This window comes from Heteronotia binoei, chromosome 1, assembly GCF_032191835.1.
Source record: "Heteronotia binoei isolate CCM8104 ecotype False Entrance Well chromosome 1, APGP_CSIRO_Hbin_v1, whole genome shotgun sequence".
NCBI classification, from domain to species: domain Eukaryota; kingdom Metazoa; phylum Chordata; class Lepidosauria; order Squamata; family Gekkonidae; genus Heteronotia; species Heteronotia binoei.
Window position 1 is genome coordinate 244,515,959 of NC_083223.1, and position 117,902 is coordinate 244,633,860.

Genomic DNA, 117,902 nt, shown 5'->3' on the forward strand with positions numbered 1-117,902 from the left:
GCCTGATCACAGTCTTGCATTTGATTTGCCACTGCCTGTGTTCCCTTTTATTAATCTCACTTGGACTGGTTTTCCACCGCTTAAAGGAGTCCTTCTTACCTTTTACAGCTTCCATTACTTTGTTTGTTAACCATGCTGGCCTCTTCTTATACCTGTTTGTGCCTTTCCTAACTTGTGGTATGTATTTTATCTGAGCTTCTAGGATTATAGTTTTAAATAGTCTCCAAGCTTCCCCAAGGGTTTTGACCGTATTTACCTTTCCTTTCAGTTTCCCCCTCACATGCCTCCTCATCTCAGAGAATTTACCCCTTTTAAAGTTAAATGTGGTTGTGGCGGTCTTTTTGGGCAACTCCCTATTTATACAAACGGTGAAATCAATAACATTATGGTCACTGTTCCCAAGCGGCGCAATCACTTTTACGTCTCTCACCAAGTCTTGGGCATTACTTAGGACCAGATCCAGGATCGCCCCACCCCTGGTAGGTTCACATTGCTCAAGGTCCTTGTCTACAACACTGACTCCTTCCTTGGTGTCAAAACCAAACCAGATTAAACCCATTAAATCTCATCATGGCTCATCCGTATAGCAAACACTGTGCAATCACTGTCTATTGCCTCCACCTGGAAATGCATTCAGGTGTCCAAGTAAAACCTATACACAGTCTTCCAGGTCGCCATAGTTACAAAAAGGGTCTTCATCCCTCAAAAATCCCATATAAACTGGGTGAAAATCACCTTATCATCCCTACCCTTTCTAGCCTCTTGATTGCCTGTATTGTGTATCTGTGTGCGATATTTCCTAGTAAACAATATAAAATAGGTTTGCTTGGAGTCTTCTTTTCTGGATACAATTCGCTCTAACCAAGTCTCCCTCTTGCTGATTTCTCCATCTAAAAGAGGAGACACAAGCATTTCCAGTAACAGTAACAGTGAATCCATAATGGCTCAGCAACTGAATGGTTAAAGAAAGTACAAGAGCATCATGAGTTTCCTTATCATTTATTTAAACAGAAGTGCACTCTTCTAAGCTTTCTATGAACTTAAGATATATATCTGTTTAGGATTGCACTATTATTGTATTTTCTTCCAGCACCAGCATGGTGTCGTAGTTAAGAGCAGTGGACTCTAATCTGGAGAACTGGACCCAGTAAACTCCACATGAAGCTTACTGGGTGACCTGGGCCAGTCATAGTTTTCTCTGAACTCTTTCAGCCCTACCTACTTCACAAGGTCCTGTTGTGGGAAGAGGAAGGAAAGGCGATTGTAAATTGCTTTGAGATCTGTTAGGGTAGAGAAAAGTGGGGTATAAAAACCAACGCTACTGCTGCTTCTTTTCAGCCAAAGCTCCCAAAGTGTCCTGCAGCAATGGAAAATACAAATACATAAACATATATATTTATAATACTTATCTATACTAGGGACCTATGACAATTTTGCCTGCTCTCACAGGATTTCACTTTATCTACTTTTTGACTGAGCAATCATCTTTTCCTTTATTTCTTGGTTTTTTCTCTGGCTGTCCCACCCAGTCACTTGAATGTATTTGGATATGTGCAAAGTATGCTGTGGAGTCTTGTGAGCAAAAATTCTACATTGTGAACTACTTGTGTTAAAGTTGTGAGTTACTGCATAAATTAGCTTGCTCTGGGGCCATTTTTCCTGAGCTAAGACAAAAATGTGTGAGCCAGAGGCTAAAAAATTGTGAACTAGCTCACACTAACTCAGCTTAAAGGGAACAGCGGACCCAGCCTAGGGAACTGAAGGGAGAGACTAAAATTCCTTCTTATGTTTTTTTTTTTAAAAAATGACACACGAGAAGCTGATGGTAGTTCAAAAACAACAACAACAGTTTTATTTAACTTTGAGGGGAAATGGTCAGTTTGGAATCAGGTATCTTTGTTCTCTCACCATTTTCTAGACCTCAAACAGTTTCCATGGAGGGGGGCACTATATGACCTACTAGGGAGATCCAAATTAATAGAAGGGAAAATTTTGGAAAGGATGTTGAAGTGGCAGGTTTTGGCAAGAACCAGGATGTGGCCCTCTAGACTTCTTCCCTGCCCCCACCAATTAAAGTTGCTGGGTGACCTTGGGTCAGTGATGTTCTCTCAGCCCCACTTACCTTGCAGAGTGCTTGTTGTGAGGGGAGGAGGAGAAGGTGATTGTAACCTGCTTTGATACTTCTGTCGGTAGAGAAAAGTGGGGAATAGGAGCCTGCCCTTCTTCTTAAGAGAGCCAGTTTGGTGTAGTGCACAGACTTGATTCCTTACTCCTCCACATGTACCTGCTGGTATGATCTTGGGTCAGTCATAAATCTCTCAGAGCCATTCCTCTCAGCCCCACCTACCTCACAGTGTCTGTTGTGGGGAGGGGAAGGGAAAGGAGATTGTAAGCTGCTCTGAGAATTCAAGTGAAGGCCGGGATATAAATCGAATCTCCTCCTCTTTTTTCCTTGGAAGATTGTGCTTAATGCTTAGATCAGCCCTAACTGTGTATTTGCATGTGGAGGGGATTCAGGTGTTGTTTGGGAACAGTATAAAATTTATATTTTGAGGAAACAAAACCTGGGTTAAGAAATGTCAACTATGATATCTTGTTTTCTTGTAACCTTGTATATCTTTCCTGTGTGTCCTTGATAATAACTAATCAAATAGGCTATACGTGATTCACAAACAGCCATGTTCTTTTAGTTACAAAATTACTTGCTCCTGTATACGGCTAATTTTCTTCATTAAAAACTATCAGGAGGAATGTGTTTTATCTCCCTCTTTTTAGTAAACTTTAGTTAAATTGTTAAGGAAGATGATAAAAACATGCCAATGTTGCTAATGTCTGCGGGATTATCACAACATGCAGACCTAGGACTTTCAAAACGTGGCATTAGGGCCAAACCAGACTTGACCCTGGTCTTCCAGTTTTTAAAATGCTAGTTTGCTAACCCCATGTAGTTGCTTTGTAGATGGGGAAGGTTCTTTGGGGGAAAAGGTTGCTTAACCTCTTGTACAATTTATAATGTTTCTCCTAATATAAAATGCTTACTAACTTTCAAGAGTCAATTGTAGTTTCTAGTATACTGTTTAAACTTTCACAGAGATGATGTTTACAAATTAATATTGATCCTTGAATCTAACATACATTTTCTGCAGAAAAATAATGGCATTTGCACCTCCTAAAAACCTGGAAGGCCCCAAGATGCAAACTAAGATGAGTGCCTGGACCCCCCTGAATCATCAGCTCATGAATGACAAGGTAAGCACCATACAGATGTATAGGAATGGGCCATTGATTCATTCCACCCCCTTAATTCTGCAAACACAGAGGATTCTGGTATGCTGTACAGCAGTATTATGTGATGATGCCATTTCATGTAACATGTTAGAAAACACCATCCATATGCAGTTAGACTTGTTGGAACCTTTTAGCCCTTTGACAGATTCAGGAAAGTCCCAGTTCTATTTTGAGAATATTTTGCCCCGACCAGAATTCTTAGGCCAAATTATTCTCACAGAATTTTTGAATTCCACTTTGAGTTTTGTTCTGTAGAACACTCAGCCTTGGTCATGATCATCTATCATGGACCCTGTTCTGCAAAGAGTAGGACAGTTCCCATAAGTCTGCTCCAGCCAAGGCTTTGATTCCTAGACGTGGCTATTAGCCATGGTGACTGAGGGGAACGTCCTCATTCAGAGGCACTAAACCTCTGAATTTCAGAGCCAGGAGGCAACATCAGGGGAAAGTCTCAGCCTCTATGCCCTGTTGTTGGCCAACCAGTTCCTCTGGACATTGTGTTAGACAGTATGCTGGACTAGGTGGTCTGATCCATCTGGGCTCTTCTTATATCCTTAAGGCTTCCTGGCTTAATATAAGATAATACAATGTAGAAATTATACCTTTGAAGGACTACTTAGAGATGATGTGGTGAAGATATCAAGCAGCTACCTGTTCAGAGTGTTTTTGGCACAGTTTTGAAACAAAGATGAATAGGAAAGCATCAGACTGGTGGATATAGTGCAGCTGATGAAGTGAGCTCTGATTCATAAAAGCTTATGCTATAATACATTTTCAGAGCTATCCTGGACCAAGTTGCACCCTTCTAAGTCCACTGAAGTCAATGGGCTTAGAGGGATGTAGCTTGGTTTAGGGGGGCACGAGGTCGGCCTTGAAGGTGACATTGGGTTCTAGTTTTATTTTGCTGCTATAGATTGTTCTTGGTGAACATTACAAAGGTTCTTTGTTTTGTGCCATTTTTGGTGGATAAAGTCAATTCTGAATTATAATTATCTGTACCTAAGCGCCAGTATGGTATAATGATTAGAGTGCTGGACTAGGGCTGTGTAGCCTTGGGTTTAAATCTCTATTCAGCTGTGTGCTTATCTCAAAGACTAGCCCACCTTGCAGAGTTGTTTTGAGGATAAAATGCGGACAGGAGAACAGAATGTGCCTTTCTGAGCTTCTTAGGAATACTAGGAGTCTAATGAATTATAAAGAATTTTAATGGACTAGCTTTTTTAAAAAAAAGAAAAGAAAAGAAACCCCCCAACATTCACCTTTTCCCTGACTTTCCTATTTCTGGGTGAGTTAGAAAGATGATCCCAGCTGATCAAAGATTAATTACTGAAAAGGACAACATCACAATGCCTCATACCCAATTAGATCTGTTTAGGTGATGATATCATTGAAGTAAAGTGAGGAGGTTTTAGTGTTAGGGCAATGTAAATGAATGAATGTAAACATTTTCACAAAGAGTGACAAAGTATAGTTCTGGTAGTGACAGTGAGGCAGATCCAACCAACCTCTAAGTAGCCTTTCTCCAATTTAAGTGGCTTTTTCTCCAACAGAAGAGCTACTTAAGTTGAAGGAAGTCACTTTAGACTGGAGGAAGACTTCAAACCTGAGCCAAAAGGAAAAGCAGGGTATAAATATTCTGATAAATAAATGAATAAACTTTGCTCAGTGGAGTAGTTGGATAGGGGCAGGATTCACCTCAGTGTCTGATACTGTCAGGAAATAAAAAACAACAACAAATAGAGTGGATAGGTTCCTGACTGAGGAATCAGAATAGAAATAGCAAAATATCTGTTATAGCTATTTCAAATCCAGTGAGATTTTTTCCTTTTGCAAGTATTCAGGAAAATGCTGTGAATGACTTTGAATGTTCATAGATTATGAAATGATACCTTCTGTCATTAGCAGAGCTTATAAAATTGTAGCAGTTGAGCAATCTCAGCTTTCTATCCTGCTGCACCTCCCTGTGGGTGCTTGGCGGGGAAGGCAATGTGGTGCCCTTAGCATCTTGAGCATGCACACTAGCAACAGGTCCCTCCAAAAAGCAGTGAGAAATTATATGCAGTCTATATTCTTGGGGCTTGGTGGGGGGCACTGGCCACACTGATGGACCTCCTGACACAGAGTGTTGGACTGGATGGGCCATCGGCCTGATCCAACATGGCTTCTCTTATGTTCTTATATGGGAGTTTAAATCCAGTGGGTTGAGTTGTCTGACCCATCTGGGGGTCCCAACCCACAAACTGAAGACCACTGTTCTGAATAACCTTTGGTAAACCCTGAGCCCAGTTTCACCTAAAGGGATAAAAGTTTGAACCTGTTGTGCTAAAAAGAAACCCTGGAGAAGCTATACTGGCGTCTGGTTATTTCTTAAGGGATTAACTTACATGCACTTTGTTTCCTAATGAAGAATGCCTTGACAAGAGGGGCTCCAGGTGGATTCATAAGAGCTTGGAAAGCAAACATTGTTTGTTTCTGTGATCAAAGCCCCTGAGTCTGGCTTTGAGCAATGCAAACAACTCCCTCGCTTTCCCACTTAAAATACTTGAACCAAAATGTGATCCTTGGGCCATTTATCATTTCATGAAACAAACAAAAAAAAGATTGTGAAACACCACCACAACAGAGGCTGCAGGCTGGCATGGGCGATGGCTCATTCAGACAAATGTCTTGAGGATACATGGAGGGAGAAAACCCATTAAAGCATTTAGATTTAGTTTTTCACTTCTCCACACAAAGGCAGAGGCATAAGCATAGCCTGTGTTGAGTCAGCTGTGGCTGGCAGCAGTCTTCTGGAAAAAGGGAAAAAAGAAGAAATTGTTCTACAAGGATCTGTTAGGAACAACAAAGTGAAAGAAAATGATGCAATCTAAAATTACATCAGTTGCAGTGTTCTGCTCCTTCACCAAACATAATGCCCCACTGTTGTGATTGTGCAGATAGAGAGAAATTTTTCTGTCTCTCTTAACACTGGAACTCAAACCCATACAGAGGAGGAGATTCAGGAAAGACAACAGCATAACATAGTATATGGAATTTGCTGCTAGAACATGTGGGATGGTGGCTGCCTTCAGTGTCTTTAAAGAGAGTAATTAACAAAATCATGCACTAGAGGTCTGTTAACCTCTGTTAGCCACAATAACTAAATGAAAGCTCCAGGTTCAGAGGCAGAGTACCGAATACTGGGAACAAATAAATAGGGATGACCTGTTGCCTGCATGTGGGTTTCTGAGAAGCATCTGATGCTAGATAGGATGGATTCTTGGTGCAATAAGGCAAAGCTCATAAGAACATAAGAGAAGCCATGCTGGATCAGGCCAACGGCCCATCAAGTCCAACACTCTGTGTCACACAGTGGCAAAAAATTTTATATACACACATACACTGTGGCTAATAGCCACTGATGGACCTGTGCTCCATATTTTTATCTAAACCCCTCTTGAAGGTGGCTATACTTGTGGTCGCCACCACCTCCTGTGGCAGTGAATTCCACATGTTAATCACCCTTTGGGTGAAGAAGTACTTCCTTTTATCCGTTTTAACCTTTCTGCTCAGCAATTTCATCGAATGCCCACGAGTTCTTGTATTGTGAGAAAGGGAGAAAAGTACTTCTTTCTCTACTTTCTCCATCCCATGCATTATCTTGTAAACCTCTATCATGTCACCCCGCAGTCGACGTTTCTCCAAGCTAAAGAGTCCCAAGCGTTTCAACCTTTCTTCATAGGGAAAGTGCTCCAGCCCTTTAATCATTCTAGTTGCCCTTCTCTGGACTTTTGTACTTTTACTTTTGTAAAAAGCTCTTGTACTTTTGATCATGTGGGATCCCTTTGCAAGCTGATGAGTACTGAGAAGAAAAGTCACCTTGCTACAGGCCCCCCCATACACACCTAAGTTGTTGTATGAATCAGTCCTAAGACTTCAAATTGTCTACATAGGAATTGCTGCTTCAGACTAATTTCTTAATGTCCTATTTTTCTTCTTTGTTATGTGTGTTCTATACAGGTATTTGAAGAAAGAAGAACCCTGCTGAGGAAATGGGTAATTTTTTCTCTCTTAATTGAGCCCCGGATCTCTGCAGGTTTCCGGACTTATTGACATATGAGTGGACTGCATTGAGAAATCTGATGGGTGTGTGTTCCAGGGTCCAAAGTCATGGGGGTTTGTTAGTTTGAGTAGGTGCATAGTCACTATTACTTCATTCTCTAGCTGTAGCTTCCCAAGAGATCTGGCTGGTCACTTTTGGAAAGAGAATCTGAACTAGGTGGACCTTCGTTCCACTAAAGTAGCTCTTGTGTCTACAAAAGGCATTAACCATGGTGGAAATTCCACCCTTTTCCCATAAGGGCTCAGGGCAGATTCCAACATATCAAACAGTTAAAAACCAACAATACATCAATAGATAAACAGTAAAATAGTTAAACAATTAAAACATATTAAAAGTTAAAAGTTTAAGACAATTGACAATTGAGCCAATTTAGAGTGTCCTATGGATTCTGTGGTTCAGTGTTTGCAAAAATGTATATACTCAGAAAAGTCAAGTCAAGTCAAGTTAGCCTTTATTGGCATAAAATATATAGATATATATATCAGAGCAAATTGGTTAAAAAAAGATAAAATGGAACAATTGCATACATATACAACAGGAAAAGCATAAACAAACTATTTCTATGAGATCCTCTGGCGTGCCTTTAAAACAGAATAAAGAAACTTAGCCACTTTCTCAGTGACACTAGATGAAGTATAGTTCAAAAGACTATAGACTATAGACCTTAAGTGCATCAGAACAATCAACCATGCTAACTAAAAGAGGATGTAAATACTTGTGACGAAGATCTGTATACAAATTATAATAAAGAAGAATATGAGTAACTGACTCCACACATATTTGCTTACAGAGGCAGTATCTGACTGAGTAGGCTGTCTTGTTAGATCTGCCATAAAGAATGGCAGAGGGCATGGCATTGCATCTGGCAAGGGAAAAACCTCTATGCTGCTGTGGCACCTGCAAGATGGATAGATATGAGGCCATTTTCCCAGTACTAAGAGAGATCTCAAAATTCAATGGGGTACCCAGAAAAGTCATTTGCTTGAGGCTGTCCTTCTGCTACAAAACATGCAGCTCACCTTTCCCCCTCTTTCCTGCTACCCCAGTTTGATAAATGGACAGACAATCAGAGGCGAAGAGTTCTGATGGATCTGTTAGAGCACTGTTCTCTGTCACAGTTGAAGTTCTGTGTCAAGCAGCTACACGATCGTGTGCCAGTTGAAGCTCTGGATTTCACCACGAAGCTCCCCAGGGCATTGTCCCTGTACATCTTTTCTTTCCTGGACCCTCGGAGTCTCTGTCGATGCACCCAGGTAAAACGAAACAGGCATGAAGTTGACATGTGGAAGGAGTCAGCGCAGAGAGACGAAGCAACTGGGTATGTTTAGCCTAGAGAAAAGGAGCTTAAGGGGGATATGATGTCTTCTGATAAGGGAGTTTAGGCAGGCTAGAATTTATCCACCGAGGCAAAAAGCAATGACTTCAGTTGGATCAACACAGCCTTTCCTAATAGGAACTTGTCCAATGAATGAAATTCCCTAGACCCTCAACTGGCCAGTTGCTCTTCTAGTTGGGGATTTCATTGGACAAATTTCTGTTGAAAAAGACTGAGTTACAGAGTGCTGCATCAGTGGATGTGGTGTGGAGCAGGGAGAGGCTTACCACAACCCCAACCTGTGCAGAAGGCCAGTTCACATATGTGATGGCATTGCTGTATTTCTGCCATGCAGACACCCTCAAAATTGTGTTTGCATAGTGGGGTGAACCAGAAGCATACATATGTACAGTTGGCATACAGTTGATCTTATTGCAAGTTCAAAATCCCTTTTTGGGTTTGCCATGAGCACAGGAATTACAGCAATTATTTGTAACTGAATATGTGAGGGTTTCCATTTTAGATATTATTTTATCCATATGGATTGTAGACAAGCCCAAGCCCAAGGACTTGCATTTATGCATTTTGTGCCGCTGTCATATCTTTGACTCAACCTGTGATTTTGGCTAGAAGATCCTGTCAGCCATGTAAGCCTTGTCTCCAAATTAACTGCAGTTACTAGCAATGTTAAGTTGTATCTGAGGGCCTTGAGGCAGATTTTCCATCTAGATGATGTGCTTAAGGTGTTTGCTACAATAGCATCCTTGAATAATTATGGTTCATTTGGTGTTCCTAGGTGAGCTGGCACTGGAAATACTTGACTGAGTTGGATCAGCTGTGGATGCGGAAATGTCTGCGTTTTGGGTGGTACATCAACTTCTCTCCAACCCCATTTGAGCAGGGAATCTGGAAGAGACATTACATTGAAATGGTGAAAGAGTTCCTCGTTACCAGGCCTACGGTACCCTTGTAATCCTTGAAAGATAATTGTGGAAGATAAGCCAAAAGCTTCTAGCTTAGCTTGATAACTTTCCATACACTAGGTGTTTCTGACATAGAGATCATTCAAACTTACATAACACCCCCCCCCCACTAGCATTCTGAAGTGGTCTAGTCTTAGGAAACTGTAACATGCTTTTCCTAGAAGTTTTAGGTTGGGGCTGTGGCTTGGGATAAAGTGTCTGCTTGGCATACAGAAGGTCGCAGGATCTCCAGTTAAAAGGGCCAGGTAGGAGGTAATGTGAAAGTCCCCAACCTGAGACTCAAGAGCTGCTGCCAGTCAGAGTAGACAATACTGCCATTAATGAGAATGGTCTGAAATAGTATAGGGCAGTTGTATGTATTTGCTCTCAAGGTACTCAGCTAAAAGTTCCATGCAAACATGACACTGAACTGTCTCTTCAAAGTATCAAACAACAGATGGCAGGCAAACCTTGGGAGCTCACTTTGCAGTGCCATATTGTTGTCTTTATGGTGGTGTGGTGGTCACTTGGACTCACAAACAATCACATGGAGATTAAAACCTCTTTGGCTGAATTAAAGCAGTACATACACCACTAAATCACAGCACTGATTGATAATTGAATGCTCCCTCAAAACGTTCAGTCTTTCTGGGCATAGTTCTCAATCCCTAAGGGAGATATTGAGGTTTATGTATTGGTTCCAAGTGAAACCTTTTATTCCCCAAGCCAATAAACAGTTGAATTAAGTTTCAGAGTTTCTAACCCAGAGCTTTGCCAAAATAGGGGAAAGCAAGTTGCATTGAACTCCAAATCAGAAAGATTCAGGAGTTATAGGGTATGACCAGCTTATATAGGAGCTATTACATGATTTTACTGAATCTTCAGATTTGTGTGATATGATACTGCTCTGAGCATGGTCTAATACAGGGGTGGCCAACGGTAGCTCTCCAGATGTTTTACATCTACAACTCCCATCAGCCCCAGCCAGCATGGCCACTGGCTGGGGCTGATGGGAGTTGTAGGCAAAAAACATCTGGAGAGCTACCGTTAGCCACCCCTGGTCTAATAGATGCAGTTTTCATAACGAAAGTTTTTCTGGGCATCCAGTCAACTTTGTGGCATTATTCTTTGTGATGAGAGCCAGTCTGGTGAGAGATCAACCTTTCATAACTAATTATAACAATAAACAATATATCTCTTCATTATGGGTGGCCTGTTCCTTCAAGGAGAAAGGAAGAGGAAGTTCTGTAAGTAAGATGCAGTCAAGCCTTGCATGTCAAACATCTCTATAAATCCCATATATGAACTACGCAGCTTATTTGATTAATACCACATTCCATCACAATGTTGCCACAATTGTAATCCTTTGTAGGCTTCCAGTTGCTCCATTTGAAAATGGTACAGCAAGAGCAACCAAAAATGATGCAAAGGTTGGAGCAGTTTCCAAGAAATAATGTTGAAGTGTTTAAGACTTTTTAGTTAAGAATAAAGACAACTATGATAAAACATAAAATTAAATGTAAAGAGCTTGAAGTCATCCATCGCAGTTGATTTCACTGCAAAACATTAGTAAATGGAACTCAACTGCAACAATATGTGACAATGGCCACTAGCTTAAAGAAATTTGAAAGGAGTGTATTGATTGTTATTAGTCATGATGGCTAAAGGGAACTTTTTGTTCAGAGTCAATCTAAATTTAAAGTACAGGCCATGGAGGAGAGCTGTTGCCTTCATACCTGTCATAAGGCAGGTCAGACAGGTGAGCAGGATATGAGCAGAGCTATACAACAGAGTCTAGTCCAGTCACAAGCCAGAGATTTGTTACCAGATGGGTTGTCCAGATAGCATACTTAGGAGGCCCAAGGGTCTTTCACAGTCCAGAAGTTCACAGAGCTGAAGTCAAAGTCCAAGAGGTGGCCCACAAGTGAGGCATGGTCAGGAGCTGCAGGCTGGTCTCAAACTGAGGATCACCTGCTCCATCAGAGCTGGGTGCTGGTGGATCTGAGTCAGCTGCTGATTGTGAACCTTGATGAACCTGCAACTTCTTTTCTGCTGGCTGGCTGCATGAAGCTCCTTTCCTCCCAAGGAGTCCCTGCTGCTGCTGAGTTCTGTCTGATCCAGGACATCCAGCTCTAGCTGACCCACAACAATACCCTATTTATGGGTAGGTTTGCCAGGTCCATCCTGGCAAATGGTGGGGGGTGGGAGGGTCTTGCTGATAGCAGCAGGGAGATCCATCCACCATACAGTGTTGTGTCCATGTTACTGTCCACGTGACCCAGAAGTGATGTCATTATGTCTAGGATGTCGGGGTGACGTTCTGGTATGTGGGCAAAAACTCTATGGTAAATTTGGTTCCTACCATTGAGATTTTGCCCAGATCCTAGAGCATCGCCCCAACATCTTGGATGTGAAGACATCACTTTGCATCACATGGGCAGTGACATACATCACTGCACATCAGATGGATCTCCCTTTGGGGGGATAAGTTCTCCCCACCAGCTACCTGATCAATAGTGGGGAGATGGGGTCTGGCAGCAGGGGACCCCCTCCTCCATTTGGGGGAGGGGTGCTGGCAACCCTACTTATGGGCTTCCCATAAGTTTGGCCAATGTTGGGAAAAGGTGCTGGACTAAATGGACCTTTGTTCTGATCTAGGAAGGCTCGCATTTTTCTGTGCTACATAGTGGATGTGACAAACTCTAATCTCTTAAACTCATAGTGCCAAGTAGCTTGGTTTTGTGGTGTGCACTGTAGGTTGTCTAAAACAGCAACAAAGAGCAATTAGCTTTGTTACCTTTTGGGGGGTTGCTCCATTGTATGATTTTCTGGCTGTGGGTGAACTCACTATAGTGGCTAGCAGGGAAAAGATTTGTCACAGCCAAGGAACTAGGGAGGTTCTACAGCAGTTTGGGCTTTATTATTCCTACCTATCTTTTCTCCATTAGACCATTCCAAAAGATGACTCTGTGGTATTTGATGTTCAGCCAGTAGCTAAAGAGACCCCTGAGGTGAAACAGTCCTTGTCCTCAATCCTTCAATTTGGAAAGAAGATGGACAAGGAGAAGAGAGGGCTCCCCCCATGGCGTTCTTCAGATAAACATCCAATGGACATCATCAGATTCAATTACTTGGACAACTATGATCCTATTGAGCAAGCGAGACAAGCGTAAGACATACTGTGACATCCTACTTCTTTCTTTTTGTCAAACTAAATTATTAACAAAATGAGGGAAGTGACAACAGTGTCTTATTCATCCCCAAGAGAGCAGTGGTGTAGTAGTCATGGTTCATAACTTATCCAGCAAAGAGGTTCTTGCTGGAAGAGGGTCTGCCTCTCCAGGAGTGGGCAGCTGCTCCAAGGAGGGCAGAATGGTGCAGAACAACAAACCTGAAGCCTGGGAAGACAGGAGTGTGGCTGTGTAGGTCAGCCTCCGAATGGACAAGAGCTCATTGGGACAAGCTCGGGGTAGGTGGAGACAGGAGTGGATCAGCAGGAGCAGCACCAAATCAAGCAGGCCTGGGGAGCACAGGGGGGCAGAGCAGAGCAAAACAGGTCTGGTTGGGCAAGTAAAGGAGGGAGGTACGGTATAAAAGATGGACACTACTGAAAGGCCAAGGAGGAAGTGGTCTGCTAGGTTCATTTGTGGATTGGCAGGGTGGGGGGAACCTTCAGCCAGGGGAAAGAAGCAGTTTGGGCTCTGGAACCCATTCTGAGGTCTAGGAAGCATCTTCATGGAAGGGGGAGCCACAGTAGAGAGCTGGGGCTTGGGCTAGGTGCAGGACATGCCTCACAGTGTTACACTTTTCCCCACTCTTGCAGCAGAAAACAAGGAGGAGGTCTAACCCGAGATATCAGCCAGGAGGCTTTTCAGAAAAAAAGGAAACCAAGCAGTGGGTCATACAAACTCCGGAAAGCAAAGTCATTGGCAAGTATTGCTGCATGTTGGCCTGTTCAGCTTATCAGCAAACTCAGTGGTGTGTGCAGCCCTCATACCACACAGCTTGGCAAATGAGGGAGCATCTTTACTAGGTGCAGCATTTGGATGAAAGTGATTGTATCCAAGCTATCAGCTTTTGTAGGCATGGACAGGGATGCATGCTAGGCTCTTTTGCCAGGCTAGATGACTGATTCTCACAGAGATGGAAAAGTATTAATCTAGGCTAGCCACCTGTGATTCTTGAATTCCTTAAACTTCAGTTGTCAGTTGGAGTCCAATGACACCTCTAAATCCCAACAATGTTTCATTCAAAGTTTGGATTCTCTGTTGTATCAAACCAGCACAGCTATCCCCCTCGATCTATCTTCAGTCGCTAGTGTTCAGTCTCCTCTTGCTTGGAGAGCCAGTTTGGTGTAGTGGTTAAGTGTGCAGACTCTTATCTGGAAGAGCCGGGTTTGATTCCCCACTCCTCCACTTGCACCTGCTAGCATGGCCTTGGGTCAGCCATAGCTCTGGCAGAGGTTGTCCTTGAAAGGGCAGCTGCTGGGAGAGCCCTCTCCAGCCCCACCCACCTCACAGGGTGTCTGTTGTGGGGGAGAAAGGTAAAGGAGATTGTGAGCCGCTCTGAGACTCTTTGGAGTGGAGGGCGGGATATAAATCCAATATCTTCTTAACATACCAACAATGTGCTAGATGCTGTACTGATGTCAGTAGTTCCTTCTCAGAGGACTTATGAGATATATTGGTCAGACAAAGGGGATTAGGGTGGAAGAGAGCATCAAGACTTGACATATGAGTAGTAGAGATGGGGTACAGCTGAAACAGAAAGGTGGAAATAAAATTACCTCTTTCCTGATCTCCCAGAATGAATATTTCTAAGCCAGAAGTTACCTTTCTTGCACAATGGCTACCTAACTAGCTTCCTAGTGCCTCCTTTTGGTACCAAGGACCTGCCTTCCTATCTCCACTTACATAGTGATAGTAATATTTTTAGAGGAGCCATAAAACAGCAAGTGCAAAAGTCTGAGAGGTGACTGCAAGACCTAGGGATGCAGCCAGAAAATTTTGGATGGTAGGGCAGGGGAGCTGGGGGGAGGGGGGTAGAGAGGGGAGGGGGGAGAAACATGAGTGTTGGAAGCTGCTGACAAAACAGCTCCCCCACTTGCAGCCAGCAGAAGAGGACTCTGCTTCAAGGGGGTGGAAGGCTGCTGTCCACGCCTCCTCCTCGCCCGCCACCCTTGTGACTCTACTGGCTTCCTCATCTACATAACTTGGGGGGGGGGAGGGGAAATCTCCAACTCTCTCTCTTTTGCATTTTGCTATTTTATTTTATTTTATTTTGATTTTTTTTTAAAAAACTATGTTTTTGCCCAGAAAAAAAGAAAATGAGACTGAAGCTTCCCTATGGCCAGGGTTATTTTGGAAACGCCACTCGCACCTTATACTTTAATTTTTTTATTTTAAAAGCTTTTTTCTGCAGGGGCAGCACCCATCTGTGGAAAGCATTGGCCCCAAATGCCCACTGGCTATGGGCCTGCCAAGACCTCTTGCAATGTTGGCAAAGATGTGCACAGTGCCTCTATGCACAGCTTGGCATCATAGGCTGACCTGGGGTTATGGCCAAGGTCCAAGGGCAGTGTTCTGCTTCCAGGGCCTCTGATGCTGATGTGTAACACATTTGGCATTACAGTACAGTTTCATTATGCAAGGGTAGAACAAGATTCCTAACCATATTGAGTGTGTGGGTGCTTTTGGAATAATAAGAAAGTGAAGTGTGAGTGCCATTGCAAAATGGCTGCCATGGAGTGGGGGGCGGCAATCAGCCACAAAAGGGCTACCTTGAGGATTAGGTCCTCTTCTAAAACATTGAGAGGTTCCAAGTCAAACATAATCCCATAATGGGGCTGCTGTTTCTGAGTGGATGCTCCTTTCAAACACAAGGGTGATCTTCTGAAGCACCTCCTGCTCCTATAAGGAACACAAAGCTTCACTTTTTGCTTTGGGGAAGCAGGAAACATATGAGCAGGTGCACCACTTTGAGGATCACTGGAGTAGAAGTTCCTTGTGTAGGTAGCTGGGTTGGAACATGATAGGATCATTTACCTAGGCATGTCTAGCTACAGACGCGTGTGCTTTCAGCGATGTACTTCTGTCACAGCAGGAAGGATCTCAACAAAGCTTTGTGGTTTAACCTGTTTTGCTTCCTTGTCCTTCAGCAGCCTTGTGCTGAGTTGCCAAGAATGCAGGAGGGTGGAAATCAGGTATATGAGAAACATTTGCTGCCTGCAGTCCTTTGCATTCTAGTCTCATTCCTGAAGGGTGGGGTCAGGACTTAAACCATGCCTGCCACGTCCTGCCATTTGTTTGTATGTTTCGCACCATCAGCACCCCTTCCTGATGTTTTAAGCTCTTGCATGCCTGCCCACCTAGTTCTCTTCAGGTTGATCCCTGCCAGTCATTACACTGCTTCTTTCTAAATGTAAGGATTAAGCCCTGCCTTACTTGCATTGTCTGTGTCTCCCAGCCACCTCTGGCTGCCTGTTAGGAAAATGGAAAGTGGTTCTAGCCTTTTCAGGCTGACATTTGACTGTTGACAGTTGTGCCGTTATCTGCCTTTATTGCTTCTGAATGGATTTCCAAGAAAGTGTTTTACTGCCTCTAGCTTTTCCTAGAGATTAAGCAAACAGATTTAAAGGTCTACAGCCTAGCTCTCACTGAGGTGGTCAGCCTGCATCTCGGCTACAGGTGGGGCCTGAAAACTTCCTATACAAACCTCAGATGTCTCCCCCAGATAGAAATTCAGCATTTCAGGTAACAAAAGTATGAATGGGACAAATATATGGTTTATCACATCCATTACCAGCCAGTTCACTCTGCAGAAGTGCCAAATTCATTTGTTTCAAGGACCAAATCTGACATAAATGTGACTTTGTTGGGCCGGGTCATACGTGACATACAAACATAAGAACATAAAAACATAAGAGAAGCCATGTTGGATCAGGCCAATGGCATATCCAGTCCAACACTCTGTATCACACAGTGGCCCAAAAAATCAAGTGCCATTAGGAGGTCCACCAGTGGGGACAGGACACTAGAAGCCCTCCCACTGTGCCCCCCAAGCACCAAGTACAACATACCAGAGAAGAAAATATTCATAAAGGACAGCAGCTGGTAACCTACGAGTTGGTGGGTCCTTACTGCATGGGCTGGGGGTCGAGGATGCAGAGGAAAATCCACAAGGGTAGGCAGGAGAGCCAGTTGCACAGTGTCGGGCAGATGCTCCTATGCTGCCTGGAGGGAGCAGATCCCTTCCCCAGTGGTGGCAGTTAATATCAAATGAAGAATTTTTCCAAGGGGACTCGCTATGACCATTGTTCTCTGTCATTGCCCTAATACCACTTGCAGCCATTCTCAACAGCACAGGCCTAGCATACTAGTTTTCAAAGACAGGCTCAAAAATTTCACACATTGTATATAGATGCCTTGAAAATGTATGGAAAGTCATAATCAGAGATTGATTCTTTACTAAGTACAGTTCAAATATTCAGGAAAGACATAGCAGTAGAATTTGGCCTTGACAAATGTTCAGCTTTAGCCTTTAATAGAGGATATCCTGTTATTGAGAAGAAATCAAGATGCCAAATAACATAAAAACACTGGACTTTGAAGAAAACTACAAATATCTTTGCATTTTGGAAGCTGATAACATGATCAAACATTCCCTTGTTAAGAACAATACACCCAAGTACTACCAAGGAGTTAAAAAACTCTGCACTTTGTTTTATTGTTTTATCGTTTGCTGTGAGCCGCCCTGAGCCATTTTATGGGAAGGGCGGGATATAAGTTATAGAATAAATAAATAAATAAAGATACTGCAAATGAAATTAAATGGAGGCAACATGACAAAGGCAACTAAAACATGGGGAGTTCCAGTTGTAAGATATACAGCTGGCATTATCAACGGGAAGTAAGCAGAATTAGAAGCAATACATCCCAAACCTCACAAGTTAGTGAGGATGCATCACTCACTACATGGTAGAAGTGGTGTTGATTGTCTTTACTTACCAAGAAAGTTAGGTGGAAGAGGTCTCCTGAAAGTTAGCAAGCAGTTGAAGAAGAAAAAGGAGCACTGAATGACTACAAGAAAAGCAAAGAGAAGCTTCTAGTTGAAGTACACAAGGCAGACTTATTTAAGGTTACAAAATCCAAAGAAGATTACAAATAGATTGCAATCAAAACTGACTTGACAGCTAGAAGAAAAAGCACTTGTATGGGCAATATTTGAAAGACAGAGAGAATAAAGAAGATAACAAAAACACCTACAAGCAGTTCCAAAATGGACATTTGAAGAAAGAAATGGAAGGACTCATTCTAGCTGCTCAAGAGCAGGCATCCAAAATGAAAAGTTATGAAAGCCAAGGTTCAGAAGACTAGGGGTGACTTGGCAGGACAAAGGATGAAACAGACAACCACTTGCTCAGTGCCTGCAGTAAAATCGCTCGGACTATAAAGAACATCGCAATAGCCAAAAATTCATGGGCGCACAAACCAGACAAAATCATGGAGAATTATCAAACAAATTTTTTTTGCGTGTATAAACAATTTTAATTAGTAACATATGGTAGTAGAACTATATCTACAACTTATAAAAAGCTTAAGATAAAAAAAACATCATTCTACCCCACATCTTACTTTTCTCCCACCCCTCCCCCCAATAGTTGACCCCCGCCAGTGTTATTTTTTTTTTAAAAAAAACAGATATTAAAGGTACCTTTAACTATCAAGAAAAAACAAAAATTGATTAAGAAAAAGATCCCCCCTTCAAAAGTTATATTCTTGTCTTAAAGGTCTTAATCTTCAAAAATTGTCCAATGTCCTTTTATTTTCCACTCTTTTTCTACATATCTTCTGAATTTCTTCCACTCCCGATTAAAAAGTTCTAAATCGCAGTCTCTTAGTTTTCTTGTTAGCTTGTCCATTTCACTCCATGACATAACTTTTATAGTCCAGTCCCATTTTTCTGGTATTTTTTCTTGCTTCCACAACTGCGCATACAATGTCCTAGCAGCTGAGAGCAAGTACCATATTAAAGTTCTATCTTCTTTTGGAAATTTTTCCATTTGTAATCCCAGCAGAAAAGTCTCTGCTTCTTTGTTAAATTCATATCCTAGGATCTCAGATATCTCTTGTTGAATCATCTGCCAAAACATTTTAGCTCTTTCACAAGTCCACCACATATGGTAGAAAGAAGCTTCATGCTTTTTACATTTCCAACACCTATCTGGCATCTTATTGTTCATCTCAAACAAATTTTTTTTGGAACTTCTGATTACAAACAGATAAACATCTGAAGTATAATACCCCTAATATCACAATTGTAGAAAAAAAATGAGAAATAGGGTTCAGATCATTGACACTGCAATCCCAGTAGGCAGCAGAATAGAAAAGAAAAAACAGGAGAAGATCACAAAATATCAAGACCTATGAATAAAGTTAGACCACCTCTGGGAGAAGGTTACCATTGTGCTGTCACTAGAGTCCTTAGAACAATGCCTAGAGGTCTAAAGAAACCCCTGGATGTTTTGAGCATTGAGCATAAGAACATAAGGGAAGCCATGTTGGATCAGGCCAATGGCCTATCCAGTCCAACACGCTGCTTCACACAGTGGCCAAAAAAACACAGGTGCCACATCAGGAGGTCCATCAGTGGGGCCAGGACACTAGAAGTCCTCACACTGTTGCCCCTCCCAAGCACCAAGAATACAGAACATCACTGTCCCAGACAGAGAGTTCCAACAATACACTGTGGCTAATAGCCACTGATGGACTTCTGCTCAATTTGTTTATCCAGTCCCCTCTTGAAGCTGGCTATTCTTGTAGCTCCTGTGGCAAGTAACACCAACTCAGCTTCAGAAGACAGTGTTGCTTGGAACAGCAAGAATCCTGCCAATCCCGAAGACCTTGGCTAGATCTCAAATAGCAGAACACCATCTATCGGTCAAATATATGATTGTGACAATTCCCAATAATAATAATCTCTGCTACTTGATTGGAAGCTGAGCCATCTGGATCATGAGGCAGAATGAGGGGATGGAGCCGTGTGATTTTTATCAACTGTCCACTTGCAGTGGAGCCAGTATAAATCATTCACCGAAAGCTGCTTATTATCAATTGTTTCCATGGAGATTTTCTGCTCCAAGCCAAAGTTTCTTCCTTTCCCCAAATTCATCAATATTTATTTGAGAGATCATAACCATAATCAGTGTGACTGTTGTAATTCAGATTCTGCAAGGGTATAAGTTGTCCCAATTGTTTGCCAACTTGAAGGATAGACTGTTTCCATGCTTTCCTTTTCCTAACAGGGATTCCACAAAGATATTTTTAAAAATTGTGTACTTGATCACAGAATCAAATGCATGTTTATTTGGAAGTTCTATGGAGTTCAGTGGATTTACTCCCAAGTAAGTGGGATTGCAGCCTTAGCGCTCTTGCATGCTTTCACTTGGAATTTCGATGCTGAAGTGGTGTGTTTGGTTTGGCTGAGAAACTTGGATAACAGGAGAAGATTGTAGTTCCTGATCTGTGATAAGTAACCTGCATATCAGAACAAAACTATTATTTATGTTATTTCAGAAGAAATAATCTTCTTTGCTTTACTGTGAATTCCTGTTTATCTCCCTTATTTCCTAGATATCCCTCTCAGCAGACCTTGACTCACACTTGAAAGTTCCAGTTCGCCCAAGTTGGGCTACTCACCAGTCCTCTGGCTATCCTGTTACCAAAACAACAGCGAAGTTCCTTGCCCAAAGTGCCCAGTGGAATGCTGGGATACGACCAGCACCTGTTCGGGGTCCAGTCTCAAAGCTGAGCAAGAAGGGGAAGAAGGCTTTTGCAAGAACAACCAGAAGCTCACCAAGTCAGTAAGCTGTTCATCATTGGTTACAAATGAAAACTTCTTCCACCACACAGATTCCTTCTCCTTCCCTGCCATGGAAGGCTTTTAAAAAATAAATCAGGGATCTAGGAAATCCTGGTTTCCCCTTACAATTTAGCAACCTAACTATTTTTGAGCTTTTAAAAAAGCCCAGAGAAAGACATGGCTCCAGGGGCTGAGGCTGTGAAAATGCTGCCAACGTGGGTAGGACCTGCAAAAATGCACAGCTTCCTTTTCATTTGGTATTCAAAGATGTTTTGACTGAAATCTTTCCCAAAAGATCATACCCCAAACTTTTTGGGAAAGATCACAGCAAAGCAGAGGGTAGAATGGAGGTGGGACAGAAGCAAGACTAATGCAGATGTTCCCCAAAGCAGTGGTGCTGTAAGGAAGCACAGTCAAAAAATCTATGCGGAACACAGGTAGACTACACAGGTAGACTACAGGTAGATTTCACACAGTAAGCAGGATCCATCTATGCTTGCCAAAGAAGACACATTTAACAAGGTGGGGCTCCTGGTGAAGGGTCCCTGAAATGAAGTCCTAAGAACATTTTCATGGGTGTAAGACCTGCTGAATAAAATGCAATTTAATTCTAAGTATGCCTGCTGATAAGTGCTATCTATCTATCCATCATCAACCATCATCCATCTATCTATCCATCTATCCATCCATCCATCAACATTATATTCCGAGTTCGCTACAAGGTGCTGGTTATCACCTTTAAAGCCCTATATGGCCGAGGACCTGCCTACCTTAGGGACCGCCTCTCTCCACATGTTCCCCAGAGAGCACTAAGATCTAGCTCCCAGAGTCTTTTAAGGATCCCTGGACCAAAGGAGGCCAAACTGAAAGTAACGAGGGAGCAGGCCTTCTCTATAATGGCCCCCCACTGGTGGAATCAACTACCGGAGGAAGTGCGAGCCCTGCGGGACTTTAATCAGTTCCGCAGGGCTTGCAAAACCACCCTCTTTCTGCAAGCTTATAAGGAACCCTGAAAGCGACATCTAGCCATCGGAATATACCTATTGAACATAGCACCTTAATTTATTGTAGTTTTAAATTTTATGTTACTGTTTTAAATGTATTATTAACTGTATTTTATAATTGTTTTATATAATATCATGGTATACACCATGTCCTGTTAGCCGCCCTGAGCCTGCTTTGGCGGGGAGGATGGGATATAAATAAAATTTATTATTATTATTATTATGAAAGAAAGAAAAATCAAAGGAGAGGTGGGTCAGCTGGGGAAAGCCAGGTGAATCAGGTAGAAGTTCAGTGGCATCTTAAAGAGATTTTATTCTACCATAACCTTTCGTGAACCTTGTCAGAACTATCTTGGCTGTAGTTTGCAAAAGTTTACGATAGAATAAATTTCATTCCTCTTTAAGGCACCATTTATTTTTCTTCAACAGACTGACAGTACAGACCTCCAATATTCCATAGTCTTAGTCTGGAGTAGCTCTGTTTAGATTGCCCTGTAATGTTCCTGTCAATACATTGCATCCCATAAGTTTGCTTGCAGGGCTGGCCAGATACTTGAAATGTGGTCCAACTTCAAGTTAAATGCAGTCTGTTGAGTGATGGTGGTGGTGAGCTCTTTTCTTGACACATGGCCAGGCTAAGGTACAGAGGGGCAGCTGTACACAAAGGAGAAGGAGAAGCGAAGTGGGCAGTGGCCTGACAGCATTTTGGGAATGAAAGACACAGGCTACTCAACCGAGGGACTCCCATCCAAATACTAGCCTTGACCCTGCTTAGCTTCTGAGATCTGATGAGATCAGGCTAGCCTGGGCTATGGCAGGTACTTTGTTCAATAATAATGAAATAGCCTCACATATATCCAATCAAATAAAAATGGCTTAAGACAAATATACTGTTAATGTATACATAGGGAAGTTGGGAGAATTGAATGGCCAAGCTTTTAATGGCTGAAATGGTTACTTTCCCTTCAGTTCTTATGGTTCATTGTTCTGTCTCTCTGCCCATTACAGCATCATCACTCTTTGAAAGCCAACCATGGGAAGTTCCATCATCCAACCATGTTTCTGATTCAGACTAGGATGATGCAGAAAGGGGCATATATCCCAGCTGAATTAGTCTCTGAAGAGGAAGTGCTACTTTTGCTCAGTGTCCCAGAACCACAGGCCAGGCAGCTGGGATGAAAAGAAGAGTACAGAGGATAGTCCATGCATGGATGTAGCATGTCTGCACTTCAGTGATGGACCTATTGATAAAGCCCAGGGGTGGTTCTGGCTTCAGCTCAGCAAGGCGGGGGGAATCGCAGCTCTTGCGAACTCCCTGAATTGAGCAGATTGAGGGGGTCTGGGAAGCCCAAGTATCCAAGGAGACCCCTGGAGGGGGAGCCTTGACATCATGGGAAACGACATTCCCAGGGATTTTGTCGTCGGGCGAAGCCTGGTTCTTTATCCTGAAGCCTCACTGCGACAATCTCCATTTTGTATGGCACTAGCTGTATCTACCGGTAACAAAATACTTTCTTCTAATCATCTTTCTACTTCAGCTAATGAACTATACCTTGCAAGTAAGTTCACTCTGGAATGTAAGCTAGCAACTAAAGTCCTATTATAAAACCAAAATTTCAAAAAGAGGGGGAGGAGGCTAAAAGACCCGCCCCACAAGAGAGGCTTCTAAAATTAAAAGAACAAGCTTATAACAATTGGCTTTATTTCAAGTAAAAGGAATTGAACTGAGTATATAGTTGTGGATAGATCTGATTTAAAATTAAATAATTGCAATTGGACTACCAACATACTATACAAAACTTGATCAAAGGTGGAATGTGACTTTATATGAGAAAAGCTGGATTTCTGGATTTTCAATTTGGCACTCTGAACTTATTCTCTGATTTCTATTATCATATTGCTTATAACAGCAGGGAAGAGATGAATAATTCAAAAGATTTTATGGCTACTATACTCTCCATAAGTCAGGAACTTGGTCTTTTAGCAGAATTGGTAAAGGAACAGATGGAAAAATTCCTGGAGAATTGTAAAGAAATGGAAAATATGGAAAATATTCAAGAACGGTATCAAGGAGCACAAAATCTGCCTGAGAAGTGGGCAAAAGTGAAACGGCAATTGCCTGAGATTGCCTTGCCTGATTTTAAAATGAATGCAGTTTATGCACTTATGCAGGAGAAATGAAACCTACAGTTCACTGAGACAAAGAAAGGGGGGAATAACATCAATTCAACTCCAAAGCTTTTTGCAAAAATGCTCAGCAATGAAATAGAAAAATCAGTCGACTCAATTAAAATCTACAGCCTCAGAGCAAGTCCAACAACAAGGATTATGATTTGGAAGGCTTTCAGGAAGAAGAGAATATAAACTCTTACCATACAGTGGCTTGACATGAGCATAATATTATGGATCTGACATAACATCTTGGAATGGATATTCTGATTTTCAAACTAGGGGATCTTCATTTTTATTCAAACTATAAGAGATTATAAGACTATTCTCTAACAGGCACAATATTATGGGACTTAATTTTGAATTCCCCCCCCTTTTTTTGAGGGATTCTTTAAATCTAAAGCAGAATTATTTGGTTTTTTATTTTTCAAATTGAATGGGCAGCTTGTTTTCGTTTGGTGTGATTTTCTGCAAAGCTCAAAATCATAATGAAGTTTAACAATCTGTTGCTTAAAAGGGGGGGGGGGGTTTAATGACTAACAACTTGTAAAACTTTTTAAAATTGAAATATACGCTAATGTAAGGCTAAAAAGTTAATCTTTTTAAATTAGAATTTGGACTATTGTAGCTAGAATTACATGCACACATACATATATATAAGGAAAGTGTGTACATACCTTTAATATTTTGCTTTTTCTTGAATGGTTGGTGAGGAGGTGCCCTTTGTTCATTCCCATGTATGGAGATGTCTGCCAATGAATTAATCCACTTTTTTCTTTGCTTTTCAGGGAAGTAAATGAGTACAATTTGATGGGAGTGAGATGAATCTTCCCTATAGATCAAGGTTCCCCTTTTCATTTAGTGTGAAGTTGTGGGAGCAATTGGGAATGGCTAGCACCTTCTGAGATGAGGGCTGCTGTAAAAACAGTATTCCATGGGTTTGTGTTTTTTTTTTCTTCTCCCTTGCTTACTTTTTCTCTTTTCTTTTTGAAAACCCATCCTTTTTGTTTATTAAAGAGAGCTAACTGTTCAAGTAGATGCCTAAAGTTATCAACATTTGCTAATAAGACATGAGTACCATAACTGGATCCATTCCAGTCCGGCTTCCGGCCAGGTCACGGGACGGAGACAGTTCTGGTCGCCCTCATGGATGATCTTATGCGACATCTGGATCAGGGCGGCTCTGCAGTGCTGCTGTTATTAGATCTGTCAGCCGCTTTTGACACGGTTGACCACCAGCTACTGACTGACCGCCTCACCGATGTGGGGATACAGGGATCTGCCTTGCAGTGGCTGACTTCCTTCCTCCAAGATCGGGGACAAAGGGTGGTGATAGGGGAGGAAGCATCCCAGAGGCACTCCCTTAGTTGCAGGGTGCCGCAGGGAGCGGTCCTATCCCCGATGCTATTTAATATCTATATGCGCCCCCTTGCCCAGATTGTCAGGAGGTATGGACTGGGTTGCCATCAATATGCGGATAACACCCAGCTCTACCTATTGATGGGTGGCCAGTCTGACTGTACCCTGGAAAACCTAGACCTGGCATTACAAGCCGTGGCCTCTTGGCTCAGACTGAGTCGGCTGAAATTGAATCCGACGAAGACGGAGGTTCTCTACCTGGGTTGGGGCGGTCCGGGGAGAGAGATCCAGCTGCCGGCCCTTGACGGGGTGCCACTAATACCGGTCCCCAAGGTCAAGAGCTTAGGCGTGCTCCTTGAGTCCTCCCTTACAATGGAGGCTCAGGTGGCAGCCACTGTTAGATCTGCCTTTTTCCGTCTTCGGCAAGCAGGGCAGCTGGCCCCTTACCTGGAGCGCAGCGACCTAGCGACGGTAATCCATGCTACGGTCACCTCAAGAATAGATCACTGTAATGCTCTCTACATGGGGCTACCCCTGACGCTAACCCGGAGACTACAACTAGTGCAGAACGCTGCGGCACTGCTGTTAATGGGGCTACCACGACGGGAGCACATTCAGCCAGTGCTGAGAGAGCTGCACTGGTTGCCTGTTGTGTTCCGAGTTCGCTTCAAGGTGTTGGTACTAACCTTTAAAGCCCTTTATGGTCAGGGACCTGCCTATCTACGGGACCGCCTTTCCCCATATATCCCCCAGAGAGCACTGCGATCAGGGACAAAAAATCTGCTGTCTGCCCCTGGCCCAAAAGAAGCCAGGCTATGCGCAACAAGATCCAGGGCTTTCTCGGTGGCAGCACCAGAACTTTGGAACACCCTCCCAGAAGCTATAAGGGCCCTGCGGGATTTGTCGGCGTTCCGCAGGGCCTGTAAGACCGAACTGTTTAGACAGGCTTTTCTGGTTGACTGAAAATGGGCTGCCACCGGACATCCTACAGAAGCTGGCGATCATAGTCAGAACCCAATACCGCCAGACTGGATTGAGACAGCGCAAATAGTTTTAAATTGATAAGTGAATTATGGTTTTATATGTTTTATGGAATTGATTGTTTTTATGATATTGTAAGCCGCCCTGAGTCCGCTTGCGGAGAGGGCGGGATATAAATGTAAAGTAATAAATAAATAAATAAATAAACTGTACCCATCTAACTCAGAAGCCTTTCATGGTTAATGAGAAGCTTGTTTTATTTTCATTTAGCCTTGAGATTCCTTTGTAAATTAGATAGAGATGCAGCTGCTGTTGCTACATATTGAACTTCTTGGTTAATAAGCTAGTACTGAAGACCAGAATTTGAACCTTTCTTTCTCTTCTTTTTTTTCTTCCTTCTGTTGCTTTATGTAGATTAAAGATACAGAGATTTGGTTTTGTGTGATCACAGATATGATAAGAATCTGGAATCTGCCACTAAATAGCTGGTAAAACAGGAGGATTTTACAGTAATATCAAAAGACCATAAAATATTTGTAGACTTTAAAGGTAATATCTATGTATTAATTTTGAGTACTTGCGGAGTCCGCTTGCGGAGAGGGCGGGATATAAGTCAAATGTAATAAATAAATAATAAATAAATACTTTCAGGTATAATGAATTATACTTTTTCTTTTGTTTTTCTTGATGTAGTAATAGCTGTAATCTATTCTTTTATTTTCTATCTCCTGTCTCTGATCCTTCCCCCAATTCCCTAATGTTCCTTGTTAAATTTAATAAAACTTGTTATCCTGAAAAAAAAAAAGATAAAGCCCAGGGACTGCACCTCTGGAACTTGGGTTCAAGCACCTACTCAACCATGACTTTGCCATATGACCTTGGAGAAATCAGAAGCTCTTAGCTTCAGTTTCCAAACTGTAAAATGGGTACAGGGCATTGTCCTACCTCACAGAGTTATTGTGTGGTGGTAAATGTCATAAAGATTCTAACAGTGCATTCCTAAGAACACTTTCCTGGGAGTAAACCCCAGTGAATAGGCCTGAGTAGGATTCTGAGTAGACCTGCTTAGGTTTGCTCTCTCAAAAAATTGTAATTATGATTGGACTTATTTGGGATGCAGAATTATGTCAACAACAGGTATGGGCATTTCATTTCCAGCACCTGGCAGAAACAAAGGATGGTGATATTAAACAAAATGACGGATAACAATAATGCCATGCTTACTGTTCCTTCTTTCCTTCCTTCTGTCCACTCCTTCTTGGGTGGACCCAGTCTCCTGCCTATGCTACTTTCTGAAGTACCATTTACAGTGATGATGATGATGATGTACATTACATCTTTAAGCCTGTTCCCAATATCTGTCACGTTGGCATGAGCAAGAAACAGAACTGAGGATGGAGCCTTTCAGATGAAGGGGCAGAACTATGCAGATAAGGGCAGGCTGGACTCAACTATTGGGTCAGAATGGTTAGAGAACATGTACACCCTGTTCCTCAATATAAATTAATATCTGCCATTCACTCACATGGACAGAATTGTAGAACTGCAGTTAATATAATCCCTGCTGTCTACCAACCTGAGCAATGGATGGCTTGATCGTCAACGATAGGGAGCCCATGGAGGATGCATTGAATCTCTGCACAGAAGGCCCAGAGGCAAACTTCTCCACCCAAACTTCTTGCAGTGTACAAGCTCTTCTTTCACAGGTACCCTCATCAGGCATAGCATAATGGTTGGTGGTAGAGGAAGTTACAGCTGATTTATGGCAACCCACAAGGCAAGAGACATTCAGAGGTGCTTTGCCATTGCCCATGTCTGCATCATGACCCTGATATTCCTTAGAGATTTCCCATCCAAATACTAGCCACGGGCTTAGCTTCTGAGATCTGATGAGGTCAAGCTAGCCTGGCTATGGTGGGCACTTTGTTCAATAAAAAGAATGAAATAGCCCCACATGTATCCAATAAGATAAAGATTTAAAAGCATAAATCCATATTTTGCAGTGCAGAATCTTGTGAAAAAGCACTTGAAGGATGTCTTAAATAAGGTCTCCCTTCACTACATTCTAGACATTTAGATTGTGTAAAGATATTATCAGAGGATTTTCCATTTCTGCACCAACCCTATCTCTGCTATCATCAGCTAGGAATGGAGGATTCCCTTTTCCCTGGTGGGATTCTGCCAAAAATTTTTCTGACCTTGTGATGCATCACTGCTTTCTGTAGGAAATCTAGCTGGCCTGTCAGATTTTCAGTCTTGTCTGCCACGAACCTTGATGTCTTCACCAATGTACAGAGTCTCACTTCATTCAGTCCTTTCATGGCCACAAAAACTGCATATGCTTAGATACATATATAAAAGATACAAGATGCAGCAGCTATAGGGACTACAAAGCCCGTGATTCAGTGTGGTTTAGGGTAATGCTGCACATAAAGATATTTGGGGACCTTGGCATCTTAAACATAGGATGACCAAGCATAACAGCCCAGATGGAAACAAGGATTAAGAGTCATGGGGAAAAAGGGGACGCCAGCCAAATCTTGCTGTAAGATTTACTGCCATCTCAATCTTTAATTTAATTTTAACTGAATTCACCACTACGCCTTGCTCCAGGTCCCTTCTGCTAGGCTGTTATGTGTTCCTGGCTCTTATTTGATTTAGCAAAATTACTGCTGCAATTTACATTGGGAAATGCCTGCCCTCCTATGGCCAAACAGCCTCAGTACAGTTCCATCACAACCCTGTTGAGGTAACGAATAAAATGTCCTCCAAATCACGACAAAACTTACAGTATAGATACAGAAGCAGTTTAATAGGAATAGAAAGCCAAGCTCTCATGATACATTTTGAGTGAGTTCACTCTTCATTGGAGGTTATAAGAAAAGTAGGGCCAGCTTCTTCAGTTAAAATGGGGGTGGGTGGGTAGAAAATGTTTCAACAAACTGAATAGCATCATACATCTTCCATTATTTTGGCTCGGTGTCTGATCTCACTAAGAGAGTGTTGCCACTTGATCCAGCAAATGGCCACTGGAGAGATGTCCCATTTTGCCACTTTCTCCTTTCCTGTAAAAATGGTTGTTCTTGCTAAAAGTTCTAAGTTGACTCAGGATTTTTGTAAAATAGAAGTCTTATTCTAGTATACTCCCAATTTAATTGGAAACACCTAATAAACTTCTTATACTTGGCTCCTGTGGATTTTTTTGTGCAACCCTTTCAAGAGAAACCTAGGACAATAGAAGTGTGGAGCCATGCTAGATCCACTGGAGATACAGAGCAGAGCCAATTGAAATACTGTAGTGAGTATATATGAGAGTACATATGGGAGTACCTTGAATAAGACTCTAGATAAAATGCAATTTAATATACCGTAAAATTAAATTTATTTTATGACAAGCCAGTCCCTTGGTGAGCTGCCTGAGGAAGGATTAACTCCGAAAGTGGATGGAAGCAGTGGTCAAGTTGCAGCCACACCTGTTCAGGAATTGCAGTCACAGGAACTGGGAATTATTGGACCTCAGGAAGTTCTACAAACAAAGAAAAGAACATTGCACATTGTCTTAAGAGAGTCAGTTTGGTGTAGTGGTTAAGTGTGTGGACTCTTATCTGGGAGAACCGGATTTGATTCCCCACTCCTCCACTTGCACCTGCTGGAATGGCCTTGGGTTAGCCATAGCTCTTGCAAGAGTTGTCCTTGAAAGGGCAGCTGCTGTGAGAGCCCTCTCAGCCCCACCCACCTCACAGGGTGTCTGTTGTGGGGGAAGAAGATATAGAAGATTGTAAGCCGCTCTGAGTCTCTGATTCAAATAGAAGGGTGGGGTATAAATCTGCTGTCTTCTTCTATGTAAAATGGACTGTAAAATATTTCTAAATTAATATGTGAAAAATACTATGGTTAGTATTTTGTTTTTCAATATATGTATTAGTTAAAACCCTCATGGAATGTTCAAAAGTCATATACCTTCTCCTTTCCAGCTGTCAGTAGAAGACCTTCTCCAGGTAGGCATTCAGGAACATTCCCCGGGGATCCAGTTTCTCCCTGATGGTGCAGAACTTTGGGAACTCAGGATACATCTTCTCAAAGTCCCTCCGGGTGCACGTGTGAGCCTGGTGCCAAAGAAACAGATTTAATGCTATTGTCCTTCACTTCCCTTGCTGCTGGGGAAGAGACAGTGGCAGAGCATGCAGAGATAGAATCTTCAGTGATCCTTTGACAAGTGGCACCACCTGAGGTCACTGCCTGAGGCTGAGGCTCCCTGCTGCTTAACACCTTCACATGGAGCAGCTCCTTCCTTCCCCATCCTCTGGGTGCCTTTTAACAAAGCACAGCAAGTTGTGCATGCCCAAGAGAGTTTCCAGAAGTCTTGCAAGAGGAATGTGGCTTGCCACATGGTGTTCAAAAAGATGATGATGATGAAAAAGAAGAGATTGGATTTGTAACCCTCCCTTCACTGTCCAAAGGAATCTCAGAGCAGTTTACAATCTCCTTTCCTTTTCTTCCCCACAACAAAGAGAGCTCTGATAGAAACTGTTCTTGAGAGGAACAACTTTGTGAAAACTTGTGACTGACTCAAGGTCACATCAGCAGGTGCAAGTGGAGGCGTGGGGAATCAAACCCGGTTCTCCCAGATAAGAGTCCGCACATTTAACCAATACATCACACTGAGTCTTTGGTGCCCCAGGGGGATGAGGAAGAAAGGATCATAAAGTTACTATGGGGTGGAGGGGGAGAAATTAGCAAAAGTTGGGCCCAGTAGCAAGCAGAGCAAGGCAAGGTACACCCTAAATCCACACTGCTGCTTCACCTCACCTCTTTAAACAGCTGGCCCTGGGATTCTCCTAACAATATTAGAAAGCCAGATTGGTGTAGTGGTTAATTTTCATTTATTTATTTATTTCTGTGGATTTGTATTCTGCCCTTTCCCATAAGGGCTCAGGGTGGATTCCAACACATCAAACAGTTAAAAACCAATAATACATCAATAGATGCAGCAAAACAGTTAAACAATTAAAACATATTAAAAGTTTAAGACAATTGACAGTTGAGCCAATAGCTCAAATTTAATGTAAGTTAAGGCAGCATGGATAAGGTAGGCACTTAATTTAGGTGTCCGAAGATGCCAGCTATATCGGCCCGATTTTCTCCAATCCAGATGGTAGTCAGTGTTGGAAGGCCAGTTAGATGGTATAACTAAATAAGGACACCCGTCTGCCTCAGCCAAAGACCTGGTGGAACAGCTCCTTCTTACAGGCCCTCTGAAATGGTAACAGATATGGAACGGCCCAAACCTCCAAAGGGAGCTGATTCCACCAGGTTGGGGCCAGGGGCAAAAAAGCCCTGGCCCTGGTCGAAGCAAGGCGGATGTCCCTTGGGCCAGGGATGGTCAGAAGATGTTTGGTGGCCGAACATAACGACTTCTTGGGCTCATATGGGGAGAGGTGATCCCTCATATATGCTGGTCCCAGGTCGCGCAAGGCTTTAAACATCAGTACTAATATCTTGAAGCGGATCCGGTACTTGATTGGTAGCCAGTGCAGACTGCGCAGCATTGGCCGACTGCTCGCTCATACAGGTGATTCAGTCAGCAATCATGCTGCCGCACTCTGCACCAGTTGGAGTTTCTGGGTCAACCTCAAGGGTGAGCCTGCATAGAGTGAGTTACAGTAATCCAACCTGGAAGTGACCATTGCATGGCTCACTGTAGCTAAGTCCTGAGGAACCAGGAAAGGTGCTAGTTGCCTGGTCTGCTAGAGATGGTAAAAGACAGACTGCAACAGCTGTGACCTGGGTCTCCATAGAAAGGATGGCATCCAGTATCACACCCAGGCTCCTCACCTTCTGAGTTGGCACAAGGGATACTCCATCCAGGGTGGGGAGCCAGATGCCTGATCCCAGCCCCCCGCGACTCATATACAGGACCTCCATCTTAGTTGGGTTAAGTTTCAGCTGGCTCAACTTCAACCAGCCAGCCACTGCTTCCAATGCCCTGGTTAGATGGTCGGGGTGGAGTTTGAATGGCCGTCCATGAACAGATAGAGCTGGGTGTCACCTGCATATCGGTGACAACCCAAACCAAAACCTCTGGCAATCTGGGCAAGGGGGCACATATAGATGTTAAACATCATCGGCAAGTGAATAGCTCCCTGTAGTATACCACACTCTAGCGGGTGACACAGGGAGGACTGCTCACCGATCGTCACCCTTTATCCCCGACCACAGAGAAAGGAGGAAAACCACCATAAGGCCACCCACTGAACTTCAATGTTGGCACGGTGGTGGCTCATTAGATCGTAGTTGACTGTGTCAAACGCTGCTGAAAGATCTAAAAGCAATAGCTTTGGACTCTTATCTGGGAGAACTGGGTTTGATTCCCAACTCCTCCACTTGTAGCTGCTGGAATGGCCTTGAGTCAGCCACAGCTATCATACAGCTGTCCTTGAAAGGGCAGCTTCTGGAAGAGCCCTCTCAGTCCCATCCATCTCACAGGGTATCTGCTGTGAATGAGGGGGAAGGTAAAGGAGATTGTAGGCTGCTCTGTGACTCTAATATTCAGAGTATGGGGTGGTGTATAAATTCAATATCATCTTCTTCTTAACCAGGAGAGCTGGTTTGGTGTAGTGGTTAAGTGTGCGGGCTCTTATCTGGGAGAACCGGGTTTGATTCCCCACTCCTCCACTTGCACCTGCTAGCATGGCCTTGGGTCAGCCATAGCTCTGGCAGAGGTTGTTCTTGAAAGGGCAGCTGCTGTGAGAGCCCTCTCCAGCCCCACCCACCTCACAGGGTGACTGTTGTGGGGGAGGAAGGTAAAGGAGATTGTGAGCCGCTCTGAGACTCTTTGGAGTGGAGGGCGGGATATAAATCCAATATCTTTTTCTTCTTCTTAAGTTCTTACTGTTAACAATGACAAAAAGCTTTAGTGTTCCTAATAGCACAGACAAGCTTTTGCACCTCCCCTGAGCCACTTGTGGGAAGGGCGGGATATAAATCCCAAATAAATAAATAAATAAATTATGTGCATGAAAAAGGCTTGGAAAGGGTCTCGATTCAGTGACAGGGCATCTGCTTTGTATGCAAGAAGTCCCAGCCTCAGACCCCACAAGATCTCCAGGACTGCGTAGCAGGTGATGTGAAAAATCCTCTGTCCACCTTGGAGAGCCGCTACCAGCCCAAGTAGATGATTTTTGTTGTTCAGTCACACAGTCGAGTCCAACTCTGCGACCCCATGTACAAAGTCACACCAGGCCCTCCTGTCTTCTACCATCCTCTGAAGTCTGCTCAAATTCGTGTTAGTTACATCAAAGCAGATGATACTTAGACTTTAATAGGCCAATTGTTTGATTCAGTATAAGGCAATTCCACATGTTCAAGTGCAATAGGCATTCATTTGTATGCATGGATGTTCACAGTGGGGGCATCGGACATAATCCCTCTACCCTATACACATGCACAGGGCGATTCTGAACACCTGAGCAGGGCTAACCAGGCAAAGTGATTTAAATCCCTGGAAGCGTTATACAGGTGTTCAGTGATACATGTGGATGTTCAGAGATAGGGCCAGCAGGCCTGCTTCCCGTTGGATGTGTACAATGTACATCTTTCTGCACGCCTGGACAGGGCTTGTAACTCGTTATAGTCTACACAACAGCCCTGTAAGGTAGGTCAGTATGAGTGTACTCATGCTGCAGATGGAAGGCAGAGATTCACCACAAGTAGCCTCTGCGTCAACTAAATACATATCCAGTTTCTGGGATATTCCTGCCAACTGGCCCATGTTTCTTAGTGCAATATTTTCCACTTGATTTTGCAGCTTTTAAAGCGCATACTGATTTTGAGCTTTTGCATTTTGCAAATGAAACGCCTGTAGCAACTGAAATAGAAACATGTACCGTGGAGGTTGTCACTCAGCAGTAAGGCACGTCTTACTTTCTGCCTTAGGTTCAGTTCTTGACATCTCTGGTGGAAGAATCTAAGAGAGCAGAGCTGGAAAGATGCATGCCTATAGAGCTAGAGCCACAGACAGTCTCATTCTAGACAGACCAATGGCCTGGTGTCACTCCTGACAGCTCAGATGCTCCTGGGTGTTTTGTTTTGTTCTGTTTTGCTTGCCAAACAAAGCCAAGAGAGGCAGTTCATTGAAGGCCTGCTGGAGGGCTAAAATGAGTTAACCCTACAGTGAGTGGGCCTGTTCCATGTGTCATAGCCAGTGTGCCCTCTAAGCTGAGTTAGTGTGAACTAGCTCACAGTTTTTAGCCTCCAGCTCATACATTTTTGTCTTAACTCAGGAAAAATGGTCCCAGAGTAAACTAATTTATACAGTAGCTCACAGAGTAGAGCTTTTGCTCACAAGACTCCGCAGCTTAGAGGGAACATTGGTCATAGCATCTGTGTTTGCAGGAAAGGTAGACTGTAGCTCAGCCTAGGGGCAAAACAGGAGCACTCTGACTCAGTACCTTTGCCCAGTGTGGTCTCCCTCCAAACTTCTTCATAATTCCCTCATAGGCGAGCCAGTAGTCAAGACGTGGGACATCCTTCCCATAGGGCCTGGAAAATGATGCAAGACAAAATAACCTGAATTGTGTGGCACACCAGAGTTTGGGGAGATCACATGCACAGTTGCAGGGCTTGCAAATATGCAGAACGTTCCAATCCATTGCTAGTTGGTTCCTTAATGATCCATACTGACAACAAAAGTATTTTTCACATGGGATGGGGTTGTGAGGTTTTCCCTTGCTGCTGCAGATGCTGATACAGCATAATGGCAACGGGGATTCCAATGTGGCAGGTTTGCCCACATTTTGCCAGCCCTAGTCTTCTGTGGTAGCTTTTTCTCCCAAGCCACTAGGAGGCTTCTTTAAAATAAGCAATGGACATATTGTTAAAGCATTAGAACAATCTGCCTGTCAGGTTCCCTGAAATACCAGCTTTCATTTAAAAACAAACAAGTCTCTAGAACTTTTTATTGTGTATATGTAGGGGAAAGGTGCTGCAGAAAAGGAATCTTGATACAATCATACCTATAGTTGCATCAAGGTTGATTTTTCTCCCTTAATGAACATAAGCCCTGCTGAATCAGACTTGTGGCCAGTGTTCCCTCTAAGCCACAGAGTCTTGTGAGCAAAAATTCTACTGTGTGAGCTACTGGTATTAAAGTTGTGAGCTACTGGCATTAAAGCTGTGAGCTACTACATTAATTATTATGATTTGGGGTCATCCTTCCTGAGCTGAGACAAAAAATGTGTGAGCTGGAAGCTAAAAATCTGTGAGCTAGCTCACTTTAATTCCGTTTAGAGGGAACACTACTTGTGGCCCCATCTAGTTCAGCATCCTGGTTTATACAGAAGCCAACCAGTTTCTCTGGAGGACCAACAGGGCACGGAGGCTGAAGCCTTCCTAGGATACTGCCTCCTGGCACTGGAATCCAGAGGTTTACTGCCTCTAAATGTCGAGGTTTCCTTTAGTTACTATGCAGACAGCCCAGTCTAATCCCCTTTTCAAATTGTCTAATCTATCTAATCCCCTTTTCAAGTTGTCTATTTCTGTGGCCACTATAGAATCCTCTGGCAGAGAATTCCTCATTTTAATCATTCACTGTGTAAGCAAATTCCACATTTTAATCACTCATTAAGTAAAGAAATATTTCCTTTTGTCCTTCCTGAGTCTAGTATCCATCAACTTCATTGGCTGTCCTCAAGTTCTAATATTTGGGGAGAAAGAAAAAAAGTTCTCTGTACACTCTTATCTACCCTCCCCACACATAATTATATAAACTTCTATTATTTCCCCTCTTAGTCATCTCTTTTCTAAATTTAAAACTCCCTGACTCTTCAAATTTTCCCCATAGGAAGATGCTCCAATCCCTTAATCATTTGGTTGACCACTTCTGTATATTTTCCAGCTCTTCAATGTCCTTTTTGAGATATGGTGACCAGAACTGTATACAGTATTCCAAATGAGGCTGCACCATAGATCTATGTTAACCCAGACAAATTCCCCACTAGCCTTACGTCGCTCTCACTCTCCTCTTCTCTGCAGAGCTTCAGTCGGATTTCACATTATCTGCCCTTGTCAAGAAACTGTAATGTATGTAAGTGTTTGTCACTCAATGTCCTTGTTTGTAAATGTTACCAGGATTTGCACCAATGTATAGTTGAGATAATAGGCAATTATCCAATTAGATCTAGAGGTAATCTGTCACACCTGTAGAGTCAGACCAAATTGACAGGTAGATCCTTTTGATCTAGCTTTGACAGTTCAACATCACAATCCAGGGCTAGAGGACAGCTCTTTAATTAGATCATGTCAATGATTGGGCAGCCAATTAACCAGCCAGAATATATTCAGGCTAGGTTCCCACCAGCTTACATTCAGAAGAACCAGCTCAAGGAAGATGAGACATTAAGACGTCCGCCAGTGTTGTGGGCCTGACTATGAGAGCGTCAGTAAGTAAGCTTAGGTGACTAGCCATAAGTAGGCTGCACAGTCCAGTGTGGAGGAAGGTTACCTTAGGTTTTGTTTTGTGTTCCTCTGTGCATACTGAGTTATTTTAGTTGATTTTTATATCCCCTTTATATTCCTCCCTCCTCCTTTTCTGTAAAATAAATTGTATATATTTTTCTATAGTTTTGTTTCTTTAGTTTGTAGACCTGGGACCTGGTAACACACTTGACCACAAGAACCTATGAGAATATTGTTTTAGGTTTTCCAAAATTGTTTTATTTAATTTTCTCCCCTCCTTCTAGCAGGCCTCAAGGGGCGTGGCATATACTCCCTGGGCCTGGATGTCTGTTTTGACATGTTAGCAGCTGGGTGTTTAATAATAACAGCTGTGGTTCTTGATAGCCCCGGGGTTGCAACTCGTTCCGCCTCTTCTGCACAGCAAACAAGATCCTCCAAAAACCAGTTTCTGTTTGCCGTACAAAAAAGGCAAGGTAAGTTGCAACCCCGGAGCAGATAGTGTGAAATCCCACGGAAGCCCTGCAGAGAAGAGGAGCACGAGAGCGGCACAAGGCTAGTGAGGAATCAGTCTCATTGTGTGGCAGCAGTGAAAAAAGGCAAACTATGTATTGAAAATAAAACAGCCATTATGAGCCCACTTGTGGGACAGGATGGGATATAAATTTTAAAAATTAAATATAATGCCCTATGGGGGTGTAATAATATTGGCTGTTTTATTTTCAGTCCCTTTCTTAAGAATCCTTAGCACCCATATCTTTTTTTTCCCACTGCTGGGGCTCATTGGGTTGACATTTTCACTGAGCTTTCCATTACAGCCCCCAGGTCTCTTTCCCCCTCAGTCTCAGCAAGGTCAGGCCCCATTATTGGGTACTTTAAGTTAGCATCATTTTGTTCCAATATGCATGACAATACATTGTCTACTTTGAACTTAATTTGCCAAGTTGTTGTGCGCTCACCCTATTTGTGGAGAGCCTTCACAGTCAGCCTTGGTTTTTGATACCTTAATAATTTTGTGTTATCTGCAAACTTGGCCACTATGCTACTCATCCCCAGTTCTAGATCGTTTATGAACAAATTAAATACACCCCTGATGTTGCCAATCCTTCAAGAGCTTACAGGGCTCTTAGTACTGGGCCTACTGTAAGCTCCCGGAGGATAGGCTACATCAGGGGTCTGTGACTTAATATGCAAAGGAATTCCAGCTACAAAAAAACTCTGGAAGAGAGTGATGTACAGTGGGTGGAGACAGGGAATTAACAAAACTTCCCTACAAGAAGAAGGGGCTCTTTTTTCTTTTGATACTGTTTCATTAAAGGGGACAGACCTCTGGGTGGTGGCCAGTATCTGTCCAGATAAATGGAACAACAAGGGAACAACCCTGCAACTTTGTAAGCTTTAAACGCTTGCTCTAGTCCTTGTATCATCTAGCTAGGTCATGTGTAGGAACCAGGGAAAGATGGTCTTTTCAGTGAAGATAAGCTTCTAAGGAACACCACAATGTCAGTTCAAAACCACCACCATAGAAGACTAAGGTAATGTAATGTCGCTGGAGAGACCCACCATCTATGTTCTCTGGATTGTAAAGTGCTTTATCCAGACTGTTCACTAACAAATGGCACTTCCATTGGTAGAACAGGACATTTCTGCCTCCCATAGCAGTGTACTGATCTTTCTGAAATGCTTATTCCGGGGGACAGAGGACCCTCAAGAATGGCATCACTTCTAGTCAATCCTCAGTGGGCATCACTTTAGTTCTGGCAGGTGCTGAATGGAACCTCACCTATCACACAGCTCAAATGGCCTTGGTCTTGGCCTTCCCCTCTTTACCTGTACATGATGATGTTCATGTAGCAGCTGTCCCTCTGGAAACAGGGGCTCAGCAGAATGTCATCCCCTCGGGTGAAGCGCACTTCCACTGGGTAGTGGGCGACCACTTTGGGGTTGCTCTCCAGTATCCCCTTCAGCTCCAAAAGAGCCTCTTTTGTTTTTTCACTGCAATAGGATGACACAAACACCACCAGCCAAACAATATGAAGCACTTTAAAATGGAAGCAGTGTGTTTATCCTAGAAACCTTGGGGTGGTGAAAAGAAACATCAAGTTACAGCTGACTTATAGGTAACCCTGTAGGGTTTTCAAGGCCAGAGACATTCAAAGGTGCTTTGCCATTGCCTGTTTCTGTATAGAAAACCCTGGACTTACTTGGAGGTCTCCTTTCGAGGGCTTTTTTTGTAGCAGGAACTCCTTTGCATAGGGCTGCCAAGCCCCCAGTCTGGGTGGGGGTTCTCCCGCTCAGGAGGTTCCCACATTGGGCCCGCAGGAGGAATCTCTCCCAACATCACTGGCACGAAGATGTCACTCGGAAGTGATGTCATCACACCAGCGACATCGCATGGTGACCAATGTAGGCATTTCTGGGAAAACGCTATGGTTTTCCCAGACACTCTAGCCATTTGGGAGGGAAAACTCTATGGTACAGGAGAGTCCCATGCCGGGGGCTTAAAGGTACTTGGCAACTCTACCTTTGCATATTAGGCCACACACACCTGATATAGCCAATCCTCCTGGAACTTACAGTAGGCTCTGTACTAAAAGCCCTGGAAGCTCTTGGAGGATTGCCTACATCAGGGGAGTATGGTCTAATATGCAAAGAAGTTCCTGCTACAAAAAAAGCCCTACTCCTTTCCAAATACTAACCAAAGCGAACCCTGCTTAGCTTCCTGGGTCTGATGAGATAAGGCCACAGCCTCTCAAGGGAGCAAAACCAAAATAAATAAAAATTTGGGCCACAGCTCAGTGATCAAAGCACATGTTCAGGTGTAATCCCCAGCATCTCCAGTTCTGGGAGCTCTCTTAGTTAGGCAAGGAATGACCTAGTATGAGAAACCTTTTGCTAATCAGAGTAGGCATTGCCAGTTAAACAGACCAATGTTCTGTCTCAGCAAGTCAGCTTCATATGTATACTTCAACCTTTGGAGGTAAAATGCACTTGAAATCCATATGTCTCCCTATTAGCACTGTTATAAGTTGCCATCTCAAGATTTCTGACAGATGCATGCTATTTATAAGATCATTGCCTACAACAGCACACACACACACCCTAAGCCAAGGCAAACCACAAAATCAGGAGAGTTTGTTTGCACATGGATTGTGGCATGGCTTAGAAAACTGCATGAAGTCTTTTATATATGATGGAAGGTTTGGTGTTTGGACTAGTATCCCCTCACCACCAAGTAGCCTCAGCCTAATTCCACACATCTGTGGCTTGGGGAAGAGTTTTCTAAGCCAGGAGAGGGGGTTAAGAATAAGATTCAGCACCTCTCTTTTCAGGAGCAAACCTCTGGCAATTCCTTGCTGCCAGTTTCTCTTCCTGTGGGTACTGGTCCTTGCACATTTCTGACACTGGGGTGGATCCAGATACTGTGCTGAGCAAAGTAGAAGAATGACAAGTTGGAGGAAGGCTCTCTGCACTGGAGGAAAGCTTCAAATTTTGCTGGGTGCAGTAGCTGGATCCAGTCCAGTGACCCATAAACATGGGTCAGCAAGAATCTTCCTCAGAGGAATCACTTTGTGCAATCCTACAAAAGAAAAGAAAAGCACTCTACTTGCTCTTCCCCACAGAAGAGAGCATGGTGCCAGCTGTCAAGTGCAAAGAATGAATGTGCAGCTCCAATACTTTGCCAACCTCCCCCACTCTTGCCCCAAAAGTTCCAGCTGGTAAATCAAGCTGGAATCCCCCCACTTATATTGTAGGCCACAGTTTGAAGCCAAAACTAGATTCCTAGTAGCCGTTAGCTAAAGGACAAATGTTGGCCTGCTCCTCTACCTCTCAGAGCTCAGCTGAAACAACATCTGCCTTCCCTGGGAGCTCTCCAAGGTCCTGAAGAGCATCACTCTGCCCTGTCTGCCTCATGGCGTTTGGGGCATACTCCTGGCTGCCAGACAGCTCATTGCTTTAGGTCAATCTGCTTCAAATCTTGCTCTGTGTCCCATAGGACAAGAAACCAATTATACCATTAAATATATTCAGATGCACAGAGTAGGAACTTGAAGTTCAAATGCTTAATAGCATACAAATCACCCAGTTCCTCTCTTTACCATCTCCCACTGCAGCTTTGCATGTAGGACCCTGCTGGCTTACATGGGGATGGCCCAGTCCTGCACATGCTGCTTGAAACGACACTCGTAGTTGAAGATCTTGTAGCTTAAGTTGACATTTTCCACTTTGCTGGTGAAGAGGAGCCAGAAGAAAAAGCGGTTGATCCAGGACAGCAGGCAGGGCAGGAATGTGCTGCGGGAAAGGAAGAAAGAGGTAAGTTGAAAGATGGATATACCTGGAAATCTGGCACTAAGGGGCAATCCTGGGGACAGGAAAGTTTGCCAGGAAAGTTAGCCTTGGCAAAGTAGCAGGGTTGGGGGGATATATAGATCATGCTTGAATGGAAGTGATATGACCAATGCATTTTAGCAGGAAAGAGGCTGCTGTCTGGATGCAAATCAGCTGAGCCATCTCCCCTGCAAGAGTTCACTAGTAGGCAAAAGGATCATACTGGTGAAACTGCCTTCTTCAGCAACCTGTAAAATCTTTGCCAGAGCACTACGTTGGGATACTGAAGGAAGGCTTTACCCTCACACAACTCTCTTGCCGTACTGAACATAACTGAGATTACTGAGTTGGTGCTCTAGCTCGAGAAGGCAAGCTGCTTACAAAATTCTTTATGTGGAGACAGAATAAGTTTTGCAATGAATTGCATCAATACACAGCAGTTTGGGTAATTTACAAGAGTTGGGAGGGATGCAATGACAGGCTATTGCTAGACTGTACCAGGAGTAGGCTACGGCGATGACAGTGCAGGTCTTTTTCCTGGAGTGGGGGGAATCCTTAGAGTCACATGAAAGTCTGCAGTCCCTGTGTCACACCCATGCAGTTGACTAGGTAGTGTAACTGGGTTTCTGCCACTGCAGTTGTACAGGGCATTGCACAGCTCACAAGGAAGCAGAGAAGGGATATGGCATGGGAAGGATAAGGAAATGGCAACATTCATCAGCATCCTTTCCACAATGCCAGGATAAAGACCTCTTCCTTTCTCAGTGTAATGCTTACTCCAGAAGCATCAACACTTTACATATCACACAGTTTTTTAAAAAAAAATTGAAAGAAAAGTTTTATTAAATGGTTCTTGCTGCTTCTTTTTGCTAAGTGTTTCTAGAGGTGAAATAGGGAAACCAGCCATACTCAACAATCCTTTGGCTGCAATTCTCTGAAATGTGTGAATGTACATTTTTCTCCGTCAACCTCAAGTTTTCAACTGCTGTCCACTAGGTGGCAGCACAATTGTAGCTATGCCGTAGTGAAGTGTGTGTGTGTGGGGGGGGGTCAGACAGACTTAACAAATTGAGTTTTAATAAATAAATACTGCCTTGAACCAATAGTAAAGGTGGGATATAAATGTTTTAACAGATGTTTTAACAAATCCCAGAGCCAGGAAACAACATCGAGGGAAGGCCTAGGTTTCTAAGCTCTGTTGTTGGCTGTCCAAACGAACTGGTAGGCCACTATGTGAGACAGGATGCTGGACCAGATGGACCATTGGTCAGATCCAGCAGAACTCTTCTTATGTACTAAATAATAACATGAATTTAGCTTGGGTATGCATGTGTCTATGCGCAAATCTGTCTGATGTACAATGTAGGAGGGAAACCCCTTGTTCTCAGGGAGTGAAAATAATTCAGAATTCTCCATTTTGGAGAGGGCACCAGTCACAGCAAAAGTAAATAGCAAAGCTTATGCTAGCATAAATAACTGTTAGTCTAACATGCTTCAAGGCTCTTGTTCATTTATAATACTGATGTTTTTTAGAGTTTGAATTAATTCAGATTACAATCTGAAGAAGGTCCCAGGTTCAATCCCTGGCATCTCCAAAAAAGGTCCAGGCAAATAGGTGTGAAAAACCTCAGCTTGAGACCCTGGAGAGCCGCTGCCAGTCTGAGAAGACAATACTGACTTTGATGGACCAAGGGTCTGATTCAGTAGAAGGCAGCTTCATATGTTTCGGGAGGGATGGTGGCTCAGTGGTAGAACATCTGCTTGGGAAGCAGAAGGTCCCAGGTTCAATCCCTGGCATCTCCAAAAAAGGGTCCAGGCAAATAGGTGTGGAAAACCTTAGCTTGAGACCCTGGAGAGCCGCTGCCAGTCTGAGAAGACAATACTGACTTTGATGGACCGAGGGTCTGATTCAGTAGAAGGCAGCTTCATATGTTCATATGTTCATATGAAGAGGCTCAGAACATCTGGTTTGTTTGTAGGCTTATTTAAGGAACATTTAAATCCCATCTTCTCTGCCTTCAAGACATTACTGCTTTGATCCACTGCTGGTTTTTGTGTTTTCAGTTGGATGGTGCTCCTTTTGCAAAGGTCAGAGGTTCCTGATACAAGTCACACCCTATGGAGTGTGCAACAGAGGGAGGCCAAAGGATAGTGGCCTGAAATGCCCTGACCTGGATAACTCAGGCTAGCCTGATCTCATCAGATCTCAGAAGCTAAGCAGGGTCGGGTGACCTTTGAGGAATACCAGGAGTGTGACGCTGAGGCAGGCAATGGCAAACCATCTCTGAAACATCTCTTGCCTTTAAAAAGTCTAGCTCACTGCCTATTGATGCATAATGCTAAAATAGCTAGAACTTCTGGCTGCCAGACAATTTTAGGATCTCCTGGCTATACTACACACCCTGCTATGATAATTATTATTATTAGTGGCTTGAAATATCTTCTGTTTGTTTATCCCTTCCTTCTTTTGAACACCCCCAGCCTGATGACGAGTTCTGCAGAATTTAAAAACACCTACACAGTGCATTGTATTATTTTGACTGGTCTTAATAAAAGATATACTGCTTTTGTTAGGAACCGATGCAACTATATGCCTTTCAAAAGTACATGATAAAAGTTCAATTGCATGACAGAGGTCAGTTCAAAATGAAGGCACAGAGTTACCTGATCCAGAGAAGGAGCTCCAGCAGGTAATACCCAATGGCGTAGTCCCAAAACCAGCTAGCTGAGGAAGAGGAAGGCTGCAAAGATGCCAGAAAAAATATGAATGGATTGTTCCCGCAGTACAGCAAGTCTAGGATATACTGCTGCTGTACTGCTGTAATACTTAGTGCTTGCACAGCATTTTCCACAAGTGTTCAGCAGGCTTCATAGGGCTGCCAATCTCCAGGTGGAGCCTGGAGATCTCCCAGAATGACAACTGACAGGCAGCAGACAATCCCCCTGGAGAAAATGGCTGCTTTGGAGGGTGGACTCTATGGCATTGTGACCCTGCTGAGGTCCTCAAACTCCCCAAACCTTGCTTTCCCCAGGCTCTGCTCCCAAATCTACAGGAATTTCCCATTCTGGAGTTGGCAATCCTATATCACATCAATTATCCAGCCTTATGATAACAACTTTGTGAAGAACTTATAACACTCCACTGGTGGGCATGCATAGTACTTATAAGATCACACTTCTTTTTTCTTTCATTACTCTCTAAAACAGATCACCAATGAGTTGTGGCAGGCCACAGAATCAGGAAAGTGGATTGGAAACCTGACTGACCACAATATTAGTGCCTGCAGTCTCTGCAAGCTTGATGTGTGGACTCAGGTCTCCACATCACTCAGAAATCACAGTTGACCTCAGCACATCCGGAATTGTTCAATTTTCACTGTAAATCTCCTCAAGAATCCCTGGACAAGAGTGGGGCTCATACAATGGCTGGTGCCACTGCTGAAAAGGCCCAGTTCTTAGTAGTGCAGTCTCACTGATGAAAGTAGTGGCACTGGATTAGTGCAATATATGGCCAAGGAGGGCATTGGGTAAATGTCCCTTGAGGTCTATTGAAGTCAGGGCTGTCACGAACCCCCTGGAACTCCACACAAAGATTCTCTCAGCCTCCCTTTGGAAAAACATCTGCAAGATGCTTGAGAACAAATATAGTGCTACTATTCCCTTTGGCACCTTGCCTGGCCCCCTGGGGCCCCTAAGGGGCCCCGGCCCCTGGAACTTTGGACTCCCTTCAGCCTTGTTCAAATCCAGCTTTAAAGTTCCAGGTGACATCTTGAATTTAGTCTGGAAACAAACCAGTGATGTGCATTGATCATGCAACTCTATGTTAACTGCAGCCTGTGATTAGCTCTCAGGGTCCTTCTTCTGCTTCTCTCTTGGGCTGCCCACATGAGTTCTCTCTCACTGCTCTGTAGGAGCAGGTTTTAATCTTCCTTCCCTCTTCTTAGAATCATAGAGTTGGAAGATTCCCTGAGGGTCATCTAGTCCAACACCCTGCACAAATTCACAAATACCTCCCACACATGCATCGCTCCCCAGAGACCCCTGCTCCATGCCTCATCAGAGGTTCAAGCCAGGGTGGAATGGGCTTTAACATGGCCCCAGGAGCAAGCTGAACTGATCCATCCCAGTGGCCCTGGACAGCATCTGATGAGAGTGGGGGGTGTAGGCAGGGCTTTTTTTGTAGCAGGGACTTCTTTGCATATTAGGCCACACACCCCTGATGTAGGCAATCCTCCAGGAGCTCCCAGGGCTCTTAGTATAGGGCCTACTATAAGCTCCAAGAGGACTGGCTACATCAGGGGGTGCAGCCTAATATGCAAAGGAGTTCCTGCTACAAAAAAACCCTGGGTGTAGGCTTGTGCCACAGGCTTTTGGATCCCATTCCAAAGATCCTTGCAGTGTTGCCAGTCCAGTGGGATTCATCTGGCTCATTCCTGGCTGCCAGTGGCCCTCTAAGGGACCCATCTCTTCAGGATTTTCCCTGGCACATTGAAGGGCCAACCTGCTCCCATTATCACCTATGTGAAGCTGTGGCTCCCTCTGCAGCCCCATGCACACTCTACACTCTCCCAGCCACAGCTGGGAAAGCAATGCGTAAACATGGCTGGGTAAACACTGAAATGCGATTGTGCAGGTCTGTCTCTTGAAATTGGGCTTCTCCCCTCCCAGGGTGGCGCTGATTCCATGGGAGGCTCATGGACTTGGCTCCCTCCAATCTGTCTGGGTTATTTAGATATCCTACCAGCCATGTGGAAGCAGATCTCAGGGCAGAAGTTCCTGCACAGATGAGAGAATGCCTAAAGGGCAGAATCCCAGCCACTTCCGCACAAAAATTGAGTACAGTACTACAGAGTAGACACAAATACAAACTTCACATTCATCCTATCCCTTCCCTGGTATCGTTTCCCTTACTATAGGGGAGGAGGGAAAGGGACTTTGCAGGGAAATTGACAAGCTTGAAAATGTGTAGGCAGCCCCTAGGGGAAAGTACTTAGGAAAGGGAGCCTAACCAGGATTTCATGGCATCTGTACCCTGGATCGCTATTCCTATGCCTAGAAAAAACAAAACACAGTTCTTGGTATGTAAGAAATATGTTCACACGTAGTTAATTTGCAGAAATAATTAAGGTGGCCAATTTTTGATTCAGCGCCAAGTACTGTCAGCTTGGGCCATGACCTCAAAGGAGCCTCGTAACATGTGTGTTTAGGAAAGCATACACAAAGCTTTCTCTAAACGCTTTCCCCATTGCAGCTCCCAGCTAGGGATGGCAACCTCCAGGTGGGACCTGGGAATCTCCTGGAATTACAGTTCATCTCCAGACTGCAGAGATCAGTTCCCCTGAAGAAAATGGCTGCTTTGGAGGAATTGTACACCAATTAAGTCCCTGTCCTCCCCAGGCTGCATCCCCAAATCTCCAGGCACTCCCCAACCTGGATCTGGCAACCCTGCCTCCCATCCCCCACCAATGGCCAGAGAGGATCTGGCAATGTTAGCTCCCACAATCAAGCAACACTCTCTTTATTTAAGCAGTTTCCCTTATTGGCTGTGGAAGCTGCAGTTACAATAGCAGATAAAAGTTCCTTCACTTATGTGACACTTTTAGTTCATGGCCAAGGAAAGAAAGGAACTGGTATTAAAACTATGCTTAATAGCCAGGGAGATATACATGTCCCTCTAGTCCTGATCTGTAATACTGAATTTTTAAAATCAGCTATGGGGAGAGGAGTTCTACCTTTTTTACCCTGTCCCCCCACCCTTCTTTCTGTTATCCACCACGCAATGGGACGTACCTTGTTCGTGTGGTCCTGGTATATGACACTGACATTTTCACTGTGGGGGAACCACAAGAACCGGAAATACTCAGATTTCTTCAGGTGACTATCTAAGTTGTCCAGGACCTGGGAGAAACAAAAGTCAATAGTTATTTTTTAAGAATGTGATATTGTTCAAGTCTTGAGGAAAATTCAACTGTGTTTAAAAATTCAGCTGCAGAGAAAAAACTAGCATAGTTTCCTGATTGCTCAAGAGATCTAAACAGAATAACTGAAGTAGAGCTCGAAAGGAGTTAAGAGTTAGGATTGCTACCTCTGGGTTGGAAAATACCTGGAGATTTTGTGGGAGGAATCTGAGGAAGGCAGGGTTTGGGCAGGGGAGGCACAATGCCATACAGATGACCCACTAAAGGAGCCATTTTCTCCAGAGAAACTGATCTTTGTTGCCTGGAGATCAATTGTAATACTTGGTGATCTCCAGTCCAGGGCCCACCTGGAGGTTGGCAACTCTGTTAAGAGTATATTCAGAGAGGCTACAAGCCTTTGTGTGTATATCTGTTTAATGAACAGTAATACAGAAATTGTGGGGGTTTAAAACATCTATGGGGAGACATACTCTCCCCAGTCTCCAGGAACTCCCCATAGGATTCAGGCTACATACAAACGAGGCCTCATCAAAAGCCAGTTCATCATCCACATTTATGTTTAGAGTGCTACAGTAACTAAACAAACAAACAAGCCTTTATTGGCATATATCAGATTATAAATAAGGCAAAAAAGAGATGGAGAAATAAAAATAAACCAATCATATACAGCTATGCATTGAACAATCGATCCTTGATTACCAGACACAGTAACTAAGGCAGTGTGTGTTAAACAAAATTAAATACATTGGCTGGACCCTCAAAGTTACAATTTAGGTCCAAAATAGACAGGATGCTGAGAATTCCACATCTGGAGCTCCCATCACATTTCCCCTTTAAATCAGTGATCACTTGAGCCCCCAGTTTAGGCTGGGACTATGACTCAGGGCTATTAAACATACAGGACCTGTCCAACACAGATCAGTTCCCTTGGACATTTTGGTTGGGTCAGGCTGGTGTAGAGGGAAATAGGAGCCTTTGCCTGGAGCCCATGGTAGGTCAGGGTAGCCTTGCATGTCAAATAGTCAGTGCAGCCATTTATCATGACTCTGGCACTAAATGAGTGGGACTGCAAGCAATGTTCCCTCTAAGAGAGCCAGTTTGGTGTAGTGGTTAAGTGCGTGGACTCTTATCTGGAAGAGTTTGATTCCCCACTCCTTCACTTGCAGCTGCTGGAATGGCCTTGGGTCAGCCTTAGCTCTCGTAGGAGTTGTCCTTGAAAGGGCAGCTGCTGTAAGAGCTCTCTCAGCCCCACCTACAGGGTGTCTGTTGTGGGGGGGGGGAAGATAAAGGAGATTGTGACCACTCTGAGAATCTAAGATGGGTGGAATATAAATCTAAGATCATCATCATCTTTTTCTAAGCTGCAGAGTCTTGTGAGCAAAAATTCTACTTTGTGAACTACTGGTATTAAAGTTGTGAGCTACTGCATAAATTATTGTGCTCTGGGGCCATTTTTCCTGAGCTAAGACAAAAATGCGTGAGCTGAAGGCTAAAAATCTGTGAGCTAGCTCATGCTAACTCAGCTTAGAGGGAACACTGACTGCAAGGGACTTTCTGAGACCATACTATATATAGGAAGACTGTTAAAGTTATTATGGAGCTGGAAATCATTTCACTAATACAGTATCAGCAGAGGGCAGATCAACAAATTGAACAAAAGTGGCATATGTTGGGGATGTACATTTCTTTGTAAACAAATGACAAAACCAACCAACTTTTCCCTGATTTTGTCAAGCTGCAATGAACCCAAGTGAAGATATGTATTTTTTTTAAAATGCCATTCTTTTCATTAGTGTCAGTGATCCCTGGCAATCAGCTTTGGAGAGTTCAGGAGGTCAAGAGAAAGTCAGGAAGGATCAGAAGAGGTGAAACAAATCTGGAAGCCAAGAAATAGATTCCTCAGAACCCCGTGGAAACAAAATGAACATAGTAATAAAAATTAACAGGAATAAAAATACAATGAAAAGGGAGGCAGCTTTTGAGATTTAGGCAGGAGGGGAAATGGCACATCTGATGTGATTAATCTTGAATGTGAAATTAACTTATACAGTTCTGCTTTCCTCCATTTTATCTTCATAATGATCTTGTAAAGGATGTTGTGCTGAGATAGTAATAAGAGCTTGAATACGGGCCTCCCAAGTTCCGGTCCAACCAGTACAGCATACTGACTTTAAAATAAAATATGGGCAAATCTATCCATAGCTGATCCCCTCTGTGCTATGAAATTTTTAATTTTAATTTAATTTTTAGATTTATATCCTGCCATTTCCCGCAAGTGGGCTCAGGGTGGCTTACAGCAGAATTCAGTACAATTGCAAATAAATATAAAACATCATAGAAAAATACAGCTTAAAAATCTAAGGGTAGAACAACATATCAGCAACAGGCTTAGAAGGGCATGGTCAAACAACAGCGTATAAGCCAGGGGTGGCCAAACTGTGGCTCAGGAGTCACATGTGGCACTTTCACACATATTGTGTGGCTCTCAAAGTCCCCTCTCCTCATTGGCCAGCTTGGAGAAGGCATTTGTCTTTTTAAATCATTTCTCCAAGCCAAGCCAGCCATTGGCTTGGAGAATGGATTTAAAGTTGCTTTCTTTCTTCTTCCTCCTCCCTCTCTGTTCCCATCTATTTTCCTTCCTGCTCTCAGACATCTGACTTTCATGTCTTGTGGCTCTCAAACATCTGACATTTATTCTGTATGGCTCTTACATTAAGCAAGTTTGGCCACCCCTGGTATAAGCCAACATCTGGCAGCATAACATAGTCACAGCAATAGTGAAAATTTGAAGTGTTCATTAAAAAAAATAAGGAATTCATTGTATTTGATAACCTCAGTTCAAGGAGATGAAGGCTGATGTCTCTGCCTGGCACCTTGATGAAACAGGGATTGTGGCCTGATCTGTAACGTATTCAAAGACCCAAAGTTCTGTATCTCTGTTCTCTTTCCAAGACTACACTTATTGGATGAGGGACGATGCGTGGAGATGGGTTATGTGAGCAATGGAGCTTTTTCATTTTGAGAAATTGTCCTTGGATGGTTGTTTTTGACTGCCACTGCCTGAATGAGCATCATTAAGAAGATGGAGCTGTTTAAATCATGCCTGCTCTATTTTTCATGCATCACCTCCAGCCACAGTTGGAAAGCTCCCTGATGGATTTGCCAACCTTGCTGTGATCTATTCATTCTCTTGTTTACCCCTCCTCCTGCCTCTGTAGACAAAACAAATGGGCACTTAGCTAGTTTGCCTCTGATAACCCAAGAAACAGAGACCCCAGTTACAGAGAGATTGTGTTTTTTAAAAAAGGCAGAGGTGACAAGAGAGAGATAGTGGATCAAGGAGTCCACCCCAGGTGAAACTAATGTGAGGGGAAATTCTCCTTATTGAAATACGCTAGGAAAAATTCCAGTTTATATTTTAAATGGAATTTCTTCCAGCATTTGCAATTATGAATGACAGTTCACCTGGGACTTTTATGGCAGAAACTCCCTGCAAATGCTGAATAACACTGAATCTGGCAAATTTTCATGCTATTATTTTAAATTAATAAGATTTAAATTGTATAACTGCAAAAGTTTTTCCCCAGAAGAATATTAAGGCTCAACCCTTGACTGTAAAACTTTATTCCATAACTTACTGCTATTTAGTTGGCACATGTTACAGGTTATTATTAAATTGTTGTATTGTTTTTGTTTTTAAGATTTAGAACAAGAGTTTTTCCAAAAATGGTACACAGACAAAAAGCCAGAAGCTGCCCAAGGTGACAAGGAGAACTCCAAGGTGTAGTGAGATCAGGGGATCACTTATCCAAAGCTATCTCCTGCTACTCCTTCTGCTGTCCCCTCACATCAGACCCCCCCCCCCCCAAATCCTCTTGCTTCAGACATTACAGAAAACTGCCAGGTAGCCACAGTAAATTGGCTGTGAATTTTAAAAATTAAAATGTTCATGTAGTTTTAAATGAAAAATGTATCTCTCCTTCTCTCTGTTCTCCCAGCTTCCACCCCAATAAGCAGGGACCAAAGAATTTGGCAAGCAGGGAAGCCAACTTTCACCCAGTGACCCTGATTTCCTTTCTATCATACTTCCTGAAGCTGACAAATCAGAAGTAATAATAATAATTTTTAATTTATATCCCGCCCTCCCCGCCGGAGCAGGCTCAGGTAGCAGCAAAAAAACAAATTTCCTTCTCCAGTCATGGGCTTAGGCCCCATGAATGAATTCTGTGCATGCGAGATAGTCTCTGCTATGTGGAGCACGCTTTCCTAAACCTCCTATTTGCACAATGGTTTTCAAAAGGCACTTGTGCAAAGGAAAGTTTTAGCAGAAGTTTTACATTGCTGGTGGAACTGTATATTTGTTGAAAAATTTTGGCAGTTAGTAAGAGATCAAATTCACTGTAAAACGAATTATATAATTTCTCTTGAAAATGGAGTTAATGCTATTAAACTTGTGGCATGACTGTGTTATCCCTTCTGTAAGAAAGGATTTGATAGCTATACTTTGTGCAGCAGCAAAAGCTGCAATTGCCATGTCATGGAAGAGTGTCAATCCACCTTTGATTTCTGAGTGATTTAAAAAGATAAGAGATTTTTTTTGTATCATGGATAAATTATCAGATCAACTATCACAGAAGGAAACTGGTCTTGTGCATCTAATTTTGAAGTGTTATGGTTCCCAGTTCTGGAATGTATAACTAACGACATCCAACTTCCTGCCTTAGCCAATATTCAAGTATTATAATCAGGTCTGGTGCGTGGGAGTAGGCAAAGTAGGCAGTTGCCTAGGACGCCACTTGGCCTAGGGGGCACCACTGGGCATCCCCTTTCTAATATATGACTCTGGCTCCTGACCACTTTCACCTTGTCCTCTCCCATCACCAAACTGCCTTCAACAAAACTAAGCCACCCGCCTCTCCCCAATGTGTGCCTTGGCCTCCCACCTCATCCTATCCCACCACCCTCCTTCCTGGCGTGGCCGGCAAGCACTTATTCTCACTTTTTTTTATAACTTATAACACTTTTTTGAAAAATTAAAAATCAGTAAATTAAAAAAGTGAAAAGTTTCAGGTTTGGCGCTCTTCATTTTCCTTATATATTTTTTAATAATGGGGGGGGGGCATTAGTGGGCGATTCGCCTAGGATGCCAGAAAGCCTAGCACCAGCCCTGACTATAATTGAACTAACTTTTAAAGTAAATGGAAAGATTATGGTGTTGCATGACCATTGGCATTTTGTGGCTTAACCTCAGTATTTTTTTTTAATTTTCTGTTTTCCTTTCCTGAATTTGTAAGATCAAAGCAGCATAGTTGTTATTGTTCTTAAATCTGTTTAAAATTCAAAATAAAAGTTTTTAAAGAAAAGTTTTAGCAGAAGAAGTAAAACCCTCCACAGTACAGGCCGTCTAACATGCATAGAGGTCATTCATAGTTCTGAGTCATGGTCTTTGCTAGTCCTTTGCTATCCCCAATGGATTCTAGAGTCATCTCACAGACAAATGCTGCAATCAACCATAGATCTCTTCATTGTATACAGGTGCAAAGTTTTCCCTTGACTTTATGGTGGCAAGGCAGAATGATGCACATTATTGCATTCACATCTTGCTGAGCAGCCCCTGTGGAGCTGCAAGCTGGAGCTGCAAAGACCACTCAGTAGGGTTGCCAGCCCTCTTGGATGTAGGAAAACCCAAAGGTTCTCACGAATATCCAGCCTCAATATATTTAAAGCACAATGAAGAAATTATAAATATAAATGATATATCACAAATAAATAACAACATAGTACAAGAGATAGAAACGGCACATCCATGTGACATTATCCTCTGATTGTCCCCTTTCCTGCATTTCTTCATCCTTGGCATGCTCTTTCTCAGACCTGCTTTACCAGAACTTTTACAGAAAAAACACAGTTAAAAAGCATTAGCAGGCTGTCTGGATTGGACAGTTTGCACTTCAAACATTTTGAATGCACAATGAACAATCTTTACCCTGTCGATGTGGCCCTATCTTACAAGGCTGCTGTGGATATAAAGTACAATAACACCCCCCCACACACAACACACACATTCACACACACACCATCCTGAGCTCCTTGGAGGAAAGGTGGATATTTATTTACTTACTTCATTTTTATTCTGCTTTTCTCCCAGTGGGAACTCAGAATGGCATACATGATTCTCCTATCCTCCATTTTAGTCTCACAACAACCATGTGAGGTAGGTTAACCTGAGAGAATGTGACTGCCCCAAGGTCACCCAGTGACTTGCCATGGCACTGCCAAAGGGGAATATGTGAAGGTCTCTTTAAAGCAGCCCTTCTGGGGGGATCCATAAGGAGTTGTGCTGCTGTAAAACTTTTGGTATCTGGGCATGGCCTGGGGTGCAGCCCCTACTGTGTTTAGGGATACAGTCACCAAGAACTCCCAGGACTGAAACCTTCTTGTTTCTGGCATTTGAGGACTAAAACAAACTTCAGCCTGCAAGGCGGTGTACAAGAGGTTCTCCTGTTTTTCTAGTTGGACTGCGGACAGCCATCTTTCCATTTCAACTCTAGCTGGTTGTATACAGTGCCTTCATTTTAAAAGGCGGTGTGTGTGGGGGGGCAGAATACCAATTCAGAGGGAGAGCTGAATAATGATGTGATTTAGTCATCTGTGCTAGGGAGTGTAACCTTACTACATTCAGCAAATTAACAACAGAGCTGCCTAATTTAGGAAGACAAAGTACCCCATCACAAGCGACTGCTCTCAGTTATTGCTTTGCTTTGTCGGTGGCACTGAAAATATCCAGGGGCAGACCATCATATATTAAATATATCTCTGGGACATACAGAAGACAGAATTTGGGGAACCAGTTGCTCATGTAAAATATCTTTGGTTCAGGATATGATTGTGGCCTACGCATACATTTTACAGAAAACACACAGTTAAAAAGCATTAGCAGGTTGGTTTAAGAGACCAGAGTTAGTGTGACCTTGCTAGCTAAGATAGCATGTGGCTGTGAATGGAAGGGAGTTCCATCCTACCCCAAATCTCCAGTTAACACATTCCAAGAGCTGTAGTTTTCACCTGTGGGAATGAGTGATGCCTATCTGCAGTAAAGTCTTGTTTCGTCTCCTTGTGTCAGTCACCCCAGATATCACCTCTCAGGGTTTTGATTGGCTAAACAAGTCTATACCCTATTTGAGACCATTACAATAAAGTCAGTTAGTGTTTGCATTCAATAGCTACAAAGAAGAAGAGGAGGAAGAAGAAGAAGATGATATTGGATTTATATCCTACCCTTCATTCTGAATCTCAGAATGGCTCACAGTCTCCTTTACCTTCCTCCCCCACAACAGATAACCTGTGAGGCAGGTGAGACTGAGAGAGCTCTCACAGAAGCTGCTCTTTCAAGGACAGCTCTGCGAGAGCTATGTCTGACCCAAGGCCATTCTAGCAGCTGCAAATGGAGGCATGGGGAATCGAACCTGGTTCTCCCAGATAAGAATCCATGCACTTAACCACTACACCAAACTGGTTGTCTTATTGAAGTGACTGCCCGATCATGCAGTTACTTTGTTCCTGGCCTCCATCTTGAATGACTGCTTGTGTGGGCTAAGGCCCTAGGTGTCTCTGAAGACAAGAGCCACTTTGCTGCTGAACCTGTCAGCTTTTGGATTTATATCTGGTAATGCGGGACTTTGTTTTGCTGTACTAGCTAAGCTGGATATGCATAGTTCTTTTATTTTCCTTCACAGTCTTATTTTCTTTTATCTATTTTTTGCACCTTAATAAAAAATAATTATGGTTTTATCTTGTTGTGGATTTTTGCCTTCACTGACCTCAAAGTATTTTTCCAGAAGACTTGACTATGGACCACCTACTGTGTAACTTTTTGCATTGAGAAACTCAATCTGCAGTCCTACTCTGCAGGGCTGACTTTTCTTGTTCTCCCTGAAAAGCTAGGAGACTTGTCCTTTCGCTCCTGAGATGTTAGGATAGACAGAAAGAATTGGTGATGCCTACCAAGACTAGAGTGAGAGCAGTCTCTCTCTGGTGTTTTTGTAACTTTGTTTGCTGCAACCCCTCCTTAGCCTGTATAATATAGTGGGTTCTTAGGTATTGAAGAGGCGAGGTGGAAGTGATAACAAGTTCTTTATTGAGTACAGCATGGTAGGGGGTTGCACTAACAAGACTGAGGAACAGGGTCCACTGGGCCAACTATATACAACACTGGGTTCCTGTGCTATCACATTATTGGGTCATTCAAACCAGCAGGGGGCCTGGGATTGGAGAAGGGCAGTTTGGATTTGGATCCTCCTGCCCATTGTTCCTAAGTCCCCAAGCTCAGTCCTTCAGACTCCAATGAGCCAGGCAGGAACAACATTGGTAACAACATGGATTGGCATACATAACAGCCTGGATTTGGAATAAGGACTTTTGACATTGTGCAGAAAATGGGTAAAGAACGGAGGTAGGCATTATAGACACATGATTAGCTTTTGGAAGGAGAATAGCAAAAGGACATGAGCGTTTTCTTTTAGTGACATCTTAAAATTCGTTGGAAGCTTAAATTAGCATTTGGAAGAAGAATAGCAGAAGCACTAATTTTCTTCTAGTGATGACTTAAAATTAGTTGGAGGCTTAGTAGCTGATCTAACAGCAATGGTTTGCATTTCCTATTGGTACCTCAAACTAGCAGAGCTACTGTGTAACCACCACCAGCACTTTTTTGGGGTGGGGGGGAGAATGACAATAGAAACACTTTTTCAGCCTAGCATATATCACAGCTTTGTTATAAGGGCTTTATATACTACCTACACAATGTGTCAATAAAGAACCAAGAAATTATTTTCTAAAATAAAAGGTCCAATCAAAATCACTTGCCCCACTGCTTTGTACCTCTTCTAGAAAAAATACTGCAGAAACAAGTAGTTATAATAAAAATGCAGGTGCTGGAATAAAGGCAGTGAGACAAGGGAGCTCATTGCCACTAATGTCATGCTAGAGTACGCTACTGAATACTCAAAGTAAAAAAAATGTGATGTTCTTTCTCTTTTCTCCAGGGGGCGCTTTGGAGCAGGTGGCAGAACAGATGTTCACTTTGCAAGCTGCCCAGGGGGGAAAAACTGCTCTCTTGCCTCAAGCAGGAAATACTTCCAAGGAAAATCTTTTGCTGACATCCCAACAGATATCCAAACACTCAAATATTATTGCAATAAGCTCCAACAACAGCAGCCGTGGGCAAGAGAGCAGGGTAGCCTTATGTAATGATGAATCACTGCCAACAAAAAGACTGCAATATATATTCGACCGCATATATATTCAACCACATATATATTCCCCACCACAGCAGAAACACTGCCTCGCTTATTATGAATATTTCAAGCACCTTCTCATTTGCTTGTTCCCTTCCAGTTCACTGGCCCACCAACACAAAGCCCAGAGACAGGGAAATGGTCCCTGATGCACAAGATTAATGGAGAGATTAGCATTTACATGATGGTGTCCCTCTTCAAACAGAAGTGAATCTGGTCTCGGTGTTTGTACAACCCATTAGGAGCTGGAAAGATCTGCAATCTTTGTATCCCCACAGTACCTTGGCTAGACAGAAATTGCCAGGAAACCAAACTTTAGAAAGTGGCTTTAAAAATGATTTATAATTTATTTATTAATTTCGTTTGTTTCCAAGTAAGAGTTTTTGAACAGTTTTCAGCTCAGCCAGAGCCCCTGGAGCTCCCTTTAGCCTCACTTTTCATTACATAGCATGAATTAAAAACTGAAACATCTGCAAAACAAGTGTAGTGATCAAGGAGTCTTGACTCAAAGTGTGAACAACGTGAACTCGATCAACTACAGTATAGAGGCAATGGTTGTTTCCCTAGACTAGGCTTGCCGATCCCCAGGTCCCAGCGGGGGTTCTTCTGCTTTCCCAGGCTCCTTCCCGCCTCCAGTCAGCTGGCCGGTGGGGGGAAGCCCCACCCCCAGAGGACCATGTGCCTTTCTACCTCCAGAGGCTTCAGTCTCCGATTGAAAGGCTTCCTCTTGGGATGGTGTGTCTGTGTTACTTTGAAAAAGTTGGCAGCAACTTGTGAGTAGAGAGGCCAATCCCTCACTTCAGAGTCACCAGAAACAGGTGGGGGGGAGGGAAATGTCTGCTGAGCACTTCATTATTCCCTATGTGGAGATCGATTCTCATAGGGTATAATGGGGAATTGATCTGGAGGTTTCAGGGGCTCTGGGGGAGCTGTTTTTGAGGTAGAGGCACCAAATTTTCAGTACAGTATCTAGTGCCCCTCCCCAAAGTACCCCCCAAGTTTCAAAATGATTGGACCAGGGGGTCCAATTCTATGAGTCCCAAAAGAAGGTGCCCCATCCTTCATTATTTCTTATGGAATGAAGACATTTTAAAAGGTGTGCTGTCCCTTTAAATGTGATGGTCAACTCCCTCGGAGTTCAATTATACTTGTCACACCCTTGTTCCTGGCTCCGCCTCAATGTCTCCTGGCTCCACCCCCAAAGTCTCCTGGCTCCAACCTCCAAAGTCCCCAGATATTTCTTGAATTGGACTTGGCAACCCTACCTTAGACATGTCGATATTCTGCAACTGGGATGAACAGACCCATTTGGTTCTACTTGGCAGTGTACTGAAAAAGCAAAGAACATGGCTTCTTTCCATTCCACTGAAGCCTCAGAATGGTTGGTGGACTGAGAGGATTGCAAAGAGAGCCAATCACTGAAGCATTCAAGGACTAGATTTCGTCTTTCCGGAACTGTAAGCATACACCTGAGCTCCACCATTTAGATTGTGCTTTCACAAGGGAGTGTTCCCTTTTTTTTTTTAAAGATGCCTATACATATAAGATTAGTAGGTCAGAGAGACAACGAAAATGGAACACTTCTTTTGGATAGGCCAGTTTCTTTATGTAGGGAATATTTTTGTCTGAATGAGCAAGTGAACCCTACCCAGGAGTGGAATTCTAGCAGGGGCTCCTTTGCATATTAGGCCACACACCCCTGATGTAGCCATTCATCCAAGAGCTTCCAAGGCTCTTTTTTTTAAGCTCTTGGAGGATTGGCTACATCAGGGGTGTGTGGCCTAATATGCAAAGGACCTCCTGCTAGAATTCCACCCTGGCCCTACCTAAAGTCTGATATGGTATGGGCCAGATATAAATTGGCCACCTCAGTTAAAATGAGACCTATATGTTATAAAGAACATGTGGCTGGCTGAAAATGGCAGGCAGCCTCAATCAAATTCACTGCAATTCTTCACTCTTACCCAAAGCCCTGATATTGTTCTATGTACCATCACTTTATATAATTGGCCATCCATTATGCAGATGGAAGAAAGCACATTACAACAACATGCAAATACATCCTGTGTTGATCTACATAGCAGACAGTGGGAAGAAAGACCACAACACAGGGCTGCCATTTTGAGCAGCAGTTCCCTCTTCTTTGCAATGTTTCATCCTGTCTGAGCACTGAAAAAGATGTACAGCCTTGTTAGTTCATGTAAAATCTAAAAGCAAGAAGAATATCTGTGTAATACCTTTTATTAGACCAGGACTTTTTTTGTAGCAGGAACTCCTTTGCATATTAGGCCATACACCCCTGATGTAGCCAATCCTCCAAGAGCTTACAGTAGGCCCTGTAAGGAGAGCCCTGTAAGTTCCAGGATGATTGGTTACAACAGGGGGGTGTAGCCTAATATGCAAAGGAGTTCCTGCTACAACCCCCCCCCCCCCGATTAGAACCAACCAAACTGTCAGTACATTATGCAAGCTTTCAAGCTCACCAGAACTCTTCATCAGGTCCTGCAAAGTCTGCCTCTGACTAGCTGTCTGTAACTTGCTCTATGTCCAAGTCTTGTTCCTTGCACCTGATTGCCAATAATTGTTGTGGGTTGCCTTCTGCTTCAGGCTGGTTCCCTATTTAGATCTTGCCTAGCACCCAAAGACTTTCTGCCCAAACAGAACAGAACACTTACAATAAGACTTGGATACTCACCTTGTGAAGATAATGAAGAAAAGCTTTACAAAATTAGATTGAGTCAGGGATGTTCCTGACAATATGAAGTACTTGAGGGGTAAGCTCCTAAAGAAGATAAATTGAAAAATTACTGCATCTATTTATCATCCTGTTGTTATCAGCTGTAATAGATGTTGCTCCAGCATTTGAAGGTGAAAGCCAAAGTAGCTGCAAAGAATCAGCGGTTCCAGAGGGCCTTGTTTTTGAAAGTTACTCCCTGAGGTGGATGTGAGATACACGGACAGTTTATCTAGTATGGTGTTCAGAGTATAGGATTAGGATTTGAAGAAGAGGAGGAGATTGGATTCACACCATGCCCTTCACTCGGAGTCTCAGAGTGGTTACAATCTCCTTCTCTTCCTCTCTCCACGACAGTCACCCTGTAAAGTAGGTGGGGCTGAGAGAGCTCTGAGAGAACTGCTCTTGAGAGAACAGCTCTGAGAGAACTGTGACTGAACTAAGTTTACTCAGCAGTTGCATGTGAAGAAGTGGGGGACCAAAGTCAGTCCACCAGATTGGAGTACAACAAATTGGCTCTCTTGGGAGATCACTCCACAGGGAACCTCACTGTGATCCTGAGTCAGTTGCTCTCTCCCTCTCTCTTTCTTTCTCTTTCTCTCTCTCTCTCACACACACACAAACACACAAAACCTGACCTATTTCATAGAGTTGTTATGAGGAAGGTAAAACTATGGGCGTTTTCGCACTCACCTTCAAGTGGCGCGACCACCCTCCTCACGCCGGAGGATCTGCAGGGATTTCGCATAAGAAGCGCCGGAGCAGCCAAAAGAGCCGGCGACTTCCGTCGCAAAAGCCGCTCAAACGTTTTCCTGCTTCTTGGCGGTTTACGTTTGAGCGGGTTTCGCGACGGAACTTTCCGGCTCTTTTGGCTGCTCCGGCGCTTCTTATGTGAAATCCCTGCAGATCCTCCAGCGTGAGGAGGGTGGTCGCGCCACTTGAAGGTGAGTGCGAAAATGCCCTATGTAAGCTGCCTTGAGCTTCTTGAAAGAAACATACAATAAAAATGTTCTAGATAGATGAGTATCCCTGGTCTTTTTGTATTCTGAATGGATTCAGCAAGATAACAACATGAGAATTAAGTGGCAATTTGGCATGAACAACAAGACTAAGGGGCATTCTCTGCTACAGAAAGCACATAAATTGCCAGAATTCAAAATCACCCCATCAGGAACTCTGGGCTTTGGTGGTGATTCCCAAGTGAATTCTGACCATTAGGGCAGCAGTAATCTATAACGACACAGGAAACAAAGATCTCTAAGAAGTCCATTAATTATGTAGTTCCTCAGAGTTACTTATTCTAATTCTAACACAACCTTTTGAATGGGAAGGCATCCAACAGTTATTGTATGTTGTCTGAGAAATCAGAGATGGAGATGTCACACCTGGAGGAATTCTTCTCTTCCTGCTTGTTGATATGCAACTGTGAGGGCTGCTGAAAGAACATAAGAAGAGCCCTGCTGGATCAGACCCACGATCCATTTAGTCCAGCATACTGTTTCACACAGTGGCAAACCGGTAGTCTTGGAGGGTCAACAAACAGGGCACAGAGGACAAGGACTCCTAGTACACTGTCTCTGGATATGGAGGTTCCTGTTAGTCACCATCGCTTTCTGTCTCTATTTTGCTGGATTTTGAACCATGCAGTCCTATTTACCAGGGATAATATTTGTTGTATTGTAGTTGTTAATACTTCAGTTGTTCACTTACAGTGTTCAAAAATGCTTCATGTATGTCTTCTTGCAGTCCTAACAGCTAGGTAAGACCTCAGGTAAGAGCCAGTTTGGTGCAGTGGTTAAGTGCGTGGACTCTTATCTGGGAGAACCGGGTTTGATTCCTCACTCCTCCACTTGCACCTGCTGAGATGGCCTTGGGTCAGCCATAGCTTTCGTAGAAGCTGTCCTTGAAAGGGCAGCTGCTGTGAAAAGCACTCTCAGCCCCACCTACCTTACAGGGTGTTTGTTGTGGGGGGGGGGGCGGAAGGTAGAGGAGATTGTGACCACTCTGAGACTCTGAGATTCAGAGTATAGGGCGGGATATAAATGCAAAAATTCAAATCTTCTTCTCCTGGATCCTGTGATTCTATTCTGCTAATGGCAGAGCATTCATCCAGCACAAGGAACTTTCACTGATACAAGAGTCTGTGATGCAAGTCTCCCTGCACCAAAGGAAAGTTCTACCATGAGGGAAACAGAGCCATGGGAGCTAATGTTTGCAGGTTGGTATTCAAGAAGGACTTCACAGTTATGAGACACACTGGCCAAGGTAGATAATTGCGTCCAAAATCTAGAGAGAGAGAAGCAGCTGAGAAGGAGATTGTAAACTGCTTTGAGACTCCAACTAAAGGCAGGGTATAAATCCAATCTCCTCCCCCCCCCCCGCCAACTTTGGAAAGAGATTTTCCTTTCATGAGTTAAACTGTGGGCTAAATGTTTTCCTAAAGGTTGACTGGAATTTGGTAGGACCACTCTAGGTTTTCCCAAGCTAGGTTTTGACCTGCAGGTGCCAGCTGGCCACCCCTATGCTAGACGGAACTAGGAGGTCTCTTCCAACTCACAGCAGGCCTAGTGATCCAAATAATTTTAATGCATATTTTAAAATAATTATTCCATCTTAATGTGTCTGAACTGGTTTGGCTTTTGCAGCCAGTTTGTCACAGTGTTTTTCAGTTCCACATCACAGGAAGAAAAGAGCTTGTCTCAACTGAAGGATGAAATAACCCCCATTTTTTTTTTTCTGAAATCCTCATTATCACCACCATCATCCTATGCTTGGGGCTATGGGAACAGGAAAGCAAACAAGCACAAATTAGATGAAGTCAATGAAGAAGAAGCAAAAAATGCACACTGGATAACAGCGGTCCAGGGAGAGGCACTGTGAGGGCAAACAGCCGGTGGAGCACAGCGGTTCTGTTGAACATAAAAGGAGCATCTGTTTGCGCAACCTCTTCCTGAGGCCCATGCGCAAAATCAGGAGTAATGAGACACATAATGCATTAGTGCCAAAAGGGAATCACACACAGAGGAAGTGGAGACAGGATTTTTTTTTAAACCCTCCTCCTAACTCTGTTCTATCTAGCTACAGCAGAAAAGCTTGGGGGGAAAGGATTTAATATTTAAGAGCATTTATGTAACTGGTGGGAAAACAGTAAAAGGAAGTGCTTCTGGACATCTCCCCAGGCGAAATGATGATGCAGAGTGTTAAAGGGACAGCTGCAGCACAGGCAGAATCTTAGAAGAAGGCATAATGCATCAGGCACTGGAAAAGGCAAGAAGGGGGCAGCAAGACAGGATAGTGAGGGACAGCACCTTCTCTTCTGTCAAGTGTCATTTCTTGTCTGTCTCCAGATTGCTACTCTTAGGGCAATTTCCTCCTTCCTTTCTCGTAGCTAGAGATGTAGTCTCTGTTCTTTTTCCTACCGAGTATATTAGTTCCTAAAGAAACCTTTTATCTATTCTTTATTCCAGTTGTGCACCATTGCTGTGTTAATTACTCTGCCAACATCAGGATTGAGTGAGAGAATGGGGTTTGGATTAAGAACATAAGAAGAGCCCTGCACTCCATCTGTCTCACAGAGCACCCAACCAGCTCCTCTGGAGGGCCAACAACAGGGCATGGGGTTGAACGTGGATCTGACCTCAAAGGAAGAGGTGCCATGGTCAGACCACAGTTCCAAAGGCTTGGCTGGACATTCCCACTCCTCCCTGTATTGGTAGTGAGCTGATTTTTGCTCACCTGTGGAGACTAATGGACCCTACTGAGTTCCAGAATATTCTGTGGTATCCACAGACCCTCCTGAACCTCTTTAGATGAACTGATAGGAGACTGGAATTCCCATCTCACCGAAACCATCAAGCAGATTATACGTCAACATCCTCTATGCTCCTGTGGGAAATCATCTCCCTGGCATACAGAAGAGCTCCGGGGGATGCAATGGGAGCTTCGATGACTAGAGTGAGTTTGGCAGCATACTTGTGATGAGGCAGCACAAACATCTCATAGGGTGGTGAAATCCTATGAGATGATGGTGAAGGCTGCAAAGAGGGAGTTCCACTCAGCCTCCATTGCATCCATGCCAAACTCAATTGTTTAGGATAATTCAATCTTTAACATCCCTCACAATAAGAGACTCAAAGAGAGGTAACAATTTGGCTATTGGCTCAGAGGCATTTATTAGCTTTTTTGCAGATAAAGTCCTGTCACCCTGATGCCACCTACCTGCCAATTTTGATACAGCAAGTGAACTGGAGGCCCCTTGGCCACCTTTGGGTTCAGTTTGTGATTGCTCTCTTCTGCCAATCTTGACATAGTCCTGAGAGTTGTTAGGCCTACCATTTGCCTACGGGACCCGTATCCCTTGTGGCTGGTTAAGGCTGGTGAGGAGAGAATCCAGGACCCTATGAAGGAAATTATCAACCTGTCCTTAGAGATAGGGATGTTTCCAGAGGGTCTAAAGGAAGAAGTGGTCATACTGCTCCTTAAAAAGCCATTGATGGATCCCTCGGATCCAGCCAATTACTGCCCAGTGTCAAACTTAACATTTCTGAGTAAGGCAATTGAGAGAGTGGCAGCCAAGAAACTCCAGGGTTTCCTGGAGGACACATTGGCAATAGACTTGTTCCAGTCTGGCTTCCACCCTGGCCATGGGACGGAGACTGTCCTGGTCATTCTACCGGACAATCTCTGAATGCAGCTGGATTGAGGTGGGTCAGTGCTGCTGTTACTGTTAGATCTTACAGCAGTGTCCAACACTTTTGACTACAATCTGTTGACTCACTGCCTTGCTGACATGGGAATATGTGGGATGGCCCTATAATGGCTCTCCTCCTACCTCCACAGTCAGGGACAGAGGGTGGCACAAGGATGTGTCTATTAGATACCTCGTGGTCTGCAGGGTCCCACAAGGGGCACTCCTCTCCTCAATGTTGTTTAACATCTACATGCACCCCCTTGCCCAGCTGGTACAGAGTTTTGGGATAGGGTGTCATCAATATGCAGATGACACCCAGCTATATTTGCTGTTGGGTGACTGGTCGGCCTCGATCCTGTCATCCTTGGCCAAGGATTTGGAGGGTGTGGTGGGCTGGCTAAAGAAGAGTAGATTGAAACTGAACCCCTCAAAGATGGAGGCTCTGGGGCTGGGGGGACCAGGGCTGGAGCACAGTTTGCCAACTCTTGATGGGGTACTACTGACACCAGCATCAACCATCAGGAGCCTGGCAGTGATTCTGGATGCTTCTCTTTCAAACTGGAGAGCCAGTTTGGTGTAGTGGTTAAGTGTGCGGACTCTTATCTGGGAGAACCGGGTTTGATTCCCCACTCCTCCACTTGCACCTGCTGGAATGGCCTTGGGTCAGCCATAGCTCTGGCAGAGGTTGTCCTTGAAAGGGCAGCTGCTGTGAGAGCCCTCTCCAGCCCCACCCACCTCACAGGGTGTCTGTTGTGGGGGAGGAAGGTAAAGGAGATTGTGAGCCGCTCTGAGACTCTTTGGAGTGGAGGGCGGGATATAAATCCAATATCATCTTCTTCTTCTTCTTCTTTCAATGGAGGCCTAGGTTACACATTGCCAAAGTGGCATTTTTTCATCTACACCAAGCCAGGCAACTGGTTCCCCTCCTATCTCGTTCAAACCTAGCCACAGTAATCCTTGCAATGTCTTGTTTGGATCTAGCCACAGTAATCCAGGCAAGACAACTGTAACTCACTCTACATTGGCCTACCCTTGACTTTGACCTGGAAACTCCAACAGGTCCAGAATGCAGTAGCGTGAGTCCTGATGGGAATGCCACAGACAGCGCATATTCTACTTGTGCTGTGCCAGCTATGTTGGCTTCTGGTTGAGTACTGAGTCAGATTCAAGGTTTTGGTTATGAGTGATAACCTGCATTCAGTTTAGGAACTGCTGTTTCTACCATTTCCCCCTTCTTATCAATCATACTTGGAAGTGAGACACTCACATCTAAAAGGATCACCTACAAAGCAGCCTTTGATCTTGTCATGGGGGAGAATTAATCCACAGATTTGCTCTCCCCTTCCAACCTAGCAAGAAGATGTAGATGTATTATTTATTTATTCAACTTGTATCCCACCCTCCCCGCCGAAGCAGGCTCAGGATTCTATTACTCTGAGCCAGGATTCTGGCTGGATTTCCCATGTGCCAGCTGATCCCACCCAAGACGGACACAATAATTGAGCTTCTCAGTGTAAGTTTGACTCAGGAGTCATCATTCTGCAAGCTACATCCTCCTTTAGTAACATGTTGAGAGGCACAAGCCAGCCATGGCAACACAAGATGCTTTAGTAGACACCTGCTCAAGATCTATTTGGGGGCCCCAGCTGTCTTCCAAAAAAACAATTTACAAACCAAAGCAAATCACAAAATGTGACACAACTTCTTCCCAGGGAAAGGCATGCGAGAGAAAAGTTAAACCCACTCCCTCAGCAACTTTGGCCATATGGGGCTGATAATTATTTCTTAATGAAGAGAAATCCACCCTTGCATCATGTCTAGCTCAGCCTTGTTCCCTACATCACACACATGTGCATCCTCTCAGCAATTCTGTTATGCAATTCAGAATTAAGTCATCTCAGCAAGGACAAGCAGCTTGATGTTAGTAGCAGAGAAACAGGATAATTTAATGGAAGCATTCTGAATCATTTGCAGATGAATAACGGCCCCACCCCCAAAGAAAAGAATGCAAAAAAGTAGATGAACAGTGATGGTTTTACAATGAAGCCCTGTTTACCTGCTGTGCAGAAATGGTTTTTTGTCTAGCTTTCATCACAAATGACTCATTCCAAACTGCTTCTAACTAGTTAAGATAAGCACACAGCATGCCATATACACACACCCAGGGCTACACTTTGAAGCTGCGGAGCGCTGATCTATAGTGGGTCCACATTGGGACTCCAGAGACCAAAATAATCAGAGATGGGGTTAATTTTGCAAATTACATAATCAAAATTAATTTGCTTAATTTCCCCCAGATGATGCGTCTTGAAAGCACACAGCATCAAGGGTTCTAAATATAAACCATGTCTGAGACCAAAGTGGCTCTTGAAGACTAGGAAGAGGGTGGGTAAATTTGACATTTGTACACAAGGAAAAGAAGAATGATTATGATGACCATAATTTTGTAATCATGTGCATTTTCTCGAACACAGCACAGGCGCCTTGTCATCAGGCAAAGAGACCAAAGGCTTAGATTGGGGGTGTGGGGGGTGGACTGTGAACCTAACACCACTGCAGAAGGAGGCAGCAGAGAAACCTTTGATATGCAAAAGGAGCCCATGGAGTCTGCATCAACCCTCTCACCCTGGGATACAGCTCTGCCTCCTGACCCACCGCGGGACCCTGAACCCTCTCCACCCTAGAACTCACTACAGCACCTCAGGTTCTCCCTCCAAAATGACCCACAATGACAAGACTCACCCTAGCCCCATCAGAGTACATGCTGCTGCAACCAGATGTGGCTCCTTTAAGAATCATAGAGTTGGAAGGGACCTCCAGGGTCATCTAGTCCAACCCCCTGCACAATGCAAGAAGTGCACAAATACCTCCCCCTAAATTCACAGGATCTTCATTGCTGTCAGATGGACTAAGAACCTCCCCTTGGAGAGGTGGGGCTTGCATCTCCACCTCCTTGCAAGGGTATTTAAGGCCTCAGTTCACCCTCAGGCTTTAACTGAAGAAGATGGGCTCCTGGAATCTCTCCGTCTGGGTGCTTAGTTCCTTGTTGGGTTTTGAGGCTTCTACAAATGCATCCTATTTATTTATCTCAGAAACAATAAGAGCAGGAACCTTGATTTAAAATAAAGTGACAGTGGTAATTCTCAGAATTCTGTATCTGGGAAGAACCATATACCAAACTCCATATACTGTGAAAGTGACAGACTTAGCACAGACGTCACCTTGCCCTACACAGGTCTGCTGAACAGCACTGGCACACAGAAAGAAGGAGAAGAACACAAACACTGAAGGAACTTAAAAACCCATTTCCAAAGAACAGATACTCCCTCCAAGTCACTTACAATGTTAATCTTTTTAGATAAGGCCCTAATTTTCATCAATTTCCTAACAAATGAGATGCATAGATTCTGTGGATGTATGGGAAGAATGTTCATTAACTAATTGCAATTGCATGCTGTCTGAAGTGATCTAGAACCATTTGTCCTGACAAGAGCTGTTCCTGAAACCTGTATTTAGCATCATAGACATATGCTTTTCAAGCAGTGTTAGTCTGATCAGGAGCCACTGTCGCACAGTTAGAGCACTGGATGAGGACTGTGAAGACTCAGCTCCACCACTGTGCCCTGAATCTGAGACCAATTTCGTACTCGCCTTACGCCACTCTCTCGTTCGTCTTCTCAGCGTGGTGTCCTTCCCATTTCCCACTATCTGTGCTGGAGCTGCAGCAAGGATTGGCGTTTTCATGCAGCAAACGGAAACTGGTTTTTAACGGTTTCTGTTTGCTGTGCAAAAATGCCGATGCTTGCTGCAGCCCTGGCACAGATAGTGGGAAATCAGGACACCACACTGAGAAGACGAATGTGAAAGCGGCATATAGTGAGTGCAAAATTGGTCTCAGATTCAGGGCACAGCGGTGGAGCTGAGCCTTCACAGTCCTCATCCAGTGCTCTAAATGTGCAACAGTGGCTCCTGATCAGACTAACACTGCTTGAAAAGCATATGTCTATGATGCTAAATACTGAAATCGGTATCAGTGTTCAACCAGAAGAGATGAAGAGCATGCATCTCTGCCCAACTACAGAATGCAAATTGTACACCTGGCTTTGGAATTATGTGGGAAAGAAAGAGGAGGATTAACCCTTCTGTTTAGGTTATTGAAATTGATATACAGCAATGCTGTTAGTATTTTAAAGGGGGAAAGATGTAGAATATTTTTTTTCCCTTTAAAAAGCTGATAACAAAACAGGGAACCTGGTTTCAATTAACAGAAAGGAGTGGAGGCTGACAGGTTAATCCTCCTCTCCCTTCCCACGACAATTTGAGGCTGCAGGAACATTTTATGGATGGACATAGACATGATGTTTGTCCCGTCTGTTTTCACCCTCACTGTATATTAGACCAGTCATTCTCTCAACCTACCTCATAGAGTTGTTCTGCAGATAAAATGGAAGAAAGGAAAGCTGTCTATGCCATTTTGAGTTCTTGGGGGAAAGCAGGATAGAAAATGCAATAGATAGATTTCTTGATGCTGTTGTTTTCATATAATGAGATACCTCCTTGAGTGTGGATGGGAAGGTGGTCTCTTGCAGAGAGAACTCTGTCACACACTGGAACGTAATGGTGAGAATGATGCCCAAACACCCCAGGTGTACACGGGCTGCTTGGAGAAGTTCAGGATTCATGGATTCAGAGCACTCCAGAATTTCCCCAGAAGCCGTCAACAGTGTCAAAGCTACTACCTGCCATGGGAAGACAGAAGGAAAACAAGCACGTTTTAGTCTAGGAGTCAGTCAAACCATTACATTTTCAAATTCAGTTTTGCCTTGAAGTTCACCTATGGGCTGGTTGGAATGTGTGTGCCTATAGCTTGCAGTATTTCCAAATGTGCAATCATGGATATATTGCAACAATAAAGATCTAACGGTTTGCCCTTGTCCCAAATCCGGAAGCTGCAGCTAGTGCAGGATGTGTCAGCCAGACTGCTATTGGGGCTCTCCATGCGGAAGTACATACAGCACGGGCTGCAAAAACTGTACTACCTGCCTGTGGCATACCACATTCGCTACAAGGTGCTGGTCATAACCTTTAAAGCCTTATATGGCCTGGGACCTGTCTACCTTAGAGTCCACCTCTCCCCACTTTGATCAGGATCTCAAAATTTGTCATCTATCCAAGGGCTGAGGGAGGCAAGACTTAAAACAACACATGAAAGAGCCTTCTCTGTTGCCGCCCCTTACTGGAGGAACCAACTTCCAGAAAATTTAATTTTTAGATTTATATCCCGCCCTATCTTGCAAGCGGGCTCAAGGCGGCTTACAATAAAAGAACAGAGTTAAAATAATATCATAAAAACACACAGGAGCAGCACAGTAAACAACCTTACAGACATAGGTGGTAAACAGCATGCGGCTGGTGGTTAACAGCATAACATAACAACATAATGGTGAAATGCTGGGGGAAGCGATGACTTTCAAAGGATGCCCACAGGATTAATTAAAAGCACGGCGGAAAAGCTCCATCTTACAGGCCCAGCAAAACCTGGATAAGTCCCACAGGGCCCGGATCTCCAACGGGAGCTCATTTCACCAGGTAAGGGCCCGGACAGAAAAGGCCCTGGTCCTCATTGAAGCCAGCTGGGTGTCATTAGGACCAGGGACTATGAAAAGATGTTGAGCAGCAGACTTCAGAGCCTTGGGGTGGGAGGGAGGTTCATATAGGGAGAGGTGGTCCCGAAGATATGCAGGCCCCTGGCTGTAAAGGGCTATAAGGGCCAGTTAAATGTTAGAGCTTTGCGGGACCTTGCCCAGTTCTGCAAAGCCTGCAAGACCATGCTATTCCATGTTGTGTTCAAGTGTTAACTATTATTGGAACTAGCTGAAATTGTAACATGGGGAACAGCAACCAATGTCAGTGCCTTCCATTGACTGGAAATCCAACTCAGAGGAGATGTGAGGCAAAATTGTTGTGTACACAAGGTTTATAGCTAGGGCTGCCAAGTGCAATTCAAGAAATATCTGGGGACTTTGGGGGTGGAGCCAGGAGACATTGGAGGCGGAGCCAGGAACAAGGGTGTGACAAACATAATTGAACTCCAAGAGAGTTCTGACCATCACATTTAAAAGGACAGCACACCTTTTTAAATGTCTTCCTTCCATAGGAAATAATGAAGGATAGGGGCACCTTCTTTTGGGGCTCATAGAATTGGACCCCCTGGTCCAATCATTTTGAAACTTGGAGTGTACTTTGGGGAGGGGCACTAGATACTGTACTGAAAATTTGGTGCCTCTACCTCAAAAAACAGTTCCACCAGAGTCCCCGAAACCTCCAGATCAATTCCCTATTATACCCTATGAGAATTGATCTCCACATAGGGAATAATGAAGTGCTCAGCAGACGTTTCCCTCCCCCCCACCCTGTTTCTGGCGACTCTGAAGCAGGGGATTGGCCTCTCTACTCACAAGTTGCTGCCAGCTTCTTCACAGCAACACAGACACACCATCCCAAGAGGAAGCCTTTCAATCGGAGACTGAAGCCTCCGGAGGTGCAAAGGCACATGGTCCTTTGGGGGCGGGGCTTCCCCCCACCGGCCAGCTGACTGGGGGCAGGAAGGAGTCTGGGAAAGTGGAAGAACCCCTGCTGGGACCTGGGGATTGGCAAGCCTATTTATAACTATGCAAACATGAAAAGAGGTTGTATTCTGCCAAAGCCATGAATGTGTGAATCTGCCATGGACTGACACTGCTCTCATTTGGTTCTGCTTCCATGATGGTTTGGCACACTGGAAATGGTTCAATTATCATGCTGAATCTCATTCACATTACACTGCTGATTTGCACATGTAAAATGGTATCCTAATTTTAATACTACCTAGTTAAATTCACTACATACAGCAGTCTACAACATGCTCACAAACTTAGGAAATGAGGAAGGATAAAGGGAAAGAACATAAAAACAACGAGTGCAATGCAGAATACTTTCCAGGCTGTATTATTCCAGGCGCATTTCTACTCAGTAAGTACCACTGAATTCAAATGGTTTACTTTGGGGGACTGGGCTTTGTATCTTAACTATTCTCTCTCTCTCTCTCGGCTTGGCTTCGCGAACGAAGATTTAAGAAGGGTGCAATAGTCCACGTTTGCTGCAGGCTCGCTGGTGGCTGACCAGACCAATGCGGGACAGGCAGGTCTGGCCACAGTAGCTGCAGGGAAAAGTCTGATTTGGGGTTGGTGCTGTAGCAGTGCGATTCTTCCTCAATCTCCTTTTGTCCTCAAGACCAGCTATGCGTGCGTTCTCAAAGGAAGAGACAGCCTGGTGGATGGTGTGCCTCCATGCTTTGCGATCTGAGGCTAGGTCAGACCACTGGTGATGGTTGATGTGACAGGTGCTAAGGGATTTCTTCAAGGAGTCCTTGTACCTCTTCTTTGGTGCCCCTCTATTTCGATGGCCGGTGGAGAGTTCGCCATACAGGGCAATCTTGGGAAGGCGGTGGTTTTCCATCCTAGAAATATGCCCTGCCCAGCGCAGCTGCGTCTTCAACAGCAGTGCCTCGATGCTGGTAACCTCTGCCCGCTTGAGGACTTCAGTGTTGGTCACAAAGTCACTCCAGTGGATGTTGAGGATGGTGCGAAGGCAGCGCTGATGAAAGCGCTCAAGGAGTCGCAGGTGATGACGGTATAAAACCCACGATTCGGAGCCATAGATGAGGGTTGTCATCACAACAGCTTTGTAAACATTGATCTTTGTGCTATTCTATTGTGCTTTGTGCTAACTATTCTAATGTGATGAAAAGAACTTATGCTTAACTCCATTGCATAGAGATCAGTGGGATTTAAAACTGCTAATTTTGGCTGAATTGGTCCTTGGATTTTACTTGATATTGAAAGGTAGAATAGCATGAAAATAAAGGCATCCACAGCCTAGCATATTCACACACCATCTGCCTCAGTGCTGATGAATTCACTTTAAGATGACAGAATACAGAAGTCAAGGCAAGCTCTGGGATTTAAAAAAAATTATAAATTAAAAATAATAAATTGCCTTCTCTTGCCCTTAGTGTCATGCAACCAAAACTAATTGGTTATGTTATTATGAGAAACCATCCCATTCTCTACACGCTCCAAGACTGGATAGGGCCAGCTATGTGACTTGGAAGGAGGAAAAGCAGCAGGGGAAACCCAGAAAGTGGTTAAAGTGTGGAACTTGCTGCCAGAGGATGTAGTGAAGGCCACAGCCATAGACAACTCTAAAAGGGAATTAGATAGATTCATGGAGAGCAAGTCCATCAGCAGCTACTAGCTATGGCAACTAAAGGGAACATCCACATTCAGAGGCACTAAACCTCTGAATCAGAGTGTCATGAGGCTACATCAAGGGAATGTCTGTTGTTGGCTGTCTAGAGGAACTGGTTGGCCACTGTGTGAGAGAGGATGCTGGATTAGATGAACCACTGGTCTGATCCAGCAGGGTTTACTCTGTGTTCTTATGCTCTTTAAGGCAGCAAGCAGCATTAAGAAAAAGGGAACAGTCACCCAAAGTATTGGGAGGGGATTACTATGGCTACCTTTGATCCCCATTAGTATGGCTACCTATAAACCAAACTGGAAGTGGAGAGTACATAGTGTGGCCCTGCTATAAATCGGTAAGCAGATTTCAATTTTTTTTTCAAATTATGGTTCAGCTGAGAAACATATGAGGTGTTGGTATGGTTGGACTTCCCATTTTCCATTTTTGTTACAACCTGCAGACCTGAATTGACAACTAAAGCCTGGGAGGTGGGTGAGGGGACATGATCCAGTTGGCTGGCTGAAATGAAACAGATCTTGCATGTGTCTAGGTTGCCAACAGGCCTGGAGAAAAATGTCTTATCCCTTTAACATTTTATTAAGTTATGTACATTATTTATCATCCACATTTCTCACAAGGATACAAAGTATATCGCACACAGTAATAAAGGCTTAATGTGTGGTAAAGTGCAAGCGAAGCTTTTTGGGTCAGAGAGGTAAATGATATCACAGGATAAATGACATCCTGTTGGAACAAGACCAGGGCTTTTTTTTTTGTAGCAGGAACGCCTTTGCATATTAGGCCACATGACCCTGATGTAGCCAATCCTCCAAGAGCTTACAGGGCTCTTAGTACAGGGCCTACTGTAAGCTCCAGGAGGATTGGCTACATCAGGGGTGTGTGACCTAATATGCAAAGGAATCTTTCTCCAGGCAGATGGCAACCCTATAAATGCCCAGAAGGACAGGTGATCTCCTGGGAGCCCCACATGTACCCCCCTGAGCTACAGTGCAGAATAGAGACAGGATCTGATATGAAATACACTAGGAAATGCTAAATTTAGCTGTTTGTGATGGGGTGATGAGGTGATCTCTGATCTTTGAAAGCTTATGTGGGAAGAAATGTTGTTAGCCTGTAAGTAGGTAATGGACTCTTTTTTGTTTTGCTGCCACAGACTTCATTTATACTCTGCCTTACATCATTCTCCTCTCCTCCATTGTATCCTCACAACAACCTTGTGAGGTAGGTTAGGCTGAGAGTATTTAACTGGCCCAAGGTCACCCAGAAAGCTTCCATGGCAAAGTGAAGATTTGAACCTGGGTCTCCCAAATCATTGTCTGACACTCTGGCCACTATACTATAACAACTCTGATGCTAGTATGGTTCTCTCTGGGAAATGCTGGCTGGGTTACATTTTTGCTGCCAATCCTTTGTGTGAATCTGGACAATATTTCTCTTTTCATATTCAGCAACAATCTACAACCCAGTTGTAGGACTCAAATCGCTCCTTGTTTGAAATGCACAAAACCTTCCAGTCATCTTTTTCATACTCTTGCTTGCTTACAAAGCTGTTTCCAGCAGATGGCGCCAGCGGGCTTTCACCCCAACCCTTCCAGGGAAGCTGCTACCCAAATTTCTTCCTATCTCCATACCCCTCCCTGCTTACTTTCTACACCCCTCCTGCCAGCTTGAATGAAAATTACTTTTCAGGGTCTTGACTGCTGTGTTTGGAGGCTCAAGGTGAAGCAGAGTGTTAGTTTGACTGAATTCCTCCAGAACCATTTTAGTTCCAGCTGTGGCTTTCTCCATTTGAGAAGGGGAGGTAGAGAAAGCATAAAACAGGACAAGGAAGAATTCAAAGCTGAGCGACCTTGAACAAGGTGCTGAGCCTTTATTTCTTGCCTCCCCCCACAGGTAATTTTCTCAGGTCAAAGAGGTTCAAACTAGAAAACAAGCTTGAGGGAAATCGCATAGAAAAGCAATAGAACTGGTCTATCACTCTGCAAAGTTTGCAGCTGTGGTTTTTGTCATTTCCTTCTGTAGCTATTTACTGTTCTGCTTGCGTGGCACAGACAGTTGTTCGTCTCCTCAAAAAACAGACACAAGGCAGGTAATGCAATGTCATCCCCCCCAGCCTTCCGCTTAACTGAAGCTGCCTCTGCTTCGTGTAAAGTCCTGCAGAATTATATCTTACTTTTAACTTGTCAAGGACCTTCATACCTTCCCCATCAATATGGATTTGGGGGCATAAACAGGGTTGCCAACTCTGGCTTAGGAAATTATTGGAGTTTGGGGTGCAGTGCCTGGGTGGGACAGCCGTTGGGGAGACAGCTCAACTGGAATGTGATGTCACTCTAGGACTTCAGTTGCTCTTAGACTCTATGGTATACCATACAGTCTCCCCTCCAAAGCTGCCATTTCCTCCAGGGGAAACTGGTCTTCAGTTTGGAGCTCAGTGGTAATCCTGGGAGAACTTTTACAGACATTTTACAGACAGCTCAGTGGTAATCCTGGGAGAACATTTTACAGACATTTTAGTATCTGGTTTCCAACAGTGGCCAGCTAGATACTTCCAGGATACCTGCAGGCAGAGCATAAAAGCAAGAGCACTCCTCCATTGGATGCTTCCAGCCCTTAATCATCAGATATAGTTGGAAAAGGGCCTGTGGCTGAGCATCTGCTTCATGTGCCGAAGGTCCCAGGTTCAATCCCTAGCATCTCCTGCTAAAAGTCCAGGTAGGAGGTGATGTGGAAGACCTCCATCTCCGAACCTGGAGAGCCGCTGCCAATCTGAGTACACAATACTGACTTGATGGGCTAAGGGTCTCATTTACTGTAAAACAACTGAATATGTTCATGTGTGTTCATAGAGAAGTTTCCAGGTCCTCAGCATCTTCAGGTAAAAGGTCTCATGTGGCAAGTGCTAGGGAAACAGCCAGAGACTCTGAAAGGCTGCTGCCAGTCAGAAACAACAATATCAGGCTAGATGGACCAGTGTCATTGCGTTAAGGGAGCTTTGCTTTCTATGTTCAAAGGTATGTTGCCTCTGAACATGGCAATTCCATTTAGTTATCTAGGCTAAAAGATTTTGCTTCTCTGTGGATTTGAATCAATGTACTACACGTTATGCAAATATATGTGACAAAACTCTGGCCAGTTTTCAAAAATGGAAAACAGCCAACAAACACTGGAATTTCTAGCAATGTTTGGGCAACGTAGTGACAGGGTTCTAAGTTTTCTCTGGCAGGCTATTTTTTGCATTTAAAAACAAATTTCACCCCACATGTCTGCTTTCCACAGAAGGGTGTATTGAAAGATGAACTTTGAGGAGAAGAAGCCCCAACCTTTTAAAGCCATTGGGTGCTTTTGGAATTCTGACACCAAGTGGTGGCTATAAAATGGCTGTCACAAAATGCCACTGCGGGAGGCAAAGCCACACACAGATGAAGCCCGAGTGTACATGGCACCCACAGGCATGTCACCAAAATCACCTCTCTCTAAAATCAGCTTCCATGCCAGAGGACTGTTTACATCAGTTTTTAAAATGGGAACCAGAGGGGGATCCAAGGAATTTCTAGTGCTGCCAACTTGATTTGATAATAAATCTGTGAATTTTTTTTTAAAAGTGCTGCCAAGTCATGGCTAACTTATGGTGACCCTGTGGATTTTTCAAGGCAAGAGATGTTCAGAGGTGGTTTGCCATTGCCTGCCTCTGTGTCATGATCTTGGTATTCCTTGGAGGTCCCCCTAGCCTGCTTAGCTTCTGAGATCTGATGAGACTGGGCGAGTCAGGCCAGGGAAAGCCTAATGCCTTCTACAGGTAAATTAACTGTTATTAAACACAGAATTATTAAGTACATTGAGGAACAGTCTGCTGAGGGAAAATTAAGCACGGTCTGTGCAAAAGGAAATCCTGTCTCATCAGCTTTCTGGAGTTCTCTGAGCATGTTAATAAGCATGTGGATAAGGGTGATATGGTAGACATTATATACCTGGAATAAAAAAAAAACTTTTGACAAGGTTCTTCTATAAAGACTTCTGGGTGAGCTTAGCAGTCATGGGAAGAGGACAGGTTCTCTCATGGATTAAAAATTGGTTAAAAGAAAAGAACCAGAGATTCTTGCAATGGAGGGAAGTGAACAGTAGGATCCCATGAGGACCAGTTATTGGGACCAGTGCTATTTAATTTGGTCATAAATTAAAAATTGTTCATAAATAGAATTGAGGATGAGCAGTGTAGTGGCCAAATTTGCAGGTGATACAAAACAAAGATGAAAATCAAGGCAGATTATGAGGAATAACAAAATGATCTCTATAAACTGAATGAGTGGGCAACAACATAGTAAATGAAGTTCATTATTGGGTAAGTGTAAGGTAATTCACACTGGAATAATTCTTTTAAAACCCCTAACTGTAAATATATACTAAAGGGGTTTGTGCTGTCCAAGACTGAGAAAGAAAAAGACCTGGATGTTCCACTGGATGAAGATAATCATGAAAATGTCAACTCAGTATGGGACAGGGTTGTGGGTTTTTTTTTTTTAAAGGCAAACTCCATGCTGGCATTGAAAAGAATGAGACCAAAAATAAAACAACAGATCTGGAAGAAGAAGATAATGAAAATTATGGAGCTGGAGACTCTAGGACTTTTCAGTTTAGATGAAAGTCAGCTAATGAGGAGATATGATATTTATATAAATTATTAATGGGGTAGAGAAAGCAGATAGAGAGAGCTTTTGCTGTTTCTCAGAGGTACCAGTGAAGCTGATGAGCAATAGAGTCAGGACAGAGAAAACAAAGTACAATAGAAGTTCTGTTCTCTGGCTCTTGGTTGTCCAGAATAAGAACATAAGAGAAGCCATGTTGGATCAGGCCAATGGCCCATCCAGTCCAACACTCTGTATCACACAGTGGCCAATATATATATATATGTGTGTGTGTGTATACACATATACACACACAGTGGCTAATAGCCACTGATGGACCTCTGCTCCATTAAGAATTAAAACCAAATACTCAATTAACAGGCATTGCCCAGAAAACAAGTTCTGCTCCCTCAGTCGCAATACTGCATCTTTGACAGCCAGTACTGCCATCCTTGGGTGCCTCCTTCTCCCTCAGCCTGCCTAAAGCAGTTAGGAGCCAGCTTTGCTGAAGGGCTCTGAGCAACATGCCTGCTGGTCTGCCTTTTGCTGTAAGATGGCTCCCTGGGTTGAGCAGCAGGAAGGGCAGGTCCTGCCAGGCAGGTGGACAGTTGCTGTGGGGTAGAGTTTGGTTACTACAGATACCTTTAAGTAGTGGGCAGAACAATCAACTTGAGTGTCCAGTGTATGACATAACATCTCAGAGAGGTCTGAGAGAGAGAAGAGCAGAGCAGCTCTGAGATAAGCTGAGACAGCTGAGTTGTGGAAGCTGGGGAACTGCTGTTTGTTTGGTTGAGTGGGCTGAAGGTGAAGGTGATTGAAAGTGATTGGTGCTGATTGATTAGGAGTGGCTGTGCTCCCCACACTCTTTGCATTTTAAGCTGCGCCTTGTCAAAGGCATGAGACTTTGGCGCGAGCCGAAGGGCGAGAGCTAAAGGGCTCTTGGCCTGGGGGCTCTGTAAGGACCAGGAACCCAGATCCCTAATTTCCTTGTTCTCCCAATAAAATAAGTTGACCTTAAAGAAGGGGAGCCACTTAAACAAACAGGATTTGAAGAGGACTGTATATTTTACAAAAAAAAAAAGCTATCATGAAGGTAGAATGCCAGTCCAGGGGGGGGGGGGCTTTCCAGTGTTTTGCACTGAGTGTCACATGTATGACTATCTGCCCACAGGACAGAAGTCTTGGGTGTGTGCTCGATGCAAGGAGCTCCTGGTCCTCAGGGAACGAGTTCGTACCCTTGAGGCCAAGGTGACTGACCTGGAGAAGAAGACTCTCGGGCATGTATTAGATGAGCCCCACTCTGAATGTGGCAGCCCCATTGCTGCCAGGGAGCATGAGGGTCGAGAGGGAACAGGGCACCGTGCTGAGGATAAGGGGAATGCGCCCTCAGTAGGGACCTCTTCTTCAGTTGGTGAGTGGGTATCCTTTCGCGCCAAGAAACCATCCCTGGGCAGGGGGGTGGGGTCTTGGTATTTGGTGATTCGATCCTTAGGCAAGTAGACAGCTGGGTGGCAAAACTGTATGGCTGTACTGAGTGTATGGTGACTTGCTTTGCGAAGGTAGCGGACATTATGTGTGTTGTAGATAGGCTGATAGACAGGGCTGGGGAGGAGCCAGTGGTCGTGGTGCATGTTGGCACCAATGATGTGGGGAAATGCAGTCGTGAGGTCTTGGAGGAAAAATTTAGACTGCTAGGCAGGACACTTAAGTCCAGGACCTCCAAGGTAGTCTTCTCAGAAGTGCTACCTGTTCCACCTGCAGGGCAGGAGAGACAGGCACAAATTAGAAGTCTCAATGTGTGGATGAGACAATGGTGTAAGAAGGAAGGGTTTAAGTTTGTTAGGCACTGCGACGCTTTCTGGAACAAGCGGGAGCTGTACAAAAGAGATGCTCTCCACTTGTCCCCAGATGGAACCAGGCTGCTGGCGCTTAAAATCAAAAAGGTGGCAGAGCAGTTTTTAAACTAAATCTTGGGGGAAAGCCGACAGGAGATGAAATGTCTCTGGTTCAGGAGGACTCATCTCAAAGAGATGAAGGGTTAGCTGTTACTTTTCTACCGGGTAATGGATCAGAGTTGTCCACTGTGATGGTGACAAACAGTATGGACTGTCTGCCAAAGTCTCGAGGCGGCAGGAGGAAGGCGGCAGACCCCCCCACTCCCTGCCCAGGGATGGTTTCTTGGCACGAAAGGAAATTATAGATGTTTGTATGCAAATGCTAGAAGTGTTCAAAGTAAAATTGGTGAATTGAAATGCTTAGTGTTGGGAGAAAACATAGACATTGTGGGAATTTCAGAAACTTGGTGGAATGAGGAGAATCAGTGAGACACGGTGATTCCTGGATATAAGTTATATCGGAAGGATATGGAGGGAAGGGTTGGAGGTGGGGTGGCTCTGTATGTCAGAGAGGTCCAGTAAGACTGAGGTCAGAGAATTAGATTCCCTTCTAGAAATGCTTTGGGTTGAAATAGAGGGCCCAAAAGAAAATTTAACTATGGGAGTTTGTTATCACCCACCAAATCAAAATATAAAGGACGATTATAATATGATGGAAGGATTAAAGATAGCAGCTAAGCGTAAAAACTGTGTCGTAATAGGTGATTTTAACTACCTGCAGATAGATTGGGTCAATATGTGTTCAGGTCGAGAGAAAGAGATTGAGTTTCTTGATGCTCTCAGTGACTGTGCTATGGAGCAGATGGTCTCAGAACCTACCAGGGATGGGGCGATCCTAGATTTGGTCCTAAGTAATGCCCAAGACTTGGTGAGAGATGTAAAAGTGATCGCACTGCTTGGGAGCAGTGACCATAACGTTATTGATTTCACCATTTGTATAAATAGGGAGTTGCCCCAAAAGACCGGCACAACCACGTTTAACTTTAAAAGGGGTAAATACACTGAGATGAGGATGCATGTGAAGAGAAAACTGAAAGGAAAGGTAAATACGGTCAAAACCCTCAGGGAAGCTTGGAGGCTATTTAAAACTACACTCCTAGAAGCTCAGATAAAATATATACCACAAGTTAGGAAAGGCGCAAACAGGTATAAGAAAAGGCCTGTGTGGTTAACAAACAAAGTAATGGAAACTGTAAAAGGTAAGAAGGACTCCTTTAAGTGGTGGAAAACCAGTCCAAATGAGATTAATAAAAGGGAACACAGGCTGTGGCAAATCAATTGCAAGACTGTGATCAGGCAGGCAAAAAGGGACTATGAGAAGCATATTGCAAAAAACATAAAGACTAACAATAAACATTTCTTCAAATATATTAGAAGTAGGAAACCAGCCAGGGAGGCAGTGGGACCCTTGGATGACGAAGGGATAAAAGGATTTGATGAGGAACTTTATCAAAAGCTTTCTGGAAGTCAAGGTAAACAACATCTACTGGGTCTCCTTTGTCCACATGTTTGTTCACCCCCTCAAGGAAATGTAACAGGTTAGTGAGGCAAGATCTTCCCTTACAGAACCCATGCTGAGTCTTCCTCAATAACCCGTGTTCATCAATGTGCCTACTCATTCTGTCCTTGATAATGGTTTCTACCAACTTTCCTGGTATTGAAGTCAGACTGACTGACCTGTAATTTCCCGGATCTCCTTTGGAACCCTTTTTAAAGATGGGGGTGACATTTGCTATCTTCCAGTCCTCAGGAACGGAGGCAGATTTCAATGAAAGATTACAGATTTTTGTTAGAAGATCCACAAATTCAACTTTGAGTTCTTTCAGAGCTCTTGGATGTATGCCATCCGGACCTGGTGACTTATTAGTTTTTAATTCGTCTATCAGTTGTAGGACCTCCTCTCTTGTCACCTCAATCTGACTCAAACCTTTCAACACCCCTTCCAAAATGAGTGGTTCTGGAGCGGGCAAACACTTCTCATCTTCCACAGTGAAGACGGAGGCAAAAAACACATTCAGCTTCTCAACCATTTCCCTATCCTCCTTCAGTATCATAATGCCCCTGTATAAATCGATGGTGCGGTCTCATCTGAAGTACTGTGTGCAGTTCTGGTCGCCGCACCTCAAAAAGGATATTATAGCATTGGAGAAAGTCCAGAAAAGGGCAACTAGAATGATTAAAGGGTTGGAACACTTTCCCTATGAAGAAAGGTTGAAACGCTTGGGGCTCTTTAGCTTGGTGAAATGACGACTGCGGGGTGACATGATAGAGGTTTACAAGATAATGCATGGGATGGAGAAAGTAGAGAAAGAAGTACTTTTCTCCCTTTCTCACAATACAAGAACTCGTGGGCATTCGATGAAATTGCTGAGCAGTCGGGTTAAAATGGATAAAAGGAAGTACTTTTTCACCCAAAGGGTGATTAACATGTGGAATTCACTGCCACAGGAGGTGGTGGCGGCCACAAGCATAGCCAGCTTCAAGAGGGGATTGGATAAAAATATGGAGCAGAGGTCCATCAGTGGCTATTAGCCACAGTGTGTGTGTGTGTGTATGTGTGTGTGTGTATTTTTATATATATATATATATATATATATATATATATATATATATATATATATATATATATATATATATATAAATTTTTGTCCACTGTGTGACACAGAGTGTTGGACTGGATGGACCATTGGCCTGATCCAACATGGCTTCTCTTATGTTCTTATGTTTAAGGCTGACAATTAAGAAATGGAAATCATTAAAAATTTTCTGTTCCTTGGCTCCACCATCAACCAAAATGAGAAACTGTAGCCAAGAAAGAGATTGGGACTGGAAAGGGCAGCCATGAAGGAGCTAGAAAAGATCTTTAAATGTTAGGATGTGTCACTGGCGGCCAAGCCTGAACTCTCTCTAAAAGCTAAAATGATGAAACTGAGGCTATTGTACTTTGATCACGTGATGAGAAGGCATTGGAAAAGACAATAATGCTTGGAAGAACTGACAGCAGTAGGAAAAGAGGAAGCTGCAACATGAGATGGATTGACTCAATCAAGAAAGCCAGGACTCTCAGTTTGCAAGACCTCAGCAAGGCAACAGGATGTTTGGGAGGTTGTTAATTCATAGTGTCCCCATGACTTGGAAGTGACTTGCTGTTAGGTAACATGAACACATATGGTGTATTAATTAGCCAGGAACCCCCTTTTCCCAGGAGTAACAGATAACAAAGTTTGGCTGTACTTCTTTACTGCATGAGTAATTAAATTGTGGGATTCAATGCCACTGAAAGTAGCAACAGTCCAGAGCATAGATGTCTTTAAAAGAGGGTTAGACTGATTCATGAAGGAGAGGTCCACCAGTGGCTACTAGCCATGGTGATTTAAGGAACCTCCATATACAGAGGCACAAACCTCAGAATAAGAGGGCCAGGAAGTTTCCACCTCCATGTCCAGTTTATTGGTTTTCCAAGGCCACTGGTGGGTCACTGTGGTGTCAAGAATGGTTCTTGCAATGTCTTGTTTCCAGGTATTGCTTGCCATGAGTGTATTCATTTTGGTCTAGGCCACATTTAGATGTACTCTTGTACACTAGATCGTTCGCTTGCTAATCTATTTTATTATGCCTGTAACAAGCACAAGTAACCTTTTCTACCCTGGGAATGTAGCACAGCCAGTATTTGAAGGTCAAGCGGCTTTATCTGCTACCCAGAGATTCCTATTTTAGCTTTTGTGAGAAACCTGCATCAGCTAGCTCAAAGCAGGGGGGGAAAAGGGATGCTTTTCATTGGTAGAGAAAAAAGGCACTTTTAGTTTGATCATGTAACAGCTGGGACCTAAGGGTCTGATCCAGCCAGGCTCTTCTTATGTTGGAAGGAAGGAAGGAAGGAAGGAAGGAAGGAAGGAAGGAAGGAAGGAAGGAAGGAAGGAAGGAAGGAAGGAAGGAAGGAAACTGGCATGTCAAGGGCTTAGCACTCCCATTTCTCTATCATGCTACCATTCAAATCACAGCCATCTGAAATGGAGTGTTACTTTAGATGAAAACAGATAGTTGAGCTTTGCTCCTAGTTTAGATAATTCCTTTGTCAGCTAGTCACCATCACCTTCTCTTGCAGAAGGGAATCCCATACATTAATAAGTACTAGCTTTTTTTGGTCCTGAATCTAATGCTAATCAGGTTTAATGGGTGGTCCCAAATTTTAATCTTATAGGAAGGAGAGAATAATTTCTCCACACTATTCAAAATGTCATAAACGTCAATATTGCCCCCTTAATTGTCATTTGTAAATGGATATACTTGTACTTACTTAATTCAAGAAGTAAAGAATTCTGCCTATAAAGTAGGATTTATAACAACTATAGCCTGAAGCCCACAAAAACAGGAACCAACAGAGGTGGCTGGGGAAACTCCATTACAGCAAGCCTATTTGAATCTTGTAGCATCAAAAAACATGTGTCATTAACTTGTGGAATTCACTGCCTTAGGATGCAGTGATGACCACAAGCTTAGATGGCTTTAAAAGGGGATTGGACAGCTGTAAGCCATGACAGATATATGGAGCTTTCATGTTCAGAGGCAGTACACCAGCTGCTTTGGATACTGTACCTCTGTTGGGTGCCTTCTTGACCATTTAGTTAGCTACTATGGGATACTGGATACTGGACTAGATGGATTTCTAACCTGATCAGTCTGGGTACTTCTAATGTCCTTGCATAGACTCAGGGGACATGTGAGTTTCCATGAAGCTAAATAAATAAATAAAATAAATAAATAAAAACTAATGTCGCCAGGTCCGGATGGCATACATCCAAGAGTTCTGAAAGAACTCAAAGTTGAACTTGTGGATCTTCTGACAAAAATATGTAATATTTCATTGAAATCTGCCTCCGTTCCTGAGGACAGAACCATCACCCCCGTTCCTGGGGACGGAACCATCACCCCCATCTTTTAAAAGGGTTAATAGGAAGCAGAGAGTGAGTATAAATGGGCAGTCTTTGCAGTGGAGGATGGTAAGCAGTGGGGTGCCACAGGGCTCAGTACTGGGTCCAATGTTCTTTAACTTGTTCATAAATGATTTGGAGTTGGGAGTAAGCAGTGAAGTGGAAAGGTTTGCAGATGACACTAAATTGTTCAGGGTGGTGAGAACCAGAGAGGATTGTGAGGCACTACAAAGCAATCTGTTGAGTCTGGGTGAGTGGGCGTCAACATGGCAGATGAGGTTCAGTGTGGTCAAGTGCAAAGTAATGCACATTGGGGCCAAAAATCCCAGCTACAAATACAAGTTGATGGGGTGCGAATTGGTAGAGACTGACCAAGAGAGAGATCTTGGGGTTGTGGTAGATAACTCACTGAAAATGTCAAGACAGTGTGCGATTGCAATAAAAAAAGAAATTGAAAACAAATCAGCCAGTAACACAATGCCCCTGTATAAATCGATGGTGCGGTCTCATTTGGAATACTGTGTACAATTCTGGTCACTGCACCACAAAAAGGATATTATAGCACTGGAAAAAGTGCAGAAAAGTGCAACTAGAAAGATTAAAGGGTTGGAACACTTTCCCTATGAAGAAAGGTTAAAACGCTTGGGGCTCTTTAGCTTGAAGAAACGTCGACTGCAAGGTGACATGATAGAGGTTTACAAGATTATGCATGGGATGGAGAAAGTAGAGAAAGAAGTCCTTTTCTCCCTTTCTCACAATACAAGAACTCGTGGGCATTCGATGAAATTGCTGAGCAGTCGGGTTAAAACGGATAAAAGGAAGTACTTCTTCACCCAAAGGGTGATTAACATATGGAATTCACTGCCACAGGAGGTGGTGGCGGCTACAAGCATAGCCAGCTTCAAGAGGGGGTTAGATAAAAATATGGAGCAGAGGTCCATCAGTGGCTATTAGCCACAGTGTGTGTGTATATATATATATAATTTTTTTGGCCACTGTGTAACACAGAGTGTTGGACTGGATGGGCCATTTGTCTGATCCAACATGTCTTCTCTTATGTTCTTAACCTGAAGTCACTGATGCATAGGAAGTTGGGTGGCACCGCTGTATGTATGATCCTGCTTCACATAATGGATTATTTGGTAGGTGCTGTAGCTCAGTAATATTCCCCTGCAGGCAAAGAATTTTAGGCTTAATATGGAGCATCTGTAGTTTAAAAAAATCTCAGGAACCAAGTGTTGGTAAAGTCAGACCTTTCTCTACATGACACTCTGAAAAGTGTTGCCACTGAACAGTCAGTGTTGGTGTAGATCCAGCAGTTCAAGAGCTGAGCCATAGCTCTGTAGTAGAACATCTGCTTTGCATGCAGAAGGTCCCAGGTTTAATCCCTGCTGCCTCCAGTTAGGAAGTATCAAGGTAGCCGATAATGTGAAAAACCTCTACATGAGACTCTGGTGAACCACCGCACAGGTAAAGACTGACCTTGATAGACTAGTGGTCTGATTCAGTGAAGCTTCATATGTCCATATGTTCAAGGAGCAATTCAACAGGAAAGAGGAAAACGATGCTTCTGTTCTCCTATTTCTATCCCCTTTAGTGACAATCCTGGAGTTCCTATTGGCTCAGTGGCAAGCCCAATAACAGAATGACAGCCTGCCCTTTCCACCGTCACCCTCCATTTCTTAGAATTTTCTCTGTTAAGTTATATCACAGGCTTGTTTTTGATGGCTGCTCATGAATTTTAAGTAATGTCGCTTCCCGAAAGGGAGAACCGCCAGCTCCTTTGTCTCTATTGATCTCCCACCCCCTTTTATTAGCCTTCTTTCTCCTTCTCTCTTTTTTACTGCCTCCTGTTGTCATTTCTTTTAATTCGCTGAATTTTACAGGGGGGAAATCTATCAATCGTGTTGAAAGCCAGATAAATCCATTTTGCAGCCGCAATCCCAGCCAGGAAGAGCGATTCATTTTGCAAACAGTCCGGGAGAGGATATTAATGACATCATAAATAATTTCAATGGAGAAAGAGGCAGCTCTATGTTCCACCAAAGCACGAAGCCCCCAACACCCACAGGCAAAAGCCCACATATATACAAGACCTCTAAGGAGGATCCTGCCCCATTCAGAAGAAGAAGAGTTGGTTTTTATACTCTGCTTTTCTCTACCCTAAAGAGTCTCAAAGTGGCACCTTCCCTTCCTCTTCCCACAACAGACACCTTGTGAACAATGCTCCCTCTAAGCTGTGGAGTCTTGTGAGCAAAAATTCTACTTCGTGAGTTACTGCATAAAGTTGTGAGTGAGCAATTTGGCTACTGCATTAATTAGCTTGCTCTGGGGCCTTACTTCCTGGGCCAACACAAAACTGTGTGAGCTGGAGTGTAAAAAACCGTGAGCTAGCTCACACTAACTCAGCTTAGAGGGAACACTGCTTGTGAGGGAGGGGGGGCTGAGAGAGCTCTAAGAGAACTGTGACTGGCCCAAGGTCAATCAGCAATGCAATGTACACTTACACTTGCATTCACAAGCGATGGGGAGACTCTGGATTTATTTTGCCCCTAAAATGAGAAGGGTTTTTTTGGGGGGGAGGGGAGTATGCAAATTTAGGAACATCAATTTGGCACAATACTTTTATTTTCTCTGCTGACCCAGTGAGGTGGGGCACAGATCTAGACAGCTATGTGAGCCAGCATGACATAGAAGGTATCCCACCTCTTTGTTACCTGAGAGCTGAACTGAGAAGTGACAATGGGAAATCTGTGAATGGATAATACGGGGGCAGGGATGGGCTTCCAATAATGTGGGAAATGCTGATCTCTCCCCCGCCCCAATGCTATTTCCCTAATACAAATTATACCTGTTAATAGCTGCATACTGTCCATTCAGTTTCAAGAAAAGGCAAATCTGTCCCCTACCCCCTTACTTCTTTAAAGCCTAAAAAAATGAAGCCATGCTGGAGAACCCTTTATGGATCTCCTGCCATCAGGCCTAGTTTGACCCTTAAGGTGGAAATATATGCCACATGGTTAAGAACAAACCTCACTAATTTAAGGGTGACATTTGTGGGGGAGAATCAGCAGACAGGGAATCCTTCTAGTGCCTTTTGTGCCCTCCCTTGAAATTGACCCCCACAGTATTATCCCTACCCCCCAGTCAGGTTCAGAGACTGATATGAATCTCTGGGGATGGGACAACATGTGACGCTCATAGAAGAGAACGGACCAATACAGGAAAACTTAAGCACACTTTCCAACTTTTTTTGCTCCCCTCACAAGTGCACCAATGTTATTTCAGCCAGGGGCAGATTAAGACTCACTGGTGCCCTAAACACTGACCAATCTTGGTGCCCCCCTCCTTTCCACACTGACCCAGTCCATTTTAGTTGTTGACCTGTCTGACCAGATATACAATGCAGGTTGCAGCAATACAAAAATTTATTCATATGATAACATAATATACTGTATAAACTAAGCCAAGTTTGGGCTACATAAAGTTCTACAAAAATGCAATACATCTATTTTAATATTTCACAAGTTAAATGTATCAAAGTTCCAATATTAATGACCTGAAAGGCATTTTTCTCCATTTCATTTTCGCAAAATCACTGATAACACCCTCGAAATTAATACTTCTCAGAATGTCTGCTTCAATTGTTAATATACACAGTGAGTTGAGTCTTTCTTGAAACATAACTGATCTATTTGGGTTTTTTACACGTTTCAGTTGTGAGAAAGACCTCTCTGTTGTGCAGTTGGTGACCATTAATGTTAAAAATATTCTGAAGGCAATTTCAGCATTTGGAAAGGCGCTCTCTAGTTTGTCTTCTATAATTGTATTGTAAAGTTCCATGTGAGTGAAAGATGTTTTCTTGGTTGTTTTAAACTTACGAAGAACATATGAATGGAACTGTGGAAGCTCTGTAGACAAAGTGTTGTTCATGTCATCTCGATAAGCATCAATGAGTGTCTGACAAGTCTTTGAGTACCTTTCACTTTCTGATAATTGGGAATTAGCACCTTGTTGGGTGGTATTAGGAACATCTGTCAGACAAGAGACTTTGTCTGCTATTTCAGTGTACATCTTTCGTCTCGTCCTCATTTTTGTTTCTAACTTTTCAACAATTACATAAAAAGTGGAAATACGGAATTTGTCTCTGGCACTGAGAATGGCCTCTGGTGCATTTCCATAGTTGGGCATTATCTTTCTTATATGCTTATGCGTTTGAGTTGCTTTGTATTCTACATCAGGGAGCATGTCCTTTGCAAGTGATTCAAATCTCTCAAACTCATCTCTTGATGTGTGCAACTTGTCTGCCAATGATGAATACAAATCTGCATGTTTGCAAGATCATGTTTTCACTTTGAAGAAGTTGACTTGTTCTACGAAACTTTTCTAAAGTTTCATTCCAAAAATTCAGCATGAACACAAATTCCAGTTCTTTGCCTCCCTTCTAGTGTCACCTGTTTGCAACTGGTCATCTGATAAATTTTCCAAAGCTACCAGAATCTTGAAGAAATAATTAATAATTGCTGCAGTTGCCACAGCATGTACTTCCCATCTGGTGTCCAAAAGTGATTTCAACACTTTTTCATTTCCAATGCAATCTCTGAGAATTCTCCACCGAGTAGTTGAGGCTGAAAAGAATGTGTAGAGCAGTTGCACAGTGGAAAAGAAATCTACTGCAACTTGACAGCAATCCACAACACTTCATCCAACTAAATTTAGTGAATGAGCTGCACAGGGTACATAAATGGCAAACTGATTTGCATCCAAAAGTTTTGTCTGCATGCCATTGTAACGTCCAGACATGTTGGCAGCATTGTCATATGACTGCCCTCTGCATTTCGGAAAATCCAATTTACAGTCATCACATAAGTACTTCAACACCTGCTGTGCCATAGCTTCACCAGTGTGGTTTTGTAATTCCAAAAAATGTGATAAATTGTTCAACTGGCTGTCCATCTTGCAAGTATCTGAGCACCATGCTCAGTTGATCAACATGCGAAAGATCAGGCATTGAGTCCACAGTCAGACTGAAGTACCCAGAAACATTAATTTCGTCAATGATGACGGAGTGCACTTTCTTTGCCAGTAACTCAATAAGTTCCTCACATATCATTTTGGACAGGTACGAAGGGTTGCCTTTTCTGGCATTGCCATACTGTGATCTGTGAGCCAAGAATGGGTCATAGAATCATAGAATTGGAAGGGACCTCTAGAGTCTTCTAGTCCAACCCCCTGTACAATGCAGGAAACTCACCAACACTTCTCCCTAAATTCACAGGATCTTCATTGCTGTCAGATGGCCATCTGGCCTCTGTTGAAAAACCTCCAAGGAAGGAGAGCCCACCACCTCCCAAGAAAGCCTGTTCCACTGAGGAATCGCTCTAACAGTCAGGAAGTTCTTCCTAATTTTGAGCCGGAAACTCTTTTGATTTAATTTCAACCCATTGGTTCCGGTCCTACCTTCCAGAGCCACAGAAAACAATTCCACACCATCCTCTAGATGACAGCCCTTCAAATACTTGAAGATGGTGATCATATCACCTCTCAGCCACCTCCTCTCCAGGCTAAACATCCTCAGCTCCTTCAGCCTTTCCTCATAGGACTTGGTCTCCAGACCCCTCACCATCTTCGTCGCCCTCCTCTGGACCCCTCGCCCTTCGTCATTCCAGCTTGTCTATATCTTTCTTAAATTGTGGTGCCCAAAACTGAACACAATACTCCAGGTGAGGTCTTACCAGAGCAAAGTAAAGCGATACCATGGGTGTGGTCACACGTCACATTAAAAGCGGGTGTGTAGCGCTCAAATTTGAACCGCTGAATATTAATTCGACGCAGGGTCATTCAGACGAGCATCCAAGAATGCTACTCATTCTGTTGTTGAACATTCAGTCATCCAATGCTATCACGCTGTTTTCTTGGAGCATGCGTGATCAGATGGTGATTTCTGGGAGGGGGGGGGTCCATTGAACATGCGTCCAACTGTTTGGAGGTGGGAAATCAAAAATTGCTTCAGAGGCAGGGGGGGAAGGGGGAAAGTTTCCGGAATTAACATTGCAGATTCAAACCAAGGAACTGCCAGGAATTACTTTCCTAGAAATTGGCAGTGACAATGATATCTGGAAATCCTCCACATTGAAAAAAAAAGATTTTTTTTCCTATTCTGAATAGTGGGATAACCTCCCCCCCCCCCCCCGATCCTGTGTTGATTGGAGAAGCAGAAGCGTCACCTCAGATTCCCGGATGATCTGGCAATGCGCATGTCTGCTGCGGCTTTTTTTTAAAAAAAAAGGTGGGAGGGGCGGTAAATATTCCAAGGGGCAGTATCGCATGTGAGCTGTCCAAACAGGAAAAAGCCGATCTTGTGCTGCTTTTTTGAAAAAGGGCCGGACTTTCTGCGCTGTCAAATTAATGCGGCACTGATCCGCAGCAAGTCGGAATGACCCTGGATGATGCTCAATTGCCAGATGTGGATGTGTGGACGAACATATTTAATCCATCAGCGAGACGGAGCTGTGTCGCCACTAATGGTATGTGTGACCGCACCCCATCACATCACGTGATCTGGACACTATACTTCTTTTGATACAGCCCAAAATTGCATATGCCTTTTTAGCCACTGCATCACACTGGATGATGCTTCCACCTTAGATCCGTGCCAGTCCGGCTTCCGCCCGGGCCATGGGACGGAGACAGTTTTGGTCACCCTCATGGATGACCTCCGGCGACATCTGGATCGAGGCGGCTCGGTGGTACTGCTGCTGTTAGACCTATCAGCTGCATTCGATATGGTCGACCATTGGCTTCTGACCCGCTGCCTCGCCGATGCAGGAATTCGGGGGCTAGCCTTACAGTGGCTCTCCTCCTTCCTTGAAGGTCGGGGACAAAGGGTGGCGATTGGAGGAGAGCTGTCCCAGAGACACCTACTTAATTGTGGGGTGCCTCAGGGGGCAGTTCTCTCCCCAATGTTGTTTAACATCTACATGCGCCCCCTTGCCCAGATTGCCCGGAAGTATGGGCTGGGTTGCCACCAGTATGCTGATGACACCCAGCTCTATCTATTGATGGACGGCCAGACTGACGATGTCCCTATAAATCTGGACCGGGCATTGCAAGCCGTGGCGGGTTGGCTCAGGCTGAGTGGGCTGAAGCTGAATCCAGCAAAGACAGAGGTCCTTTGCATGGGTCGCAGCGGGCCAGGAGGGGAGATCTCCTTACCAATCTTTGATGGTGCGTCACTGATACCAGTGCACAGGGTCAAGAGCTTGGGAGTGCTACTGGAGCCTTCCTTGACAATGGAGGCCCAGATAGCTGCCACTGCTAAATCCGCCTTTTTCCACCTTAGGAGGGTGAGGCTGTTGGCCCCCTTCTTGGAACGTAGTGACCTGGCAACTGTGATCCATGCAATGCTGAACTACTGTAATGCCCTCTACATGGGGCTGCCCTTGTACCGAACGCGGAAACTACAGCTAGTGCAGAATGCAGCGGCCAGGCTGTTAGTGGGACTACCACGGTGGGAACATGTACAGCCTAAGCTGCAGGAGCTGCACTGGCTGCCAATTGTGTACCGAGTTCGTTACAAGGTGCTGGTTATTACCTTTAAAGCCCTATATAACCGAGGACCTGCCTACCTTAGGGACCGCCTCTCTCCATATGTTCCCCAGAGAGCACTGAGATCTAGTTCCCAAAATCTTCTACGAATCCCTGGACCAAGGGAAACCAGACTGAAAACAACGAGGGAGCAGGCCTTCTTTACAATGGCTCCCCAATGGTGGAATCAACTACCAGAGGAGGTGCGAGCCCTGCGAGACCTAAATCAGTTTCACAGGGCTTGCAAAACCATCTTCTGCCAACTTGCGTTCAAGATGGAACCCGGGTAATGACACCTAGCCATCCTATACATATATCGAACTGTAGCACTTTAATCTGTAGCCTATAATATTTAATTGTTTATTTAACTTAATTTGAATGTAATTTAACTATGTTTTAATTGTCTTTTATAGTAATGATTGTATTTTATTGTAATCATGGTATATTCCATGTCCTGTGAGCCGCCCTGAGCCCGCCTCAGCGGGAGAGGGCGGGATATAAGAATAAATTTATTATTATTACACTGTTGGCTCATGTTCAGCGTATGATCCACTAAGACCCCGAGATTCTTTTTGCACATACTACTGCTAAGACAAGTCTCCCCCATCCTATAACCATGCATTGGATTTTTCCTATCTAAATGCAGAACTCTACATTTATCCCTGTTAAAATTCATTTTATTGATTTTAGCCCAGTTTTTCAGCCTGTCAAGGTCATCCTGTATCCTGTTTCTGTCTTCTTCTGTGTTTGCAACCCCTCCCAATTTAGTATCATCTGCAAATTTAATAAGCATTCCCTCTATTCCTTCATCCAAATAATTGATAAAGATGTTGAACAAAACAGGTCCCAGGACATATCCCTGAGGCACTCCACTTGTCACTCCTCTCCAAGAGGATGAGGAACCATTCACAAGAACTCTTTGGGTGTGATCTGTCAACCAGTTACAGTTCCACCTAACGGTAACAGCATCCAAACCACATTTTACCAACTTGTCAACAAAGATAGTATGTGGAACCTTATCAAAAGCCTTACTGAAATCAAGATAAACGATGTCTAGAGCATTCCCCCGATCCAGCAAGGTAGTCACTTTCTCAAAAAAAGAGATCAGGTTAGTCTGACATGACTTCTTGAGAAAACCATGCTGACTCTAAGTAATCACATTCATTCTTTCTAAATGTTCCAGGACCGACTGTTTGATGATTTGTTCTAAAACTTTTCCAGGTATAGACATCAAGCTGACGGGTTGGTCGTTACCCGGATCCTGTTTTTTCCCCCTTCTTTTTTCATTTTTTCTTCTCATAGGAATCGTCTATGATTGCGCTTTCAGTATTTCACTTTTAAGAAACTCCCACCCCTCCTGAACCCCCTTCCTCCTAAGTATTTCTGACCATGGGATTTTACCCAGCATAGTTCTAAGTTTATCAAAGTTTGCCTTTCTGAAGTCCAACCTATAAGTCTGACTACATATAGCTTTTCCCTTCCCTAAGACTGTATATTCCAAAATCACTTGGTCACTACTGCCCAGGGTGCCCACTATTTCCACTTCTTCAATCAATTCTTCCTTGTTGGTGAGAATCAAATCCAAGATAGCAGATCCCCTTGTTTCCTTCTTCACTTTCTGGAAAAGGAAGTTGTCAGCAAGACAAGTCAGGAATCTATTTGACTTTTCATTTTTAGCAGAGTTGGACTTCCAACAGATGTCCGGGTAATTGAAATCTCCATTGATCACTGTATCCCTTCTCTTGGAGAACTTTGCAATCTGCTGTAGAAGTATCTCATCCAAGTCCTCTGCCTGACTTGGTGGTCTATAGCAGACCCCCACAATAATATCACTGTTGTTTCTTACTCCTTTTATTTTTACCCAGAGACTCTCAACTGAGCTGCCATGCTCTGATTCACATATTTCCTCACAAGTATATACCTCCTTCACATATACTGCTATGCCTCTGCCCTTTTTCATTTGCCTGTCCCTTTTAAATAAGTTGTACCCCTGAATCCTAATATTCCAGTTGTGAGTGTCATCCCACCACATTTCAGTAAGGCCTATTATGTCATACTCTCCTTCCTTTATTAGAACTTCCAGTTCCTCCTGTTTGTTTCACATACTCTGTCCATTAGTGTAGAAACATCAGAATCTATGTTTTATGCATCCCAAGGGTTTGGTTTCTGTACAAGCCTGCAAGTTAACATTACCTAGCGTATGTGCCACTCTCTGCAATCTTAAATGTTCTTATCCCCAGTTTCTGGCATCATACGAGACTTTGAATTATTGTCTCGCTCCCTCATACAATTTAGTTTAAAGCCCTCCTTATTAGGTTAGCAAGGCTGTTACCAAACACCCTTGTCCCTACCGCCGTAAGGTGCAAACCATCTCCCGATAGAAGACCACCATCTCAAAAGCATAAGCCATGGTCCAGAAATCCGAATCTTTCCTGATGACACCATCGACGTAGCCAGTCATTTATTTGAAGTATTCTTCTTTATCATCCTAAGCCATGGCCTTCAACAGGAAGCACTGATGAGAACACAACCTGTACGCCCAGCTCCTTCACCTTCTGACTCAGAGCCACATAGTCTTTTCTAATACGTTCAGGGCTATGATGGGCAATATCATTCATTCCCACGTGGATCAGCAAGAAAGGATAGTAATCCGTGGACTTGGTAAGTCTTCCAATCCATTCTGTCACATGCTGGATGCGTGCTCCTGGCAGACAGCAGACCTCTCGGGATGACAACTTCGGTCGGCACACTTTGGGCTCCACCCCTCTGAGCAAGAAGTCTCCAATCACCACCACCTTCCTCTTCCTATATTGGGGAGCAGAAGCTCCAGGCTTCTTATCCACAGGATTGTGAGAAACTTTGTTCAAGCTTCGTGGAGGCTGCGGAAATAGGCCTTGTTCCAATGGTTCAAAATCAGTAACTGTGTGTAGATCCTGGAACCTATTGCTGAGCAGCAGGGGCTCAGAACATCTCCTGATTTTCTTTCTCTTTCAGGTTACATTTTTTCAGGAACCCTTCTCCTGTGTTGGGTTCTCTTCTAATTGCTGATAAGTCAAACTGACTTATCAATTTGAGTAGCCCCAAATAATTCCCATTATTGAGATACCCAAATTTTTCCACTTTTCCTTGGAATGCCAATCTTTGTTCAGTCAGTATGCAAATGACTGCTACAACACGCCGAAGCATATTCTCCCAGTAATTGTACTCCTCTTCAATTTGTTTTTCCAGTGGCTGTGCCAAGCCTAAGCCTTGTTTCCGAGTTAAATATGTCAACATGGCATCTCGGTGAGTTGTACTTTTTTCATGGTTGTCAATTACAGCAGTGTTTCACCAGTCACTGAATCCCTCATTTCTAGCAAAATGCGTTGACCCTTTGGATGCAAATAGTTTACAAACAAAACAGTAAACTGATCCTTTTGAAGGAGAGTACAACAGCCATTCTCTCTTGTGTTCACCATTGGCTTTTATTCCAAAAAATATCTTCTGTGAACAGTATCTCTTTGGCTTCCCACTGATGAAATTGTGACACAAATTTGTCAAATGGCCCATTGTGGTGCTGACATTCACTGGATTCACAAGCAACCCAATAAGTCACATCATCACCATAAAATTCATCCCACAACCCTGGGTCCTTAGCTTTGTTCATTTCATCCTTGGTCAGTTCTCTAAACTCCTTGGACAGTTCAAAAGCATTTACACATGTTGTCATGGAAGTAGGTCCAGGTTGTGGCACTTCATCATGTGCAACGTCATCATGAAAATCTGGCCTTGCACCAACATTGCCTGTTTCTGATGAAGGAGATAGATTTGATTCACTTCCTGTCTCTGAAGACTGACACTGGTTTTGATCTGGATCAACTTTCTCTGCAGTTTGTAAGAAGAAATCTGTCAGCTTTCCTGTCTTGGTTACAACAGACAGATTATTTTGCTCATTCTCTTTTGCGCACCACTCAACTGAACATGCTTCATTTTTGACATTTACACGGGGCTGGAATTAAAAAGGGGCAGAGAGGGTCATTGAAATGACTGTCATGACAACTGAATTTGGCTCCATCATTTTACTTTTAAACATAGCCTCTGACACTGCACCTTGCCAACAAAAAATAGAAGATAACCCTAGGGTGCACCATGATCAATTTGCACTAGTTTTATAAAAAAAAAATTGTTACAAATCTTTATTCCTTTTTTTTTCTTTTCAGCCTTTTCCCAACTTTGTGGTGCCCCCTTTGGCCCTGGTGCCCTAAGCATGTGCTTAGTCTGCTTAATGGTTAATCCGCCCCTGATTTCAGCCTAAAGAGGTTTGGGAACCTGCATGCAGAGTTCATTTCATATTTCCAGGAAACCAGACTTTTGGTTTCCATGGCATTTATTTCTATCCCTGGGAGCACAAATACTACATAGGGTTGCCAGCATCATGTCTGAAAGTGCACCAGTCTACCAGAGAAACCAATAGGCAGTGGCAGAGTGGGCTGTAGTGGGATTTCCAACTGAAGAGCTCCATGAACACATAAAGCTTCCTTTTATTGAACCACAGCCTTGGTCTCTCAAGGTCAATATAATCTATTTTGACTGACAGCAACTCTCTAAGGTGTCAGGCAGACTTTTTCACACTACCTGTTAAATTACCCTTTTGAACTGCAGAAGGTAGGAATTGAACTTAGAATGTTCTGCATGCAAAGCAGATGTTTTATCACCAAAAGGTGACCCCTCTTGAGCTCATGAGTCTGAGCATTGATCCATCAAGACTTGCACTTGGTTAGCAACTCTCCAACATCCAGGCAACAAGAAATATTTCCCTGCTTTGCTATATCATACATTTTAATTGATGGTGCCAGAGTTTGAACCTGTACACTGTGCTGTCAAAGCTTGTAACCATCTGCTCCGCTTACATGGTGTCATTACCATTACAATTTCTCAGTACTTTTTTTCCCCTTTCAATTTATATCCCGCCCTCCCCAACAAGCGGGCTTGGGGCAGCTTCCCAAAGACTACATTTCCTCCAGAGCCTTACTTCCGGAAGATCAAAACTTATTGGTAGCCCCTGGCCCAAAAGACATCCAGCTGTCCTCGACCAGAGCCAGGGCCTTTTCAGCCCCTGCCTGGTGGAACTCTCTATTTGGTAATATCCACACCGTGTAGGACCTAGCTCAGTTGCATAGGGCATGTAAAACAGAGATGTTCCACCAGGCCTATGGCTGAGGATAGCAACAGTCCATACTGTGGCTCTCACAGTATGAGAGCCACAATGAATGATCTGCCTGAGAGAGAGAGGGAATGAAGCACAATTTTATGCCATCGGCTAGTGCTGCTGATTTTATTGTAAAAGGAAACTAATTTATTTGTATTTTAACTTGTTGTGCACCATCCTGAGCCTTTTGGGGAAGGACAGTCTACAACAACTACAACAACAACAATAATAGGACCACTATCATAGCAGAGAAATAGAAGGTGGGATAACCGTCCCACTGCCTTAGTATGTGCAACTGTAAATTCAGCAACATACCTTGCTACATCTTCCAGTGTTCCACATTCACCACACTCATACCACCTGAGATACCAGCAGTGAGCCGTAAAGAATGTGATGCAGTACATTAAATGTGGGATGCACCTAACTCTCTCTTACCCCTCCAAGCAACAGAAGCTTGCAATGCATCATAAATCTTATCACACCATTTAATGGATCAAGACTTGGAGCAGATGATGGTGAAAATAGGCTTTCTGTTTGACAACACACTGTGATATGCAATCCATTAAATCCTGAACAGAATCACACTACTCTAAGTCCAGTCAGTGGGCGTAAAAGGGTATAAGTCTGCTTAGGAGGGCCCTGAAGGCATTCATAGGGGAGTCAGCTTCAAGACATACCTGAAGTTGCCTTATACTGAATAAGACCATCTTTCCATCAAGGTCACTAATGTCTACTCAGACTGGCAGTAGCTCTCCAGAGTCTTGGGCAGTGAGCTCTTTCACATTACTCACATCCTTTACCCTCTTCCATGATTCTCTTCAGGAATGTTAGAGAGGGTATGCCAGGTGGGCAAACATACACTCAGCAACCTTATACATCATTTCTTCCTCCTTTTTTCAAAGAAACAGCCCATCAAGGATTGCAGAACCATTAAAATTTACTGGACCCTCATCTTAATCAGCATTCTGAGTAGAGATGGGTGCGAACCACATTTTTGCACTTCTGTTTGTGGTTCATGGTCAGACCATGAACTCATACAAACTGGGAGGTTGGTTCACAAACCAAATCAGTTTATATTGGTTTGTGACCCCTGCTTTCTGTTTCCAGTCAAAAGCAGCAGCAGAAAGCAGAAAGTAGGCGGTTAAATGGCTCTGAGCCATTTAAACCTCTGCTTTCTGCTGCTCCAAGCCATTTAAAATACATTAAAATATAGTATTAAAATAACATCTTCCACTATATTTTAATGTATTTTTTCCTAATGGCAAACTAAAATGATGTATATATTTATGTTACATGTTAAAAGGTAAATTAGTTGGACAGGAATAACTTCTGGGAAAGAAATGCCTTCTTTTTGACCCACGTTTATTAGCAATAAAATAATTAACAGGCATTTCACATTCTGGCATGTTACTGTTTTATGGTTTCCCACGCGAATGCAACCCAGATCAAAGGTTTTCTGAATTTATTAATTTTACTATTCTGCTATTGGTTTTTAACTTTGTACCACTTGGCATTCCAAATCCCACCAGCTATATGTGTCTCTGCTTACTGTACCTCAGTCCTTGTCTGAAGAAGTGTGCATGTACACGAAAGCTTATGTTCTGAATAAAACTACGTTGGTCTTAAAGGTGCAATTGACTCCTATTTTGTTCTACTACTTCAGACCAACACGGCTGCCTATTTGGATCTATGCAATAATTGGTTCGGAGTGTTCTAGCAAGAGATGGGGTGAGACTTGCTATTTTCAGCAGCATTCCAAAGGCAGAAGCAATTGGTATAATATCTCCAGGCTGAACACCAAGCAATAAGCTATGAAGTGCTGCAGCACAGCATTTTGCAAAAGTCCCTATTTTTCATTGTTTTTGAATGCAGTCCATGAAAGCCAAGTTGCTGTCCGCTGAGTCTGCATTGTTTTGTACCTTATCAGCTCACAGTTCTTGATTTCTGGGAATATCTGCCTGGTGCTGTGAAATATGACAGTTCCCTCTGCATACATTGCGCAAATGAGCAATTGGGGCAAGACAAATGATTTTTAAAATGCTGTATTTTCTGCATTTCCCGTCACTGCAAATCCAAGAGACTCTTCTAATGATCCTGCTACCTGTCAAATTACCATCTGGTTTACTTCTTTTATATCTATGACCGTCTAGGGTTCCCCCACCTCCCATGTTTAAGTAAAAATGCACACACTTGTGACAGAACTTTAGTTTTTCCTATATCAACAAAATACTAACTTTTAGAATAGTATAGCATATTTGTTTATTTATATGCCTAACTACAGTCGCGCTACTGGGTGCCTCCAAAACCCTTCCTGATCAGAATTTAGGCTGGATTTTCAGGATTTAGCTGGGCAGGAACTGAGGGCTAGTTTGGTGTGGTGATTAAGAGTAGTGGACTCTAATCTGGAGAACTGGGTTTGATTCCCCCCTCCTCCACATGAAGCCAGCTGAGTGACCTTGAGTCAGTCACAGTTCTCTCAGAGCTGTTCTCTCATGAGCAGTTCTCTCAGAGCTCTCTCAGCCCCACCTACCTCACAGGGTGTCTCTTGTGGGGAGAGAGGAAAGGAAGGAGATTGTAAATTGCTTAATGCCTAATAGAGTCTGATAACCTTTTGAGTCACAGGTTGTTCCAATGGAATTCTGCTGGGAGAATCAGTTAAGGAATGACAGCTGGGCACTGACAGTTGAAAAAGAGACAGTTATGCACTAACTGTGGACTGAGAAGAGGCTAAGAGAGTGAGTGGATCAAGGATGATCCTCACTCAAGACAAAAAGGGGAAAGAGCTTCTAGTAAAGAGAAGTGATCCCTGCCCAGTTAAGAAGGGGAATAGCTTCTAGAAAAGAGGAGTGATCCCTGGTTTGTGTGTAAAAAAGGGAGCTTGGCTGTATCTTCCTGCCTTCTAAACTTTACATGTCGGTGAACCTCAGAAACCTATGCTTGAGTGTTTAAGCAGAAACTGAAAAGAAAGCCTCTCTCCTTGAAGTTTTAAAGACCTTGTTGAGTAGCAGAAACACTTAGAAATTATCTGGTATTTGTATGAATACAAAGTTACCTCAGTTTCATTATCTGTTCCACTTCACTTTTTCTCCTCTAAAGAAAACACTGTATTTTGAATGTTCAAAAGCCTCTTGTGTTCCATTTTAAAAGCAACACTGAAGAAGGTGATTTTGTCCTTTCCCTCAGTCCCCTGGGCTGGGCCGATAGACAGACAGTGGGGCAGCCTTCTATCAAATCCAAATCCAATGTCTTCTTAGACAAACAAATAAGAAGAAAATAAATAAAGGAGCTGCTCAGCAAGAAAGAAGACAGAAATCCTAGGAGAGAGGGAGGAGTATGAGATCGCCATAGCTCCTGACCAGAATTTCAATATGTATATTCAGAATCTGTGCTACATAACCTCCATTTAATACATTGGAACTATGGATGATTTAAAAAGCTACTGGTTGTGAAAAGGATGGTGACTTTTTGATTCTCATTTTGACTGTTTGTCAGTTCATTCATAACTGTTTGGAAGGTTACTTCACTGTATTCCTTCCTAATCAGGCAACTGGATTTTTGTATAGGCATGCTCTCATACAGCCTGAGTCTCACTCCTTTTGTCTTTGGTACATGGCTATTCAGCTTCACAGGCAATTGTTTCAATAGACAAATCAATCAGAAAACTGAAACTGCAAAAACAAATCAGTCAAAAATATCAAGTCAGTCACAAATAAGTGTGGTTGTTTAATAGTCTTAGTATTCATCTAAATAGTCCCTAATGACACTAATGGTTACTGATTGGTTTGAATTGGCAGTGTCTTTGTGCATGCACATTTTTGCAAAACCATGATGCAGACCTGTTGAACAGACAGTTGTAGCTGTTTGGCATGAACTAAACAGACTGGGTGACAGGCTCACCCCTGACTGATATATTTGAAAACAGTAAGTTTGACTATTTAATGGGTTTGTGTCAAGATTTGCAGCTTCCCTAGTTGTAACTGTGCAACAGCAAGCAGTCTCTGAGTCAGCTTTGGAAATGGTCCATCGACTCTCACCTGAGTAGCAAATATGCCATGTCTGATTCCGGTGTTGTGTGTGCCAGTGCCAATGACCCCGGCAGCTGCCACATCTGATACTGCACCTAGACTGAACCAAAAAAAAAGGACAATGAAAGAAAATGCACAACAATGCCTGAGTAGCTACAGGAACAACATGGTATTTCAGACTTATTCCCCATGAAAAGAAAGGGGTCTTGGCACTCTTCTCACGCAGTTGGAAAATTTGAACAAGGAACATCTGTGGGTTCTGTAAAATATGCACATGGAAACCAGGAGCAGGTCAGTCGGTGTGATCCTTCTCACTGTTCTATGCATTCATTAAACACAATCTCCAATCCTAAGAAAAGGGCTTTCTTTGCTAGGATTCCCAAGGGTAATTGTCGACAAGATGATCTTAATGCATGTGACATTCAGAACAAAAGGCAACTAATTGCCACCTGCTCCAGATCCAGCACATGCCATAGCCCATCAAGCTGCAGAGAGAGCACACTGAATTGAAAAAGAAGGAAACTTGGACAGTTTCATCCCAAGCCCAGTGGAATAACAGTTCAGAATGCTTTAGAGTCTGTGATTACTCTAAGAGAACTTCCAATTGAACAAAAAAAGATCACTCTTATTAAGTCCTTCTGTGATTAAAGAGCTTCTTCTGTTCTGATGTCAGGGAAAGTAAAATAATTTGCTTACAACACCAAGAACTCACCTCTGCACCTAAAACAGGGATTCCAACCTCCATCTGGGGCCTGGAAACACCCCCCCACCACCACCCAAGAATTACAACTGATCTCCAGACTACAGAGATGGAGAAAATTACTGCCTTGGAGGGTGGACTCTATGACAGCCTGAGCTCCCTCCCCTTCCCAAACCCTGCTCTCCTCAGGACCCATCCCCAAATCTCCAGCAATTTCCCAGTACAGGGGTGGCAATCTTATCCTAAAAGAACTCACTTCCTAGCAAGTATTTTCAATACTACCCCTGCTAAAGAGAAGGCAATTGGAGTGAAGGAGTCTCTGTGGGGTTTTGTAGGTAACAAAAACTGTTTCTTCAGAGGCAGTTGGATCAAAACAACTACTATGAATTCACTGTTTGCAGCTGAAATGACTCATCATTGTGCTTACTCACAAATAAAAAAATAGTGCCTTTAAAAGACAATTGAGATGTTATTCATCAGGTGATGTTATTTCCTTCCATGCCATGAAAAGCTACACCTGCCTATTTCCATACGATAAGCCTCTCTTGAAGAGACAGGGCATTTAACTTGAGGCCTGTTAGCAATCCCATGTTACAGTACCAGTCTAGTGTTACTACAGGGATCTGTAGGAATCATGTACCGGGTTGGAGGTCCAATTTTAAAAGTGCACGGATATGGAGAGAGGGGACTGAATTGTCTTCCTTTCTTATGTCAATATGTGTTCAGGTCGAGAGAAAGAGATTGAGTTTCTAGATGCTCTCAATGATTGTGTTATGGAGCAGATGGTCACAGAACCTACCAGAGGTGGGGTGATCCTGGATTTGGTCCTAAGTAATGCCCAAGACCTGGTGAGAGATGTAAAAGTGATTGCACCGCTTGGGAGCAGTGACCATAACGTTATTGATTTCACCATTTGTATAAATGTGGAGTTGCCTCAAAAGACCAGCACAACCACTTTTAACTTTAAAAGGGGTAAATTCTCTGAGATGAGGAGGCAACTGTGAAGAGGAAACTGAAAGGAAAGGTAAATGCAGTCAAAACCCTTGGGGAAGCTTGGAGGCTATTTAAAACTACAATCCTAGAAGCTCAGATAATATATGTACCACAAGTTAGGAAAGGCACAAACAGGTATAAGAAGAGGCCTGCATGGTTAACAAACAAACTTACGGAAGCTGTAAAAGGTAAGAAGGATTCCTTTAAGCGGTGGAAAGCTAGTTCAAGTGAGATTAATAAAAGGGAACAAAGGCTATGGCAAATCAAATGCAAGACTGTGATCAGGCAGGCAAAAAGGGAGTATGAGGAGCATATTGCAAAAAACATAAAGTCCAACAATAAAAATTTCTTCAAATATATTAGAAGCAGGAAACCAGCAGGAGGCAGCGGGGCCCTTGGATGACCAAGGGGTAAAAGGATTACTGAAGGAGGATAGGGAAATGGCTGAGAAGCTGAATGCATTTTTTGCCTCCGTCTTCACTGTGGAAGATTGGAAGTGTTTGCCCACTCCAGAACCGCTAAATTTGGAAGAGGTATTGAAAGACCTGAGTCAAACTGAGGTGACAAGAGAGGAGGTCCTACAACTGATAGGCAAATTAAAAACTAATAAGTCACCAGGTTCGGATGGCATACATCCAAGAGTTCAAAGATGAACTTGTGGATCTCCTGTCAAAAATATGTAATTTTCATTGAAATCTGCCTCCGTTCCTGAGGACTGGAAGGTAGCAAATGTCACCCCCATCTTTAAAAAGAGTTCCAGAGGAGATCCGGGAAATTACAGGCCAGTCAGTCTGACTTCAATACCGGGAAAGTTGGTAGAAACCATTATCAAGGACAGAATGAGTAGGCACATTGATGAACACAAGTTATTGAGGAAGACTCAGCATGGGTTCTGTAAGGGAAGATCTTGCCTCACTAACCTGTTACAGTTCTTTGAGGGGGTGAACAAACATGTGGCCAAAGGGGACCCAATAGATGTTGTTTACCTTGACTTCCAGAAAGCTTTTGATAAAGTTCCTCATCAAAGGCTCCTTAGTAAGCTCAAGAGTCATGGAGTAAAAGGGTAAGTTCTCTTGTAGATCAAAAAATGGCTAATTAATAGGAAACAGAGAGTGAGTATAAATGGGCAGTCTTCACAGTGGAAGACGGTAAGCAGTGGGGTGCCACACGGCTCAGTACTGAGTCCCATGCTCTTTAACTTATAAATAATTTGGAGTTGAGAGTAAGCAGTGAAGTGGAAAAGTTTGCAGATGACACTAAATTGTTCAGGGTGGTAAGAACCAGAGAGGATTGTGAGGCACTAGAAAGCAATATGTTGAGGCTGGGTGAGTGGGCATCAACATGGCAGATGAGGTTCAATGTGGTCTTAGTGCAAAGTAATGCACATTGGGGCCAAAAATTCCAGCTACAAATACAAGTTGATGGGGTGTGAACTGGCAGAGACTGACCAAGAGAGAGATCTTCGGGTCGTGGTAGATAACTCGCTGAAAATGTGAAGACAGTGTGCGATTGCAATAAAAAAGGTCAACACCATGCTGGAAATTATTAGGAAGGGAATTGATAACAAATCAGCCAGTATCATAATGCCCCTGTATAAATCGATGGTGCGGTCTCATTTGGAATACTGTGTACAATTCTGGTCACAGCACCTCAAAAAGGATATTATAGCATTGGAAAAGGAGCCGAAAAGGGCAACTAGAATGATTAAAGGTTTGGAACAGTTTCCCTATAAAGAAAGGTTAAAACGCTTGGGGCTCTTTAGCTTGGAGAAACGTCGACTGCAGGGTGACATGATAGAAGTTTACAAGATTATGCATGGGATGGAGAAAGTAGAGAAAGAAGTACTCTTCTCCCTTTCTCACTATACAAGAACTTGTGGGCATTCAATGAAATTGCTGAGCAGTAGGGTTAGAACAGATAAAAAGAAGTACTTCTTCACCCAAAGGGTGATTAACATGTGGAATTCATTGCCACAGGAGGTGGCGGCGGCTACAAGCATAGCCAGCTTCAAGAGGGGTTTGGATAAAAATATGGAGCAGAGGTATGGGGAGGGACAGTGGCTCAGTGGTAGAGCATCTGCTTGGTAAGCAGAAGGTCCCAGGTTCAATCCCTGACATCTCCAACTAAAAGGGTCCAGGCAAAAAGGTGTGAAAAACCTCAGCTTGAGACCCTGGAGAGCCGCTGCCAGTCTGAGTAGACAATTCTGACTTTGATGGACCAAGGGTCTGATTCAGTATAAGGCAGCTTCATATGTTCATATGTTCATAGAGGTCCATCAGTGGATATTAGCCACAGCATATTATTGGAACTGTCTGGGGCAGTGATGCTCTGTATTCTTGGTGCTTGGGTGGGGGGGCAAAGTGGAAGGGCTTCTAGCCCCACTTGTGAGCCTCCTTTTTTTGGCTGCTGTGTGACACAGAGTGTTGGACTGGATGGGCCATTGGCCTGATCCAACATGGCTTCTCTTATGTTCTTATGTTCTTTAAGTCACAAACAACATTCCTCTATGTTTCAAGAAGACAGGAAGTGACTAAGCCATCCCTTGGAAAGTTTACATCCAATATTTCAGGAGGCACAAATGGTACTTACATGGGCAAAGCCAGGCCATGTTTGTTTAACTCCACATTCAAATCAGAAAGAAGGATCCCAGCTTCCACCATCACTTGTTTCTTCTCTTTGTCTATCTGCAGGAAGTGAGACAGGCTTCAATAAAGGCCCAGCTCTGGAAGAAGTTGTCTCATACATTTTAGGCTAAAGCAGTGATACTCAGTGACTCAGGAGCCCCGTGTGACTCTTGTGAGCAGCATCCCCCACTGTGACCTGTCACATGTTTCAGTAAAGGAAGGCCCTTGCCTAGTGGGGCTTAGGGTTGGCCTTTGAATCTCCCCCTTGAATCAACTGCTGCTGGAGGAAAGGGTAAGCTGCAAGCCACCCTGAGGTGCCTGCAGGCCTCATGCTTGGGATGGAAGTAAATGTAGTAGGTAGGGTTGCCAAGTCCAATTCAAGAAATATCTGGGGACTTTGGGGGTGGAGCCAGGAGACATTAGGGGTGGAGCCAATATCAAGGCTGTGACAAGCATAACTGAACTCCAAAGGGAGTTCTGGCCATCACATTTAAAGGGACGGCACATCTTTTCAATTCCTTCCTTCCATAGGAAATAATGAAGGATAGGGGCACCTTCTTTTGGGGTTCACAGAACTGGACCCCCTAGTCCAATCTTTTTGAAACTTGGTGGGTATTTTGGGGAGAGGCACTAGATGCTATACTGAAAATTTGGTGCCTCTACCCCAACAAACAGCCCCCCCCAGAGCCCCAGATACCCACGGATCAATTCTCCATGATTTTCTATGGGAATAAATCTCCATAGAGAATAACAGAGTTCCCAGCAGACATTTCCCTCCCCTCCCCCCGCTTTCTGACAACCCTGAAGCGGGGGGAGGGCCTCCAAACCGGGGGATCCCCTGCCCCCACCTGGGGATTGGCAACCTTAGTAGTAGGGATGGGCACAAATCAATAAATGAACTGTGGTTTGAGCATGAACTGGGCCAGTTTGTTCATTTGGTCATGCCTTGCTCAAACCGAACAACTAACCGCCTTTTTTCCTTGGTTGTTCATTTGGTTCATTTTTTCAGTTCATTTTCCCAGACAGCATGGCGCCAATTCAGTCAGTTCCATTCTAGGCAATGCTGAGGGTGGACTTCTGGGAGCCCTCAGTTGTCCATAGCTTAATAGCCATGTCCATAGCCACATCACTTGTCCATAGCTTAATTGGCAGCTCTAGGAACCAATCACAGTGCTCCCATTCCGCTCTATGGGAAAAATCACCCTGACTCAGCTGCATTCACTTTGCAACATGAAGTGAGAAGACTTAGTTGTCATGAGAGCTGAAGCTCAGCTTTCCTTGGGACAGCTGCTTTGGGGGCTATAGCTCAGACATTCCAAATCCAATCTTTGCCAAACTTGGAAGGTAGGTGGAGGAAAGCCTGTTGAAGACTCCTGGTGAGTTTGGCATGTCTAAATCATGAGGGGGCTGTTCTACACCTCCCAAAACAAACAAACCATGAACCAGTATGAGAAATCAAATGAACAATGAACCAACATGAGCCACAGGTTTGGGCAATCATTTTCCTGGTTCACGCCCATGCCCAAAATGTAGTTCTTTTGGTTGAATTGTGAATGCGGTTCTCCACCAGCCTCCAGGTTAGTACTATTGGGCTAGAAGAACTGATAGAGTTCATTTGTTCCAGTATGAACTATAAATACAATGGGAGGATCTTAGCCATCTAGGTAAACCAAAAGTCTGTGTATTGAGGGACAGTGTGCAACATCTATTGCTAAAGTGAAAGAATTGATTAGAATGCTATTTTATGTTTCTTTTTATATGCCTGAATTGAAGTACTGTTTTTCTATATAAATCTGAATCAGTTTAAATATTTTTTCATCTGGTTTTTAAAAGGTCTTACCAACCACAAATTTAAAACCAACTGATACCCCTACCCCCCCCAGTTTACTATTTACTGGTTAGGTTTGTTTGCTGCGCCCACATCCTATTATTGTTTATTTTAAGCCAGCCAAGCCTTTTGAAGGGTGGGATTTTTTTAAAAAAACCTATACAATAAAGCATCTTCCTAATCAGAAACATATAGATCTAAGCTGCCAGAGACTAACAACCAAGAACAGCCATAGTATGTTACTTAAGTTGTGGACCTTATGAAAAGCTGGTGGGTTACTCTCAGGTTGAATCTGAGCTATGTGGGCCAGAGATCTAATCTTCCTTTGTAGTCTTGACATTCAGTATCTCTCCTACCTTCAGGATTTTGTTCATCCTTCCCATGTGGATCATGAAGTCATCTGTGCAGGCAATGTCTGAGGGGGAGTGTCCACCACCGACCACTTTCACCTTCTTACTTCTCTGCCTGGCCAGTTCCAAGATCTGCAGAGATACCACACATTTATACAAGGATTGACCTTTAGATAGTTTGAGGCCCATATTATACCATCCCCCATTTCCATCATGATCTCCCAGTCTCTCTTTTTTACCGCTGAAGGATCTAGCCCAGGGGTGTCGAACTCATTTGTTATGACGGACGAATCTGACATAAATGAGACTTTGCTGGCCAGGCCATGTGTGTACCTATTTAAGACTAGGTAGCAGAGATATAAGCTTTAGAAAGGACACAGACGAACACAATTAAAGATCCAAGAAGGAAGAGAGGCTTGGTTCAGTAGTTCTGCTGTGTGGTTGAGAGAATGAAGCAAGGAAAAATCCATGAAAAATAACTAATATGAATAATAATACAATCTCAATCACAATTCATATGAAAGCTCAAAAATTTATGCCAACAGGTCTAAAAGACTGCAGGAATTTTCTTATATATCTTCACAGTGCACATGAGCATTTACAGGTAAGTTTCACAAGGACAATACTTAAAGTCCTTAATATTTCCAAGTCATGTGTAGATGTCCTGAAGAGACCCTCAATGTGGATAGCCAGTACTATTCATCGTGTTTCAATGAGACTACATCTTCATCGAGGAGGGATATTGAACAATCCACCAACAATTTTCAGTACAGGTTTTTTACAGAGTGTCCAGCACAATGTCTCAAAGGTGATTCTCTTTCTACCTGGCTGTGTGATTGAGAGAGCCTGGCAAAGCAAGCTCTGCCTCCCCCCACCTCACCAAGGATGGAGCCTCAGCCAATGGAGAAAATAGAGGTTTTGTTCTGTAGCTCATTATTATTATTATCCTATGAGAAGAAAAAATGGAAAAAGCCTAAAGAAGCCGAAGTGGCTCCATAAACAGCTATCTAAAGACTTGAGAAATAAAAAAGACTCCTTTAGGAACTGGAAGGAGGGCCTTATAACCAAGGATGAATATAAACCACCAGTGCTTGTAGAGAAAAAGTTAGGAAAGCTAAAGCTCAGTATAAGCTTAGGCTGGTCAAAGATGCTAAAAACAACAAAAAAGAGCTCTTTTCTTATGTTCAGAGTAAGAAAAAGAGCAAGGACATGGTAGGCCCATTGCGAGGGCAAAAAAGTGAAATTGTAATGAGTAATGAAGAGAGGACGGAACTGCTCAATTCATACTTTTCCTCAGTCTTCTCTTCTGAGGGAAACGGTGCTCAACATGGCAAAAACAGAGCATATAAGGAGGGTATGAAGTTCCAACCTAGGATCAGCATAGGAGTAGTACATAAAAACCTAGTTTCTTTAAATGAAACTTAAGTCCTCAGGGCCAGATGAATTGCATCCAAGGGTTCTAAAAGAGCTTGTGGATGTAATTTCTGAGCCTCTGGCTATTATTTTTGAGAATTCTTGGAGAACAGGAGAGGTGCCGGAAGATTGGAGGTGGGCGAATGTTGTCCCCATCTTCAAGAAGGGGAAAAAAAGATGATCTGGATAACTACCGACCTGTCAGCTTGACGTCTATACCTGGAAAAGTTTTAGAACAAATCATCAAACAGTCGGTCCTGGAACATTTAGAAAGAATGGATGTGATTACTAAGAGCCAGCATGGTTTTCTCAAGAACAAGTCATGTCAGACTAACCTGATCTCTTTTTTTGAGAAAGTGACTACCTTGCTGGATCGGGGGAATGCTCTAGACATCATTTATCTTGATTTCAGTAAGGCATTTGAAAAGGTTCCACATACTATCCTTGTTGACAAGTTGGTAAAATGTGGTTTGGATCCTGTTACTGTTAGGTGGATCTGTAACTGGTTGACAGATTGCACCCAAAGAGTGCTTGTGAATGGTTCCTCATCCTCTTGGAGAGGAGTGACAAGTGGAGTGCCTCAAGGATCTGTCCTGGGACCTGTTTTATTTAACATCTTTATCAATGATTTGGATGAAAGAATAGAGGGAATGCTTATTAAATTTGCAGATGATACTAAATTGGGAGGGGTTGCAAACACAGAAGAAGACAGAAACAGGATACAAGATGACCTTGACAGGCTGGAAAACTGGGCTAAAATCAATAACATGAATTTTAACAGGGATAAATGTAAAGTTCTGCATTTAGGTAGGAAAAATCCAATGCATGGTTATAGGATGGGGGAGACTTGTCTTAGCAGTAGTATGTGTAAAAAGGGTCTGGGGTCTTAGTGGATCGTACACTGAACATGAGTCAACAGTGTGATGCGGTGGCTAAAAAAGCAAATGAAATTTTGGGCTGTATCAACAGAAGTATAGTGTCCAGATCACGTGCTGTGATGGTATCGCTTTACTCTGCTCTGGTAAGACCTCACCTGGAGTATTGTGTGAATTTTTCACACCACATTTTAAGAAGGATATAGACAAGCTGGAATAGGTCCAGAGGAGGGCAATGAAGATAGTGAGGGGTCTGGAGACCAAGTCCTATGAGGAAAGATTGAAAGAGCTGGGGATGTTTAGCCTGGAGAGGAGGTGGCTGAGAGGTGATATGATCACCATCTTTAAGTACTTGAAGGGCTGTCATCTAGAGGATGGTGTGGAATTGTTTTCTGTGGCCCCAGAAGGTAGGACCGGAACCAATAGGTTGAAATTAAATCAAAAGAGTTTCCAGCTCAACATTAGGAAGAACTTCCTGACCGTTAGAGCGATTCCTCAGTGGAACAGGCTTCCTCAGGAGGTGGTGGGCTCTCCTTCCTGGGAGGTTTTTAAACAGAGGCTAGATGGCCATCTGACAGCAATGAAGATCCTGTGAATTTAGGGGGAGTTGTTTGTGAGTTTCCTGCATTGTGCAGGGGGTTGGACTAGATGACCCTAGAAGTCCCTTCCAACTCTATGATTCTATTATTATTATTATTATTATTATTATTATTATTATTATTATTATTATTATTATTATTATTATTATTATTATTATTATTACCACCTTCAATTTATACCCTGCCATCTCCACAAGCGGAATCAGGGCGGCTAACAGTCTTCCAAATTTCAGACAATAAATACAATTAAACTTCAAACAATAAACACTATTAAAAAATTTAAAACCATTTTACGGTGCTGTAAAATATTGAGCAAGCCTTGCAAAACAAGCTGTTGTGTGGAAGGAAGCAAGAGAGGAAGAAGGAAACAGATGACAGCTAGTTGCTCAGGGGCCTGATAGGAGCCTTCTTGGGGCCTGATTTGGCCCCTGGGCCACATGTTTGGCACCCCTGATCTAGTCCCTCTTTTACTGCCACTTTCCAGTTCCCCTTGTCCAGATCTCTGAGACCACACAACAAACAAATCTACTAATGGCTTCTTGGACTGCTCTTGTGATTTAGCTGTCAGGGTTAGAAGCAAGGGCATGGATAACATCTAGAGAAGTAGTAAACTTGAGGGTTACAACTAGGCACATTATTTAAAACATTTTTATGCTGCTTTTCCACCCAACTTAGGGTCCCCAAGGTGACAAACAATGCAAAACATTCAAGTAAGCTTCAACACACACACAAAACATCTAAAAACGATTAAACAAAATATAAATGAGAAGGAGGCTGAGTGAGGGAATACCAAACAAAACAGAGGAGACTTCACTTGCTGGGAGATGACAATGATAAAGACAGACATACTAGACAGGTAACTCAGACTGAATAGTGTAAAAAAACAACAACTGGAATCAGGAAAAGAAGAAACAACATGAGGCAAAAGGAAAATAAACAGGTCCATACAGGAACACAGGCACAAAATATGACACCACCAGCCAGTAGTTCTGCTTCCTTTCACATAGGGAAGGTGGAGCCAATGAAGGATTGGAATCTCAAGTCTCAACAAGATGTGATGGCTATAGTCTCACATCTGCACCATTCAGATATCAAACATGAGACTGCCGGTGCAGAGTAGTAGTTACTGTGGCTGACTATTAAGACAATGTGGTATAGTGGTTAAGAGTGGCATATTCTAATCTGGAGAATGGGGTTTCATTTTCCATTTCTCCACATGAAGCCTTCTGGGTGATGTTGGGCCAGTCACAGTTCTCTCAGGACTCTCTTAGCCCTTCTTACTTAACACAGTATCTGTTTGGGGATGGGGAAAGGAAGGCAACTATAAGCTGCTTTGGGACTCCTTTTGAGAAAAGCAGGATATAAAAATCTACTCTTCTATTTTCCTAGCAGCTGGGAGACTGAGTTCAAATTCCTGTCCACTATGAAACTCACTGGATGGCTTTGAGTCCCTCCTTCCCAGTCTAACCTATTTCACCAAATTTTTATGAGGATGAAATGGAAGGGGGAAGAATAATTTATGCTGCCCCAAGCTCTTGGGGAAGAGTAGGATAAAAATGTGACAGATCACCTTTTGCACTTTATATTAATGTGAAAAAGGGGTTCTGGATGAGGAGAATGGAGCCCACTCCAAGCTCTTAGATGCTGGTATACCTTGTCACTGTCATATAAGACCCTTTAGTGATGACTTGAAAAACATCTAATAAAATAATTAAATGTTTCTAATCTATGATATCATAGGGGGTCACAGGAAAGAATTTATTCAATTCTCTCTCTCTCTCTCTCACACACACACACACACACACACACGTACTCTGTGTTTCTCCCCAATGGAGAACCAGGTCAGTTTACACCATCATTCACCTCTCTGCTATTTTATCCTCACAACATCAAGCCTGTGAGGTAGGTTAGGCTAAGAGAGATTGGTTTGCCTAGGGTCACACAGAAAGCTTTCATGGCACATGTGAGGATTAAAACTCCAGTCTCCCAGATCCTAGTCCAACCACTACACCACAAAGCATGAATCTAACAACATTAAAACCCCGCTCGAAATTCAAGCTGTATTCTTCTACAGCAGAATATCATGGCTCGCAATTCAGAACTGACAGAGCTCTAAATGGATTTTTTGTGTGTGCAAACAGCCATCAATAATTTACAGCCCACAATTTATAGATGCAAATAATACAAAAATCAATTAAGTAAAATTGAAGTCCACCTAATAAGGATCATTAATTCAGTCAGTCAGTGATATAATTTTTAAAAGTGCTATTGGCTTTATAGGCCCACCCCTCCTGTAACCATGCTCATTAGCACCAGCTGTGTAATGTGTGTTTGTCTTTCTTGCCACCTAGTGGCCAGGTTGAAGGAATTGTTGTTTAGAAGGCAGACTTGGCATGCTGGGGGGAGGGGCTTGTAGAGTGAGTCTCCAAGATGGATGCCAGGCTGTGGCTTTGTTTATTGTGTTTCAAATGACACCGTTATACCTTTGCATTGGCGATATGGCCTCCAATATTATACAACCCATACCTCTTCTTCCATTCATTAATCCCTTTAATAAAATATTTTTTATCCTTCTTTGTGTGTGTGCATACAAAAATATTCTCAAAGCAGTTTATCAAAAGACTAAAATATGAATTCTAAGTACACTATTCTGAAGAAAGGGAGCTTCACCAAGGCAAATGAAGGAGAGAAATATGAAATGGTGCAAAGGAAAAAGAATCGTTAATCATTATACAACCCATAGCTTTAATATGTTTTATGACAGTATTAGGAAGTCATATTTGTTTTCTTTATTTAAAGAAACTTTTAATGTTTTTATTAGTATACTTAGAAGGAAAAAAGGATGAAATGGTGCAAAGGAAAAAGAATCATTATACAACCCCTAAGCATGCATCTTTGTCAGGGGAATCTTTCAGGTTCCTTTTAGTATAATTCCCATGCACACACCTTGAACAGAACCTACTGTTCTGTTCAAGTGTGTGCATAGGAAAGGTATCAAAAAGAATCTGAAAGACTTCCCCTGACAAAGATGCATGCCTAGGGGTTGTATAATGATTAAAGATTCTTTTTCCTTTGCACCATGTCATCCTTTTTTGCTTCTAAGTACCCCCCCCACACACACACACACTCCAAAGAAGAAGATGATGATATTGGATTTATATCCTGCCCTATACTCTGAATCTCAGAGCGGTCACAATCTCCTTTACCTCCCCCCACAACAGATACCCTGTGAAGTAGGTGGGGCTGAGAGAGTCTCACATAAGCTGCCCTTTCAGTGACAACTCTTGTGAGAGCTATGGCTGACCCAAGGCCATTCCAGCAGCTGCAAGTGGAGGAGTGAGGAATCAAACCTGGTTCTCCCAGATAAGAGTCTGCACACTTAACGCCTACACCAAACTTGCTCTCAAAAAACACCACCACCAATCCAACAGTAATAACATTCAGCATATATGAAGTTATATAAACTGAACATGCACAAAGTGTCTCATTGCTGAGGAAGTACAACCTATGCCCACATGTTTAGAATTAACATGGATGGCAGATTGGCACAGGTCTTTATATATTAAACTCCACTCTTAACAGCGCAAAATGTTCTTTACACTTTAAAAGTTTACAGCTCCTGTATAGGATTGCAAATCCCCAGGTGGGGGCAGGGGATCACCTGGTTTGGAGACCCTCTCCCCACTTCAGGGTCATCAGAAAAGGGGGGGGGAAGATGTCTGCTAAACTCTCCATTATAACCTATGGAGACCAATTCCCATATAGGATATAATGGAGAACTGATCTGCAAATATCTGGGGCTTGTGGGGAGGCTGTTTTTTTGAGGTGGAGGCAACAAATTTGCAGCATAGCATCTGGTGTCTCTTCTAAAAACATTCTCCAAGTTTCTAAAAGATTGGACCAGGGGGTCCAATTCTATGAGCCCCAAAAGAAGGTACTTCATTATTTCCAATGAAGGGAATGTTAGTATGTGAGTCCATAGTCCACAGCATGGATACAGCATGGTATCCATGCTCTACTGATAGGGAAGGCATTTAAAAAGTGTGAAGTCCCTTTAAATGTGACGGCCAGAAATCCCTTTGGAGTTCAGTTATGTTCGTCACAACCTTGCTCCTGGCTCCACCCCCAAAGCCCCCAGATATTTCTTGAATTGGACCTGGCAGCCCTATTCCTGTATCACACTGAAGCATCAAAGCTATTAAGTGAATGCTCAGCAGGCCTTTTGTGCCTCATCCTGAAGAAGGATCACTCCATCTGGAAACTTGCACTACCATAATTTCCTCTTTACCTCTTTGAGCTCTTCCACCTTGGTTGGCTGGAAATACATTTCTGGGGAGCAACCATACGTTTTAGCCCAGTTCTGGAATTTAACACCTCCTTGGCCGTGTACCTATAACAGAAAGTAGAGGCATATTCAGGGACATTGCTGTCACAGGAATGTTCATCCTGAGATGGTGAGAAGTTCCAGGGGGTAATTGGTATGGGGTTGCAGTTCCTCTTGATGAGACAGCATGGGAGGCTTATGGCATCTTTGTAATACCAAATACAGAAAGCAGAACACAACGGAAGCAAGCAAACACTCCTACAACTGGCAGCCGATCCCCAGAGAGCAACTTGTCAGGCTCCTGAAAAGGTGTGCATTCCAGTTTCAGCTAACTCCAGCTAGAAATTCTTCTCCCAAAAGTCAAATAGCAAGCTCCCTTCTTCCCTCACTACCCAGACCACTTAGTCACAATGATCAAGCTGATAAAACTCAGAACTCCCCACCGCTAAGCTATAAGGGGCAGTGCTGCTTGGTTTGGTGTCTGGACAAGACCTCATTGATGGCTTGTGGCATCTTGTCAATATTAACTCAGACAGCAAACAAACATGAAAATGAACAAAAAGAGCATGAATGGAGGCCAAGAAACACCTCTACGGGGCAGAAAACCCCCGTGAAGACATTAAATCTTCACACACAGAGCAAGAGAGAGATTGCCCCCCAAAGTACTTCACTTCAGGCAGCTGACAGTAGCGTCTGCTCCCGTCTCTCTTCTGTGTCATCTTCCATGATTCCTTTCTCCTCCAACACACTCAAGAGATCTTTCCAGCTTTCAGAAAACCATCTCCAGCTATTATTAGCTTGCATTAATGAGCCATTCTGGGCTAGAAGCCTAACAAAGGAACTGTCCACCCATGGCAATATATTCTATATTTTATCCAATGGAATGGCTCAATCCTCCAATTATTATCAATGCACTCTCCTCTTCTCATCAATTAATTAGCTTTGGGCACTTCAAAAGTGCAATTTGTATCTTCTCTTGAACCCCCCCCTCTCCAACTTCAGACTCAAGAATCGTTTCTCTCTGAAGTGAAATTAAATTTTCTTACCATTGTGATGGGTTTCCTTTTATCACTGAAGAGAAAAACCTATGCAGGACACAGAAATCTTCTCCTGAAAGACACTCAGAGAGAAAAGAGGAGCTTGAAATAGCCTACAAAAGTCAGAGCAATGTCCCAAGGTGGGTCTTGATCCACAATTGCTGAATCAGCTCCCAATGTGTATGGGGGCTAACTCTGAGTCCTGACCTTTCTGTGTTGTAACTTCTTGATGGCTTCTTTCCAAGAAAGCAAGGGTTAATAAGTAACATGAGTAAGATTGGACTGGAATTCTGGAATGTCAGATTGGGGTCAGAGGCCAACTCCCTTCTCCTTTTAGGTTTGGATGGGTACAATAGAGAGATATTAAAATACAGTCATTTCTTAAAACCAGCTTTATTAAATAATAGAAGAAACTATATGTAATTTCTTTTGTCTTGACTGTATTGTGTTTGAATCAGGACACAAAAAACAGATCAACAGAATTCTTTGGAGCGGCAAACCGGTGCTCTAGGTGGGCAGACATATCTGCTGGTGATCTCCTGCATAAAGGCCTGCTTTGAGATGCTTATCATAACAAGAAAGTTGGGCTATCTTTTTGTTGAATGAAAGGACCAGGCCTGTCCCGTTCTGCCTTGAAGACTTTCAACATCTTGCTATCTCTTCTTACCATCTCAGTGACAGTGCAGACGTCCTTTGCGATATCCTTGAAATTTTGTTGTTCAAGAATGCAGCTTGGCTTGTCCCAAAAAATCTAATTTATGAGGCTCTTGAATGGCTGACATGTGTCCTCTTGATCATTATTGTCTTTTTGGCTGAAACAGGGCATAGTTCCATGAATCGTTCTGAATCAAATGGCAGGCTTTAGAGGCCTGCATTAATACTGAGGAATTCAGGGATGAATACTGTGTAAGACCATAATAAAGAGCCCTGCTGCATCAGACCAGTGGTCCATCTAGTCCAGCATCCTATCTCACACAGCAGCCAACCTTTTCCTCTGGAGGCCAAACAACAAGGCATAGAGGCTGAGGCCTTCCCCTCATGTTGCCTCCTGGGATTCAGAGGTTATTTGCCTTTGAACATGGAGGTTGCCCTCAGCCCCTTTTAATGTTGTTTATTCCTGTGGTCACTTTCCTGTGGAAAGTGCATGGTGGGGGTGGGGGTGGGCTCCCTCTGGGAATCCTACCCCCCCAGGGAAAGTGCATGCGCAATACATAGCCTCTCCTCTCCCGGTGTAGTGAACGCCGCGTGGTCACTGTCTGGCTATGCCTGGCAGATGGTCACTGCAATGGCCTCTCCTGCATTACTGCATCCGTAGCAACACCTTCTCGCTGGTCCCCCCCGTTTTCACAGAGTTTGCTACGTCATGGTGCGACCGAATTGTCCGGCGGTATAACCGGATGGGCAGGCTGGGCCCACCAACTTCGTCAGCCTAAGAGAAGGAAAACTCTAACATCAAACCCGGGCAGATAGAGCTCGTTAATGTAACACCTACCACCTGGAGGACTCACTGCCGGCGTCCCGGCTTACTGGGCCATGGCAGATGACCCCCAGGTGAAAGGGTGGAGCCAGTACCGCGCACACTGCGCTTCACCTAAAAAATTCCTCTGCGCAGGCCTGAAGGGCATATCCACACATACAACCCACAATGCATCAAGTCCTGCAGCGATAGGCAAGGGGCGAAACGGCAGGTGGAAGGTGCCACTGGAAGCCGCAGTCCCGATCCTGCATGTAGGCGGTTCAGGATATTGGTCGCCTGATGCTAACCCGGAGACGAAAGCATCTTTCGGCAGCACCCTGAACGACCAAGCAGCCTTATCTAGGGACAGCACTGCTTGCTCCACACGGAGAGGGGCCTAGAAAAGGTGGCCTAAACAAAGCTCGTCTCCCCCACCCCAGTTGGCTAGCCGCGGTCAACGGGCATCCTTACTTGCGGTCGAAAAATAACAACAAAGAAAAGGCATGCACCTGCCTCACAAAGTGTGCAAAGACTAAAGCTTGCGTGTTGGAACATCAGAACCATGCTTGACACAGTAGGCAGTGGTCGCCCTGAACGACGCTCTGCTCTAGTTGCCCACGAACTTCTCAGGTTGAATATCGACATAGCAGCTCTCAGTGAGGTCTGTTTCCCTGAGGAAGGTAGTCTTCAAGAACACGGTGCTGGCTATACCCTCTACTGGTCAGGTAAGTCAAAGGCTGAGAGCCGCCTTTCTGGCGTTGGCTTCATGGTCAGGAACTCCATTGCCTCCAAACTCGAAAACCTGCCAACAGGTCACTCAGATCGCATCATGTCCATGCGCCTCCCACTTCAAAACAAGCAGCATGCAACACTCTTCAGTGTGTATGCCCCAACCCTTCAAGCAGATCCTGCAGAAAAGAACAAGTTCTATGCTGATCTACGCAACCTCGTACGGAAGACCCCTACAGAGGACAAGGTGATCATCCTTGGCGACTTCAATGCCAGAGTAGGTAAAGACTCGGAAGCCTGGAAAGGAGTACTTGGCAAACACGGCATTGGCAACTGCAATGACAACGGGCGCCTCCTGCTAGAATTCTGCATGGAGCACCAGCTCACCATTACCAACACTATCTTCCAGCAGAAGAACAGTCTGAAGACAACCTGGATGCACCCACGGTCCAAGCATTGGCACCTTATCGACTACATTCTGGTGCGCCAGAGAGACCTTCGAGATGTCTTACACACCCGAGTAATGCCCAGCGCAGAATGTCATACGGATCATTGTCTTGTACGCTGCAATCTCCGTCTTCACTTTAAACCCACACCCAGGAGAGGAGGTATCCCTCGGAGGAAGTTTCAGGTTGGCAGCCTCCAGTCAGCCGAAGTTAAAGCTGCCTTCCAGGCAAAACTCCAGTCAAGAATTGAGGACCTCAGTTGCCCCACAGACCCTTCTCCAGAAGCACTCTGGGAACACCTAAAAACTACCGTCCTGCAGATCTCTGAAGAAGTCCTCGGGTTCTCCACAAGGAAGAACAAGGACTGGTTTGATGAGAACAATCAAGAGATCCAAGAATTACTGGCGAAAAAGAGATCTGCCTACCAAGCACATCTTGCTCAGCCCTCCTGTCCTGGGAAAAAAGCAACCTTTCGCGCTGCATGTAGCAACCTCCAGTGCAAGCTTCGAGACAT

At 43.6% G+C, this 117,902-nt stretch overlaps 2 protein-coding genes across 2 annotated transcripts; one reads left to right on the plus strand and one right to left on the minus strand.

Annotated features, from left to right (window-relative positions):
- Positions 1-3,139: 3,139 nt before the first annotated feature.
- On the plus strand, positions 3,140-22,640 carry FBXO16 (F-box protein 16). The gene is given in 8 exon segments (XM_060248542.1): positions 3,140-3,249; positions 7,288-7,323; positions 8,437-8,643; positions 9,502-9,666; positions 12,616-12,836; positions 13,491-13,596; positions 20,299-20,524; positions 22,540-22,640. Coding segments are annotated over 8 exon segments (1,158 nt in total). The 5' UTR covers positions 3,140-3,153.
- Positions 22,641-28,833: 6,193 nt separating this feature from the next.
- Positions 28,834-114,861, minus strand: LOC132587593 (L-gulonolactone oxidase). Its single transcript, XM_060259902.1, has 13 exons — positions 114,767-114,861; positions 113,685-113,786; positions 106,516-106,641; positions 104,297-104,391; positions 100,024-100,114; positions 68,013-68,198; positions 46,612-46,719; positions 43,486-43,562; positions 40,636-40,785; positions 38,323-38,487; positions 34,491-34,581; positions 30,001-30,146; positions 28,834-29,093 (listed from the first exon to the last, which is right to left on the minus strand). The coding sequence occupies exons 1-12, from the start codon at positions 114,767-114,769 to the stop codon at positions 30,018-30,020; spliced, it is 1,323 nt and encodes a 440-aa protein (XP_060115885.1). The 5' UTR covers positions 114,770-114,861; the 3' UTR covers positions 28,834-29,093; positions 30,001-30,017.
- Positions 114,862-117,902: the final 3,041 nt, after the last annotated feature.

Bases quoted from the DNA above. Each gene is read 5' to 3' on its own strand.
- LOC132587593 (XM_060259902.1), bottom strand. The intron at 106,642-113,684 runs GTAAAGAGGAAA...GTATCTCTGCAG, and splicing joins AGGTGGAAGAGCTCAAAGAG to ATCTTGGAACTGGCCAGGCA. The intron at 68,199-100,023 runs GTGAGAGTCGAT...TTCCCATGGCAG, and splicing joins ATGGCATATTTGCTACTCAG to GTAGTAGCTTTGACACTGTT.